General features: G+C 49.4%; 6 protein-coding genes and 1 long non-coding RNA gene across 12 annotated transcripts; 3 read left to right on the top strand and 4 right to left on the bottom strand.

The window, feature by feature from the left end:
• The first annotated feature begins 45135 nt into the window (after positions 1–45135).
• On the top strand, positions 45136–68829 carry RAD54L (RAD54 like). Of its 3 annotated transcripts, XM_056356297.1 has the most exons (19): positions 45298–45429; positions 45549–45641; positions 46682–46801; positions 47554–47614; positions 49363–49498; positions 50279–50348; positions 52804–53092; positions 53570–53694; positions 55535–55685; positions 57557–57683; positions 59820–59894; positions 60314–60444; positions 60551–60661; positions 60806–60929; positions 61248–61326; positions 61430–61609; positions 62975–63138; positions 64306–64510; positions 68475–68829. In XM_056356297.1, exons 1-18 carry the CDS (start codon positions 45427–45429, stop codon positions 64505–64507), a joined length of 2241 nt encoding a protein of 746 aa, XP_056212272.1. In that variant the 5' UTR covers positions 45298–45426; the 3' UTR covers positions 64508–64510; positions 68475–68829. The 3 variants fall into 3 exon arrangements, with proteins under 3 accessions (XP_056212274.1, XP_056212272.1, XP_056212273.1); XM_056356299.1 differs by lacking the exon at positions 68475–68829 and having other exon boundaries at positions 45136–45429; positions 64306–65202; XM_056356298.1 differs by lacking the exons at positions 49363–49498; positions 68475–68829 and adding an exon at positions 49552–49636 and having other exon boundaries at positions 64306–65202.
• On the bottom strand, positions 65185–74141 carry LRRC41 (leucine rich repeat containing 41). 2 transcript variants are annotated; one of them, XM_056356294.1, is made up of 10 exons: positions 73784–74141; positions 73621–73707; positions 72957–73027; positions 70998–72162; positions 70336–70581; positions 69280–69444; positions 68841–68939; positions 68277–68399; positions 67310–67385; positions 65185–66109 (listed from the first exon to the last, which is right to left on the bottom strand). In XM_056356294.1, the coding sequence occupies exons 1-10, from the start codon at positions 74139–74141 to the stop codon at positions 65875–65877; spliced, it is 2625 nt and encodes an 874-aa protein (XP_056212269.1). In that variant the 3' UTR covers positions 65185–65874. The 2 variants fall into 2 exon arrangements, with proteins under 2 accessions (XP_056212269.1, XP_056212270.1); XM_056356295.1 differs by lacking the exons at positions 65185–66109; positions 67310–67385; positions 68277–68399; positions 68841–68939 and having other exon boundaries at positions 69302–70206.
• A 50-nt stretch (positions 74142–74191) lies between these two features.
• On the top strand, positions 74192–75693 carry LOC130157128 (cytochrome b-c1 complex subunit 6, mitochondrial). The gene is made up of 4 exons (XM_056356308.1): positions 74192–74329; positions 74435–74458; positions 74766–74927; positions 75431–75693. Exons 1-4 carry the CDS (start codon positions 74288–74290, stop codon positions 75461–75463), a joined length of 261 nt encoding a protein of 86 aa, XP_056212283.1. The 5' UTR covers positions 74192–74287; the 3' UTR covers positions 75464–75693.
• A 954-nt stretch (positions 75694–76647) lies between these two features.
• Positions 76648–80206, top strand: NSUN4 (NOP2/Sun RNA methyltransferase 4). Its single transcript, XM_056356275.1, has 6 exons — positions 76648–76776; positions 77163–77593; positions 77753–77907; positions 78073–78227; positions 78893–79017; positions 79784–80206. The coding sequence occupies exons 1-6, from the start codon at positions 76675–76677 to the stop codon at positions 80055–80057; spliced, it is 1242 nt and encodes a 413-aa protein (XP_056212250.1). The 5' UTR covers positions 76648–76674; the 3' UTR covers positions 80058–80206.
• A 562-nt stretch (positions 80207–80768) lies between these two features.
• On the bottom strand, positions 80769–94571 carry LOC130157109 (vitamin D3 hydroxylase-associated protein-like). Of its 2 annotated transcripts, none has more exons than XM_056356274.1 (15): positions 90930–94563; positions 89470–89583; positions 89013–89156; positions 87922–88055; positions 87333–87539; positions 86800–86840; positions 86448–86572; positions 85686–85811; positions 84760–84857; positions 84563–84662; positions 83673–83716; positions 83102–83141; positions 82519–82627; positions 82021–82166; positions 80769–81373 (listed from the first exon to the last, which is right to left on the bottom strand). In XM_056356274.1, the coding sequence occupies exons 1-15, from the start codon at positions 91137–91139 to the stop codon at positions 81248–81250; spliced, it is 1764 nt and encodes a 587-aa protein (XP_056212249.1). In that variant the 5' UTR covers positions 91140–94563; the 3' UTR covers positions 80769–81247. The 2 variants fall into 2 exon arrangements, 1 of the variants encoding a protein (XP_056212249.1); XR_008824700.1 differs by having other exon boundaries at positions 81239–81373; positions 82515–82627; positions 90930–94571.
• A 74-nt stretch (positions 94572–94645) lies between these two features.
• Positions 94646–102941, bottom strand: LOC130157022 (uncharacterized). Of its 2 annotated transcripts, XR_008824685.1 has the most exons (6): positions 100246–102941; positions 98681–99029; positions 97906–98047; positions 97435–97620; positions 97126–97165; positions 94646–96013 (listed from the first exon to the last, which is right to left on the bottom strand). It is a non-coding gene; the product is annotated as an uncharacterized LOC130157022 (long non-coding RNA). The 2 variants fall into 2 exon arrangements; XR_008824684.1 differs by having other exon boundaries at positions 94646–97165.
• Positions 102942–106947: 4006 nt separating this feature from the next.
• FAAH (fatty acid amide hydrolase) lies at positions 106948–116919 on the bottom strand. Its single transcript, XM_056356171.1, has 15 exons — positions 116716–116919; positions 115503–115616; positions 114641–114784; positions 114156–114289; positions 112903–113109; positions 112433–112473; positions 111739–111863; positions 111408–111533; positions 110224–110321; positions 109730–109829; positions 109386–109426; positions 108529–108568; positions 107863–107971; positions 107382–107527; positions 106948–107293 (listed from the first exon to the last, which is right to left on the bottom strand). Exons 1-15 carry the CDS (start codon positions 116881–116883, stop codon positions 107165–107167), a joined length of 1722 nt encoding a protein of 573 aa, XP_056212146.1. The 5' UTR covers positions 116884–116919; the 3' UTR covers positions 106948–107164.
• Positions 116920–137682: the final 20763 nt, after the last annotated feature.

The raw sequence follows: 137682 nt of genomic DNA, 5'->3' as shown, positions 1-137682 counted from the left end.
GTACTGGGGTGTTGGACCAGCTGTGAGTACTGCTCAGCAGCCCTGCTGTCCCTGCAGCAAGCTGTGGGCCAGCAGAGGCTGAAATGTGCATCACTAGGATAGGCAGATGGGGGTACAACCTTGTACTGTTACTCTTCCATGTGCCATCTTCTCTTCTTTTCTTTGGTGTCTCAAAGGCCAAGCAATTAAGCTGCATAGGGGCAGAATTCCCCTGTTAGTACTCATGTTCCTAATTAGTTTTCTAAATACATAACAAGAAGCCACAGCAGTAGTATAGATCCAGTTGACCTTTCAAGTTGTAGAGCATACTTATTAAATGCCAAGCTGCCAGAAAAACATGCAGAACTTGATTTTTTTCCTGAGTCTGTTATATGGGTTTTCTGAGGGGTGGTGATGAAGGACAGCCAGGAATGTAGAGGGGCTTGGATGAAGCATAATCAGGAATCATCTCCCAGTGAAATCTAGTTTGGAGGGATCGTTAAGCAAAAAACTGGCAGGTGACGTGACTTTTGCATTGCTCCTTGTGGGCATTTTGAAGACGATGAGGCACTTGCCAATAAGAGAGATAGCTTCACATAGCTTTTGATCTAGTTGTGGGGACCTTCTGCTGAGATGTCTGGGTATAATCTCAACCCAAGCTCAACCCCTTCTGTATGATACTAGTTTTGTATGGACAGTTCCTGGAGATGCAGGTAACAGACCAGCAGAAACTCCTACATAGGTCAGGCAGTGAATTTCCATAACCAAGAAGCTTTTGAAGATCTACTCTTCAGGGCCATCCCATCAGAGTGCCGAGAGCTTTGATCCAGCTCTGGGAAAGCAAATAAATCCCCAAGTGCTATAGACTCATCTTGGGTGACCTTAAGCAGCTGAACCAAAGTACATCACCTATCCGGTAACAACCATGCAGCTGTCTGTGCTGACTGTGCAGGCTGTTGTCACACTCTGGGTGTTGTGAGCCAGAGTCCTTGGTGTGGTGGGCAGTAAAATTGGTGTGAAGTCTCCTTGTCCCAGGTCACAGTGCCACAGCTCCGTGGCACTAGGACACTGGCAAACATGCATGCCTTGCTGCTGGGAATGACCCAGGTCCACCCACAACAGCTTGTGCATATGAAGATCTCTGTGACAGAGGTAAGTTGCTGGGGGGCAGAGATGTCTCCAGCTGGGATGGCAGGCCACCAAAGACTAAAACTCCCAAAATGAGTTAAGGCGAAAAGTATAGTGCCTTAATCACTATAACACAGTGCACGTCCAAGGAACCATCCTGGAGTCCCAGCATTCGAGGTTACATTTTTTTAGCTGCATATAATATCTACCTTATATAATATGGGGGAATGGTGTTTCCTGGAAGTGGGACACTGAGTTAGTGACCATGCACGGAGAAGACCCGAGTCTGACAGTAGGACAGATCTGCCCTGCTGGTGTCCCAGTCGAGGCCCCAGTCCAGGGACTGGGTCTTGTCCCCTGAAGTCCGGACCTCTGTGGATGAGTGATGCCAGACAAACGCAGCGGTTAGCAGAGAAATCCAGCAGAGTCCTGAATGGGCACATCAACACAACCAGAGCCACAAGCCTGTACCATCACGTGGGGTACCAAGAGGCGTGGAGAAAACACAGCCATGGGCCAGCAGGAGCTCAGCCACGGCTCAGGCTAAGCAGTGCTTTGGTGCTTCAGGGCAGGAAGAAGGGGTGACCATCCACGGTGAGAAAGGCCAGCAGGTCAGCCGCACTGAGCCAGAGTCTGTCCACAAAGCCATAATGCAGCTTAGTGATGCGATCCCAAAATAGTCTACTTGTCCAGCAAGAAACCCTCTCTAATTCAGCCTGCGTGTTTATTTAAGACTCTCATTTCCCTCAGCCTGGCTTCCCTGGCTTCATGACCAAATCATCAACTGTCAAGTGGCTTACACAGTGACAGACCGGAGGAGGGAGCACAGAGCAATGAGGAATCATCGCTCCAGGTGTATTTTTAATATCCAAGAAGCGGTGGCAGACAGGAGAGTGATCGCAAAGTGTGGACTCTGGCCGCAGATCTGCCAGGAGCTGGCTGCCTGTCCTGCAGGCAGAGGTGGGCTTTTCAGCACACAATTCATCAGGAGAGTAACCTGCAATATGGAAGGGGAGAGGAACACCAGAGGGTGAAGACCTGGCCAAAAAGCACAGGGGACAGCAGTGTCCCTGCAGTCAACTGGTGCTCAAAAAGGCCATTTGATCTGGGGTAAGATGGGATTGGCAGGAGCTGGGCTTGATGGTACCCGGCTCACCACAAATTTTAGCAAGGTTAGTCTAAGGAGGGTGAGGATGGACACTTGGGAAGTGCTCGTGGGCTGCAGTGCACAGCCTCCCTGACCTGTTTGGTGACACCCCTGGTGACAGGGGCTAGCAGGAGGGGATTTTCGCAGTCTGCGAAGATCTGCTCATGTATGTTCAGATTTCTTGTTAGTGGGACCCTCTTTTCACAGCCAGCAAAAGGGCTGGGATTAGTTTTGTCACGTGAGGGCTTAGCAGTACCTTTCTTACCTTCCTGTGGTCCTTTGGGAGCTTTGCTCCAGTCTGCAGGTCTGCATGGCTTTGAGGATCTTGCATCCCGGACTCCAGTTCTGACCTTTCATTGCAGTGCAAGCTGCTGTTCCTGGGGACTGTACTTGCTGCCTCTGATCTGTAACCTCAGGAGTGAGATGTAAGGCAAGGTGACTGTGAAGCCAAAGTTCCCTAGGTATTTCCTAGACGGGTACTTTGTTTGTTGCTTGTACCATGCTCCAACTCATCAGATATGCAGTGTGTTTTTTTCTGTGCAGGCTGTGCAAAGTATGGCCCACTGGAAGCAGCTAAGCATTGGCTTTTAATGCAGCTGAGAGATGGTATTGCCCTGAATCCCCAAACCCAGTGTTTTATTTCAAACAGTGGCTAAACCGTGAAAAATCTCCAGTTATTTATTGCCATGGCCTCCCATGGGATGAATTTGCCTGCTGCCAACATGACCATCCTATTGATGAATTCTTCCTGAAACACGAAACACCACCATCCCCACCCCACCCCTTTCTTTTCTTAATGGACACCTTTGTTTCTGCCATGACCCTCTCCCTTCCCAACCATCCGGGGAAATATGCTCACATTTCAGGGCTGAATATCTTAGAAAAGAATTCTCTTACTTCATTATCCTGCTCAGCACCTCTAAGAAGGTATGATAAGAGTTGAATTCCTCCCTCCCTTTTATTGCTGGTTGGCAATAAGCTGTTAACAGGAAAAGATCTGGAAACACCCCTTGCTACTTTAGATTTGTTTTCACTTGTCTGGGCCTGATGTATCACTTTACTTCCCCTGGGACTGTCAGTGGACCTGTCACATCAGCACCCTGCTCTGCTACCCCTGTTCAGGTGCTGGGGCATCCTGCCCTGCTCTTACTGCTCTCTAACACCCAGCCCGTTTTTGTTTCCAACTGAACTGTGATTGGCAAATGCACAAATATAAATGTTAGTGTGAGTATTTGCTGAAGAGATTAAGTGTCCTTCTACCTTTTCTTTCTTTAGCTGCTTTTATCCCATTACCTGATATGGCTCTAGCTAAGCCCCTTTTGCCAGTTAAACGGGTGCTGCCCTGCCCCTCCCCGGGGAGCAGGAGCTGGACTTTGACCTCCAAAGCTGGTTATTCTCCTTCAGGAGCTGAAAGAACAAGTAGGTTTTTATCTTCTTCCTGAGTCAGAGGGCCAGCCTGATGGATCATTGTGTCCCTGGTCTGATGGGAGTGGGTGTGTGCCTGGCCTTGCAGCATGTGGAAGTGTCCCGAAGCTGCGGAGGTCATGACTCCCAACCCTCCTGTTTGCTCCACTGAGCCTTAGGCTGGGACCAGGGATGGCAGCTGCGGCTTGTTCATTCATAAGTGCCTTCACCAAGGCTGTGGAGCTCTACGCTGGCCCAAAGTGCTGTGTGACCCCTGAGGCAGGGGACAGAGGTTGTGGGCTGACCTCTACAGCTTTTGCACAAATAGTCTCTGCTGGCAGCCTCATTGCTGCTTCCTGTGTCCCAGAACTTGGTATACTCAGAGAAGGTGGTGCCACGCTGTGTTTTAGGAGAGAGATCATTGAAACACAGATCCGCCTCTTCTACCTAGAGAAATTGCTGTGTTCCACCCCTCAGTGCTCTCTGATGTAGCTGTAGTCAGGGCATCTTGATGCTCACAGACCTTTGGATTGAGTCTCCAGTTTTTCACGATCCCAGACACCCCTTAATACTTCCATACACCAAACATAAAATGTAGGTTTTCTTAACTAAAACTTCCCAAACTGTCCCCTATGTGAAATGCAAACTGAGCTGGCTGCAGCAAAGAGGTTCTCCTGGTGCATTGGTATCAGTATGAGAGAGATTTTTCCATCTGTGTCCTGCTGATACCATTTCTGGAGGTTTCTCTGCTCTTCAGGCAGTGAGTGCAACAGCCCTTGCCTCCTCTGCTGTACTGTTAGCTCATTTTGCTATGAAAATGACAAATGGAGGAGGGTGGGGGATACACCTACCTGTCCTTCAGCAGCAGTACTGAAAAATATTCTTATACATCAGGGTCATGCTTCAACCCAGGTGGTCCTGCCTGCAGATGGGTGGTTCTAGGGAAGGCTACAGGCACCTCACCCTCTCCAAGGCCCCTGGCATTGATTTCTCCTCTGGGCAAGTTGTGTTTTTCCAAACGCAGGACTTGGGAAATCAGAATGCCTTGTTCTGACAGTTTGGGGACTGGATGGGTCCTGGCTCAGAAAGGAAGTTTTCCTGAATTTTGATGTTACTGTGCTGTAAGTACCAAGCAGCTCCAGCACCGCTTTGCGTGCGTGGATGTGTAAGACAGCCAGATAGATGTCGGTAGGAATAAAGGAGTGGAAAGTTGGATGGTAGGAATGAAGGGGTGGATGCACGAGTAGAAAGATGTATGTGGCATACACAGACCAAGGCCTTTCAATCAGTAATGGGGCTTTCTTCTTCCACTTAAGGGCTGTTGTCTGGGACTTACTCCTGAAGTAACAGGGGGGACAGCTCCTGCCTGACTCCAGCAGGATTTGTTCAGTTACCGTCAGCGTATCTGTAATTCTCTGTATACCTCTGAACGCTGCTGCCTGTGACAGGATCAGGCCAAGGGGAGAGTGTCCTGACCGCTAGCAGCGCACACATTCTTCCCCAAAGCACCTGCCTTTCTCTCAGGTCTATTTCTGTCCTCCAGTGTCCTTTGATCCTCACTTCCAGGGGATGCTGTGACTCTGTTTTCTGCTGTCCTTTTTTCTTGCGGTTAAATAAGCATTTTACTTTAAAGTGAGAAGACAGGGGTGAGCGGAAAGGTTAAACCAGTGACTCTGGCACCTAGCGAGAAACCCATTCCCTGTCCACACTGGGGAGTGTATTGTTTTGACAGTTGGTTTCAGGTTGCTTCTTTTCCTCATTCCCTTTGGGAACCTGGCAATATTATTAGATGTTGGTTTGCAGATTATTTTGCATGGCTTCCCTCCGGTGCCTGTCTCATCAGGTTCTTCGTAGCTCCCAGCTGCAGCATGACAGGAGGGACTGTGCACTGTGCTGTGCAACACGACGGCTGGTGAGCTCTGAGTCACCAGCTCCAGGGCCTTTCTGCTGCTGAGTGTCTAATGGGGGGGAGACAGAGGACCTCACTCAAAGCACCAGTCCTACACATGAGCTCAGCTCTAAGCATGTGGGAAATGGATCCAAATCCTTTTGAGCAAACCTAGAGGTCTCCTGGAAGATGTATTTGAGTTCATACCTAGTATGAACTCTTCTGGTAGCAGAAATGGATGATTTGGGGACATAAGTTCTGCCTCTTTTTTTTGAGGGGGGATGTCATGACTTTTGGCAGGGTTTGTCTGACCCAGCTGTTGGGGAAGGCAAATCCTGTTCACCTGGGAAATAGTCCTGGGGAGAGGGGCAAGTGACAACACACAAGAGGTACTGGGGTGTTCATCTTAGGGTCAGCTGGTGGTGTGTTGGTTTCTGTGCACCACGGGGTTGAATTCATTCTAAAGGCATCTTCCTGGAGCTGACTTGGAGATGCTTGTGAGACATGGCCTGCTTACTGCCACATTTGAGCCCTCTTGCCTGCCAGCTGGTGGGGTGAACAGGCTGCCTACCTGGGGGGAGAATCCCTGGGGAACCAGCTGCCAGCCTCACCCCTCCTATTCATAAGGGCAAAGAAATGTTGCCTCCACCCTGTGACTATGCCAAGGCTCCAGCCATCCGAGGTGTAGAAAGTGCTTCTTGGCTCTGAAGGCTTTGTGGTGTGGCTTGTAGGTGCAGAAGGATTCTCTTCCTATGCCAGTCACCAGGTTTTAACAGGGCTGGAGCTTTCATTCCTTGGGTTCTCAGCTGTTCAGGCTACAAAGACCACTGTGAAGGTCAGACCCAGGTGCTCTCTTGTTCCCAGCCTAGCACTTCAGTAGGCAGGTTATATGAGGACCTGCAGCTTTTTTCAATGCAGACTATCCCTCCACTGTCTCTTATTTGCACAGTTGAGTTTATTGATCATAGGCTCTCTGCTCTGAGACTCCTCTCTGATTTTCTTCTCCGCAGCCCCCCACTGGGTGCTTTCCAGTGCCTCCCCAGCTCACTCTATAATCAGATCAGCTCCCTGCAGGGATCCATGGAGGGACACTCATTCTCAGTGTCTAACTGATTGGGTTTGTTTCAACACAGGCTGATTGTGAAGAGGTTTTCTCAGGGCTGTGTGGTAGCTCTGCCTTTGGAAATGGAAATGCCCTGCTATTTCAGCAGTTAATCATGGTGTTTTGCTGATGAGCCCTGACGGAGCTTTGCACAGAGATTTTTCTTGGGAAGGTTTTCATTCCAGGTGGCGTGGGTTGGTTTTTTGCTGGTATGTGTGGTTTTTGTATTTTTTCTCCCCCTTTTGTTTGAGGCTGGCTACAGGAGGAAACAAGAAAAGGGGCAAGCATCAACCTGCAGCCAAATGTCTTGGTTTGACTTCTGTGGTCAGATTCCTCCTTTCGGAAGATGTGCCCCTGGGGCTGACTTACTATTTTCTTGGTTTGCAGCTTGCATTTTGAAATGACTGCCATTTGGATCAGAGTTGGTCACCTTTTTAATGATTCTGATGCAGGTTCCTTTGTGGCTCTGTCCTCGCTCGTCTGTATCCTGCATTCTGACTCTGCTCCTCTGCATTTTCTGTGACCAGTCACACCTCCATCTGTCTGCTCATAGACTACCCAAAAGCATTAAATGGTGACAACAGTGGTGAGGTATAAGCCCAAGCTCTAGCTAGGTAGAAGCTTCCTGGAAGGATGGCTGAGTTCAAGACCCTGTTAGGTGACCAGATCCCACCTCAAGGCTGGAAGTGTCTCTTGATGTTCCCTGTGTAGTGGACCTTCTTCTTGCACAGGAAAATTTTTGGTCTTGTAGAGGGCTGCAGAAATTCAAGCTCCTACTTTCCCCCAAAGGAGGACGTGTTCATTAAAATAGACTGTGCTCCATGCTCAGTCTCCAGCCAGATGTGTTCCCCCAATGGGTTTTCCTATTGTTTAAGCCAACAGAGTCCAGGACTTCTCCCAGCGAGCTCAATCTCCTATCTGCTGTTTCCATGGCAACCTCTTATCCTAAAAGACCCTGAAAACCCTTTGTAAACACAGCTTGAGGATATGCCCACAAACACACGTGGGAGGGAGGATGGCAGGTGCCCCAGAGCCCAGAGGGGCACCCAGAGGAAGTCAAGAGTCATCTTGTACCACTCTGGCTTTACAAGCAGATTTAAGAGATTTATTTTTGCCAGCCCAGCTGGTGCTTTAATAACTCTGCTGCTGTTTTGTACTCAGAGGAAATGGGTCAGAAGACCCGTTGTGCCTGTAAGTGGCTCTGGCTGTGGGCTACAGAGAGACCTTCATAGCCTGGACCTGGTACCTCCATGGCCCAGAGACCCTGGCCTCCTCCTGGCAGCTTGCATCTAAGGAAGGCTTGATCCAGCATCCCTGGGCATCAGGGGAGAGGTTCCCTTGAGTTTAATGGGAATGGCTCACATGTGGTATGAGCAGGGCCCAACCTGCTTTCTCCGCAGGATTGTGAAGCCAAGCACAATATGCCATTGGGATAGAAACAGTGAACTCAAGCATAGTTCCATATTTGTGATGGGCCGTAAATCCTTGTAGCTCCCCTGGTTAAATCCAGCATGGATCACAATCCTCTGAATACAAATTTGCTGCTGCTCTCCTGTTCCTGAGGGGTGCTGAAGTCCTTCCTCTGGCTGAGACACCGTGTTGCTGGTGCGTGCTGAAAGCACTTGCTAATTGTTATTCTTTATTTGCCTGATGATGGCACACAAAGGCACCCAAGTTGGTGGCAATATGAACAGCTGATCAGAAATCAAAGCTGCCTTTAGGGATACAGGCATTCATCTTGCCTTTGGCCATGTGTACCTGCTACCTACCGAGTCCTTGAATTCCTCAATGGCTGTGTGGGACTTAACTACTCAGGGCTATTTTTCTACTCACCTGTGGGTTTTTGGCTTGAAATTTTCTAGAGGAAATCTCATGGCATTAGACAGCATGTTTTCCTATCTTCTGCCTAGGATAGACAAAGGGGTGGTGTAAAGGGCACACAAATGCTCAGAATAAAAACTTTCTGGTCCCCCATCATCATTGAGACCAGTAAGCAATGGATGGACACCCACAATATGTTTCTGGAATGGTTTTGTTGAGGCAATAGAGAGCAACTGATTTTCCCCAGCACGCAGGCAGTCCAAACCATTTGGAAGCTGAAATAATTGTTTGATGGCAAAGTTTCCAGCAAAAGTCAGAAGAACTATTTGTTCTAGATCTGGTATTTCCTGATAGTCAAAGTGAGGACAGCTGAAAATGTCAGGAAAACACATTTATAAAGGTGTCAGATTCTGCTATCCCCAGGCAGGCATGGCTGACCATGCATGTGGGTAGGCTGATGGGAGCCCTTTCAGAGCCATCTCAGAAGAGGTGCCCAGCCGCAACCTCTTCTCAACAGGTCTTTTCCTGGAAGTCCTTAAACACTGATTGTGCTTGACTTTGATGTGCCAATGGCCTTCTGAGGATGAACTTCTGACTCTGCCCAGCTGTGTTGTGACACTAGTTGTGTGAATGATTTTGAGGATGTGGAAGTTGTGGTTTAGCACTTATTCAATTTCATTGAAAAGAGCAGAGGGGTTGAGGAGCAGAGGAGCAGAGAAACTCTGTGGTGCAGAAACACAAAACAATTGGCATGAAATTATGCTGATTATTCATGTATTAATTGGAAAAAGGAAAAGGTCTGGAGGAGGCTCAGACTGCTAATTTCCCTCCTGAGACAGGCACAGAAATGTCTCTTAGAGCAAAATGCACCCCCTGGGAAGCCTTCCCTCAGCCTTGCTGAAGCAACATTAATAACACAAACCCAGGGAACTTGTCCTGGGGTTAATGTGACTGGTTAGACAGAGTGAGGTAGCAGTGTCTTCTCACACGCTTACGTTCCACCTCCCCTCCCAGGGTTAGGTCTAGGTGGAAACACTGAGCTGCCTTCTTGACACTTAGGCATCAGCCCAGACATTGTCACCAGCTGCTCAGGTCTGGAATGGGATTGGGAATCTTCACAGACAGGGGTCTGAGAGCTGATGGTTAGAAGTAAACCAAGAACCATCGCCTCTGCAGGTGAAGAGATCATCCTCATGCTAGACTGAAGCATCAGACCCTCCCAGGCAGCCCTCACTGCAGGAAGTCTTGTTTGTTTGTAGGAAAATCTCTGCCAGCTGTGAGAGGCTGGAAGGGAAGCAGAGAGGAAAAGCAGGGTTGTTGCTGGGAGACAGGGAATGACAACGGCTGAAGTCACTTCCCTGTTTTTTGGTGTGTTGGTTGTTTTTTGTTTTTTTGTTTGTTTTTTTTTTTTCTCACAGGCTTGTAACTGTCTGTACCTGTGAAAAATGGAATCTGAAAGCCAATACACAGGAGAAGGAGGTGTAAAATTCCTGACCTTGGAGATGCTGGGAGTGTGACTGTTTCAGTGACTTCATTTATTTTGCTGTGTTCCTCTAAGGGTGTGCTGCTGTGTAGTTTAAACCCTGGCCAGAAGTTCAGCTGTTTTAAGCCTTTGGTGTAGGTTGATCTTTAGATCCCAGTCCTTTTCTTTATAGTTGCTTATTGCCAGTTCAAACAGGGATGTGCTCCACCCCAGAGGTGATGTGGGCGCTTGGGGTTTCTCACCACAAGGAAGTTGGTCAGTCCTCGAACACTGTTTGCGCACAACACAGAGTAGTCTGATGTGGGTCAGGGATCAAATTGCTGGACATGGCGAAATCGTCCCTTCCTGCCCCCACTGAGGGGACAGGGGAGCCTAAATCATGGCAGTAACAACTGAGATTTTACTAAAGGAGGAGCAGTTATGAAAGTATTAATCTGCCTCACACAGACATGTATCAGGGCCATATTGCTTTCCACAAAAAGCATATAAAGTAGCAAAAACAGTGCCCCTCTGCTTACTTAAAACAGATTATTTGCCTTAGTAATGAAGGAAGAAAACACGAGCAAGGACAAATCGCTCTAGACCTGCTGTTTAGTTAAGAGCCTGTCTATATGTATTGCTAAACAGAGTGATCCCATAGTGAGAAGCCTGGTCACAGCTGCGTGGGTGTGGGCTGAAGTGACAGACTAAACCACATGTGAGCTCCAGGTAATGGATAAAGAGATCTCCCAGCTCCTCAGGGGTCTGCAGTGTGAGGAGCAGGGATTCTTGGCTGAATTGTGCCCGTGGCTTGGACTGGCTTCAGCTTTCATGGGAAACCCTCCCTGTGCTTGCTAGTCTGGCTGCTTGCCTGGGTTACTGCCGGGGTGATGGATGGTGGTTTGGATGTCACGCAGGCAATGAAACATTGGCCTTGCCCTCCTGGGCATGCAGCATCACCTGTGGTTGAGTGTGAAGGCTTATATTCCCTGTTCTTCCCCTGGGCTGTTAAAGGGGATGGGCAGCTCTGACCTCCCCAGAGAAGAGCTAACCTGCTTCCCTGAGCAGCCCATGAGAAAATCAACAGTCCTTGGAGACAATTAATTGAAGAATATGGAGGGATGAGTTAAAAGCCTTTGAGAGCCAGTGTCAAAATAGGTCTGACTGGGAACTGTGGTGTTAGCAGTGGGGCTGAGTTGTGTGGGGTTGGAGGAACCACTATGAAGGAGGCTGCTTGACTGTTCAGACCAGGACTGGGTCCCTGCAGAGGAGCACTGTGCAGCTGCTGAGTTTGGATTAGGGTGAGCAGTTATCCCTGTTTAGCCAGCCCAGTCTGGAGGTCCTGAAAAAGCCCTTGGGAGTCTCTTTCAGACATGGGATGTGTCAGTACTTCTCCCAAACTGAGGTTTTGGGGAGTGCCTGCTGCCAGCACTATGGCAGGACAAAGGGGGACAGAGGACTCAACCCCAGCCTCCCTCAGGTCCTGTAGCTTGGTGCTGGCTCCATCCTGGACCAGAGAACCAGCAAGATATTCTATGAGCAGCAGAGCTTAAAAAAAAAAACCCACAAGCTGTTTTTCTGGTTTTCCCTGGGGTCTAAAAATGTATGAGGTGGGGCACTGCACACTCTCCCAGGGTGCTCTCTGGTGTCTAGTAAGGGGCTGAGCTGTCTTCACAGCCTGTCTCATCAGGGTCACTGTTCTACCCTGTCCCAATACCTGTTCCAGTGACACATGCACAAACTGAGTCTTCTGGCAACCTCCACCTTTTGAGTTACGTGGGTTGAAATTAGCTGACCGATTAAAACGTTACCAAGGTTGGCTGACACTCAGGCAGTTACATGTGGTGTGCTGTTGCCTTTCTTTAGAAAACCTGGTTAATAACAGTAATAAAGCCAGCAGCTTTGCTGCTCTGGTGATGTATCAGCATGCTGTCATGCTCTGATAGCAAAACACTTCAATCCAAGCAAGTAGAAGGTGATGGGCCTGTGGAAAGAGTTCTTTTATTTTTATTGTTCTTAATAGCAGTGTTTTTAAAAGCCCTTCATTTCCTGATCACACCTTTAAGTGACAAAAGCTGGCCTCCATACGGTGAGAGGGCAGGAGGAGAGACCCAGAGGAGGCAGGGACAGCCTCTCAGGCAGCCTCTGTTTAAGCTCCATGGCTGTGGGCAGAGCAGGCTGTGCTGTCGAGATGGCAGTTTTCCTGAGAAACCCTTTGCTTTCTGTTTAACCTTCCCTGGCTGGTAGTAGCAGCGTGTGCTGAGAAAGCTCTGCCACACTTATCAGCTCATCTTTGTACAAGCTGCCCTGAAGAGGTCTCAGCTCTCAGCAGATTAGTGATGCCCCATCTGGACTGATTTACAGGCAGAAGAAGCACCTGGTTTCCTTGCTGTCCTCCCCAGAACCATCGTTGATATCTCCCTCCTGAAGCACCACGATCTTTGTAGCCAGCTTCAGCTCAGCTAGCATCATGGACCAGGATGGGGACAGGGTGTATTTAACCTTTCTCTGCTGTCCTCAGCTCCTAACCAAAGCAGGAATGGGGGGGTGCAGCCCCACAGCAGTCTTTTGGAGTGGGATGACTCTAAAACTGTATCTTTTGCTGAGAGTTGGCGAATTCCTCCCTGTCAGGGGTTACCAAATGATTTAGCTGAGCCATGGGCTTGTGTCCCTCACTGTAGAGTCACATCGGCTCTGACTGGGACCCAGATCCTGGCCCAGGGGCTGTCATCTAGGTAGGGCAGCAACCTGCTCTGTGCTCAGAGATCCTCAGAAGCTGCTAAATCAAGGATCGTTGCAGAGATCAGAAAGAACCTGTAATGTTGGTGCTGAGACTTTTGGTGTGACAACTTCTGCTTCCAAAGCATTAGAGAAAAATGTCACCCTGCAGTAGCAGTAAAGAGTGCACCTGGCCCTGGGCTGGTGACGAATTGCAAATCACTGGTGTTTTGTAATGGGGTAACTTCTGGTTTTTCTCTCCAACTGCAGGAAAAGACATCTCTCTTGCAGATCAAAACAAAATAGATTGAAGTAAGAGTTCAGACAAAATAGATTGAAGTAAGAGTTCAGATGAAGAAGCCTGTCCACCCAGGGAACCCTGTAAATTGCTCTGCCGCCTGCCTGGGAGAGCAGGGGGATACATATGTATTTGCTCACCATTTCCAAAGAAAATGCAATGCAGGGAGGTTTGGAGGCAGCGAGACAGAGCTCAGGAGAGAGCCACCTGCGTGGGTGGAAGCGCTGACAACCAGGAAACCTCCGGTCTAATAGAAAATGCAACCTGATGGATGCGTTTAACGGCAAAGAGATCTGGGGTTTCAATGCCTGACAATCAACTGTGCGTGTGGGGATGGATGGGGCCTGCTGAGGAGAGTCCTGATCCAGCAGCTCCTGTATACACGTGACGGCAGGGCCTGCCTGGGGGTGTAAAGCTAAGCCTGTGCCTAAGTGATGGTTTGAGCAGAACTGACTGTTATGTGGTGGAAATGGTCTGGTCTCCCCCATCAGTGATTGCTCTCGCCCAGTAAATTCAGGGTATTTCCTTTCAGATGCATTAATGCAGGGGTCCCTGCCTGCTGCAGTCCGTCCTGCAGCACAGCCACAGGGCAGCACCGCACCTGGGCCAAGCCTGTCTGAGCCCAGTATGCAGCATCGTCTATGTGACCTTTCTGACCTTCATGGGCCACAGCCAGGGCATTTGACTCTGTTTTCCCTGCTGGTCAAATGACAGGTCCTTTACACTGCAAAATGCTTGGAGCAGCAGCAGGAAGAAAGAAACCAGTTTGGACTGAATTGAGTTAGGGGGAGAGGGAGAAAATGAAAGGATGCATCCCTGACAGTCTGTGAGCTGGGTTGGTTTCAGTGATCAAAGGTGACATTAGAGTGGTGCTGGGAGAGGAGCCGCTTTAAATAAGTGGGTTTCATCTTAATTGCATCTCTCTAAGGCCAGTGTAGCTGTTGTGTGAGGAAACCTTTCTGAGCCAGAGCCTGATTGACAGGATGGAGCAAAGGAGGTAGGAAGGGGAAGGGGGAGAGCACTGTCGCATCCACTGCCTTCATTGAGGAAGGCTGGAAGAGGCTGAGACTTGCCAGGACACAGTGGTGTGTGTCCCTGGCACTCTACTGTACTGGGGTCTTGATTTTAAGACCTCTTTGGGTAGAGCTGTCAGGATGATGGGCCCAAAGGAAAGAGCAGTGGCTTCTGCAGAGAGTCCCCAGGGACTGCAGGCAGCCCAGGGGTATTTCTGTCCCATGTCACAGCTGTGAAGGAGGACAGATGAGACCGGTGGTGACTTCTGCCTGCCCAGGGCTTGGCTTTTGGAGCTGCCACATCCACAGCGACACAGACAGGAGCTGGAGTCCTCTCTGACTCCAGCACTGAGGGTCCCTCCTCCCTCTAGCCGAGGGGTCAGGTCTCTCCAAGTGCCTATCCTCAGACATCTTAGAGATTTCCCGTGCAAACAGAGGTAACCTGCCTCATTGCTGCTAGCAGTGAGCGTCTGGGTCCCCACGTTGCAACCAGGCTTTGTAGTGCACCAGGCAAATCACCCCTGTCACATCCTCTAGTCCCCAACAAACTTGCTGAGGTCTCTGCTCTCCCCAGATTCTGTCCTGCTGCTTGATTTTGAGCTGGTAATACACAGGTGCTCTGTGCATGCATATGCTGAAATAACCCTTCTGAGATATGAAAGTGGGTGGCAGAGCATGGGTTAATTATTTCATGTGAATTAGCAGGGGCTGGCAGGATGTGGGGGTGTGAGGATAACGGGATGGATGGCACCTACAGAGCACAATCCTCTGGCTCAGCCTCCTAAGGGGATACAATTTCATTGCCATAAATACCCTCTCCTGGCTCTCTTCCTTGCTGATAGACCGTTAGATCTGGAGTTGAAACATTCTGGAGCAGCTTTAACCCCATCACAGACCTGGGACATCTGGTGGTGGGAGAGGCAAGGTGGTGGCCATGGGGATCAGCTGCCCAAGGGCTGTGGAGGCAGGTGGGATTGGTTTTGGAGTGGCTGTGGGTGATGTGAGGATGGAGATGGGAGGAGACAGAAGCACACTCTAGGGGTGTGAACCAGGAAAGGGGGTGAGAAAGGGGGGGGCTACATGGAGACCTGAAGGGAGGTTTGGACAGGTTATAAAGTACATGCTTTTTTCTTTGGTTTTGCCAGCCAGCAAAACTCTTCCTTTCCAACAATATTGGTTTGCAGCAGCTGCACTGTGGCTGAAAGGCTGGATCCAAAGCTGCCATGAAAGTGATGGTGCTTATGCTGCTCTTCTATAATCAGCTGGCTTCCCCGCTGGCTGTTTTTAGGGTCAGAGCTGTTGGCTCTGTGGCCATCTGCAACTCACTAGAGGTTGGCCTGAGCATCCTCTGTGGAGGCTATGTTGACGGGTAAATGATGTGGCTCTCAGACCTCTCTCAGCATGCTAAGTTGTGTAGCACCTCTTGTATAGCCCTCAGTCCATGGTGGCAGTTGGCTATCCCCTGGAAGCCTCTCAGGGTCCAAAAATCCCTATCTGAGACTCAGAGGCACGGTGCTGTAGTGATCAATCCACAGTCTGAAAGAGAGCTCATATCTGCTGGGATGAGATTTGCTTGCCAGGATTCAGCAGCAGTGCCCTGGACCAGGTGGGGATAGCAAGAGAGCTGCAGAACTTCAACATCCCCCAGTGACAGAGGTGGCTGTACACCGTGGGGCTGGTATATGATCAGCTGAAGCCAAGTAACACTAATGAGCAGTTGATTAGTATAATCACAGCTTCACCTATTCATCAGGGGGAATGGAGCACTTCCTAATCAGCTACAGGATGGGCCTGGGAGAGTGGTCCAAGGTCGAGGAATTTGAGAAATAACAGGCAGGAAGGGGATACTTGTCTTCGCATGTGTTGGAGATAGCAAGAGTTGCTCCTCTTCCTTGTTTTTGTTTTGGTACCCTGATGGTATTGTTGCAAAGTTATTCCCTGGCACAGGAACCAAGTGTCTATGAGAACCAGCAGGGAGCACAGTGGGGCTGCGGAGGAGTGGGGACTCTTTTGGAGGTTTATGATGTTTGTTGGGTTGCTGATGGGGTGTGAATTTTGAGCTTAGAGCCAGAGATACTCTGCAGATGACCAAAAACATGGTGTTAGTACTTTAGGTTTGTTAGCAGCCTGGGAGTATTTGGACAGAGAGCACTTCTGCTTCTCTTGAATACATTTTTTGCCCAAGATGTGGCTGTAATCTGAAATGGGAAATGCTTTGCCTGCTGCAGGAATGCAGCTGTCCCCAGGGAGCAGCACCACATTTCACATCACTGAGAAGCGCTCAAAAATTGCCTTAAGATTCAAGCCACGGCACAGGCTGTGCAGTCTCCCTGTTCCTCAGTTTCCCCACTGGGTTTGATTGCTCCTAGAAGCTGCCTAGAACCGGCCCCTTCAGTTGAAACCACCAGAGCTCCCACCCCTGGTACCTGCTGCCCTGGGGGCCCCTAAACTGTGGTCTGCCAAGGCTCGGCTGGGAGGGAAGGGCTGAGTCTTCTCCCCTAGGAGCAGCTTCTGATGCCTTCACCTTCAGAGCTACCTGCTTTGCCCTTTGCTTTTCACTGTCTTTGACTTCCAAGCCCACTTCTCCTCTGCTAGCCTGCTCCTCAGTCCTCCAGCATGCATCCTGCCAGCCTGGCTCTGCCCGATGGAGGAGGACGGGGACAGTTGCATAAGCCACATGCTGTCCTCCAGCCTGCATCCACATCGGCATTCATGCTGCACAGCCCCTATTATTGGGCTTGCAAATGACACTAATTTCCCTTCCCAAGCCCTCCCTATAATTTAGCAGCAATGTCCTGTACTCAGATATTATTAGCTGTGTCTTACGTGAACGGTTGCCCTCCTTCTGTTGGCGGGGGGAGATAATGAATTTGATAGGGACAGCAGACCCGGACCAAGTGCCTCTGTCTTTTATTTTTTAATTGACCCCTCTGGCTGGGGTTGGAATGGCATTAAGCAGACTCTGCTTAATGCCAGTCTCATTCCTCCTCAGCTGTGACCATCAGCTCAGAGGGGATCCCCAGACCTTTGCACTATAGGAGCAGTGTGTCTTAGGAAGCAACCCACGAAGGCAATGGACATAAGGCTTTCTAGCCTCCAGGTAGCTGTGATCTATTTCAAGACCCATCACTCCTTGAGAGGCTCAAAGCCACCCATCTCTTTTGTTATACTCCATTCCTTTAAGGTTTTATTGCGCTGGGCTGAATACAAGGTGACCTTGAACCTAAGACATACCACACATACACGTGCACATGTTTTGTCAAGAGCAGAGAGAAAAATGAACTGTGAAAAGATAAGCTCCAAATACAGTGACCTGTTCCAACGCATGGCTGCCTGTGCTGCGAGCGGCTCTGCCCACGCAGTGCTGCCTTCCTGTCGCTTCCTGCCTCGCCTTCCAGCCAGCTCACCATTTCCAGCCCAATACAAGATATTATATGGGGAATTTCTGGCCCCACAGCCACGCAATAAGACTTGGCTTGGCCTCCAGTTCCTCCTGCTCCTCCATCAAGATCAAACCTATGAACAGCCTAATGCAGCGTCCCCACTTTCCAAGTGATGCTTTGTCCTTGTCCCAGCAGGCAATAAGGTGGCCGTGAGAGGTTTCCACCCCAGCAGAGTGGTCACTAGGATGCCTCTCTAGCCTACATCAAAGAAAATAACCCCCAGCCAGCAGGCAGGAGGCAGCAAGATTGTCTTCAGTAGGTACAGGATACTCTGGTGACAGGGTATCCATCTACTCCTGACCACACTTGGAGATGGTTTTGCACTTGATGCCATTACTGGTTTTCTGAAGTTTCCTGCTTTAGCAGGTTCGCTGGCCATGGGCAGACTCTGCTGTGGGTATGGACAAGGGCAAGACTCAAACCCTGGGGACTCAGAGAAGGAGCAGCCCAGGAGCAGATGAGGGAAGGAGGGCAGCCAGGAGAGAGAGTGAAACAGTGAGGTGCTGGGCAGGATCTCTTGGTTAAGAATTAGAGAATACTGCTGGAAACTCAGCTGCTGCTCCCTGGACACTGGAGAAGAGACTATTTTCCTTCCACATACTCACCAGGAGTCTTGTACTGGAGATAGATGAGGAACTGATGCTCCAGCTTTGTTAATTCTCTGCATACTTGTACTCAGCACTGCCATGAGTTTGTGAAAAGGATTTGCATCTGGCTAAGTAAACATATTAGGGATTCAGTCTATAGAGGAAGACTTAGAAGATCATCTTCTGTTGACCCCTCTCTTCCTGACTCCCAGCCTTCCCTTGAGCAGATGCTCAGCCCCACAGCAGGGATCACAGATGCTGGCTTTTTCTTAACTCATTTTCAGCAAGAATGTAATATTCCTGACGATAATTAAAGATAAAATCCAAGGCTCTGCTATGGGCCGTCTCTGCTGGTGACCCAGGAACTTAATCTGAAGCTTAGCAAAGATTTTGCTAGTTTAAAACCAGGAGGGGCCATTGGGCTGGACACAGTAACAAGGGGAAGGAGAAACCCCCAGGCAGAGTCAGACCAGCTTGTGCTGTCATTTCTTCTGGCTTTGATTTCACTTCTCCTGAGAAGACACCCAGCTGGGCCCTGCTTGTTCTCCATGTCACCTGAGGTTGCTCCACCAGCTGGCTTCAAAGCTTCAGAGTTGGCAGAGATCTCTTTGATATATCCTGTGTTCACCTGAGACTGCAAAAAACAGAAGGAGGAGGAAGAAGAAAGCAAGGAGAACAAAACCCTCTGTGGGCTTTTGTAATGTGTGATGGACGTGCCCCCTGCCAGCTGTGTGCTGGATCAGCCGTGCACCACCATGGGGGCTTTGGGAAGATCCACCCAACTCACCTGCTGTTGAAAGGGTTCAGGCTGGGTGGAGAGGAAAGCACAAAGCACCTGTGTCACTAGAGCCTTTGCAGGTCCTTGGAGCTTCCTAGCCCTTGGCTGATAGGAGGGGACAGGGCTCAGCTACCACACAGCAGAAAGAAGGGGGGTCCAGCCACAGGGAAGGGGAGAGAGCTTTCTCCAGCTAGCTCTGCAAATCAGTTTCTTCCATCCCTACATTGGGGAGCTCCGCTGTAGTCTCCATAGCTATTCCTCCCAGGGGTTAATTCACGGCTTGATTAAGACTTCCCCTTCCAGGCTTCGGTCTTTGACATGATGGCAACATGACTCATTCTGCATGGTCCAAACGAAATAAACCAACCAAATGAATTCAGAGGGCTCAAAAAAGAAACCAGGGCCATGACAGAGGATGAAGACATACTCCTTGGACATGAAGGAAATACCCAGGGTATATTCTCCAAGGCCTTTCCCTTCTCCTGCCTTCACCCTTAGAAAAGCACCGAGCTCAGCAGAATTTCTCAGCAATATTCTTAACCCTGCAGATGTCAAGGTGCTGGTGTTTGCTGAACAAACCCAGAAGAATCTGCACCAAGTGTCAGAACCCTTCAGTGGCTGTGATGATATCTTAATCGTGATGCCACATGGGTGTCTTAGACAAGAGCAGCTGGTTGTGAAGCCACCCCTCTCTCTGGTTCAGCCTTCTCCCATGCAGAGCTGGTCTTTAGCAGTGATAGGGGTTGGGGATGGGAGGAGGAGGATGAAGCCCTCATCCCTCTCCTGGTATGTGAGGAGAGGCTGAAATTGAGAGGGCTTCATGTGAGTCAGCTAGGTTAAGGAATTGCTCTGGGCAAGCTGGAGCAGTGAAGAGCCAGAGATGCCCAAACTTGATATGCCCGCTTGGAACCCACTGGAGAATTTCTCAGAAGTCCCTGGAACCACTTGCTGGGGCCTTCCCAGCATGACCCAGTAACAAGGTAGACTTCACTCTCACACTGTCACTGATCCACACCGGTGACACACCAGGGACTGTGGGAAGAATAGCTACAGCAGAAGAGCCCTTCCCATGGTAGAGCTGAGGCCCCCACAGCAGCATGGCCAGCTGAGCTCCTGTTGGCTCTGAGCAGGTCCTATCCTGCTTGGGTCCTGGCCTCCTGGGGAAAGCAGATGACAAGCCTATGAGGCTGGAGAGAGAGTCTGAGCAGGAGCTTTCATCTCTTCCACTTTGTACTGACTCTGGTTATTTGAATTCAGCTAAAACATCCTCACAGAAAAAAATAGAAGCATCTGTCTGTGATTTGAATCCATCAAAATCCAGAGGCCCCACTGCTCTCCTGGGCAGGTTGCTCCTGTGGTTGATCTGTACTAGGGGAAGAAAAACAATATTCTGGTCACATTTGCATTTCTCTGACTTCAAATGAGGCCCTTGTAGCCCCATTCTCTGCTGGACCCTGTAGCCCTGGGAAGGTGTTTGTATGGGACACGCAGATCACCTCATTTCTCTCTGTGGAGGCTGCCAGTTGGGTTGCAGGCAGCCAAACGAGGACCAGGACCACAGGGAGGAACAGGCAGGGGACAGTGATGCCAGGAGAGGCTGATCTCTGTAGTGTCTGTTTGGAAGGATGTAGTGGGGGGATGACAGATTCTCTTTCCTGGGCAAGATGCTGCTGGGGGGTGGGTTAGCATTAGTTTCGCTGGCTCTTGGTATATTAAGAAACCTCCAAAATAAATACGGGAGCAAGTGGAGAAGGTGAGCTCATGCTGGTGATTATCATCACTCCAATCAGAGACACTCTGTAATTGTGCAGTCTTTTTTGGAGATAATGAGGTGATCTTTGTCGCTGCTGAAATCAGCTGGGGCTATCTGTTGTGGAGTAGGACTGGGCAAACCCTGCTCCCTCCCTCATGTCTCACCTGCTGGCCAGCAAAAGCAGTTTGCACATGGAGTGCGTGGTGTCTGGTGGAGCTGTGCATCCCTGCTCCCCGGGCATCCCTGCTCCCCGTGCATCCCCTCCTTCCAGCTGCTGGCAGCTGGCCTCTTCACCTGGCAGCAGGATTTTATCTGCCAAGTTCACGATGCCTGTTAACCTGTCTTTTTGCACCAGCGTGGTGATTGCTGATACCTTCTGTCTCCTGAGGGCAGAAGCAGATATGCCACCTCTAAAAGTTTCGGAGAAGGGGTATTAGACATGCAGCCATTGGGTGTGGGTGGAGCAGGGTCCTGCTGAAGGGCATGAGATGTCATAGGTGTCCATTGGAAGTCCCTAATTTTTATAATTGGATGACAACGTGGCCCTGGTAGGACTTGATAAACCAGAAGGTAAATCATCCTGACACAAAATCTTTCCAGCTGGGGTCATGAGAAAGGGAAGCCCCCCAGGCTGGGGCCGGCAGGGCACAGCTCTGCCTGTCTGGAGGGGACTGCCCAGAGACAGCTGGGACAGGAGGTGGATGAAGGCTTCCTCTCTTTCTGCTCATTCCTCCAGCCCAGTGGCAAGGTGCTTCCCCTCTGGGAAGGCTGCTGGGAGAATGAATCCCAAGGAGCAGAGATGTTAAGAGACAGCTGAAGGGAGCAGTGAAAGCAGAAAAATGAATCCTGGTGCCCTACAGAAGTGAATTTATGCTCTGAGAACATGCCAGGGGAGCACACCAGGGAGAGGTGATTAGGTGACCTCTCGGGACGCCTTCCCCTCTTGTTTTCTTCAGTGTACTGATGCAAAGATCCTTCCCCTAATCTCCGAATGACCAATGCAATCATGACCAGCCATTAAAAAAAATAATCCGTTGACCTGAATTTTTTCAACAGCTGTAAACAGCTTTTAATGTAGTTCCAGCTACCAGAGTCTGGCCTTTTGTGCCTGGAGTGGAAAAAAAAATGAAAAATCCAAGATTGAAAATACTACTTTTTCTCATTCCTTTGGTTGGAGGGGAACTACTCTCAATGCAACCAGTGCCCTTCTGCCAAAAGACTCACAGTTGTATATGGGTCTTGCATGGTGTCTTCTGATCCTCTGGTCCTAATGTCTAAGCAAATATTTGAAGCATGAAAATTAAGGAGAGACCAACAGATCAAACCATAGGGTTGAGGTGTGTGGAGAGGGACGTTGTGCTGATTCCCAAACCCTGATGTCCCACGAGCCTGCCAAGATTTCCTGCAGTCTGGCAGCAGATCACACCCAGGAATATTTGCTAATGAAACAGCTTTGAGATGTGTGGAAGGATGGGAGCTACTACACCTTCCCTGGGGCTTTCTGGGCTTCTGGAGATTACAGAAGTTGTGGGGAGATGGTCCTGAATTGTGAGGAGGGGATTTCTGCTGAAGCTTGGCCCGTGAACTTGGAACGGCATCTCAGCCCTGTTCCATGGTCCGGAGGAGTAGCACATGTTTGCAGAGCACTCTTGTGACTTCTCCTGTTGCTGCAAGAAGTTATTAGGAAAGGATAAAAGAAGAGAGCAGGGAACGTCTCTGAGCCACTGTATAAACCCAGGAACAAGAATCTTTAAGATTGTGTTTCATCCCTACACCCAAAGTCCTCATCTCCAAAGGTATGGCAGAACGGGGAGAGGCAAAAAGGGTGGCCACCAGTGCGGAATGTGTCTGTACAAAGAACAAGGGAGATGCGATTGTTTGGGCTTGGAGCATCTTTGCTGCACATAGTGGTCACACTTTGGCTAACCCTGAGACCACCTTTCTCAACAGATGTGCAGAGTCCACAGTGCTATCATTGGAGAAAAGCAGAAGACTGTCATTGCAAAGCTGGAGAAGGCAGAAATAGCCACCAGGCAAACAAAACTGGCAGGTGAGATATTTTCATGGATCCTATTTCAGAGAACAAAATTTCCAGCCTGGGGGGAGAAGAGCTGCAAGCATGGCAGCCTTTGCTAGCATGTGCTGTGTTGGCAGAAACATGCTTTAATGTGTGATCTTTTCAAATTCTCCTATGAAATCAAATATGTCTTGATTAACAAGGAGGAAATGCAAAGTGCATGGCACAGGGCTGATGATAGGAAATCTCTCTCTTGCTTTGTCTCAAGGACTTATTCCCCAACCTTGCAGGCACTGAGCTCCTCCAGAGAAGTGGTAGATGGTCCCTGCAATAGTCAGACAAGAAGCCTCAATGCCAGGCACATCGGTGCCACGTAAACAGCCCCCTGGTATCTCTGAGTTTGTTCCACTTGGGAGATAGTGTCTGCTCCACGAGTCTGCAGCCAGAGTGGTTTAGGCAATGGGGGCCAATTACCTTACACGTCAAACAATTTGGGAGTGATTTCATGCTTCTTGGGCATACCAAAGCCATGTCTGGAGAATCCATCCTTCTGGAGCATTGACGCTAAATATCAAACAGGGCTTGAATCTTCCAGCATTTAATTTTCCATTTATCCAAGGCAATTAAAAGCATCACCATGTAGCATGGCTGATTTTCTCCTGCATTTTTATTTGCCTGTGCCCTTAAAGAGATGGCTCAGAAGCAATCATATCCATTCCAGAGCAGTGTCCTGCTGCAGCATGAACAAGCCTGGATGCTTGCCCTGTCAAAGGCATTCAAATGTCTCTCCCATAATTACACAGCCATGAAAGCCTGGCCTCTAAGAGGATGCCCTAACCCACCTGGAGAACCGCTGTGCAGGCATGTCTCTGTACGAGATGGCTGTTGTAATGCTGGTTAGCCAGCAAGGCAGCAAGGGAAGGAGGATGAAAATGAACTTTGAGGACAGGGCCACTGATTGGGATGGGAGAGTTCTGAGAAGATGGAGCCAGGCTCTTCTAGGAGATGCTAAGTTAAAGGAAGAGAGCAATGGACACAAGTTGCAACCAGCGAAATTGCAATTAGGCATTAGGAAAAGAAATTCACCCTCAGGATGGCCAGACATTGGCACAGGAGCCCAGAGAGGTGGGGAATCTCAGCCCTTAGAGATATTCAAAACTTGGCTGGACAAAGCCCTAGGCAACCTGATCTAAGTTGCCTTTGCTTTAAGGGGTGTTGGATCAGAGACTTTCAGAGAGGTTCCTTCCAACTTAAATTATTTTGTGACCTGATGAACAAATCCATGTATGGGCATGATACCAGTAAGACTGAGGGATACAGTCCTGGTGTTAATGGTCAAGGCTGTCCGCAACTGGAGTACATCTGCAAATATTTGCCCCAGCACCCTGCTGGTGGATATGTCCCACAGGAGAGAGGGACAGTTTTTCTGTTGCTCTCTGGAGCTCCCATGTAGTACCTACCAAACTTCAGAGGACTTCAGAGCTGCCACTGAATCTGCTTGGTTGTGGCCATGGGATGTTTGTAGCCTCCCTAGCCAGTACCAGAGGTGTGAAGAGCGCTGGCAGACCTTCCCTGGGCTTTTCTGCCTGAGCTGTAGGCAACGCTGCCTGCTCACTTACCTGGAGGGGGAGCAGGTTACAGGGACAAATACCTGAAAACGGTGGTACTCCTGCTTCAGGCCAGGCACAGCAGGAGTGTCTCAAGGCATCAGCCTCTGTCTGAAAAATGGAGAACAGCACAGGTGACTGTAAAATAGGTGAGAGGTACCTGAATGAGATGGTTAAAGTCTTCCTGAAAGCAGGATAGAAATAACCCAGCTCTACACCAGCAAGTGAAGTTTGCTCCCAGTTGCAGGTCATCCCTCTGGCTGGCTGTTCCCCAGTCCCCAACCGTTCCTCGGGGCACAGCTAGTTATTTACTTCAGCGCTGGCTCTTGGGGGACTTGGAAGTGTGTTTCCTTCTATTCAATTATCTCTGGGAGCTATAAAGTGCAGCAGCAGAGGTGGCTGTATCGTTCCATTTGTTCCCCGGCAGCCAACAGGTTTTTAACCAAGTAATTAAGGGTTGGTTTTGTTTGTACCTGAGAATCAACCAGTGAGGCAGAGATAAGTTAATAACAACACAGCAGGTACTCCGCTGTTATTTCTGGCTATGAATTAATCACAGACGCTATGGCTCTGCGAATAAGTGCATTGATCATTTGCTACAACAATAAGAGTTTCAACCAGTTATGCTCTTTTCCTTTCTATAAATACTTTGGAGACTGCAGACTTAATGAGTACAAGTCCAGGCTCTTCCCAGAACACTAATAGCATCCATGTAAAAAAAAATAAAAATCCAGCCCTTTATTTCGTGCCTGCTGAAAAGCCTGTCACTGTTAACTGCCCACGTCTGGGGTCTGCTGAGGGAGACTGAACTCTCCAATTCACAGGAGGATCCAAGCTGTTCCCTCAGAGAGCCTGGGAAAGATTAAAAGCAGCTGAAAGCAAATCACGCTGGCTTGATGAATGGCATTTGGATGCTGTCGTGCTGCAGCTGCTGGCACTGTCTTCCTTTAGAGCTGTAGCATGAGTCTCATGAAAACCAGTGCTTTGGGTAAAGCCTTGGGGAGTCACAAGGTGAGTCGAGAATCCCACCTTGCGTTTCTACTTTGGTTTTTACAGCTCCACAGTGATGGCAGATGAAGCCTCAGACTGGGAAATGAGATCGGATGGCCCCAAAAGGCTTGAAGGCAAAAAAGCATTGAAGCAAAGTGGATTATTACCTTTTGAAGTCAGGCATGTGATTTTCTGAATACTTGAAATTCACCCTCTGGGGTGAGGAAAGAGAGGAAGCTCAGGACTGGTCACTCCTTTATCCAGACCAGAACAAGCCTGTATCATGGGGGCGGCTTTAACCCCATATACCATTTATTTGATCATCCTGTTGCTGCCCGCACGGATGGTCGCCATGGCATGAGTGCTGTGGGGATGGGATGACATGAATGAATATGAAGCCAGGCTTTGTCACTCCTGCTGTCCAGAAAACCAGCGCTGATGGTGCTGAGCAAACAGCCTGACATGCATCCCAACAGGCACGACTCCAACCTGTGCTCAGGACCCCGTGCCGTCCCCGCTGCACTCTTGGGGTGGGTGGCATGGCTGTGAGAGTGGGCATGGGGATGGTCCAGCTGGACCAGTATTGTCTCCAGATGGCTGCTGTCGCATGCTTACATCCTCACGTGGCTTCCAAGGAATAGGAGTGATTAAACACAACTCTGGAGAAGCCGCATTTAACACTGTGTTTCCCTTACCCTTAAGTAGGTACTTGAGGAAAAAGTCCATGTCGTCAAGTGATGTTTTGGGCAAGTTTTTTCCCTCTTGGAGAAAGGATGATCTACTCAAAGGTAGGAAGATAGATTCAGAAAATCAAATCTAAGTTCTGTGCAACTCTCTAGCCTTTACTGAAATAATTAAATTCCAGTTTTCAAGGCTCTGGGTTTTGTTATGCACTTGATAAAAAAAGAGTAACAATCTTTGTTCTGTGTATTTACACCACAAACTCTTCCATGTCAAGACTATCCCCTAGTTTGTCCAGCTGGGATTGGTGGTCCGATTTTCAGATGGAAACTCGGCACATGCTGTTTTGTAACAAACAGGAAAGAAAATTCCCATGCAACCCTAATGACTTGAATAGGCAGGATTATTCACTCCAGTTTCCCATCCAAACAAATACAGGAAACAGCTGTCACAACTGACATACCTTTCAGGAGCAGAAAAGTCTTTCTGAACATGGGCTGGATTGGAAAGCTCAACCTTGACTTCTGTTGCATTCCCAAACTACTTAACTCTCAGCATGGGTCGAGTAGTATGTCTTCTATAGATACTCTGGTATGTTTTATTTTCTTTTTTAGCTAGTTAACCATTATTTGAACTTCTATTTTATGAATTATATTAATTAAAAAGATTAATCGTTTAAAAATTGATGTATGAAACTGGATTTTTTATTGTTAGAGCCATATTTGAGAAAAAGAATGTGGACTGAGTCAAAGTGCTTTTTCACGGGTTTTTTTTTTGTTTGTTTCAGACAAAATAGCTGCCTTCAGCAGGCTTGGGCAAACATTTGGCAGGGTGACCCGCTTTTGGCCCACCTTTCCCACCTATGGATGGACCCTCGTTATGACAGTTCATGGAGCTGAGGAGACTGAAGATGTGTCAAGTCATGGTAGGATTTACCTACTTGCTAGTAAACACCCATTACTGATATGAAATTATTTCCTAGACTTAACCAGAACTTTAACTCAGCGCTGAATAAGCTGCCTCATTTGCCAGACAGCACAACCCAGGAAATTCCTTCACATTCAAGTGGTTAAAATATTTAAATACTGGCTTCACCAGCAAATAACCCCTGGGACAAAATGGGCTTGCTTGGTTTATTTGTTAAAAGTTTTCCTTTACTGAACACAGCTGCACAGAGAAAAAGGAGAAAACACAGCAATAATAAAGAGGTAGCTGCCCAGACATCCCTGGAGGAGGATCCAAACTTAGAAACCCTCTCTTGTCATCAAACAGGAGGGATTCAGATGAGAAACACAGAAATTAGTTCTGGGGAGTTCTTTTGCTTGTGCTTAATGTCCATTCTCCCAGAGATGCCCAGAGATGCTGGGGTTAGAAATAGAAGAAATTAAAAATTAAAAATAAGAGTTTCCCTGGCCAACCCAAGATAAACTGTATTTTCTGGCATACCGTTTGTATATACTTTCCTCACCCTTTGTAATCCAGCTCTAGAGGATGGCTGTGACGTGTCTCTTTTGGGCCCCTGGCACAGAACCACACCTTGGTGGGCTGGCTGTGACACATCTCCTGATGGAGTGGATATAGCACTTTGATCACAGGAGGGGACTCACTCCATCAAGACACCCTTCCCTAAATATCCAGGAGAGTGGGAGAAAAGCCTCAACAGTCTTGAGGAGCACAATGAAATGGCAATTAGTAAGTATATTGTGCTTCTCACACAAAAAAAAAGGGCACCAGTGAGAGGATCAGAGGATTTGAAACAAACAAAAGGATGTACTTTTTCACACGTTGTGTTGCTAAATTATGAATGTTATTGCTCCAGGCAAAAGTGTAATAGATCCAAAAGCAGCCTGAGAATTTCACGGGAGAAGAACCTTCTGGGCCTGTTAATAGCTGTGGGTCAGCCTCCACTTTGGGAGTCCATCAGCCAAAAATTGCTGGAAATGAGGAAGACATCCCAGGGAACAATCACTCCAGACTTGGTTTTTTTTTCCCCTAAACCCTTGCTAGAGTCCCCTACCAGTGCCAGACACAGGAGGAGGATGAGATTGACTTCTGGTATATCTTTTTTTTGTTTTATGCTCTTAATCAGCAATGCCTTAATTCCTACCCGTGGCAGAGCTTTTCCTTGTGTTAGGCTGGAATTTCTCACCAGGATGTGGCTGGTTTGTTGCCAGGAGGAACACCTAACAGGGTCAGACCACCAAGCCTTTGGAACCCCAGGCCCTCAGTATACGGTTTTGACTTGGAAACCATGAACATTGAGCTGAGCTTTTCCCGGTGACTGAACCAGGTTTTGCCCAAAGCCTGTGCTCGAACATTTTTCTGCCCCCACAAGAGCAAGGAACCTGGATTTTCTTGCTATTAACAGACAAAGAAGTGTCAGACCACTTTATACATAATACCCATGTACCACAGGCTCCTAAACGTCACCTTGGAACCACCCCAGCTCCCTTCTGGCTTAAGCCTGTTATTCAACTCCCTGTTGAAGGCACCCAGAGATACGGAGCGCAGTTCTCCTTGAGTTTGCTCTTCCCGTTTATCTCCCTCTCTGCTAAAGATACGCTTCCTATGTCTTATTTGCATTTGTCTGGCTTCATCTCTCAGCCATTGGCTCTTGTTCTGGCTTTCTCTGATAGACTAAAAAGCTCTTTAGAAACTGGTGTTTTCTTCCACTGACGGCACTTGTGCACTGTAATCAAATCACCTCTTGACCTCCTTTCTGATAAGCTAAATAGACTCTTTGAAAGTCTCGTTGACATTTTTTCTCTTGTGCTCAGATTATTTGCAAGCTCTTTCCTGCAGCGCTCATGGGGGTTTTAAAGAAATGGGAAAAGCTGTGTCGTAGCTGATGATTTGCCTTTGCTGCAAGGGCATCTACCTGGTCCACAGTCTACTTGGAACCCATGGGGTACTCCTCCTTTATCTCCACACACCAAAGCTCACCCTTCATAAAATCAGTCATGCTTTGTCCTTCTATTTAGGGCACAAATGGTCTCAGAACACAGCAGCCCGGATTCCCAGACAGGAATGCTTCTCTTCGGCAATGCACCAAGACTAGTGTATGCCCACCAAACAGATGTGACCTGCTGAAGTGTCCCTTGTGGACTTGGGACAGAGCTGTGCTCCAACACATCTGGTGCTTGCTACTCCCCTCTTTGACTGCCCCCTTCAAGAGAACATCACCTTCCTCTCTTCTCCACCCACCACTCCTCCATCCCCTTTATGGACCTGCAGCCCTTCTTCCTGGGACACAACATCAGCATCCTCACCTTGCATATATCTCTTGCAGACGCGTCTCCTCTCCCTCAGAGCCCACCCTTTGCCGCAGGATGACCACGTATCTTCTCTGCAGTATTATAAGAACCACCAGCATGTGGAAAATCCTCCTTTCTAGAGCCATATGTTGTCAGCCTTTAGTTTCTAGCTCTGTCATTATTAGAGATCCTCCACTGCTCCCACAGTGTCTGTATTTTTTTGGCGACGAAGCAAGGAGCCCCAGATTTGAAGCCATCCCTCAGTGTGTCAGACTTGGAATGACTCCAGTGTCTTTTCCCACTGCTCAGAGGCATTCAAAAGGTATTTAATTAAACCCACATCAGAGAGCTGTTAGCAAGCTTTCTCCAATTAGCAAGGTAGAGAGGACTGCATGTCGTGGGGGGAAATGAGCAGACATGAAATGTTTTTTTTTTGCCTATGCCTTCCTCAGTGTCAGATTAATTGGCACTTTTCTTCCAATTTAAAGCAGAGCTCTGGGCACAGACAGGTCACAGCATCACAGTACAATCCCATCCCATCTTCTAGTTTCCCCCCCCTCTCTCTCATTATGATTGAAAATTTCCTTAGACACCTGAATCGTGTTGGGCCCTGTCTCTGTCAGGGCAAACAAAGAAGGAAAATTAGTGGCACTCAGATTGGTCCTAGATGTGGGATTCTTTTAGGGCCTTCACTCCCCTCTTCCTTTCCTGTTCCGTGCATGTGTGTTGGCTTTCTCTGTTGTTGTAACACATGGTCCAAAACACGACTGGCTCAAAGCAACCTCAAATGGACTTGCAGATGCTCAGACCTTCTCTGTGTGGAGCAACTTGAATTAGTCAGATGATGATCCACCCTGACTAAGGATCTCCCTCCATGGATGTCCATTCGACTTGCAGGAAGCCACGGGGATCAGATGCAAGGTGAGATGCCTCTTTGAAAGTGTGAACAGAAGACCTGCCCAGCAGAGGCACTCCCCCTGCCTCCCACGAGGACCTGCTGGCTCTCAGGATGTGCGTTTGATACTCACTTGAGTCCTTCACACGCATGGTCACAGCCCAGTGCCCCCAGCTGGGGCTGACACAACCCTTCTGTCACTGTGGGACCTTCCTGCTGGTTACAGTTGGCCAGTTCTGCAAGGGTGGCAGCTGTGGCACTGAATGTGGGCTCCTTTCATGTCTGAACTAATGCCCCACTGACTATTCACATATGTGTATGTCGGAAACAATGGAAGAGTTGCAAGTTTCAGACCTGGCTACTTCTACAGCTAAGGCTAGAAATGTGGTGTCTTTTCAGTAGGCTCAGTTCTTGTGACACGTTTTGTCATGGGCCATTGGAACACTGCTATTCTAGATGTCCTCTAGAAACCCATGCTACATTTGCACTGTGGTGATACACAAAGACAGGCTTGAAAGGTCCAAGAGCCCTTCCAGACCTATGCAGCTCCTTGCATGGCCAGCATGGCAGACAGCAAATTTTAGTACCCAACAAGCTGGAGTGTGATCAGGGCATTACGTGATGTAGCATGACATGACATCACACCCCACAGCCTTGCGGCCCACTTAGGATCCTGCTAGTGATCCCAGTGCACAGCGTCAGGATGACTGGGACAGACTCAGAGCAAGGTGTGGACCTGTGGCTCAGGGGCCGGAAAGAACCACATGCCGGGACTGGTTAAATAACCAAAGTCCTGCTCCTTGAGTCATGCTACACAAGGAATGACACAGTGCTGCCAAAGAGTGTGCTTCCTTTGGAAGGAGGGGGGAATCCAACTCTCATTCCAGAGGGCATAGAAACAAATTTAACAGTTCTTTTCTTTGACTCCCAAAATCTAAGTCAAATCTAGGCTGCATTTTCATCCTTGGATATGCTTACAGCGGTATCCTAAGGGTGTTGACAATCAATCAGCTCCTTTTTTTCCTCCCACATTTAAATGCAGTTACAATTGCAACAACACAGCAAATCCTCTTCTATCAAAGCAGGGCACTGGGTTTTGTTTATTATTTGCAAATTGCAAACCAGCACATACAAAAAAGCCCTACCTCAACGTGTGAGCCCACGATGGGGACATGCTGCTATGACAACAACATGAGGCTGAATCATTCAGACAGACAAGACACACATAATTGTGTGATCACCTGTTCCAGCTTGTTCAAAGGAAATTTTATTAGCGCTGCTGAAAGTACATTAGAGAACAAAGCATAAAGCATCCACACATCAATCAGGGCTCAGGTAATCAATGCAAGCACCGCCTGAGCCCAGTGCCTTACTGTTCAGCCATTCAGCATTTCACAGGCTTCAGGATAGCATTTACAAAAACTTATGTCTATATCTGAAGGATCAAACCCCCCTCAAATTCTACTAAACCAAAGCATTTATGGGGTTTGGGTCTTGCTGAGAACACCAGAGTTTTGACTGTAGGGTGTTTGTGGTCAGTGGAAGGACAGTCTGGATCCAGGATGATTGTTAGAAAATGGACATGACTGATGGCAAATGTGCCTTTTATAATACTTTTTTTTTAAAAAAAACAACAACAATAATTAAGAATGACAGGTGGAAGAGGAAAGCAGGTCTATTTTGTTACAGACAAACAGGAATACACAGGGTCATAATTCACTCAGCCATACATATAAATCCATACGAGTTTATGCTGTGCAGGTGCATTAGCCACAGCATCCATTTCCAGCTGGTGGGAGAGCAGTTCCACTTGTTTCCTCGCTCCCTCATTTCTCCTAACATGAGGGTGCCAAAATCATGACTCTAATCTGCTTCATATGTCCTTTTTTAGCCATATAACTCCTGGACAGCAAAAAAATGGCTTAATATCAATTCTAGAATATCCCTAAATGCAAGTGTCTGGCACTCTTTTTTATGCTCTGTCCTTTCTGAATCTACTGGTGGTTTTGTTTACTGAAGTCTTGCTTTTAAACTCAGTCTCCTTCCATGTCTTGGCAGACGGATTTCATGATTTGGAAAGGGCTGACTGAGCTGTGGAGAATGGATCTGCCTCAGACCTCTTCCTTGAATCCTTCCCCTGGCAAACAAAGCTGGTGAGGGTGAAAGTGATGGACATAGCGCCAAGTGTGGAGGTGGCTGTCATTCTGCTATGTCATGTTATCGGTCATCTCCTCTCCATCCCAGCTTTGGAAGGATAGGATCCTTTCTACCTGTCTCAGTGAACAGAGCCAGGGGAACACACACGCATACCACAGAGAACAAAAATAACCTAACCTGGCAGAAAGCAGACACGCTGTCACACCTCCAAGGGGAAAACTGATACAGCCTCTTGCTTCTGTTTCAAAATCAATTTCAAGCTGGTTCCATGAAAGAAATGGCAAAGAGGGCATTAGGTCTGGCAACAGAGGTTGCCATTCCTGGGATGATGGATGAGGGATGAGTACAATTACCTGGATGCCTAGAGCTGGTACACAGCCTTTTCTGTTCAGCCCGCTCTGGCTGTCCATCCCCATCAGCAGGAAGATCAAAACAAACTTTGCAGAACCTCTTATGTGGCTGGACTTGTCTCTGCTCCAGCTATCTTGGAGAACAAAACAAGAAGGAGCAGTGGCAGCTGCTCAGAAAGGACCATCTGTAATGTTGTATCAAAGACAATCTGCTGCACAGTGATGCAGAGGAATCTCTCATGCATCAGCAACAGTGCCACGGCTGCTCTCCTGTACTCTGGTCCCACTGTCCTGAGCTGCTGCTGTGCAGTCCCATACAGGGTCCTATGAAGGGACTTTGCTGGCAGCACTCTCTGCAGCAGCAGCTTGACCTCCCTAGATGAGAACTGACACCTCCCAAGTGGTGTACCCTGTGTCAGCCTTCACCTTGATGGTGCTGATGTCAACAGCATCAGCCACAAACTCTTCACGAGGTTATCTACCAAAAGGCTCTTATGATTAACAACACAGGGCTGTGTTCACATTAGTTGTAAGAGATGATGTCAATGTCATGCCCACATCAGTCGAGCATCGACTCTGATTCCGTCTTCCCAATGCTATGCAGCTGTCCTGCTGCTCATCCCCAAGGCATGATTACACCAGCACTCCTAAAGGGATTTCCAGAGCTGGCAGCAATCCCACTGCTCCCTATACCTGCCAACCCATCTCTCCCAAACTCACCATCCGCTTCCCTTCTGCACTGATGAGCAGAATATGCAAGACCAGTTCCTACACGCACTCTCTTGCCAGCGCCAACTTCTTTCCTTTGGAGGCTCACCTGGAGTTGGCATGGACAGTGGGGTCATCGTGAGCTTGTGGGGAAAGAGATGCTGAGGTCCTGCACCATCCACATGGTGCTCACAGAGCCACCCATAGGATTGCAGAATGGGAACACCTGCTTGGGGGTTGTGTGATGCTCACAGAGCTGGCCATGCGGCAGGGAGAACCAGGTAGCCTGGAAGAGGCCAACATAGTAAAATAGCCAAAGACCTTTAGCCCATGGATCTCAGTTCTGTGGCAGGAGACATGAAGAGGCACAGAAGGCGAGGGGTGACGATTGCTGCATTTCCCCCTGACTGGCAAGGGCCTTCCACTGGCTTCTTAGCTCTGCTTTTGTTTGGAGATCAAATGCAATAGGAAATGCTAGAAAGTAGCAATTCAGAGGTTGTCACCAACTGCAAACTGGGTTTTCTCACACTGACAAAAACAGGCATCTATAGGCAGCTTTAGGAAAGATGGGGACCATGGCATCTCATGTTAGTTGGTGAAACTAAGGAAGTCTAGTCTTTTTTTTTTTTTCCTCTTGAAAATTGAAATGCTTTGGGAAAACTGTATCCTCTGTCTCATGGCTGCAGGCAGCTCTCCTGAATAAGCTATTGTCAGGCCTCAGAGATGTGAGTCAGAGCATCTTTAATCTCTGGGCGGGAGCATTCTCCATGGCTTTCATGCTTTGGAATAAATCTTCAGAGACGTTCCCAAATTAAGCACGATTCCTTTCTAATCTCCTTGCACTTCTTCCTCTCCCCGTTTTATCAGCTAGGCTCAAACACATTTCTCATGGCCTACTTCGAAGCAAACTGATTAATGCAATCGCTTCAGGTTTTAGGAGGGATCAGTGCTTACAGCAGGGGAAAGGGCTCCTACTGTTGCCGGCAGCCCCAGCTCCACAGCAGCTTGGGAAGCTTATAGAGATCTGCCTGTGAGCAGAGCTGACAGCAGAGGGTGGCAGCAGGGATCACACACTCACACGGGCATCTTCTGAACTCCAGTGGGAGCCTGCTCAGTGTCCAGGTGATTCTCCGAGCCCTCAAGGATCATGCTACATAACGTGGCTGGTGCCAACTGGGTTTGGGGGAGAAGGAGAGAGGAGAGCTGTTGGTTTCCAGAAGGGAGGTGCTGTGCTGCTCAGCAGCATCCCTTCCCTTCCTGCCCACCGGCACCAGCCTGATACCACAACCTCTGCCTGCTCCTTCAGCCAGAGGCAGATGAGTGGAGGATGGCAGCTCGTGCTGCTCAGCTGCAGCTGGCACACATCTGGCGTAGGAGAGAGGTTGGGTTTGCGTTTGCATCACCACCACGTGGGATTCAGGTCCAGCTGTATGATGTGAAAACCCTGAGTTGGGGAGCAGTTGTGTGAATGTCACGCTGCTACAGGACAGGGGTAGAGAGGGATGTTGAAAGGGGAGTAGTGAAATGCCATGGGAAAAACAGTAGCTCTGGATCCGTGTGTGTGTGTATTGATGTTCCTTGCTGGAGAGAAAACTGCTCCTCTTGGCTTTTGTGAATCAATTTTTCTGACAAAAGATGACATCTCTCACTGCCAGCCTTGCTTGCATTCAGCTCATGCAAGTCCTCTTCTGTTTGTCTGATGGAGGGGCTCCTCAAACACAGTGTCCTTGGATAGCCCCTAAGAGCTTACAGCCTAAATAGATAAAAGCTGTGCAATGATTAGCTGTGTTTTACAGATGAGAAGCTAGAGATGTGCAGAAGGGAATCTCTTTCTGCATCTGCAGTTTTGAAACAACAGGATCCTGAATCCAGCATTACATTTGCCTGGGGCTGGGAGATACAAAAGCCTAAGTGCCCTTTGATGTGTCAGCAGGCTTCCCAGGACCAGAGTGGGACAGGCTATGGTTTTTGAAGGTGAAGCGAAATAATGACTAAAATGATGAACTAAAAAGTCACTACATTTTGGATGGGTAACACCAAAATGTGACATTGCCTATGGAAAGCTGAAGCTCATGGAGTTCCATGGAGCTCATGGAGCACTGATGGTGGAGGGGGTTGGAGAAGCACAACTAAAACAAAATCAAAAAAAAGCCTTGACAGATGTGGGCCTCCTGCGGCTGCTTGTGTCCTGCCTCACCTGCAGTCTCTGCCTTTGCCTCACCCAGCGTGGTGAGAAGCCCTACCAGCCTTTGCAGTCTGGCCCATGTGTCTAGTCTTGGGTTTTTTTCTTGATTGACAAGTAAAGGACCCTCGTGCTTTAGTGAGTGGATAATGGCTGCCTTGATGTCATTTATTGAAGCTTTGGAATAGCTGTGCTTTCTAATTACTTTTTCCTGCCTGCCTGAAGAGCACCTTTTGCTTTCAGATTAACTTCTTGCTGTTTCTTTGAACTTGTGCCTCTGTACTCCAAGCACCCTGGGTTTTGTGAGATCAAGGCAGGCTTGGTTAAGGTAACAGGCAAGTAGTGATCAAGGTGGTTTTTAACTTTTCTGCACACAAACGTGCCAGGTTTTCTAATTAGACTGTGTGTGGCACAATCAGCAGACTTAGGGTCCTTGTGCCTTCAAAAGAGACTCTCCAAGAAGAACAAGTTAGTAGGCTGCCTTTGAAGGGGAAAAGACTTCTTCCTGATGTTCAGAGGGGCATTGGTAACGTCCAGCATGTGCATTCATATGCACAGCACATGTATTTTGAACACGTGCAGTGGCCTCTCTGCTCTGGGAAGCAGGGAGATTTTTGGTCTGCGTGATAGATGCTTCCTGTGTGAGTGCAGTTTTACAATTCAAACTGAAAGGGATGATTTACTCCAGACAGCCAAATGTCCTGGACAGAAATAGCAAAGTCCAGATCCAGACTGACATTCTCCACTTTAGTGGGATAGTGGTTTGCCCGAGTGTAAATCAGTAACAGTCACATTGTTCTTACTGAATATATAGAATCACCAGAGCTTTTAAAATGCTAATTCACTGTAGTTTAGTTGTGGCATGGAGGAAAGCCCCAAGGTTTTCCTGAATGCAGATAGGAAATTCAGGGATGGATGATAATCTGGAATTTGCAGCATCCTTATTGTCCAGAGCAATGGGGCAGGAGTTGTCCTTGGGCTTTGTGCAGCACTGAACACACCAGGCAGGCTGATAAACTGGCATCCTCTCTTCTAAGGTTTCTATCCTGCCCCTCTATTTCAGGCATTGAGTGAAGCTGCTGGTGGTCTCCTCAGGGATGGTGGCTTTCTTCTGGAAAAAATCAGTCAGGAGGGAAATCTAGGGGTCACCTCTACCCAGCTGAAGGGTGTATTGCTTGCACTTAAAAACTGCAAAGGTGCAACACCATCCCTGTCTAGACAGGCTTATTTTTCCTCCCTCTTTTTTTTCTTTTCTTTTTTCTTAAGGTTTTCCTTAATTTCTAACGGGTATCCTCTCGGACCGCAACTGAAGCCTACCACTTCCTTCCCTACCTTTTCTGATCACAGAAAAGACTCCCTTCTTCAGAAGAACTTTCTGCAAATTTGCAGATTGCTCTCATATTTCCCTTTTCTGAGACTAGAACAACCGCAGCCTTTTCAGGCTCCTCCTGCACTTCCCATTTTCAAGGTCTCTGATAGTGCTGGTCGCTCTTCTCACCTCCTGACACATTTGAGACTAGGTACTCAAAACAGGGCACAGTCCTGCAGCTGTGGAAAGAGGAAAGATATCTTGATACATGTGATGGCTTATGCCTGGTGATGCACCCCAGGATGTAGCAGAGCTATTTAGCAGCTGCACATGAGGTTGCTCCAGCAGCTGAGGACTAAAGAAGACCTGGGCACAACCTCTTTCCATGCTAGAAATCAATTCTTTTTTTTTGCTTGCACACAAGCATTGCTCAGAGCAAACTGCAAAACCCTGGTGTAAAGCAGGACAACTTATTTGGGGGACAAGAGGGCTGAACTGGTGCAGCCCATTACCCACAGAGTTATTCCTGGAGGCCGAGCTCTGCTTGGACTCGCCAGTGCCCAGTAAATGAGATGTTTCGTGGTCCGGTGTGACTGTGACAAGAGGCATTTTGTGCTAGTGGAGTTTCTCTCCTCTCCCCAGCTGTCTGTTTATTCCAGACTTGTCAGAACTGCATGGCTGGTCCCCCGGTGAAAAATTTGGTGCAAGCAGCCAAAGGATTTAGAAGTTATTAGGGAAAAAAAAAAAAAAAAAAGAGAGAGAGAGAACAGCAGCATAATTCTGCTTTCTTCAGAAATAAAGCTTAAAACAGATGAAAGGTATTTGTCTTGACTCTCTGCAGGCTCTACCTTGGCAGCCAGCTGGAGAGACTTTGGGAAAGCAATTCCAGAAGCCTAGAGCTCAGCGTCAGAAAAACCTGCCGCTGGGACAGCTGAGCCCCTCACTGCAATCCGCTGCCCTCTGCTTCTTGGCAGTTTCAGGTTTTTTAGTGTTTTTTGGAGTCAAAAGTCCCCCCGTAGCTTGATCTGCTTCCTGTGCAGGATGGCAAATAATTGCCTACAAATGGCAAACAAATTCCTTGCCTGGCAGTCCAGGTTGTGGCAATGAGTTTTTTTCTTTCTGTTTTATTGCTGCAGAGACTCATAAATGAGCCCCGTGCCCCCAGAAACGCAATTGCTAGCAGACTGAAAGGGGACAAAAATAAACAAGGATGACAAACCAGGTATCACAGCTTTGGAGTACAACTTGGAGGCTGGCTTGTAGCAGCTGAGTGTCTGCAGCACGGCTGCTTTGGATGAGGCTGCTTTGGATGAGGCTCTGCTTTGGAGTTCACCTGCACTCAGTTACTCATGTCCCTACTGAAGGCTGTGGACAGAACCTGAACGTTTCAAAAATCTCTGGCCCACACCTTTTGCTTTTTGAGGCTCTTTCTTCTGTGACTGTAGATGCCACTGAGTATGCCAACCCTCCTGGATTTCTTCCATGACAATCCCAGGGTAGTGAGGGGCATAAGGACATTTTTTCATCAGGGTGCTAGACCTGGAGGCTGAAAACTTGAGTGCAATTTCTCTGTGAGTGGGATGAAGGTGCTGGAGTGTCCATCCTCAGAGATCTTCAAAGCTCAACCAGACAAAGCCCAGAGCAAACTGATTTAATCTTTGAAGTTGGCCCTGCTTGGAGCATGGGGTTGGACCAGAGACCTCCAGAGGTCCCTCCTTACCTAAATGAGCCTGTGATTGCTGGCATGGTTTGGTCTCCATCGCTGGAAGAAGAAGTCACCTTCCTAATTCTGCATTATCCATCCACTAAAATCATAGAGCAGAAAGTCAAAAATAAAATACCCAATCCCTTTTTTCAAGGCTGGGAAAATTGTTGTGCTTGTCAGACATTTCATTTTTTATGACATTTTCACTGAATTTTTTCCTTGAAAATGTTATTGCTTTTTAGCTTGATTGAAAAGCCTACTTTCAGAGAGGAGAAGTTCTCAATAGCCATCTTGATAATGCTTTCTGCGTTTTCTGTGTTGGCTTTTTTTTGTTTTGGGTTTTGTTTTGTTTTTTTTTTCCTAAAACCCGAACGATTAAAAGCACTCATTACAAATGCTGAAAATCCCTCACGGTCTGCCTTTTTGGAACCCTGCAAAATGAGTACAACGGATATTTCTGAGTTATTTGGGTTATTTTTTCCACAAAATAGCTTTTCCCCTTTATTTTTTAAGTCCTTCCATTCAGGCTGTAAGCTTTTCAGGGCAAAAATTGCCTCTTTAACAATGTCATTTTCCAGCTCCCACTTCACCAAGGTTTTCAATTTGGATGGGAGCTCTAAGTCAGATAATCATTCAAGACCACAATGTCTCTGGCTCAAAGCAGTGCTGACCATTTTAGGTCACAACTCCAAACTAAGACTTTCAGTCTATTAAAGAGCAAAGTTTCAAGGTTGCTTTTTCCCCAGTAGCTGAGTTTGCTGGTACCCTCCTTGTTTTGTAAACCATTATTAAAAAATATTTTTTTTTTTTCAGGGAGATGCTGAAAGTTCTCTGCTTTTCATGAATTGCAGCTATCAGAAATTATTATCTTAGTGCCTAAGAGATCTGTCATGTCTGTCCCTTCCCTTAACAATTACAAACATGTATCACGTTGATGAATTTAGATGGTCATTTAAAGGCAAACTGCTTGTCCTACTTTTTGCTTCTTATTGATTGTCATGTAATTAACTGATTCATTTCATTAATATAATCCAGGGTGTCTGTAACCCACTTAATCAGCAGAGCCTGATCAGAAAACTAGGGTTTAATTAGACTGAGCTAATTGCCCCAATGAAATGATGTTTCCTCTGTCCTAAGCCATTACTTATAGGAGCCAGAGGTGTTTTTTTTCTATCGAGATTTAATCAGGGGCAGAGAGAATAATATTTTGCCTCTTGCCAAAGGAAGAGCTTCTCTAAGCAAAGACAAAGCAGCCGGGAAGAGCAGTCACACAGTTAGAGGTGACACATCCCTTATTAGCTGAGCAATATCATGGTTTGCCCACCCAGTGAGTCCAGGTGTGTTTAAGGTTGCATGGTCCATGCTGTGAGCTCCCAAGCTGGTCCTGGAGCTCACTGGAGCCATACACGACCTAAGGCAACTTGGTACCATAGTGGAAGGTCTGGGAAGGCCTGCCTGCTACCACAAAAATAATTTGAAACCCCTGTTGCCTGTGTGTTATACTCAATGCCTGCCAGTCCCACTTTAAATTGAGATGCTGAAGTGTTTGGGGACCACGTGTGCTTCTGAAGGCGTCTTCCAAGGGATGCTCCTCCATCATCCATCAAGATGGTTTCCTCAAACCCAGATGTCATGGTAGAGAGCACCTTTGTGGCCAGCCAGCCTCACTTCTGGCCCTTGGAAGTTGTATAAATGACAGAAATCATATGCAGGGGCCAGACTATTCACACAGGGCAGCCAGCGCTTTGTCTCTGCAGGGCTCAGACAGCAGGGAGGGAAGCAATTCCTTCTGCCCTGGAGAAAAACCCATTCGCAGAAAAGTCTTTCTTGGTCATTCAAGCTGATAAGCAAATATTTTTAAATGCACTGGAGGGTGCTGGGTAGCTTAACTGCTTAGAAAGTAAGTGTGTGTATAAGTGTATGTATATATTCTGTCTTTCGGCTTTCACACCCAGACTGACTGTGGTGGGTGTCTCTGTAGATCAGAAAAGTGACGATGGAGGTAGCTGTTATGGGAAGATGGCTGCAATCGTATTTATTTCAGTCGTGGTCCTGCAACTGGATTTGCATAAAGGCATATGAGCAGCACCCCTGAATGCAGCCCCAAAGAATTCTGGTGGTGGTGCTGCATAAGTGGTGAGGACCCACTAGAATCAGGGGCTGACCCTGGTCCCTAAGGCTGAGATCTGCCCTTAGATTTGTTCTGCAGCTCTTTGAGTGCCCTGTAAATGTCTGAGCTTGGCAAGGAAAATGGCATCTGATTGTAAATTTCTTGCAAAAAATGAACCTTCAGCAGGGCTAAACCAATTTGCGAAATCAAGCTGAATCTAGGAAGCCATTTCAGCCTCCCTTTAAGGAATGAGGAATGTGTTTCTGGAAGTGCTATCACAGCTTGACTCTGATGTTTCCTAAAACCAGGCTTTTTAGTGTTTGCAGGTTGTGTTGTTGGCTGGCCTGTGCCTATAAAGGTGAGGGAGATGACTGGCTAATTAGCTTTTAAACAAAATAGAACATTTTGCTTTGCATCAAATGAAATATTTCGGGTTGCTGAGTCAGACTTATACATGTTTAAAAACATTTTAGCAAAAAAAACTAAATTAGAAGCAAAGGTGGTGCAGGGGGAAAGTACCCCATGGGGATAGCCTTCCTCTGGAATGAAGGGCTGGCTCTTGAAAGTAGGCCCATGGAGTGACAAAAGCCTGAAGCACTGAAGTTGCTGATGTTTTTTCTCACAGTGGCAGGTGAGATTTGTAGGTGAGTGATGTTAAAACCAGGTTGGTGGGTAAGCCTCTGCTTCCAGGTACCCTTCAGCCAGTGCCATGAGCCTGAAGAGGAATCAGCTGTTTAATGTTGAATTAGTGATTAGTTCTGGATGCAGCAACAATGTGAAAGGAGAAAGGCTGGGGCTTTGCCTCTGGAGGAGGTTGGGGCATTATCTGGATGCCACTTTTCTTCCTGCTTCCCTGCTCATCCCATGTCCTTTTCCTTCTCTGTGCCACTGGACCCTTCTCCACCTCATGGATTTCAAGCCATGTCATGTGGCTCAGCACAGTGCAGAGGGCTCTGCCCTCAAGGGAAAGGCATCTTGATTTCCAGCACGGGGCAAGGAGGCACTTGGTGAGGAACACATGGAATCCATGAGTAAGGAAGTGAGTGTGCAGCATTTCTGGGGCACAGAGCTCCCTGGAGTAGTGGCAGTGGAGGTTTTTCCCTGCTCCTTTTGCCTTTGCTGCTTTAAGGAAATAGGATTTTGTGAGGTTTTTGTTTTTTTGGTTTTTTTTAAATAAACAAGATTAGCAAAGATCTATTTTTCTCTCTTCTAATAGTAATAAGGATTAGGTACCACTGGGTCTAGAGGGACAGCAGTCATAAATGAATCAAAAGAAACTGTGAAATCTAGTATGTAACGTGTGATGGTGAATGGCTCCTAGACCAAAGCAGGCAGCGGCCGCCCAGCTGTGCCACCCCGCTGCGGGATAGAAGAGCTGTGCCTTCAGGTGTGCTCGCCACGCAGCGGGGTTGAAGCCAAGGTAGGTGCTGTACAGCTGAGATGGCAGGTACTGCAGGGATGGCTGGGTGGGATGTGGGTCAGCCCCACAGCCCTTGCCACCAGGCAGAGCTGTAAGTGCTTGAGTGCTGTGTGAGTGGGAAGGGCATTGGCCACCCAACTCTCATCACGCTGGGCTCCTGACTCCATTTGCTTTCAGGTGATATTCATGCAAATGTGCCAAAAGCAGCAGCAGTGCTGGGATCCTTGCTGCTGAACCTCTGCCTCTGTCCAGCATGCAGCCTGGCTGCATGTCAAATGGCACCTGAACCTCCAGAAAGTAAAAAGATTTTTGTCCCTGAAGGTAATATTTTTGAAGCACTTAATGTTTCCTCCCTCAGTAAGTGGACGGGCAGTTGAGCTGTCTCTGGTGGTGATGAAAGGGGATCACAATTCCAGCTGACAGCAACTTTGTATGATCGTACTCAGTTTCCCTCTCGTGGTTTGCAAAGGAATTAACTGGGAAGATATTTAATTACTTTCCCAGCTGAATAAGGCCAAGCTATGCTGGCATGCAGAGGTTTTCATCCCGCAGCCCTGGTAGCATCAGAGCTTCACCTGAGAAGATCCAGGTAGCACCACCGAATTTTGTTAAAGCTGTAGCTCTCCCTTCTTATGGTTACAGATTTTCACCTCTGGTTTTCATTGTGGAATGGCTGAAGCTGTTAGATGAGGTCTCCTTCCATCAGGAGATATTTTCTCAAATTATCTCTCCCTCATGCTGTTTCCTACCTGCTACAAGGGTAACAAGCTCTCTTGGGCAGGACCTGTCCTTATTCCTGCCTGCAAAGACCTGGACATAAGGCCCCAATTCCTGCAAAGAAGACCTGGGTAAAAGCCCCAATTCCTGCAACACATTTCTGAAAAGTTTTTTTATGGGGAATCAGGGAGGGCCTGAGCTCTGTCTCAGAGGAAGATTTTTGGCATCCTCCCCTCTGCTTGCTCGTACTGGAGGGATTCAGCATCCTGCAGAGATGGCAGGGAAATCACAGGATTATTCCCTATGGTGATTATCTTGTGCTCTCTCAGGGCTGTATAAATGGGAGCTGATTACAGCTAGAAAAAAAGTAAATTGTGTAATTAGAAAGGGGGAAGAGGGGAGGACTTAAACCTCTGCCTGAAGGTGTCAGTTTGGAGAGAAGAGTGGAAAAGAGAATGTTGAGTGGCATCGTGCTGGGACCCACAGAACGGGAAAGAGCAATTGCTGACCTTGTCCCTGGCTGCTTCTGCTGCCTCAGGCAAGCCCCTTGTCTTCCCCTTTGGAGAAAGAATGAAATATTTTTCTGCTGTATCTCTTTGCCTGTTTCTTTGGGAAGGAAGGGGAACTCTCGTGCATGTCCAGCTTGCCCCAGGCTTGCAGCGTGGTTGGCTTAGGAGCAGGCTGTCCATGCTCAGGCGTTAGCATCACCCCAAATTTCCCTCTCGGACTTGTCACGAATGGTTAGAAAAGAAAAGCTATTGCAGGGTGGAGTTCTGAGCAGTTCTGTGTTGGGTGTAAGATGACCAAGATCCCTCTTGTTGGTTTACATGGAGCAGGAAAGGGCATTTTGCCTCCCCTTCCTCTTATTTTTACCCAGCCTGGTGTTGGCTAGAAAACATGTCTGTTCCTGTCGCAGGCCAAAAATCATGCAGCAGAATTGCTCTCAAAGCCACGGTGAGGGAGAGTATTAATGCAAACATTATTAATGCCGGGGAAAATAGCCAATTACCTTCCTACAGAACCACTCTCTGCTCAGTGGACCAGTAAGTATAATATGTAACATTTGCCAGTGAGCTCTGAAAGCACTTTGGGAATACAATACTGATAAATGGATTTGGATTTGAAAAAGACGGGGGGGGGGGCGGGGGGGGGGGGGCGGGGGAAGTAAATTTAAGGTACTCGACATTCAGGAAGTGTAAAAGGCTGTAGGGAATCTGTGCCCACTTATAACTCAAGTCCTACAGATGCAAGAATTTGGCTTTGTCTTACATCCACTCTATTTTATGTTTTGTAGATGTGTAACTGCATTAACAGATGTTTAATAAACTGAATAGAAAAATAGAATGTAACTTGAGGTAAGGATACTGCCAAAGGGGCTTCTTGTGTTTTTTGATGTTTAAGAAGGTCAGTTGTACATCTGGAAGTGATCAAAGTAAGTTTTTACATGTCATTTATTTCCCAGGCTTACCAGTGAGACAACCAACAAAGGGGAAGTCCATCCTTCCCTTTCTCCTTTCCTCCTTGGAGGAAGAAGGAAAGACTAAGTCCTTTTTTAAGAGCTGCAAGGGCATAGCACATTGACTAGTTTGCTCTGCTGGATTTCACTCCCTGCCTGCCCCCATGTGCTCCTTGGATGGCATCTGGAGATTTAATGAGTCTCCCAAGATTTATTAACACTGTCAACTGCTGATGCCTCTGGGAACCCATGGGCTCCAGAGGACCTCCTCTGAGGCCTGTGAGAGGCACATCTTGGTATCGCAAGCTGTGTGGGAATCTCATCTTGAGGGTGCCTTCCCTGCCTGCTGGTAGAGGAGTTAACAGTGTGTATCAGAGGGCTTGGCTTATTTCATGGAGTTGTTTGGGGTTTCTCCTGTGTAGTGAGGAGAATTTAGCTGGGTGTCTCCAAAATGCTGTGATTTTGCAGTTTGTAAAGCCTCTCCTTTAAATGGCTTGGTGAGCACCAGTACTCATTTATCATGTCAGCTGTGATCCATGAAACAGGAACAGTTTTGCTCTTTCCCGAGGACTAGCCTGCCCTTCTCTTTCAAGGAAAACAAATCTACGCTCAAACTGCTGCTACTCTGAGTTTGCTTTTCACCCCAGCACCACTCTAAATATCCTTTAGGATGTACCAAAGGGATTGCCTTTATGTTCTGTGAGGGCACAAACAGCTGCTCAGTACACAGTCAGGGCTTTAGGGTCAGCTCTACTCGAACAGTTAAGTATGTAAAATAACATAAAACTGGAAAAGCATCACTCTGTTTTGAAACGTGACTGTAAAGGCATGTCCCTCCCCACGGCTTGCCTTCCTGGGCGCCAAGGGGCACCCGCCTGCGTTTGTCACAGCACCCAGTGATTTAATTCCTGCTGCCAGAGGTCAGGGCAGCCACGGGGCTCTGCCCTCTGAACCTGGGTCTCACTTCACCTCAGGCTCTTGTCCTCGCACCTTTGTGCCGACACGGCGCCCGCCCGCCCGCCAGACACCCGCACGTAGCACCAGCAGGGCCCGAGGGCCACGGCCTGCCCCCCACCGAGCAACCTCGGGGAGGCCAGGCCCCGGGGGAGGGCTGCCTCGGTGCAGGGCCCGGCCCCCCGGCCCGCAGCTCGGCCGCGCCCTCGCTCCTCCCGCCGCGGAGCCCCGAGCGGGTCGATACGGCTCGGCGCTCGCTCGGCCGTGCCTGTTGCCGTGGCGAAGAGGCGGGGCGGAGCCCGCCCGGCGCCTTTCCCGCCTGCAGCGCGGCGCGCGCGAACCGCTCCGCGCGCGGCACGTTACCGCCGGCCGTCTGCCCTGCCCCGTGAGGCGATGGTGAGTGCGGGGCGGGCGGGGGCGCCGGGCCGGGCTGAGGGGCTGGGCTGAGGGGCTGCGCGGTGTTCCCCCCGGCCCCGCTGTCCCCTCAGCGTGTGTGTGCTGTGCCCCTCTTCCAGAGGAGGAGCCTGGCTCCCAGTCAGCTGGCCAAGAGAAAAGCGGGCGGCGGCGAGGAGGAGGAGGAAGAGGAGGAAGGCTGGCATCCCCCGACGGTGAGTGAGGGGCCCTGGGACTCGGCGGCGGAGGGAACGCCCGCCACCCTCGGCGTTGAGGCCGGCCTCGCCCAGGCGGGGCTGGGGCGGGCTCGGCCCCGTGTGACTGCCGGAGCCCCTGCAGCCGGGGGCGGGGCGGGGGGCCGGGACCCGCCGCTGCCCAGTCAGTCCCAGGTGCCTGATCGGGGGTTGTTATCGCCCCCGCCTTCTGGGGATTGAGGACCAGGCTCTAAGTTTATGCTGTTTTCACTAGCTGGGAGAAAACTTATGTCAGGTCATGTAGTCAGTAGAAACTTCATTGTGTGCGTGTGATGCTTCGTGGGTTATGGAACAAACTATCCCTGGGAGAGCTTCCAAGTGTTTGTGAGAGGGCTGGTAACTAGGAATAGGTAGATGTTCAAGACAAAACAGAATGTTGTCATGCTATGTACTGTGTGATACAGGTTAAAGAGTCTCACCTAGCGCTTCCTGTGTCAAATCCCTTTTTCTGTGCCAGCAGGTAGTTAAAACCATGCCTCAATCTGAAGACGACTGTGATAAATCAGGAAACATATCAAATGACTTCATGCCACTTGCTAAGTGCCTGAAATTTAGGTTTCAGTGTGAAGCCTTTTCACCTGTGCAACAGCAGATGCTGTGGGAGCCTCAGGGGACTTTCATGTAGTTTGTTCTGTGCTTCTGACCCTTCCTTTTTTTTTTTTCTTCTGCTTTTTTTGTTTTTTAGGGGAGGAGTGGGACAGGACAAATCTTAGCACAGACAAAGCTGCCTTTTTAGGTTAGAAAGTGGTAGCTACCTTAGCTAGGAGAATTTTTTAACCTTTATGCAGGTTAAACTTTAGGGCATGGTGACCTTTGTGGTGTTGCAGGCTCTGCCCTGTGGTGAGGTGGGGGTGAGTAATGATTGTGTCTGTTCAGAGATGCTCAGCTGGCTGGGTGGATTGTCTGTGTGGTTAGGTGCTTACTGAGTGTGACAGCAATGCATCTATCTTCTGGTCTCGCCAAATGCCCTTGAGTTGGTTTGTCTTGATGCTGTTTTTCAGACTCGGAAGAGACAGAAGCCTGTCAGCGAGACAGAGGGTGGAGAATGTTACAGGTCGCCTTTCCGGAAACCCTTGGCTCAGTTGACCAATAGACCTCACTGCCTGGATAGCAGTCAACATGTAAGTGGGTGTTACTGCTGGCACACTGTAGCTGGTGGGTTGTGTATGGAGCTCGTTCATCAAGGGAGTCCAAATGCTTCCATGGACCCTTTTAATCAGAGGTGTTATGGAAGTGACATACACACAGAGTCTTTAGGAGAGGCTTTTGCTAGCTCCAGCCATTTAATGTTGAAGGACGTGTGGTGCAGGAATGTTCTATAATCGAAATCCTGAATAAGAGAGTTCTGTGGAGCCTAGGTGAGGGACAGTGCCCAGGGGCATGGGTAGCTTTCCACGCAGATGGCTCAAGTGCTGTCTGCTTGCCCAGTTTGGTCTGGGCTTCCACTTGCTGGAGACCAGGTGCTGGACTGGCTGGGTGCTTGCTGATCCAGCATGGTTGTTCCTACGGTGGTAACCCAGTTCCTTTACAGGAAGTCAATTGCCTGACTGAATTACCAAGGCGGGGGAAGCAATAGCATTTAAAGAAGTGAATAATGCCAGTGGATTTAAGAAGGGGAGTTAAGAAAAATCGATTTTACACATTAGAAAACCCAAAGGAAAATAGTTTTGAAAAGTGGAGTTGTGGGGGGAATTGTGCAGGTTTGTTACTTTCTTTCTTTTGGATATTCTTGAAAATATTTGGAGTTGAAGCTTGCATAGATGGGCTGTCAGCACTTGGCAAAATTAACTTCTCAAAAAATGTTCTGGGCTTGCCTTCTTGAGCAGTCTGTGATTTTAGACTTCTTAAGCATGTTTTCTTTCTGAATTCCTAGGAGGCTTTTATCCGCAGCATTTTGTCCAAACCCTTCAAAGTCCCCATTCCAAATTATAAAGGTAAGATGAGGAGGTTTAAGGATTGTCTGTGTTGACTGACTGGGGTAAAACAGATGATGCTCAAGCCTGTCAGTGTATCTGTGGGGATTATTGTTATTTTTTGCAGTGATGCGTATGTTCCAGAAATCCTGATTTAATTTTGAAAGAAAAATACTGTCACATTAGCCAAGTCTTCATATTTCTTACTAGTGTTTAGTTTGGATAATCCTACATTTCAGAATCGGATTTTGTGTTCTTACGGCTATATATTTGATGTAGTGCCAGAAGATTGTACACCATATCGCAAATACAAAAGTAAGATGAATTCCAAGCGATGAAGGTTTACCATCTAAATAATACCCTAATGATACTAACAGACAGAAGGCTGTAGGTGAAAAAGATAGTACATGCCAGTTTTCTTTCTACTTGGCTTGGTGTGTTGAGTCACAAGGTGATCTTCAGAGCAATGTAGTCTTGAAGTTCAAAGCCTCAGCTGGTTTGAATCAGTGAAACACAAGATCTCAGAAACAAATGGGCCAGATCTTGTCTCCTTCCCCTTCACCTTTCAGCTGGAAAATTCGAAAGCAGATCAACCAGTTTCACTCAAACTTTAGTTACAAAAATATGTCCGTAAGCAGACACTGACTATGAAATGACAAGCCCCAAAAGAGTTTGGCAAAGTTAGTTTGTGGAAAAGCAGATTTGTCAGGAGGCTGAAACAGAACTGTAACTGGAGGAGCTGCTTTCTGCAGCTGTTACCTTCCTGTCTTAATTGGGAGATGAGGTTGTTTCGTGTGCTCTTTTCTTGGTGTGCATGCATTGGTGCCTCAGCTTGCAAGGAGCTTTAACAAGCAGTGGGCAAACTGACCCTGCTTGAATCTTTCCCAAGCAAAATCAATCCTGGGAGCACAGTTGCCTGAGTTTTGATGGGAAAAGGGATTTCTGTGCGTGTTCTTTTTGTGTTCTTCTCCGTTCCAAAACTGTGACATCAAAATATAATACTAGGAAGTACTAGGACTCATGCTTGGTTTCTGCTTTTCACAGGAATTGGCTTCAAGGCTAGACGTCTACTGTTGCTCAGCAGAGAGAAAAATAATACCCTAGAGTATGTAATGGCAGTATGGTGCTAACTATGATACTGTAAAACTTCATCACTTTGAAAGATCAATTCCTGACCTTGCATAAAAGATACAATTTTGGCTAAGTCTGGGTTAAGTGATCCAGAAAGAGGGTTTGACCGAGTATATACTGTGTATTTGGGAATGTATTTCTTGAGCTGCTGAGATGTACGTTCTGGAACTCTGCTTGTCTTTCAAAAACCTTTGGGTACTAGGAGTAGCTCTGATGCCCAGAGACAGTTGAGAGAGACTTTGTGCCTGTTTATGGTTGGATGCCAGTGGCACAGGTCTGCGGTGAAGTTGTTGGTCACCTTGCAAGACAGCATATGCTGTTGTGTGTCAGCATATATGGCATCTGCTGCACCCAGTCATGCCCATTTTGGTGCACCCAATCTGGTGGCCAATGCCATTGCTCCATCTTTGCCTTTGTTCCTTCATTCTGTTCTTTCCTGCTGCAGAGCTACCTGCTGTGTGCTGGCAGAGTGCTGCCAAACAGTAGCCCTACGTAGGTGTGCTGTCTGCACCAGTTTGCATCTCCACTCCAGCACACAATTAACTAACTGTTCCTAAATGTAATCAGACCCTTCTGCAAGGCTCTGCTTTCTGCCAGGAAGGAGTTGTTCTTTGAGTTGTGCCTTTGTTTGCTTCCAGGGCCACTCGGTTTGCGCGCACTGGGTATCAAACGGGCAGGGTTGAGGAATCCTCTCCATGACCCTTTTGAGGAAGGAGCTCTGGTTCTGTACGAGCCCCCGCTGCTGAGTGCCCATGACCAGCTGAAAATAGACAAGTGAGTCATCACCTGGCGCAAATGTTTCAGCTCTGATCTCCTTGTACACATAGATTTACGCGCTTTCTTCCCAAATGTGTCTGAGCTGAACGTCAAGGGAATTTTAGTGCCAAGTATTCGGCCTCTGAATTGGTTCAGGTATAGTAACAATCAAAGGAGGAATGTACCCGTGCCAGATCTTTGTGTTCTTCCACAGGGTTTTTTATCTCACACTCATCCAAAATTTAAATCTGTTGCAGGGAATGAGCATGGACACATGAAGAAGCTGCTTAGAAAATCTTATGGCTTAATCGTTAGTCAGGAAACATCAGCATCTAAGGACAAGCAAAGGGTGACTGACAGTCAAATGTTAGGCTGCCTAATGGTTTCTATTCTGAAGTAGTTCCTGTTGTGCTGTTATAACTTAAAAGAGCTGTCAGCTGGATCTTCATGGACAGGGGAGGGTTTTCCACTCTCCAGTAATGCAGTTACAATATAGTTATCAAAACAAGAAAAACAATAATGACTTTTTAACTGTGTCTCCAAACCATATTCTGCCCTTGTTTTAACCACAGACCAAATACATAGTTTTACTGATGTTTCAGACAATGGATCAGACCTCTGTGACTTCATTCTCAAAACTGATTCAAAATTAATCCATTTTTCGCTTTCTTGTTGGCAGTTGCTTCCCTCATGCCACTGGGGAGTCCTCAGTATAACAGTGAGATTTAAAAAACCCTAAACATATGCTGTGCCAAATTCATTAATCACACTGTCTTCTTCCTTGACTGCCTCCTGCAGGGACAAAACACCTGTCCATGTTGTGGTGGATCCTGTCCTCAGCCGTGTTTTACGGCCCCATCAGAGAGAAGTAAGTTTTCCATTGGGACCTGAGAGTGTGGCTGGAGGGCTTGGTGCATTTCTGAAAGCTGCAGTTCTGCTGGAATTGTTACCCACCACTGTGAGGTGTACATAGCCCTCACAGGCTAACAGTCTGTGACAGTCTAACAGACTCCAGTCTGTTGGAAATGCAAAGTGAAACATTTAACTGTCCTCTTAGAGGCCTGAATGCTGCAAATATCCTCTATTCTGTGTTAAACAAGAGGATGTGCTGGGAGTATGACAGTCCTGTTCATCCTTAAAAATGTGGAAATTTGCTGCTTGCTTGTGGGTAAGAATTTTCTCTTTTGCCTCTGATCTAGCAGGGACAGAGCACTCCCAGCCTAAACGTGATGCTGCCCAATGCACAAGTGTGTTCTCTGTGGGGTTGTAGGTCAGGTCAGCTGATAGTGGAAACTGGGGAGTTTCTGGACTGTTGTGCACTGGTTATGCAGGTCTAGGAAAGCACGTTGGCCGACTTCTATGTCACCAGTGGTACCTTAAGAAAAGACCAGATTCTTCAGGGAGATGGAATCTTGCAGACTTGGGGCTGAAAGTCCAGCCTTTACTTATCTTGAAGTCTGGAGATGGAGCTCTGCCGAGTGGAACCCTATGTGGAAGGTGGTGAGATATAGTTGCAGTAAATTATGTTGCAGTCCAGTCTTGAGTTGGGCAGGGCAGACTGTCCACTGCTGTGTTTTGCTGGTCAGCAGAATTAGTTGGATCTTCAGTCGCTGAGCCAGGAAACGCTGAAGCTCTTTTTCTGGTACCATGGTTCCCAGGACAGCGTGGAGTAGATTCCTGCTTCACTGTGTTTTATTTGGACATAGGTATTCACACCTTTGTAGGTGTGAGCTGTCCATGACCTACGTAGACTTGGAATTCGCCAGTGGAAAGTGCCAAAAAACATTTTATGTTGTAAATATGTGCAACATCACAATATTGAAGCAGTGGGTACTAATTGCCAAATATATAATGTAGGTATCTGAACAGTTTGAAGTTCATCACAGATGCAGTATGTTATCATTTAAGCCTAGAGGCAGCACAGATGGAAGTTGTGCTTGCTGATCTTGCAGGCTAAGCGGGTCAAGCTGGATGTATCCCTGCATGGGAGATCAGTTGGCTCTAAGAGCACTGTAGGCTGCTCCTGGCTTGTACTTTTATCTCAGAGTTGGTACTGAACCTGTGATCCAGTGCAATGCTCGTGTCTGGCTACATAGCCGGAGGCACTCTGGTTTTGGGTAAGATACTGCCTGCTGGTGCTTTTGTCAAGTAATGATAGTTATGTTGGTGTACTAGGCACGCTCTGGGTTTTGACAGCTGAATATCTCTGTTAAAGCAGTCTCTGTTCTAGTCTAACAAGTCTTTGCCTGCTAAGATTCCTGTGCTGCTTCAGGTGGTGCTCCCAGACTGTACAGCTTCACTCCATCTTTGTCATGTCTTTTGCCTGGTTGCTGGGAGGTTACCCAGCTGGATCCCCAGTCAAATGCACTCTTTTTGTCATTGATGTATTTCATAATTATTCAGCTGGCTTAAATAAACGTCATGAACCTGTTGTTAGGGGCCTAAGAAAGAAAGAAAAGGATTTGAAGGTACAAGTGAAGGTGTTCCATCTTCCGGTCCCAAGTAGTGGAGCACAGAGGCATGAATCCATCCAGGTGTGTGGTGACACAGTGCAGGAAGCTTATATGTTTCCAATACAATGCCCTTATTTTCTCTGACTGTCATCACATGTTAGAGGAACATTTTGCAGATCTTGGGGGGTGTGTGTGTGTGTGTGTTGTTGTTTGTTTTTTTTTTCTTTCCCCCTGCTTTTAGTTTTGGTGATGTGTCAGAGCCTAATGCAGGGCTGAGCTCTTCTCCCACCATGTGATGTGGGCTATAATCTCAGCTCTGTGTCTTCTCTGAAGCTAAATCTGCTTTGGACCTTGAGTCCCCAGGTGAGTCATTGCACTTCTAGGCAGAAGTGGTGAGGTCTGCTTGAGGGTGTTCTGGGAGTAATCAGGCAGCAGAAACAATTCTGCTCGCTCTATGATTCTGTGTTTCTAAAACTACCTAATTGGGTGTTGTTAAGCTGATTAACCTCTTTGCAGTGATTGATGCAGGCTAGCTGATGGCCTGGGTCTATCTAATGCAACCAAGGGTAGAAATTTCTGGAAATTTATGTCAGGAAGCTAGTTATAATTGTACAGTTAAAATGTAGTAGGATGTTACAAGCTATGTGTTGGCACCAGTAATGTTGTTCCAAACCAGGTGTGGCTGCATTTTGGCTCTGTCTTGGGTGATTTCCCTCAGTCTCTTTAGAATATGCATGTCCTTAGGGATGTGCTACACAGATTTGCTGTTTGTTGTAGTACCAGTCCTGTGCATTGTGGTAATGAAGCTGTAATGAAGTTGTCATTCTGCTGGTGTCCCCATCCAGCTCTGAGAGAACAATTTTTTGGCAGGGAGTGAAATTCCTCTGGGACTGTGTGACAAGCCGGCGGATCCCTGGGAGTCATGGCTGTATCATGGCAGATGAAATGGGGCTGGGCAAAACCCTGCAGTGCATCACACTCATGTGGACACTTCTCCGGCAAAGTCCAGACTGCAAGCCTGAAATTGAGAAAGCCATGGTGGTGTCTCCCTCCAGCCTGGTGAGAAACTGGTACAATGAAGTAGAGAAATGGCTGGGGGGAAGGATCCAGCCACTGGCCATTGATGGAGGCTCCAAAGAAGAGATTGACCGTAAGCTAGGTACAGAAATGTTTGCAAATGGTGTGGTTGGTTGACTTAGGTCAAAATCTTGCATTGGAAGAAGCCTACAGTAGCTGATTTGAACATCTCTGGGCTGTCATTAGAGCTCTGGAAACTGACAAAAGTCTCTCCACTAACATGTTTAGGTCAGACCCTTGCCTGTTGGTAATAGCTGATCTTTTGCAATAATCAAAGTCCAGTCATGTGCTTAAGTTAGGGCAGTCCCAGTGCCTCTTCTTTGCTCTAGCCAGAAGCCAGGAAAGGACTGGGCAGAGGTAAGAGGGGGATGGAAATGGGGACGGTTGTGGGGAAAATAGCACAGGTATATGTGGGTGGAAGGGATGCTATGAAGTAATTGAAACGGACAGGTTTTCCTAGATTTTTAAGGCAAAAGTTTTAACTATAGAGGTTGAACCTTTTTCTGTTGGTTTTCCTCATCCCTTTTATTTTTTCTTTTTACCTCCTTTCTATCTGCAGTTGGCTTTATGAACCAGCGTGGCCCGCGAGTGCCTTCACCCATCCTGATCATCTCCTATGAGACCTTCCGACTCCATGCCGAGGCATTACAGAAAGGCAGTGTTGGGCTGGTGATATGTGATGAGGTACAGGGGAATCTTTAAGGGGAATCTGTTCCTGATAATTTTCTTGAGATCTGGGCAAAACTGGCTCTGCTTTCTTAAAAGCAGGGAGGGCTGCAGGAAACAAGGTTTAGCTGTGGACGGCACCCATTGTGGTGTTTGAGAGGCTCTTGGGTAACTATCTCATCCATACTGGCTGAGGCTGAACAAGAGAGGGTGTTTTTGGGAGCTGAGATATGAAGAAAATCCAGGTGGTGGTAACTGTGGCCACTTGGTAGGTCTCTGGCTGGTTGGGGGCACCTACTAGGGCCCTCTCAGTGTGAAATATGTAGTAGAAAGGAGGTCCACTGCCTATCTCTGACACTGAAAGAAGAGGCCTTACCGTGTTGGGAGGGTAGTGCCCTAGCTCACTGATCTTGTTTGCATTTGTTTGTGTCTGTCTTTGCTAAAGTAAGAAGTACTTTCTGTTTGGCCTGGCCTCATGTTCTGCCCAGTAATTTTTAACATGACTCTGTTTTGAGCAAGAGGTTGGACTGGAGACTCCCAAGGTCTCTCCCAGCGTAAATGATTCTGTGATTCAGCATGTTCCTGTGTGTAGTTGGCTGCTGGCATCTGGCCATCTTATTCTGTGCTTGGGGAGTTTGAAAGGCACTCCCATGGCAGGGACCCTCTTTCCCTCTCCGTAGCATCCTGCTTGAGGGAGAGGTAGGAGAGTGGCGTGAGGAGTTATGTCATGTGCTGCTTATTCAAGAGGAGACAAACCTGGCTTAGATCTAGCAGCCAGCAATCAGGGAGTCAAGTTTGCCAAGCCTGTGTTATCAAGCTCTGCTTCCACCTGGCTGAAATCGAGTTGTTTTTTCATGTATTGATCCCTGTTTGTGGTTATAGGTAGTGAGAGCCAGAGATGCTCTAAAGGACAAAATAAAAAAAAAAATGCTCTCTGCCTCCTTGAAACGATCAAGCCAGGGGCCTCAGCCACTGTTGAGGTGTCCTCTGCTGCCAGTTAGAGGGAATTTGTTAAATTAGCGGTGCCACCCAGTGGTTTGGGTTCGTATTTGCTAGAGTAGTGCTGAGAGGAGCTTAATAAGAGCATCCTCACAAGTGTAACTCCAATCCACCTATCTACCAAGTCCGTGACTGCCCGCACCTCTCAGTGCCCTTGGGATGAGACCAACAGCTAGGGATGCTGGGAATACAGGTCCTTGGCCTTGTCTTCCATATGTTCCCAATAAATACACAGCTCTGCAGTGGTCTGGCACTTAGAAAAAGTGTCCCATCACTTATGCTTTAGCATAGCACTCAGATGCTAATAAAGTTGCTTTTCCCAGGCATGGGAAATGGGGCCTGTATTCATGTTACCCCAGTAAGAGGTGCGCAACCTCTTTTTATTAGTGTGCAAAGGCCTGAAAATCCTGGATATAGGTGGTCTGAGTGGTTTGTGGTGTTGACCTTGAGTGATGCAGTGTTACTTGCTCCAGAGTTCAGGGCCTCGTGTTGATAGCTGAAAACATCTCCATCTTTGAACAGGAAACAGTTTTTATAGCTAAGATTAACGTGGTGGTTGTTGTTTTTGTGGTAGGCCCTCTTGCCTGGATGTGACTCAGGTGTTCCTGGTCTCGGAAGCTTGTAATGTCATGTTGCCTCGCATAATGGCTTCAGGTTTCCCACCAGATTCTTGCCTTTGAAAGAAGTCTGTTGCAACAGTTAATACACATACACCACTTAGTCCACTACCAGGAATGGGAAAAGTGGTGAGATGCCTTGTGGGAGATACAACATACCAGTGTTGATGAGGATCTCCAAGCTGCTTCTGATCAGGGCCACTGGATTTATCAGCTTCATTCCTTTTTTCTTTTTTTCAAAGGGCCATAGACTGAAGAACTCTGAAAACCAAACATACCAAGCTCTCAACAGCTTAAATACACCTCGACGAGTCCTTATCTCAGGCACCCCCATTCAGAATGACCTGCTTGAATATTTCAGCTTGGTGCACTTCGTCAATTCAGGCATCCTAGGTAAGAGTTGAATGTGTGAGAGACATGAGGGAGGGGGAAATTGCTGGCAAGGCCTCCCCTAGCTACCAGTGTTAGTGAAAACAGCAACCAAGACATTAGTGAGAGGAAAGGTCACATACAGGTTGGAGACTTACTCTCCTTAAGTTTGTATCCAGAAAGCTTAGATCAGGGTGTCCTGTTCTAGAGGCTGTATATCATCAGAGCTCTGTTTCAAGAAGATTGTAATTTAAAGTACACCAGTCTAACAGGTATTTTGGAAGGGGAATTAATTGAGATGAAATAGATATAAGACCCCAAGTACTACATGGCTGATCTTGCCTAGCTATACTGGTTAGCCAAAATGTTCATGTAGACTGGAAGTTTCTTTGACAGTAAGCCCTTAGAGATACTGCAGGAGTTGCTGGGCAGGAAGAACCAGCTCATAATGGTACTTCCCACAACACTTCCAGGCTGTAGCAAGTTCAGAAATCTAAGCCAGGAATGATGTCTTTGTAGGAAAGGCTCCATGGGGAGGAGAGTTTGACATAGCATGCTCTCTGCATTGAGTATGATAGGCAGCCTGGGAAATGGCTTTTTCCCCCGTGCGTGCTCTCATATCCATTTGGCACAGGAGACTGAAGTGACTGGTGTGAGGTGGAACTGTGTGCTGTGCGGTAGAGTTAAGCAACAAAGCCCAAATTTCTGGCAGTCTGCCGTCCCACTTTCAGATAATCAGAGAAAGCTGAGGGTGGTGCCTAGCATTTGGAGTTAAGACTGCTCCTGTTTTTTAAGGCAATGGAGTCCTGTGCATATGGGGTTAACTTCATCTGAGAGAGAAGGAAAAATGTCTGGAGGAGAGATACCGACTAGTTTTCAGTATCAAACCCCTTCTGCAATTGCTGGTAGCAGACTGAAATACTCTGACTCTGGTTCCTATGTTCTGCTTATGCCAGCAAGCTCTGTTTTCATTTTAAAAGCAAAGTAGTCTTTGCATGCTCTCCTGCATCACTGGGTTAGGAGGTGTGCTTTCCAGTGTGGAACAGCTTGTTTTTGCCAAGAGAGGTAGTTTTTTCTGTCAAGGGATGAAAATAAACCAATCTGTAAATCATTTCCTTGTTGGTGTAACTCAGCACCCATGTTGGTCTGGGATTGTTGTGCATCTAGTCCAAGAGGCTTCTCATTAATTCTAATGCATGCACAACTCCAGTTAAACACCATTCATCAGATTCTTAGTCTTGCAAGCAGCAATTGGGATGTATCTTTCAGCTGTTCTGCCCTCAGGATTTCTCAAGGAAACAATGGGGTAGAGTGGTAGATGTTCTACATCTGCTTTTTCCGTGCACTTCAATTTTGGGTAGTTATTACAGGGAGCTGATGTGATTTCCCCTGCCCCCCTTGACCTGTACTTTGGGCAAGGCTAGTCTCCCTGTAGTTTCAGTTTGGTTTTTTCTATGATGAGGTTAATACTGTAACTACTGCTGGCAAAACTGCGTGCATGCAGCTTTTTCCCACTTCCAGCCTGTGACCAGTATTAAGCAACTGATTACAGATAATTTTGGAACAGGCACGCATAATGCTTGTGCTGTTGTTTGCAAGGATGAAATCTGGAGATAAAAGTATAGCTGGAATGTGAGCAAAACCAGTACATGCCTGATGACTCAGGTTTAGCTGAAACTGTATGACCTATGCAGTGCATTATTGCTGGAGTACATTATTTTCTGTGGTACTGGTTTGCTTTTCCTGACTAGAAAGGAAAACAAATCATACTGATGAGGCGAGAGTTTGTTTTATCTGCTAGGCCCCATGCTTGTGGTATGATAACTGGAGCTGTGGGGTACTGATTAAAGGTTATTTGGTGGTAGTTGTCACCTTTTCACTTCTGTTTTGTACAGGGACTGCACAGGAATTTAAAAGACATTTTGAAATTCCCATCTTGAAAGGCAGAGATGCGGATGCAAGTGAAGCTGAGCGACACAAAGGAGAAGAAAGGCTTAAAGAGCTGATCAGTATTGTGAACAGGTGAATGTCATCCCCCTTCTCTTTGCAGAGCTTTTGCCAGATCTTTGCAGACCCTTGGTGTACACTGGTATCTTTCCAAATTACAGTTGCAGCTATAATGAATTCTCTTGCCAGTTATGTCTATTCAGCAAGTGATTGTGCAAGTATGTATTGCCTGAGAAATCTAAATAGCATGTAGCTTTAGTCTGAAAAATAGCACATTGAAATGACACAGTTAGCTGCAGTCAGCCCCAAGCAAATGTACTCAGGTACTGAATCATGATTTGACTCTTATGTTTCTGTTTTCTCGTGGGATCTGAATAGTCAGGCAGCATCCTTTTATTTGTGTTAACATAACTACAGTGTAGACTGGGTCAAACTTGAGATCCATCCAGCCCAGGTGTTGTGTGGCAGACAGAAAGTGTCTAAGGAATATTGCTCAGTTCTGCTGTTGATTGCCTAAGTCACAAAAGAGTCCAGCTCACACTTTCATAGCTGTGTTGGCTCTGTAGGGCTAATGGGATTAGACTACAAGTGTCAGAGATGTGACTTATGATCCCCGAGAAGCTGATGTAAAATGCTGTCTTATTTCTCTTTGGTTGATTTTGGGGATTTGTTTAAACCTGGTTTCTATTCACGAGTACAACCAGTTTATCCACATCTGCTGGCAATCACTTGTGTCTCTTTAAGAACTCTTTCTAGACACTCAGTTGAATTCTCAGCATTGCTGGTGTCTTAATTTCTTTTTTTTTTTGTTTTTAAATCTGAGCTTTTGCAACCATCACAAATATGACCCTGCAGTTCATAGTCATGGTAAATTGAATTTCACACTAAGTACAGCCTCTCTATGGAGACAGCTTTGACCTTGACTCAGGTCAGCTTGCAGAAACCTAAGAGAAATGAAAGGCTGGGAGGAGGAGAGCTTATTCCTTCTTAAGGTGCATTTATTTCTTTTTCTAGTTGATAGAAAAGAGGTGTAAAAGTGAGTTCAGGAATGCTTGTGCCTGTGTTGAGGTCTGTGTCCTTCCTTTATTGTGTAACAGTCACGATGCATAAATAGGGAAGATGAAGCTTGAAAGTAGTAACAGATTAATTTATTGAATTTGGTGGGAATTGTAAATGAGAGAGTGATGCAAAGACATGTGGAATCGTAGGTGTAAGGCTGGAAGGGCCCTGTAGAAGTTGTCTAATCCATCTTGCTGTCCTAAGGTAGAAGGTGTTAGACCTAAACCATCCCTTACTTAACACCCACCCAGCACTGAAGACCTTACAGATTCCTCAGGACACCTTTTCCAGAGCATCACTGTCTTTGCAGTTAGAAAATGCTCTTAATGTGTAACATAAATCTTCCTTACTGCAGTTTAAGCCTGTTACTTTTCATCCTACTGCTTATGAGTTTGGAGACCAGATTAATCCTTTCTTTAATAGCCTTTGACAGATTTTGGGGCCATCGTATATCCCTGCTGGTTGTCATCTTTAGGTTTTGTAACATATTTTTGTTGTGTCCTGGCAGAACTGGGTTTTTCTGCACTTCGTTCTTATTCTGGTTGCTCAGTTCAGCAGTTTTTCTAGTCCATCCCATCTTTTCTAAAGTGTGGTAGAACTGTTCCATGGGGCATTTCTACAGCCCCAAAGGATATGCCCTTCACTGAAATTGGGCCAGAAAATGAACCTGTCTTGGCTGAGGATGGCTACTTAATTATTACGTGGGGAGCTGCCTGCTTGTGCTTTGGGTTATGTCTGTAGTGTGTTGTGGTTAAATCCTGTCCTTGTTTGCTGTCCATGCTGCTGGTCTGTTGCAGCTCAAGTTGAGAGTGCTGTTGGTAGTCTGATGAAGAACTGAGTTTCTCTTGTAAGGGACTGGGCTTTGTCAGGTGGAATCATGCACAATCCCTCCATGTCCAATGAACCAAATTTGGAGGCGTCACAGAGACAATGGGTTATACTGGGCTCTGTAGCATGGGCTGATGGAGCTTCTTATCCTGGCTTTGTGTGGGTGGTGGGTGTCTGGCCTTTGACATGCCATGCGTTGGACTGTCACAGACTTTTGTACATAAGATATCTAAGGGACACTGTGTTGAGCTCATGAGGAATAATAGTGATAAAACAGGGTTTTGACATCATCTAAGCATCTGATCTTAATTACCCTCCCTGCAGGTGTTTAATTCGAAGAACTTCAGACATCTTGTCCAAGTACCTGCCAGTGAAGATCGAGCAGGTGGTCTGCTGCAGGTACCAAAAAGCACATACTCTGCCAGGAAACGGGAGGAGCAACAGGAAGGACTAAAGTGTTGCAAAAAGCCCTTCCGTGCTTTCCTCCAGGAATGAGATTGTAGCCATTGGCGATGTGTTGCTTTTCCTCCTGAATCGTGGATGGACAATCTGCAACTGGTGGATCTGCTGGTCAGATGGCATGCTCTGAGCAGCTGTTTACAGTAGAGCCCTGGGCTATGCAGAATACCTGCAAGCTTCTCTTCTAGCTCTGGGCTGAGATATCATTGTTCTACCATCAGCCTTGAAGGCAGTTCTAGGCTATCCATGCTGTGGCCAAAAAAAAGCAGATTAAAAGGAATGCACTGTGTAGATGGAGGAAGAAGGATAGGGTTGGTCTGGGCACAGGCTGAGACTGCAGAGCTCTTGTTCTGTTTCAGACTGACACCTCTGCAGGCTGAGCTGTACAAGAACTTCCTGAAGCAAGCCAAGCCAGTGGAGGAGCTGAAGGAGGGCAAAATCAGTGTGTCATCTCTCTCTTCCATCACTTCCTTGAAGAAGCTCTGCAATCGTGAGTTGATCCGCTTGTGTAATGGGTTTTGGTTTTGCACTGTTGGTGGAGGGTTTTTTGGGTCTCCCTTGTGTACTCTGCACTCTGAGCTCTGTTTGTTTTCCAGACCCTGCTCTTATCCATGATAAGTGTGTGGAGGAGGAAGAGGGTTTTATGGGAGCCCTGGACTTGTTCCCTGCTGGCTACAGCACCAAATCTGTGGAGCCCCAGCTTTCGGGTACTGTGGAACTCAACAGTGCAAATGTGCTGCCTAACACAGGCAACCATGAGACTGTATTTAGCACCTTATCAAGTGCCCTTCCAAGGTCTTGAATTTGGGAACTGGTGCCCTAACTTTCTTCTTTCTTTCCTTTTTATCCAGGAAAGATGCTGGTTTTGGACTATATCCTTGCTGTTACAAAAAGCACCAGTAACGACAAGGTGGTTTTAGTGTCTAACTACACTCAGACTCTGGACCTATTTGAAAAGCTCTGCAGGAACAGAAGGTTTGTCTTTGGGCTTCATCTGTTTAATCCTGCAAGACTGTACTTTCAGCCTACATTGTAAAATAAACTGGCTATTTTTAAAGTTTCTATCAGCAGGAACTTGTGATCTGTTTTTTACCTCAGATGTTTCCTGAATTGGAACTAAGTGGCTTATGCTTTGGCTACTGGGGTCACTCAGCAGAAAAGCTCTGGCCCTCTGCAAAAGCTCCTAAAGCCCAGGCCCTTGTTACAAGGCTGTTTGTGAAAGATTTTTCTCTTTCAGGTAGGATGTTCTAATGGTTGCAACAGTCTGATTGCAGTAAATGCTGTATATTCCAGGTATTTGTATGTCCGACTGGATGGCACCATGTCCATTAAAAAGAGAGCAAAGGTTGTGGAGCGATTCAACAGCCCCTCGGTAAGTAGAACCTGCCAGCTGTGAGCAGCTCTGCTGCAAGTTCTGAATGCTCTAAAAGAATCGCTGCCTCTGTAGTTTAATCCAAGCCTGTGTTTTTCCACAGAACCCTGAGTTTATCTTCATGTTAAGCAGCAAAGCAGGCGGCTGTGGTTTGAATTTGATTGGGGCTAACAGACTGGTTATGTTTGACCCAGACTGGAATCCGGCTAATGATGAGCAGGCCATGGCTCGTGTGTGGCGGGATGGCCAGAAGAAGACATGCTACATCTATCGACTGCTTTCGGTGAGTCTTACTCCTCTCACCTCCTCAACATGGAGTTCTTGGTGCCAGCCCAGACGGCAGCTGTGATTGCGACCAGAAGGGGAAGAACTCTTTTGTGTTGGCAACCAGAATTGATTGGAACTTAATGGCTTCCTACTCTTAGATGTGTTGCCATGGAAAACCATGAAGGTTCAAGCCGGAGGGTCATTAGTGCAGGCCTTGGTTTCTAATGGTGACTGGCTTCTGAAAAATAGAAACTGGAAACTGTGGCTTTCCAGATGAGATGCTCCTTTGAAGTCATTTAGGCATCTGATTTCTTTAATTTCATGGGATGTCTGATGGTGAAGTTGCTGTTTTTCAGTCTGGCTGCAGTCTGTTTTGGTTGGGTGTATGTGTACTTAATAAACAGCAAGTACATTCTCAGAATTACAGCAGCTTTTGGAATGGGATTGCCAATTAGCAGGCTCTGTAAAGGAAAAACACGAAGGAGATTAGTCTTTTCAGGCTGCTGTAACACTTTGTCCAGCAGTGCCAGTAATGATTACTGCTCAGAAATGTTGCCTCTGCCCTTGCTCACAGTTACCTCTCATCAGTTCAGATGGTGAGGTTTTGTGTTTTGTTTTGGGGTTTTTTGTAAGCTTGTGTTCCTTGATCAATTACTGTTTCGCTTTGACAAAACAGATGTTCTTTGTCCAGCTCTTCCTAATGGTGTTCCAGTTTTTATCTGACCTGGCTGCACCTGGAAGCAGGGACCTTCTTGGCTTGTAGAACTAGGAAACCATTTTGCAAATCCTGACTAATTACCCCCTCCTTTATATTACATCTGTTTGCAAAACAGACATTTTGCTTTTAGATTTTAGTTACCTCCTTCCAGACAGTGGGTGTGATTGATCTGTGTGTGGGTGAACCAGCAAATACTGCTGATGCTTGTGTCACCCAGGGCTACCTTGTTGCTGTTTTGGGGGGGGACTTGTGTTTGTGTGTGTTGGGTTTTTTTGTTTGGTTTTGGGTTTTTTGGGTTTTCTTTTTTCTGAGGCAGTGGTTATAGCTGCTCAGCTCCTTTCCCTTCCTTCCTGCCAGCACAACTTGGTGCAGTGTGTGAGCTTCAGCCACGAGTGGCAGCTCCACCTTTTCCTCATCCATATCTGTTGAATCCGCACCTGTAGCCACGGCAAAAGACAAGAGAAGCAGAGTTGGGTTAGATCAGCAACCAAATAGGACATAGTTGGAGTGCAGCTAGTAAAACTTGCCTGTCAGCTGTACTGCTCTGGCAGGGCACTAAATGGTCCTGACAGCTTACTGCCATTTGATCTGTGCCACTTTCCCGTTGTCGTGCTCCTTTAAACTAGTCCAACTGTGCTTCATCTCTGACACTCTTTCCTGCAGACAGGGACCATAGAGGAGAAGATATTCCAACGCCAGACCCACAAGAAAGCCCTCAGCAGCTGTGTGGTGGATGAAGAGCAGGATGTAGAAAGGCACTTCTCACTTGGGGAGCTGAAGGAGCTTTTCACATTGAATGAGACCACCACCAGTGACACCCATGACAAGTGAGTATACTGAATGACTAATGGATGGGGTCAGCAAAAAAAATCCAGTTTTTCTAGTGATTCAGGGGTTCCTCAGGCAGCAGGAGGAAGCTTAAGAGAGAGAGGGCCTCCAGTGTATCTGCTTTTGAGGCTGTTAACCACCTGAAAATGAGCACTTCCTTGCTGTCCTCCCTTTTTATTGTTCTAGAAAAGCTGTGCTGACTGGACAAGTGAGCAGACTATCTTGTTGCTCCCTGTGTTTGGAGGCTATGAAATACTGCAGCTAATGAAAAGAAATTGATCAGAGCTGTTCAAATTGGTGGGGCCCGACTTGGTCCTTCCTTGCTGGTCTCTTCCTGATGGTTTGTGATCTCCAGGTGCTGAACTGCTTCTACTGCCAGGCTACTCCATCTGCTAAGAATTCATGAGGCCAACCCTAGTGCTGTTCTGGGGGCTAAAAGAATCCTCTTCTGCACTGCCTTCCCTTCTCCCCCACCCCTGAGACCTGTGGTATTGTAGCCACCAGAAAGAGGACAGGGAGTGCAGGAAAATGCTTCACTGTGAAAGTTAAAACTCTTAGTTCAGGCAAGAGTGAAGAGGATTAGTTTTAAGCCGGCTCGGAAGCTTAGCTCTTTGGAGGTGTCTTGTCTGCATGGCAACAGCGCTTGCTGGCAAGGCTGCTACCGCTCTTTGTCTCATGTGGCAGCTCAGTAGGGTGTCTGCAAAACAGCCTGAGCACAACCCAGTGGCCATGGTGGGAGCCAGGATGGAGCGGTTTGGAGGGTGGTGTGCTCTCTTGAACTTGGGAAGCCTGACACAGTGCTAAGGTGTTAGCAGTGGGGGGTGTTCGCTCAAGATCTGCCCCTAGCAACATCCCTCACCTTTGAGGAAACACCTCCTGAACTTCCTCTGGGTCCTGCTGGACCATTCCCACATGGCTAAACAGGGAGGGGGAGTGCTATTAGAAACAGAACCCCAGAGTTTCCAGAAAGTGAGAGAGTCGTTCCTTATCTGTTGCACGTGCCACAGAGGGGTTGTACTTTTAAATGAAACGTGGCAGTAATTAATCCTGTCTGAAAATCTACTTGCCAATGTTTCCGGTGGAGGGGAGTTAATCCAAATGTTACTGGGCTGCATTTTTAAACAACCTGTACACTAAAATAGAACCTCACGCTGACTCTGTTCCAGGATCAAGTGTCATCGCTGTGTGAATGGCCACCAGGTACGGCCCCCTCCCGAAGGGTCTGACTGTACCTCTGACCTCTCCCAGTGGAACCACTGTGCTGATAAGAGGGGGCTTCAGGACTCTGTGCTGAAGGCTGCATGGGATGCTGCCGTCACCTTCACTTTTCATCATCATTCCCATGAGGAGCAGCGAGGGATTCCCTAACAGGTTACTGTCCCCTGTGGGGGCAAGGGCAGGCTGCTGTGGCAGTCCCTCCCACTTCAGTCCCTTTGAAGGAGAGGGGCAGTGGGTGGCAGTACCTGCTGGACAGTTGTGTGGCTGTGGAATAGCATAACAGTGTGGTTTCTCAGAGGCTGGAAGGCGCCTGGCATTGTTCAGTCTGCTGCAACAGCAATGAGTCCATGGCTTTTTCTCTGCTGTTGTATTATGTGCCTGAAACACAGTCCTTTCGGAACAGGGAATAACTGGTCTTGTAGACTTGGCCAGATTCAGCGCTGGTTCTCATGCTGTTGGTGTCTGTGCCTTCTACTTAGCCAAGTTTTTTCTTCAGGTTCTGCAGTTTTATAGCACTTAAATGTGCACTCGTGTTTTTCCTTGACAGCTATGGCTTACAGCTGCTGATCAGTAACTTGCAGGATCCATTTCTGTGGTGAAATGTGAACCTTGCTGATTACTCAGGAACAAAAGGATTTGTACAAAGGAAAAAAAATTCACCTTTATGTTGAACATCTGGCCTGAAAGATCATGCAGGCAGTGGGAAATCAGGTTCTGTTGAGGTAACTCCATTTCAAAAATCATTTGCTTTGTTACGGGCAGGATCCCCTGATCTAGCAGTGTTTTTTAATTAGGTCACATTACAAGCCAGTAATAAAATTCATACATTATGGATCTTAACTATATTTTTATTATAAAAACATTACAAAAGAACAAACTACTCAAAACCTCTGTAAAATGACCGCAGAGAGTGTAGAGGGGCAATATGGTTGCAAATAAACAGGAGGCTGGTTGGTCCATAAAGAATTTTTTTTTTACAAAGTAAAATTTTCCAAATGTAAAAGATCAAGGCTGTGGGGTTTTATAGCTTGTTTTCTACTCCCTTTAAGTGGAGGGAGAAGTTCTTATTCACAGATCAGTTGAAGTTGGAAGGGATCTCAAGGTCATTGTCCAACACCCCTGCTCAAAAGCAAGGTCACCAACAGCTGGTTGTCAAGGATCAGAACCAGATGGCTTTTGAGTCTCTCCAATAGTGGAGACAGTTATTGATTGGCTGAAGCAACATGAAATCTGGCAAGAAGTCACACAAACTCATTTGATACCTGTCCCACTTAAAATCTTCAAACCAAGAAGATGATAGTTAGATCACATGGAAATACAGCTGTTATCCCACATGTTCTTGTGTGTCACTTCACTGTGGTACCCCTTCATCAAATGAACAGAAAAGTGATGAGAACAACTGTATGCTGCTTGAACCAGGAGAAGAAAACCCCACCTGTGCTGTGAAATAGGATCTGCTGCCCAGGAACTGAGCTGCTTAGTTCAAGCTGATCTGTTTTCTCCTGCTCCTGCATCCATCACATGACGCTGATGTAGTCAGCAAAGGCCTGGGAGGAGTCCCACGAATCACTGACCACACTACACACAGCTTTGAGACGCCGAAGAGCTTCTTGAGCTGTTTCAGCATCCTGGTCCAGCCAATTCTGGAAGAGGCGGAGGTGTGTGAATTGAATCTGCCCCCCTCTCTGCTGGATGTGACCTTCCAGCTTCTTTGTGAACTCCAGGAGTCCATCAGGTTTGATGCAATTTGAGCTTTCAGGGAAAGAAGGACACAAGTCATTAACTGTCTAAGCTATAATGTAAGCAGTTTCAATTACTGTTACTTCTAGTAACCGCCAGTGCAGGTACTTGAGGACATTCCAATGCAAAGTACAACTTTCTTCACCAATACAAAGCATGAATGGTCAGTTAATTTTGATGAAAAGCAAAAACTGAAGCACAGTAATACAAAGGGCTGCAAGCTTTACAAAGTTAAGGTGGTAACTACTGAGAACTTATTATTTTGGCCTCCTTACTACTGACTTTAGACCTAGCTGTGGCCTTAAAATGGTGCTGGACCCAAGCTGCTGGCTAAGCAGTGCCAGAAGCACCTTGGTCTCATAGCAGCTGTCAACTTCCTGGACCAAGGAGCCTGGCTCAACCTACAGCTGCCAGTGTCAGCCTCATCATTTCTCTCTTCCTTCTGAGAAAACCTGGAGAGCATGTGTCAGGTCCTGGTGTTTCTAGGAGATTAAAAGGTCATTTCCCCTGCATAGATACATAAATATGAAGTTGCATGATGGATTTAATCTTGAGAGAGGCACAGTAACAATCAGGATTTGAGGCTGCTGAAGGACTGGCCATGGCTAAATAAACAGTTATGCCTATGTACTCTAAACAACCTGAGAGACATAAAGAAGGTGGGGGCAGGGGGAGGAACCAAACAGTTGTTAGTACTGCAGCAGCGCTACCCTCCATGTACATCAGGAAGGTGAGTGTCTGCATGGCTGCTCAGGAAGAGAGCAGCATTTCAGGTTGAACACCAAAGATCACAAAAGGAATGCAGAGGCATTCACGGGATCGGACAGGGCAACAACAGCATTCTCTCCTTATACAGAAGCAGTGGAAACAGCCATTCAAGTTTGGTGGCTAAGAATAAACATACATAGGGACATTAGTTCTAACTTACAGTACAGGAAAGGCTTGCAGCAGCCTCCCAAGGGAGCAGCAAACCAAAGCTGCTTTTAAGATAGAGCTTGACTCGTTTATAAAAAGGACAGTGAGATGCCTCAGAGATGCTGGAGGTCCCAGAGGCTGTATGTGCCCATTGCAGTGTTCTCTAAGCAGTTCTTGTGCACGCAGTTCCTCGAGGAAGGAACAAAGCCATGCTTGGGCTTCTCAGGTTGTCTGAGGCTAGTTCAGCTCCAGCCCTCCCCAAACAAGAAATTCAGTGTGTTTAGAGCAGCAGAATACCTGACATCCAGCTGGCAAAGAGAAGAGGAGGAATCTTCGGAAAAAATGTCTGCAAGGGCAACCAGCCTGTGATTCCCTAGAAGGGGAGAAATACAGGTGTTAGGTGCAAACTGGGAACTGTCTTAAGTATTTCAATGGCCACAGGGCTGGGGTAATAGTGCAGAAAGGAGGCTGTAAGCATGTGCACGCAGCACAAAGGGCTCAGCACTGTGTTCAAGGCAATGGGAACATGTGCTGACAGGGCAGTTCGTTTCACTAGAAAAATCCCAGTTTTGTTTGAAAAGTCAATATGCAGCTTTGTTCTAAAAACAGCCAAAAGCACACAACCATGCAGGGTTAAACACAAACCTTAGAAAATAAGTGTATTTCAGGTGATCCCAAGCTTTCCCATTTCATTTCATTAAAAGAACAGAGAACAATATTCTGGATTTACCTGAAATTGATTTCTCAAATGTTTTTACTTGGCCTGTGATCCAAAAAAGTCTGCAATTTCTGTAAATCCAGTTCCACTTCTTTGACACAAACCCTTACTTTACTTGTTCCCATCCCTCCAGTGGCTACCAACAGCTTTTAAGGCACAAACTACCTAAACTTGGGGAAAACCTGTGCCTCTAAATGAGAGTAGTGTGTCTGCTGCCGGATCTGTTCCTGTAAAGAGTCTGACGCAGATCAGTGTTCAGGCACAGCTGAAGCCCTGCTGATAACTTGCTTTTACTGCAGAGAAAAGCAACCATAATGCCTGCACAGCACCTGGGCTCTTGGTACACTGCTGAATGCAACTGAAATTTTGCCTTTAAAAAATGAACTCTGTGCTCCTTACTTTGTGAACTAAATCCACCCTAATGATGCATGTGTTAAGTTCAGCACTAAGGTCACCAGCTAGCATAGTCCTAACTCCAGCCCTGAAGCTATCTCCAAGAGAGGTGGTCTAAGGTCAAGGCCCCATAGCAACATGCACAGTACGCACCAAGGCGATTCCCAGGCAGTTTGAGGCTCTTCAAAGATGAGTTTCTTTTCACAGTGTTGATTATTTCTGACAAAAACTCAGTAGTAGAGCTTTCAAACAGCCGGCAAAAGGAAAATGTGATTTCTGCAGAAGAAACAGATAGACAGTACACATTAGTACTCCCTGCGTGCTTCATTATTCCATAATTACATCCTGCAGGCAGCTCCAGTCCCTAATCCGTATGCAAGAACAAAGCTTCCCCAGCAGTGGATTGCATACAACAGCACTGCCGCTCTGTCACAGGAAGAGAGAAGAGATCACACCCAGGGAAGTGGCTTTGCCAGTTAAAGGCTAACGTGCTCTGCAGGTTAAAACATCTTTGGTTTATAGCCAAGACTATGGACTCTTCTCTGCAGCATACACCAGCTTTGCAGCTGCTCCTGTCTCTGCCCTGCTGGCACCAAGAACCAGACATGTTCCAAATCTGCTCCAGGACAGTGATATTTGCTACGCCTTACACATCTGAAGGTCACCTCTTTAAAGGTCAGCCAACCAAAAGCAGCCACACCCAAGATTTTACTGTACCTTGCAGGCCAGGATCCCGAAGCAAAAGCAGAACTTCTTTCTGGTGCTCAGCCAGGTTCACATCATGAAAGCTCAGTTTGTTCAAATTCGGATTACACTCTAAAAGGAAAACAAGTTCTCAGGTGAAGCACTGTACGTCCCTGGGATAAAAAGACCCTGACCCAACTACCAGCTAACACCCAGAAAACAAGTCAGACTGTGGATAATTTGTGCCGGATTGTGGGTAATTAACAAGGAACCATCCTGCTCTGCAGGATCATTCACATGCTCAGCACAAGAAGTGGGATGGATGACACCCACTTCCTTTTCTCAGGAGACTTCAAGGATGTCCACACTGAAGAAATGGACTCATCTAAGCGGGATTAATGCTAAAGGATGGAAGATCACAGCAACGAGACCACTCTGTCACAGTGATGCTACCTGCAGGTTAGCAGAGTACCTTTGAGTGCCTCCAAAAGGAGCCCAAGCTCCTGAGAACAGGGCAGCGTGGCGCTGTCAAGGGACAACTGCTGGAGGGATCTTGATGCCTTGAGCACTGGCAGCAGGAAGGCAGTGTGCAGAGGTTCCCTGGGGAATCGGATCTCCAGCTGCTCCAGGCAGCTCTCTAAGGAAATTAAAACCACAATCAAAGAGCTTGGTCTGGAGTGCTCATAGCTAGGTCCTACAGCAAGCAAGACGTCTGCATGCCTGACACATGACTATCATTTAGGTTGGCAGAAAATGCCTATGCATCGTGCCCTGCCACACAGAGCTCTACGGCAACTCAGACCTATGGTAACGTAGATCAGTTAAGGCTCATTTCAGGACTCCTGCCAGACCACAGGGCCACTGATTCCTACTGCATTCTGGCAGCGAAACAACACTTGAGAAGAGGTCACCCTTTACACACAAACCAGTCAGTGTCCTCCCAGAGCACAGCTCTTCACTGACCCCACTCCATACTCGCTCAGGCTTTGCTCACTGCTTTTATGGTCATTCGAGGGCTAATAAGGGTGATTAGAGACCTGTGAGGCGAGAACATGCTGCTATAGCTCCCAGACCGCAATCCAGAGGCTGGGGCACTGCTTTGCCATCACCTGTGGGATTGTGACAATTAAGAGATGCTTTCCCTCTGCTTAAGTGTCTGTCCAAGTCTTACAGCCTCACAGTCAATAGGATGCACAAAGCAGAAGCTTCCAACCAATTTACAGATCTGGTGGGATACACTCCCTGTGGGCTGTGTGAACAGTCAGTGCCAGCAGGGTATGCCTGGCCTTGTACAAAGCTGATGTTGCAGCAGGCTGGTACACAGCAATACAGTGCTTTGTCCAAGACTCAGGCTCCACACAGCACATCACAGACTGGAAATGACAAACAGCAACACCATCTAAATCAGAAAGGCAAGGCAGTAATCGCTTAATTTACACTGTAACAGCATAGAGTTCAAATCCCCATGCCAAGCTTTTACAGCTCTGCCTGCCACGTCCCGATCATCACTCAGAATGACGATTCCTACCTGGGATTTCTACCTCACCGCAGCTTGGATTCCCCTCTGGCCCGTTCCCCTCCAGCTGGTTTTTGAGGTCGAAGCTGACTGAGAGCGTGTGGAGCTGAGGAAAGGCGTTCAGGATGCAGCAAACGAGCTCCATGCAAGGCATGTGGGAGAAGATGTCGCTCACGCGCACCACACGGAGGTGGCAGTCCGAGTGGCGGGAGAGGGCCCGGAGCCCAGAGAGGATGCAGAAGATGTTTGCACCCAGGCCTGGAACAGCATTTGTACAGAAAGGTGTTAGCTGTGCCTGCAGAGACACCAACACACACGCAGCTGGAGCTGCACCTATGGCCAAGCAACCTAAGTCAAAGGCAAAACTCACAGACTGCTTTATCCACATGTTCTTAAGCTAGACTGTGTATATGGGAGATGGCGATCTGGCTCTTCGCCCTCTCTGGATGGCATTTAAGCACAAGGCAGGGGCTGTTGTGGGGCAGAACAGCCCCATTCTCTCCCTCAAACTAGTCCTCACACTTCTTAAACACCTCTACTGATGCGCTTCTCAGGATCGGGTACCAATACCTTACAATGCCCATTCCAGTAAAAATAAAACCAGGGTAAACCCGAGCAACAAGTCAGACCGTTAGACCAAGGCTGGAAGGCAGCAACCTGTACAGACCACTAACCATTGTAAGACAGAACCAAGTTTTCTAAAGACACCCAGGAGCTCAGCAGGTTACTCAGAGTACGACATGTTTCCCCAGTCAAAGGAATGGAAAACAATTCCAGTGTGGACACACTTCGGAAGCGGCGAGCAGCTTTCAGAGGAAAGATCCCAGTAGATGCTCCTCTTTTCTTACAGCCAGCATGGCCAGTGCATGGGGATCCTGAGGAGGAACTGTTCCAGTTCTCTGCGTTTTCTCCTTCTGTGGCACTGTTTTTGTACAGTCGCTCCGAGTTATCCTCTCTAGCAACAGTAAAAACAAAATCATACAGGTCTTCTGGGTCAGTGTGTGGTCCCCTGCTTCGTCTGAGGCAGCGACGTTTCTTTCCCACTGCAGATTTCAGCCGTCTACGTGTCTTTCGAAGAACTGGGTGACAGGACAGCTGCTCTGAGATGCAGAGAGGAGCAGATCCTCCCTGAACGCTGGTGTGGTCACAGGGCACCTTGCTGCTTGCCTCCTCACACAGCTGGTTTCGCAGAGGAGGACTTCTTGGTCTGGAGAGGACAGAGTTCAGGTAAGCGTCAGCCTCACATCCATCCACCTTTGCAGCAGCCTCCTCCGGGGCCCTGGGGGATCTCTGTTTCTCACCATCGCTCCACTCCCTTTCACCACAGTGGCCCCTCTCTGCTCGCTCCTGTGCTGACTCCCGGCTTTGGGCTTTGTCATCCTCTCTGCAAAGGCCACACGGGCTGCTGTGATACGCAAGGGCATTTCCCGAGCGCCAAAACCCAGCACTCATGCTCAAAATGAGAACAAGAAGAACCGTGTCGGGAACAGACCAGGAATACATGGACACCTGACTGACAGAGCCATGGTGAATCAGCCGGTGAAGAAGTAAAACTAGCGAACGCCTAATGGACTGGTCAGAGGAGAGGAGGCGCTGGAACTTCAGGATCCGCAGGGAGCCAGCCAGGTTTTCAAGCACTTTCTGGTTGTGCTCAGCAGTGAGCTCCACTGCGCCCTGCAGCATGTTGCAGAGGGTAAGCTGGGAAACGTGCGGGGAGCTGTGGAGCAGCGGGGAAAAGTGATGGTCGTTGAGACGCCAGTCAGAGGAAATATCCAAGACACCATGAAGAACATTTGAAAAGAACGTTTCAAGGAATTTCTTCCTCCAACAGGTTATATTCTGCAATTGAACAACAGGGCCATATTAACCAAGTCAGCCACAATTTTTCTGGTTCTTTTGAAGTTACATTATTGCTATCTGCTAACCTGGTAAACGTGGTGTCCAAAAAAAACCTACAGCTAGTGCAACCGAGACTACCTTGTTCTCGGCATCCTTCCTCAGTGTATTAGTTGAATAACTGAGTTACTCCTATTGCTCTCCCTTCATCCTGCTTCTGGCCTTAATTAAACATAGTCAGCAGTTTGAAGCTATGCCATGTTTTTGCCTATTAAAACCCACATCATCAGGAATTTCTTCCCAGGAATCTATTTATAGGCTGTGATTAAGCTGTCTGTTAACGATTCTTTTGCAATGCTGAACCAATGGAGCTGCTACAATCTTCCTATGTAAAACCATTCTTCCAAGCTCAGTCTTCTGCATTTTTCCAGTGCTTTCTAAGACATTGGCACATTTTTTTGCCAGCGTAGGTGTAAGCATGATGTAAGATGCTGTTTTTATCCTCCATTTCCTGAAGAATTACATCTTTAAAGACAGGATTTATTCCTTCTGCAAACTTGCTGTTGTGAATGAAGGGTGGACACTACAATTCCTTTTATGAACCCCGTTTCCCAAAATTACGGTACTACCAGGGTCACGCCTTGGTCTGGAGCATCATGAATGTTTACAAACAAGCACCAGCAATCACTTGGAGGTGACCAGCAGCACTGGCAGGCTTCAAAACAAACCCTCGTGGAAGACATCAGAAATGGGGTGTCTGCGTTGTACCCCTTCTCCCACCGCCAGCGTTTCCTCACCTCCGAGTTGGGCGGTCTGGTTTTCATCACATCGTCCCACAGCTTGCGCCAGATGGGCTGTGTCGAGAGGCCTGGGGGGAAAAAACAATCAACTGGGCACTTTCACCCCTTCTCCCTGCCTGAGTGCCCTGCCACAGCACGGGCAGGGACACTGGGCAGACAAGGGACCGTGCGGGGGGACGCAGACCCAGACCCCTGCAGCAAAACGAAGGTGCTCTGTGGCGAGGCGAAGGCCACCTCCTTTTAAAGGACGCAAATTAACAAACGGCAGGGTTTGTCGGTCCTCAAAAGGAACGTTACAGCTGGCCCGCACCACTGGTAACCCCGCCTGGCTACGGGCCGGGGCTCAAGGGTCTGGACGCAGAGGGGCGTCCCAGTCCCGGCGGTAGGGACTGTGCTCCGGGGGGGTCGCCCCCCGCCCTGCGGGACTGTGCTCCGGCGGTGCCCCCCTGCCCCGCGGAGGGGCTCGCCCCCCCGGCCCGGGTCTCCCACTGCCAGCCTGGAGGGGTCGGTCCCTCCGGCCGGGGGTCCCCGCGGCGTGGGCCCCACCTCCCCAGGCCGGGGGGCGAGTGGGGCGGCCCGTTCCACCCCCTCGGTTCTAGGGACTCGTCCCTCCCGCCCGGGGGTACGCGTAAGGGTTTGTCGCCGTCCCCGCCGGTGTCACCTGCTCTCCGCGCGGCGCCCTCGGCCCGCTCGAGGCGGAAGACGCTGAGAAGCGGCAGGAGCCCCCGCAGGAGGTGCCCGGGCAGCGCTGTGGGGAGACAGAGGGAGACGGCGGCAGGGTGCGGGCAGGGCCCGGGCCCCGCGCCCCGCCGCCCGCGCCTTACCCCAGACGTCCCGCTCCAGGGCTCCCATGCTGCGGCTCACCGCCGCCGCGCTCAGCGCGAACAGGCTGCCCGGCCCCTCCGCCGCCATCGCCCCGCTCAGCGCCGCCGCGCCGCTGCCGCCGCCGCCGCCGCCATCTTGGGGCGGGACACCCGCCCCCCGCCCGCGCGCCGCCGCCATCTTGGGAGGGGAGGGAGCGGGCGGCCATGGCGGGGAGGTCGCGCCTAGCGGCCGCCAAGCCCACCCAGCCCTAAGGCTGAGATCCCCAGGAGGAAAGGCAAAAAGAAGGCAGGGAGGGGAGGGGAGCGGAGCGGCGGCCATCTTGAGGCGGCCACAAGCGCAGCCGCCGCCGGCTGCCATCTTTAGAAGGGACGCGTCAGGGCCTGAGGCGTTACCCTGGGGGGGCCGGCCCAACGCGCCGTGGGAGCGTTTCCGCTTCCGGGGCGGGCAGCGGCACTTCCGGTGGGTGACCCTGGCGAGTCCTTCTGTGTGTCGGGAGCGGAGGCATGGGGCTGCGCGACACCGTCGTTCACGCCGGGGAGCCTGAGGTGAGCGGGGCTGGGCCGGGCCGGGCCAGGCCAGCGGGGGCGGCGCTGAGAGCCCCGCGGGGCCTGGGCGGTCGGTAACGGCTGTCCTTTTTTTTCTTTCCCTAGGAGGAGGAAGAGGAAGAGCTGGTGGTAAGACGGGGAGCGGGGCCTGGTGCGCCCCTGTCCGGGGAGCTGGCGGGCCTCGGGGGCGGCGGAGGAGGCCTGTAGCTCTGCAGTCACGAGTCTCCCGGGGGTAGATGGCCGGTGCCTTTCAGCGCTGAAACTCGCAGGGCCTTGGGCCCCCCTCGCTGCTCAGTGCGGCAGATCCAAAGCTTAGCGGGGAGGCAGCTTGAATCCGAGCTTCGATGTGAATATACGGCTCCCTCTTCAGTCGCTGGGTCTTGGGGGAGAGCGGTGTTTCGAGGTCTCTGTTCTCATGGCAGTCCCGTCTCTGCAGGATCCTTTAACCACGGTCCGGGAGCACTGCGAGCAGACAGAGAAATGCGTGAAGGCGCGGGAGCGGCTGGAGCAGTGTGATGCACGGGTGTCCTCCAGGTCCCACACAGAAGAGCAGTGCACAGAGGAGCTTTTTGACTTCCTGCACGCTAGGGACCACTGCGTAAGTGCAGCACCTGTGGCTGCAACATCCCTGCAGGTGGTGGGAGCAGAGCTGCCTTTAGCCACACTTCCAAAAGTGCAGACAGCTCAAGTGTGAGATGTGGTAGCTGCTCAGAGGGAGCTTTGAAGAACTGTGAGCCTTGATGCTTTTTCTTGTTAAACGTTTGTTTGGCTCATCTTTGTTATAAGAGTTCTAACTGGGATTTGGTAGGTCATTAAACGAATAAGTCAAACACGTGGTTTCTGCCCTGCAGATGGCATTCTGCTGTTTCTGTGTTCTGTTTGCCATTTTACAGTTAAACGTTTTTAACATGAGCTGAAACTCTGTAGAAAATCTCAGCTTGTTACTTTTCTTGAGTGACTTGATGCAAAGCCTTGAGAAGAGCGGAGTCCTGTGGGGCCATGTGTGTTAGTGGCCAAGAAAACCAAGAGGCAGGTGGTAACACCTTACCGATTTCCAGCCCTACACTATGAGTTACTGAGTGCTTTGTCTCTTTGTTTTAGGTTGCTCACAAACTCTTTAAGAACTTGAAGTGAAGGTGGGCGTGATTGTCCATCTGCTTCCACAGCTCGTGTCAGCAGTTCCTGGGTTCACAGTACTGCTTCCTGCCCGTTCATCCTCCATGCCAAGAGCAAACAAAACTGCCTGGCAGCGACCGAGCGTCAGCATGTCACTGCAACTGTTCTCGTGGAAGATGTGCAGCCACGCAAAACCCATGTTGATGTTCTGTGATTTTCCATATTAAACATTCAAAGTTCCCATGGAAGTACCCTCTGTTTATTCCCTTGTTCTTGTGCTTCTGACTTGTACTAGGTTAAGATGAAATCAGTGGGTGTTGGAGCCCAGTTTGTGGGAGGAGACTTTTTCCCACTTGTGGGAAAATCCTTGTTGTGCAGCTGTGATGTGCAGCAGCTGGAGCCTGATCCCATGGGAGAATTTATCTGTTGGAGACACGGAGATTATTACCAAGCCCCACAACACCAATACTGTTCATGCACTAAGTTCTGGCTAAATTAAAGGGAGTGACCCTTTTCTAGCAGAGTAGAGCTGAGGGAAGACTCTCAGCTGTTCCTCACTCACTGTCACCTACTGCCACCAGCCACTGGAAGAGCTTCCAGGCTGGGGTTGGCTTTGCCTTCTTGCTCGGAGTGACCGACCACGTGGCTGCAGATGGGCACAGTGGTGGTTCCACCTGCTGAAACCTCTGCCGGAGCAGGAAGGGTCACCGGGGGGAGGGGGGAACTGAAGCCCTTGTGTCTGAGTCACCAGCCCTTTCTGCTGACCTGGGACTGTCCTGCTCGTGCCCTGCCCGTTTTTCTTCCGAGGAGGATGTTTAGTAGCAAGAGAACTAGGAAGTTTCACAGGCATGTTACATGAAAAAGAAAATAACCTTCTCGGCTATTCAAAGTGGAAAGCAAAGCACCACCTTTTAGATCTGACTGTGCTACCAACACAGCCGTCCGTAATCCTCTTGCTGGTGGACTTCAAGTTCAGCCGCCAGCGCGGTGCCCAGGGGCTTTGCCAGGGTGAACGTCACACGTTAACTCCCGGAGCTGCGGGGGGGGGGGTCCCCTGGGGCACACGGTCCTGCCGCAGAGCCGAGGGGCTCCGTTGCTGGAACCTTCCCGGCAGCCGCTGCCCGAGCACCCCGCGGGGGCAATGGCCCCGGGGGGCGGTGCTGGGGGGGGAGGGGCGGGGGGTGCCGGTGCCGGTCCCGCCCCGGAAGGGCAGCGGCGGAGCGCGGGCGATGGCGGCGCTGAGCGGGCGGGCGGCGGCAGCGCTGCTGAGGCGGGGGCCGCCGCCGGGGCTGGCACCGGGGCCGCGCCGGCACCGCTACAAGAAGAAGTGGGTGAGCGGGGCCGGAGGGGGGACCCGCCGCACGCCGCCGCCCGTTTCGCTCCCCGTTGCATCCCCCTGCTCTCCCCCTCGCACCCTCTGCCTCTCGCGGCACCCTGCAGCACCCCCGCTCCTTACACCCCCGCTGCACCGCTGTGTAGGCAGCCGCTCCCCTCCCTGCGTGCCCGCCCCGTGCCCCCAGCCCCCTTCAGGCCTTCCCAGGGGACCACCAGCCCAGGGTGTCACGGGCACAGTCGCTTTCCGGGGCTGCAGAAAGGCCCCAGGGACTTTTGGCAGCACAGAACCCAGGACTGGATTCTCCCAGAAAAACTTTAAGGCTGGGGACAGTCGTTGGGATGTATTTTGTCTTTTAACATCTCTGGTATTTTTTCCCCCGAGGCTACCACGGCCCCCCGCATCCCGGCCACACGCCTGGCCCTGCACCACTTCGACACCACCTACAGCCTGCAGCTGAGGGACCTGTGGCCCTCCGTCCGAGCCAGCCTGCTCTGCGAGCAGAAGTACGGCGCCCTGCTCAACAACTTCTCTTCTGTCGACCACGTCACCCAAGAGCTGGAGCTGCTGAATGCCACCGATTTTATTTCCCAAGCCCACAAAGAGGCGCAGCAGTTGCAGCAGGGTGCAGCCACAAAGGAAGGGGGGAGAGGGGAAAACAGATCCCAGGAGGGCTCTGCCCGGGGCAGGACAGTGATGCAGGCAGAGGCGATGACAGAGGCAGAGACGTCACCACCACTTCGTGCTTCCATCAGCTCCAACATCAAATGTTACACCTTCCCCAGGGGTGACATCACACGTTTTCGCCCTGCACGGTGAGATCCCTGGGACGGACCACTCGCTGTCATTGCCAGCCTCGGGGCTGCACGTGTGTGAGCGCTCGCTGCTTCTCTGCATCCCTGCCCTCACTGCCCACTGCTGTTTTCTTTCTCTCTCACACGTTTGCTTTTTTTACGTAAACCGGTGATTTCCAGGCCGGATGTTCTGGGGCTCCTGGACTATTATCTCATGGATGCAGCATCTCTCCTGCCCGTCCTGGCGCTCAACGTGCAGCCGGATGACTCTGTCCTGGACCTCTGTGCGGCTCCGGGTGGCAAGACTCTGGCTCTGCTGCAGACTGGGGTTTGTGGTAAGTGGAGGTGGGTGTTCCTTGTCCCCATGTGTAAAACAGCGCTGGAAGAGTATGCTGTGCCCATGAATGTCTGACCGTTAATAATTTCTGGTTATAAGAGTTGGGAATCGGCTGTGTTTTTGCAAGAGTGACATTCCCAGTGTGCCCATTTTGGCCTCGCAGGGCATCTGGCGGCCAATGACATCTCCATTTCCCGGACAAAGAGGCTGTACCAGGTTCTCCAGAGCTACGTTCCCAAAGAAATCAGGGAAGCTGTGAGCGTCACATCCTGCGACGGAAGGGACTGGGAGCAGTTGAAAGGTAGCACCTTCCATAAGGTAGGTGATGGGGAGCCAGGGAAGGTAAACCCATCTAGTTCACTTTCCTCCTGTTTTAGAGGAAGACAGCAGCTTATCCTATGGTATAATTGTATGGTTTTCCATAATCTTAAATGCATAGAAAGAAGACTAAGCCATATATGGAGTAATATTTCCTCCTGCTATACCCTTCCTGCAGGATCTGGTGGATATGGGCAACTAGGGTTGTACCTGTTTAGTAGCTCCTAAAAATCCTGTTCTAATCCATCACCTGGAAGGGGTTAAACGTAAGGATTAGATAATTCTTGTATCTCATCTGTGTCCAGCTGCAGGAGCTGGGTTTGTTTCTCTGGGAGATGCCACTGCAGGAGCTGTGGCCATGTATCACTGTAGCCATAGGTACTGCAGTAACGCCTACCAGGAAGATGCACAGAGCAGAAAGGTTAAATGAGAACGTGTGTGTGTGAGTGTGATGTTATCCAGCACTTCTGTGTCTGTTCGCACATACCAGAAACAAAAAAGCAGCCAGACAAGTTACAGTTCATTGTGGGTGCACACCTGCGCTCAGGCAGCATCAGCTAGGTGCGTGGCAAGGGTGGAGGCGTTGGGCAAGAGGCAGGTGACACCAGGAGACTCACTGAGCTTGAGCTGGGCCCAGGACTGATGTAGGACCTCTGCTGCTGCAGGTCCTGGTGGATGTGCCCTGCACGACGGACAGGCACTCTGTAATGGAGGAGGAGAACAACATCTTCCACAAGAAACGAACCAAGGAGCGTCAGATGTTGCCCATGCTACAGCTGCAGCTGCTGATGTGAGCGAGCTCGATGCTGTGTTTTGATGCTGTTTGCGTTATGGTAGCAGTCCTCCATGGCCAGCACTGAAACCTCTTCTTCTTTTGTGTGTCCCCACCTGGGAAATGTGGAAACCATGTGTAGTTTTCTGGCCTAGCAGTAGTTGAACACATCAAAATAATAGTATGTGTAAGAAGGTGCAAATGTCCTCAGTCAGGTCACGTGTCCTTCCAGTCCCTAGCAGTGGCTATAGGAGGTAGGGAGAGGTGTCTAAAGGAACGGGGTGGCTGTAGCGTTGTTCTGCTGTGTGATCTCTCAGGTCCCGGCAGTCAGCCCTGGAGGATTCCCAAGTGTCCACATCTCCCAACATGGAGAGGACATGGGGGCACTTTGTCACCCCATTTCACTGGGAAGGATGGGTGGGCTGGCTGCAAGCTGGGTCAGTGAGGAAACAGATTGGAGAGTCCCATGGCAGCACTTGACCTGCAAGAGCCTCTTCTCCTGTATGTACTCTTATCCCATTCCCTTGGAGGTGAGTGCAGGATTACTCCTTCCAGCTGCTCTCCAGTAGTGTCTCTTCCATGTTAGGTACTTTATCAATCTAAGCACCTTTCTGACCCTGCTCTAAAACAGTCCTCAAGTTGCGGTGGCGCAGTGAGACTTTGAGCCTGTGGAGATAACTCCTACGAGTTATGTGTTGACTTCCCAGTTTCAGCGTGGGAATGCTGGTGCTCCACACAATCCTCCTTTTCCCGTGATGATGTGTGTGTTCGTTCTTGCTTGCAGGGCTGGGATTCTTGCTACCAAGCCAGGAGGAGAGGTGGTGTATTCTACGTGCTCCCTCTCCCCGCTGCAGAATGAGCATGTGATTGAGAGAGCAGTAGAAATCGCAGAAACCCAGTTTAACGTCAGTGTCCGCGTTGAGGACTTGAGCCACTTTCGGATACTCTTCCAGGACACATTTTGCTTCTTCTCAGACTGCCAGCTGGGGGAGCTTGTTCTGCCTAACCTCACAGCCAACTTCGGACCTATGTATTTCTGCAAATTATGTCGGATGTAGAGTGACAGACTGTGTTTGCTGGCTATCAGGAAATAACCCAGATTTCCAGGAAAAGCAAAACTGCTTTGTATTTATTTTTCTTTTTAAAATGTCCCAAAGGAAGTCTGCTTTTTTATGGCAGATTTAGAGAATAAATGACAAAGACCTGCTGTGGAATCTTCTGAATATTTATCTGTTGGAGACTGAGGTGTTTAATTTAGGAAAGAGAGAGATATCTTATCAGATGCAGCAATTTTTCTGTCCGCCTCGGATGGGGTAAATAGCCCTGTGTGGCTGCTGCTCTCTCCCTCCTGTCTGACTGCTTTGATCCTACATGAGCTGGTTTGAGTTAACAAACACCATCTGGGGATCTCAGCCTTTCTGACCCAGACCTCACCATCTGCATAATTGAGTTGCATCTGTCTCCGCTTATCTCCTACCTTCAGAAAGAGCAGCCTGAGGTCCTGAAATAAGAGGTTCCAAAGAATGCCCCTGCTGTGAAGTTGCAATATGCTTGGGATGCTTGAGATCTGGTGGTGGAAAAAGCTTGGTGCTGTCGAAGGGCCAGTGACTGTTGCCTTCCCTCACAGACAGGAAAGCTGTGGTGGAGAGGGAAGGTGTGAACATGCTAGATGCCATTTAATATCCAGTGGGAGGGTGTTTGCATGATTTTGAGTAATAACTGCCTTCATATAATCATAACCATCAGTGAAAGATTACTGGAGCTTATGGTAAGAGTTGCTTAATAGCTACATTTTTATTTTTGTGAGCGAAATACAGTGATGGGAAGGGTAGACAAGGCTGTATTCCTTACAGGGCAGCCCATAGTTACATCTATATGAAGTTACTCAGGTGCTAGCAAGAAAATAATGTTGAGCTTTTGTAATCACCTTCTCTCAGCATCACCCTGCTTCTGCAAGAGGCAGCATAGATGATGTGGGTAACCCCCCATCCGTGCCCATCCTTCCAGGAAGGTGCAGGTTCATAGATTTATCATTATTTGAACCCAGCTTAAACCAGTCCTCTGCCCTGCATGGCATCTTATTTCCTTACAGGATCTGTGCTTATTGGCAAGGAGGGTGTCAGGAAATTGCTTTTCCTTCCTCCTTCCCCCCTTGCTGTAATCCCCGCACTGCCGATTGCAAAAGAGAAGTTGTCCATGGTGTCCCTTTTGCCTTGCCGCTGGCCCCGCAGGCGTGGGACCACGGAGACTATGCTGCTCGCTTCTCCTGGCTGAGGGTCTCCACCTCCTTCATGAACCTGAGGCACAGCTCCTCCTGCCACGGCAAGGCCACACACTGCACAGCCACCGGCAGCCCCACGGCTCCTGCCACAGCCTGCAGCGGGGGCACAGCGGTGAGGGGTTACTGGGGTGCCCCAGCAGCTTTTGGAAACTTGGTTTAGGCATGTGGCTTGTCCCGGGGGGTGGTGGTGGAGGCTGAGCCCTGCCATTCAAGCAGCGTAAGTGCACTAGGGCAGAGGGAAGGCTGTTGCTGTTCTCGTGATAGAAATGGTTGCCAAATCTTGGGCAGCATGTTTAAGACACCCACACACCCCAGCCAGCTTGGCTTTGAGCTGTCTTGCAGCCAGATCCCTTTTCCTTCAGCATCCTCATTCCTGATCCATGCTCTGCTGACCGCCTGGGCCTGGCGAAGGCATCAGAGCAGGAGGAAAGTGCAGTGCAGTGCTGTGGGCTGTGACTGTCACAAGGACCTACTGAAAGAAGCCTGGCTGCGTGGCTCCTTTCTGGTTTCAGGCTATAATCCAGCCTAGGGGTGTGCACCCAGTCCCCCCAAAGCTTAGTGACTCATGGTTTTGGGGGCTTGTGAGAAAAGGGGTTTGCAAGGGGTATATAAAGAAGAGGTGATTTTTTTCTGCACTGTGCTCATACTGGTAGAGACATTGAGGAACCCCTGATTTCAGTGACACTATTACTTGAACGTCCATCAGCAATTTCTGCTCCACCACTTTCCATGTTGCATACCTGTTTCAGTGTCCGGTCCCAGGGGTCATCACAGCATCCTTGGTAAAGCTTTAGCTCTTCCTCATCAGCTTCTGTCACTGTGCTGACGGGTACAACTCCAGCGGGGAAGTTCAAGACATTGTACAGCATCGTGGAGGAGATGGCAGCTGAGAGAAGCAGAAAAGAGAATGCAGGTAGTCACAGCCTCCTGTCTTCCTTCAGGGTTACAAATTACATGGTCACTGAAGCCCCTGAGAACCAGCTGCTGCTGGGAGGAGAAATTGCACAGGGTTGGTCATCTGCAGGTCCAAGTTCTACTGCAAGAAAACTGCCATCAGATCACTTCATCCATGTGTCTTGCCCCCATCTGCTCAGATGATAGGTTTACGGTAGTTATTTTTCCTTCCTAATGCCCTTAATGCTTAGGTGGGTGGTTAAGCTCCATGGTAGTGGACGTTTCTGTCCAGTTGCAACCACTGTGGTCCTCTGCCCTCCCGGGAAGGTCCCAGACTCACTTACTGAGGAGTTTCCCGGGGTATCCTGTGGTGAAGGCAGGCCCCAGGACAGGGCACAGCACAACGTCCAGCCGAAGTTCCCTCCAGCGGGCGATGAACTCGGTGCGGTATGCCTTGGGGAGGAGAGGGAGATGATGCGGAGGTCATGTCCACACCTGGAGCATCTTGGCTTCTCTAGGGTATGCGCCAGGCTCTGGCATGGCCGAGAAGGCAGCCGCAGGGAACTGGGCGTGAGGGAAGAGGCAGGGAGCGTGTAAGTGTCTGCCTCCACAGCACGTGGCCAGCTTGCGGCCAGGAATTGGGAAGGTCCCTCTTTAGCTGTCCCCACTCCCAGGACAGCCTTCGTTGTGCTGGGACTGTTGAATGTGGGCGTTTGGGCATGAGCACTGTGGGCAACCAATAAAGTCATGGCTGGGTTGACCCAAAAGCCTATCTACCCCATCCCTGTCTCTCTTGTGCCTTTCCCTCCACCTTGCCTCCTCCCCCCTGCACACCACCTGTCCTAACTGATGACCCTCCGACCTGGCGCTTGCCGTAAAGCCTCGACTTGTAGCATGATGCCAGAAAGAAGAGTCCTCCAAACACACCTCTATTTGATGGTGATGATTCCACATCTCCTTCACTGACCTGCAAGTGGAAGTAGTAGCACCATTTTTAAGCTTTAAGAGGAGGAGGAGGAGGAGGAATTGCTTAAATAATCCTCCAGGCTGATAAGCCTCGGTCATTTTAGCGATTACTTATTGTACAATGCTTGTAACAATACTGATGTGTTGTTATACATCTTTCACAATTTGTCTGAAGTTTCCTTTGGCATTTGGCCAAACAATTAAGCAACAAACGTCTGGAAGCGATGGAGAGAGGTTTCTCTTGTGAACCTGGATGTGGTGGTCATTGCTGCTGCAGGCTTCCTGTACGACCTTACCCTTCCGAGCCCCCCAGTCCTTTCAGGATAACACTAGGGACAGCGCAACGCTGGGGAGATGTGTTCCTAAAGGCTGAAGCCATGCCCAGGATGGAGGGACAGCCTCTGCAGGGAGCAGGTCAGAACCTGTCATGAATCCAGGCTCCACCTCCCCCACCCCCACCACCCCCAAGGACACTTAGAGGAGAAGGTACCATGCATTTTCATGGACATCCCTGGGGACGATGCCAACTTACCTCATTCCACCCAAGGCGCTCAGATAGTCAGCCAGGCGGGGAAACTGGAAAGGCAAGAGGTTCCTGTTAGGGACATGACATGGGGGTGCAGTAACTCCAGCCATTCCAGGAAACACCTGGTCCTATGCTGCCTCTAGCCCTGGGGATGCTGCACTGAGGGCGAACGATGATGATTAAAAATGCTCCTCATGGTTCTGAATTTACTTTGTGTCCAATTTCTGATTGTTGATTCCCAATTTGTTACTTACAGCCCAATATTCCCTGTTCACAGAGGCATGCGCTGACTTGAACCAGCCTTTCATTATTTTTGATGAACCTGTTTTAGCTTGGTATCTCACAGAAACAAGACCTCTACAAGCATTTTGATTGCCTCTCACTCACTGCTACCTTTTTAATCCTGTCAGCTGAGAACAACCCAACCGGACAGAGAGGCAGAGGAAACAGAGGATGGAGGAGAGAAGCCCTACAAAAGGATGCTCAGCTGGTGAAAGGGCTACAGTGAGGGCCAGCCCGTATGAATCACCAGGACCCCCCCTGAAGGTGGGATCTCTGGGAGGCTTCCAGCACAGGGACAGAGCTGCAACCTCAGTCCCTCTATTGCAGTAATCCCAATGCACGAATCTGTACGAAACGGGGCACTGCTAGGTCTAGCATTTGAAGAACCACTCACACTAATCTTGTACAGCTTTTGGCTGGTTCTTCTCTCCTTTCCCTTTACACTGGGTAAATCCCAGCAGAGGTCTCAAACGACCTTCCAAAGTGATTGTATATGCTTTGGCCTGAAATCCCAGTGTTTCCAGTTAAAGGTGTCTCTTGGTACCGTCACACTTCCAAGCACCTCAAGACCTTGCTGACACCACTCTGCTTTGAGCCGGAGGCCAGGGACTCACCAGAGGTTTAAGAATCAGAGCCAGTAGCTTCTTCCCCACCCTCGGGATCTTGCAGCAGTTCACCTGTGATTTCAAGTTTGGATCTACAGTATCTCCTGTGCTGAGAGATGACAAGAGGAGGGGATCATGCCGGAGACGGTAGTGCTCGTTTTGCCTGTGTGTTGTGCTCATGGGCATGCCAGAGGGCTCCTACTTACAACATGTCCAACCAAGCACGGCCTCCATCAGCAAAAAAGGTCTTCAGAAACAGTTCAGTCATGACGTGGTGGATCCGAGGTGGAGAAAAGGGCACCAGCTGCACCAAAACACAAGGCTATGTGAAAGCCTGGGGGTGTGAATGATTTCCAGGGTCTGTCTGTGGATATACTTAAAAGGCAGAGCAGCACCTGCCAGCGGAGGCCCTATTTCAATCCCATACCAGCCCAGGCATCTCCCTGTGGGATTATTCCTCCCTGACAGCTATTTGGCTCAGCTCCGAGATCTCTCCAGAGCTGTCTCCTCCTCCATGCTGCTCCAGGCAGCCACTGAGCCAGAAACTGCCCTAGTTTCCTGCCTGTCCCAGCAGAACTGAAATCTCAGACATGGACTCACTTTGCTGTGAAAAGCACTACTAGCATGTTTCCACAGGTAGGTCTAGATGGAGGGAAAGGTATTTTCCATCCCATGCCCCGTGGCCCTTTTCCCTCAGTGGTCCAGGATGGAGAGAGGTCTCCATGGGCATTGGGGAGGAAGGAGAAAAACACCTCTCAGAGCCCAGCTGGGGAAGGACAGACCCAGCAAATGCTGGGATAACCTTCCAGGGTCAAATGCAGCACTTCGTGGCTGCTGCTGTCCGGTGTGGACCACAGCCCCCAGGAGAGCGGAGATGGAGTTATTAACACTCCTGGCCCCTTGCAGGTACAAGTTTGCTAATTGCAAGTGCTGTTTGCCCACGAGAAGCAGTGCTGCTGCCCCGGGTGGGCATGTGTACGTGGCTGTAGTAACTTAATCTCATACCTCTGGTAGGTCATTTATTGCACAGCTGGGCTTGGGAGCTATGTCTGGTTTCTGAGGGGCAACTTCAGCGGCGAGGAGCCGAGCTGGGGATCCCCCGGGGAGAAGAGCGCGGGGTGGCTGTGCTCACCTGGTGCCCGGCTGCCTGCAGAGCCCCCCTGGTGTCCTGCACTGCCCGCCGCATGCAGGGGGGCAGCGGGAAGTAGCCGTCTGTGTCGTAGTAGCCGATGCGCAGGGGAGCACAGCTGGAGTACACCTGGAGAAAAGAGCCACCACTGAAGCATTGCCAGCCCTGCTCCGGCTAGGACTGCCCCCATGCTGAAGCCCGCTGCAGAAGGGGACAAAAGCCCCAGATGTTAGGGAGTAACTAATTTTCTGGTTTGCTCCTTATAGTTCCCATAGGTCACCCTTTCCAATTGTCCACCCCCACCTTTTTCTCCAGCGTCCCCTTCATCCCTCCCCTCAGGCAGAGCACAGCCACTCAAGACCAGTAGATTCAACCATTGCTACAAAGGATGGAGGTGGGGAAACCTGAAGTTCATCTGCTGCAGAGGGAAAGGGAATGTCCTCAGTCAGATTTGCTGCAAGGGTTTCTGATCCTGTCTCATCTTCCCCTAAAAACCTCCAGCTTTTTGGTCCTGGTGTTGCCTTCCTTCCCACCCTTTTCTGGGGTCTCTCAGTCTAATAAGCTATACGCCAACTGAGAAGGCAGAAAGGATACCTACTTATTAACCTATTTTTTTCTAATAATTATGAATTGTGCCCTCAAAAAGAGCTAACAAGTTACTGGAAACCAGTACTGTAAAGATAACTGGACCATTAAAGAATGCATATGTTGAGTGTGCAGCACCCTCAAAAGAACCAGGGCCTGCTGACTTAGGGGCTTACTTACCTCCTCGTTGAAGGGGATAGGGGGCACGGTGGGGTCCAGCCGGAACATCTCCTCGCAGAGCAGCGCCTTCATGCAGAGGGCCAGGCTGTCCACGTCCCTTGCCATCGGCCCCAGTGCACAACGAACTGGAGTGGGGACGAAAGCAAACATCCCCATTGAGCAAATGGATGTGCCAAACACTGGTCCACCCTCCCCCCTGCACAGCCACTTGGCTGCAAGGGATGATCAGGCAACGGAGGATGTTTCAGATGGATTCCAGACAGATCTTGGTTGTCTCAGGCTTTCCTCAGGCACAGAGGAGGGCATAGGGCTTTTCACAGCATATAGAGAAAAGCAATTAAAATTCAGGTACCTGCCACGATCCCACCGACTGGGACACCTGCTCCGGACAGGCTATGTGAAAAGAAAAAGCAGCGTATTGTCATTTCAGTAATGGTGGGATATTCCCAATATGTTTGAATAGCATAGCGGGGTCTTCAGTTCAGGACCCAAACCAGAAGGAAATTATTAAAAGCATTTGACTTGGGTCACGGGAAACAAAAAATGTTGGTCAAAATGAAAAAAAAAAAACAACCAAACAAAAACCCCACCACAAACCCCCAACCAATCTTAGTTTTAGTTTAACCAAAAATGTTCCCTTTTGGCACCATTTAACCACTTTGCTCCCCTTTTCCTTTTAACTCCAGGCCAGATTTACGACGCAAACAGCCATTTCCCCACGCAATGTAGCAACGCTGCCTGTTGGGAGAGGATTTGAGCAAAGCAAGCCAGCTTCAAGAAACTCTCCTCTCGTTTTCCCCCAGGTACTCAGTGAGCACCTTGCCCCCTCCGCTCAGTTTGACAATTAGCAGGGTCCTTGCAGGGCGGGGAGACCCCGGCACCTACCTGAGCCTTTCGGTGGTGGGTTTGAGCCCGCACAGCCCGCAGAAGCTGGAGGGCAGGCGGATGCTGCCACCCATGTCCGAGCCGATGCCCAGGATGGAGCCTCCCCCTGCGATCAGAGCTCCCTCCCCTCCCGAGGAGCCCCCGGGGCTCTTCTGGTGGTTGAAGGGGTTCAAGGTCTGGCCAAAGGTGGGATTGCTGCAGTCGTAGCTGGGGAGAAGAAAACCAGCAAGTGGGCTGTCAGGAACAGCCTAATGCGTTGAGTTTGTTGGCTCTCCCCTGCAGTGAGCTTATGTGGCATCGCCAACCCCATCCTTCCACCCTGCAAATCCCTCAGGACATTCCCATGAGACGCTGCTCTCCCTCCCGTGTGCAACTGCACTTAATTTCTCTTATGTCATGGTAGGTTTGTTCCTCTTAATCTTATCTGAAGGCTATTTTCAGTTGAACTGAGATTATTGGCAGCTGATGGAAGAGGAACTCGTCCACACAACATCTCAGGAGGCAGGAAGGAGCCTGTCCCAGGACCTACAGGTTAGGGTTTAGCTTCAGGAGCACAACCAGAGGAAAGATTTCCAATGATGTATGTTACTTGAAGAGGGACTGGGGCACGTTGGTCATTGCAAATGGGATGGCCCCCTGTCTCTTCAAAACCTTGACTAGGACGCTGTCCTCCTGCACTGGAGTGCCCAGGCATTGCACAAGCCCACAGGTCGACAGGTGCCCCTGCAGAGAGGAGAAGTGACAACAATATGGTCAGCGCAGCTCCCCTGAGGTTTTGGAAGGAAGACCTGGCGTCCCTCTCTTGGGCAGGGAGAGGGCAGGTACTAACCTGCTCCCTGGCAAGCCCTTGCGTGAAGGACCAAGGACTCCCTCTCCTTCCATCCTTGGTAGAGGGCTGCCAAACATTTACTGGGTTAAGGCTTCTCCTGAAGCTGTCCTTGCCCTTTTCCATGCTATTTCTCTCTCCTGACCCGGGTCCAGTGCCATAGATGCACTAGCTCAGGAACAAACCCATTGTCCTGCTGTCCAAATAAAGCCACCAGTGGATGTTCAGGGAGGGAATATACACCCCAGACAAACACAGTGTGATCCTTTCTCAGTGAACCTGGGTGTCTGGGGCTTGCTTTGGGCTTACAGCCCTCTTAACTGTGTTGGTCAGTCAGCAAGGAGGAGGAGGAGACTGCCTGACAAGTTCAGCTCAGGAGTGTGTGGTCAGTCCTCATCAGGGCTTGTCTGTGAGGGGTTCTCTGGTGTGGCTCATGCACAGGCTCTTTGCTAAAGGGACTCAGCAGCCAACGAGGTTTTGAGGTTATCAGTTCCTCCCACTAGTGACTTTCTAGAAGCTGAGGCCTATTCTTACCCCTGATGCTGCAAACCTCTGAGAAGAGGTCTGAGTTATGGCCCAAACAGCCATGTAGCCCAGTTTGTGCTGCCCCATGTATCAGAGAAGAAATTGTGTGGGTGTGTAACTGTTCACCCCTTGGGTTTTTTTCTGATGGAAGCTTCTAATTGTCAGGATTGCAGCTGTAATGAGATGTGAGGCCACAGCCTCAGACCCAGCCAGGCTCCCCATGGCTTAAGCAGAGGTGGATTGGGCCCCTTCCCTGTTCTCTGTGTCCCACCACTTCGCCACCCCGCCCAGCTTACGATGGGACACTTCACGGGCACAAAGGGAAGCACCTTGTGGCTGATGTGATCCTTGATGCTGATGGGGATGCCATAGAGCAGCCCTTTCTCCCTCTGCCGTTGTATTTCTTGGAGCTGCTCCTCACACTCTGGGATGAAATGTCGCACGCAGTTTGTCTGCTGAGTCACTTCCAGGGCCTTTGACGGACACATGGAGAAATAGGTGTTAGCGAAGAACAGCATTGTTACACAGCACACAGCTGCACTCAGCAGCTACCTGGATCTTCAAAACACGGGCTAGTGGCTTGGCATGAATGGTAACCCCCTTCCCAGAGCGTTAAGCCATCTCAAAGGACTGTCTACTGATGGCTCTGACCCAGGAGGCAGAGAGGTCCTTGCTTTTTCTCTCCTGGTATCCGCTATATTGAAGACTTGTCATAATCTTGCTCCAACAAGTCATCTCAGCCACCAGCCCAGACACCATGGCAAGGAGAACGTGACAGGCACTCACCTTCTCTAAGTAGGTGTAGAGGACGGTCTTGGGGGACAGAGACCCTTCCTGCAGTCTCCCAGTGAGTTCCAGCAGGGGCAGGGAGAGGATGGCATCCGTCTGGACACTGGGAACCTGCAAGGGGAAGATGAAGGGGGTGCCAGGACAGAAGCTCCAGCTGCCCTTTGGCTCAGAGGGGATAAGTCTCTTCGGTTCTGCCAACACTATCAAAAGAGCTTGCTGGAAAGGCAGACCCTGCATGTGAGGTGTTCAGACCTTGAGCTGCTGAGTGTTTCATCCTGAGTTTGGATGTCATGGACGTGATGCAAACAGAGGAACCCAGCTGTCTCTGAAGGTGCAGATGAGCTTCAGGCACCCACTGCAGCCAGAGGGCAAGGCAGTGCCTCACATCAGAGCCTTCCTCCTGGCACCGTGGGACTTAACCTCTTGGTCAGTAGGTATCTCAGCTGAGCAAATACCAGCCTGGGCAGAAGGTACCAAAGGTGTTGCACACAAGTTGCAGGCTGGTCCTTCACCCTTCAGGAGGGGTACAGGCAGTGTAGGTCAGCCTGGGCTGAGGACAAACAGCTCAAGCCCAGCAAACTGCAGAGAAGTCAGCAGGGTCTCACAGGTGGTGGGTAAGGTCTACTCAGGTGAAGAGAACTGGCAGTTCTCAGCACCACCAGCTTTTTTTTTTTTAAGATTTTATATATATATTTAAGAAAAAAAGGTTGTAAAGATACGTATCCTTTTAGCTAGTATGCTTTATCTCCAGGTGTGGTCTAACCGGTACCTACTTAGAAGGAAATGGAGCAGGAAAGAAAGGTGGTTAGAAATCAGTGCTGAGGTAGGAATTCAGAGCCACATCCATGCTGGTTGTAAGCCTGCCTCATTTGTCCCTGTGTCACGTCCTGGTTGCTCCAGGGGACACTGAATGCCCTGTGTTTCATTAGTGTTAAATTAGGCCAGCCATCTTCTGGGCAGCCTGCTGGGCCAGGAGGTCCCACTTGCTGGGAACCCTAGTGAAAGCCCTTTTGGAGGCTCCAGGAACCATCCAGAGGCCAGGTTTCAGAGACAAAGATATAGGAGTGTGGACAGATGTGTAAACTTAGAGTCAAGAAGAAGAAAAAGCTTTCTTGCTTCTACCCATAGAGGCAAGAGACATTTCTAGATCCCAAAATAACTGTATTTTGGATCAATACAGGTCCAGTGTTTCATCACCTGTGTTGTCCAAAACCTCTTCCTAGTGAGTAATTCACATCTCCCTGGCTCTAAACTCCTACCACATCTCATCCAGCTTGAGGAGAACAGTGAAGTCCCTTCCTCCCAAGGCAGCCTTTCCTCTTGTTGAGGCTGCTGGCACATCTCCCCATGACTCCTCCTTATAAAAGCTATGGAGGCATGAGCTGGAAGAAGGAGCTGAAGAACGACATCAGCAGGCACCTTGGTGGGACTCAGACCCCCCCAGAGAGATGGGTTACCTGCTCCCTGAACTGCTGGACAGCCTTTGCCATTTTCTTCACGCCCTCATCCCGGGTTCTCCGAGCCTCTTCCATTTTCTTCTGGATCTGCCTTTTGCCCAGCCATTTCCAGACCACCGCGGCTGCCGCCGAGCCGCAGAGCAGGGTGAGGGCAGCAGAAGGATCCACCTCCCTCTCTGGCAGGAGCTGTCTCAGCTGTTGCTGGATCATGACGTGGCCTTCTGATCTCTGGGGATGGAGTGAGAAAGAAAAGCAAGGCAGGAGCAGGAGACCTTCCCTGCCTTCCCAGACCTGTCCCCCCTCCCAGCATCACTGCCTCGGGTCAGCAAATAGTTTGTAAGTCCAAAGCTGACCCCTGCAAAGCTGCCTTCAGTGGAGCGTGCAGTGGAGAATGATTGACTGGGAAATGAAAAAGGTGAAGTTTGTCCATTGAACCTTGGGGCATCGGGTTTATAGGGGCTTTTTGGACTGTGGGAAGTTCTCTGCTGGGGAGGAAGGGCTGTGGGACCAGTTGAACAAAAGAAGCAAGGAAATAGCTGCTCTTCTATTTCCTGCGGAGCCTGAGAGGACAATGGGAGAAGAGGAAAAAACAGCTTGAAATCATAAGACTTCCCTGCACAGGGATGGGGAACAATCCGACAAGAGGATGCATAGCTGTGGGGTACCCCACTCACTCATCAAATCCCGTAGCCTGTGCTGCTCCCATGGTGGCCAGAGGCTGTTTCAGGAGACCTGTGGGGCAGGGCTCAGCACCGCCATCACGTCTGCATGCACCGTGTCCTACCCCATGACAAAGCACGCTGCTATTGCCTTAGGAGTGGAAAATCCCAAGGGCTGCAGGCCAGAAGCAAACTGTTTCCAACAGATGTTGAGGCAGCTGGTGTCTGAGGTCTTTCCAGCACAGCTGCCACTCACTACAAGCACACAAGAACCATGCGCTGAGCCGGAGCCAACAACCCAGCTAACATCAGCCCCAAAACAAATGCCACGGTCTGTCTGTCATCTTTGTGAGTTGGGGATGGTGGGTCCTCCTATGGGTCCCATCTTGAAAAAGGTTTCTAGGCAGCTAGATGGGGCATTGCAAAACTTTGCAAGGTTGCACCTGATGGCCAGAGGCCCAGAACGTGATCCTGCTTCAACAGAGTGAGGAACCGGATGTGGAAAGGAAGGTGAAGAGTCTTTTCCCACCAGGGCCAGGTAGTCCTCTAATGCTTGATTTTTCATCCGTTGTCATGTCTGTTCTTAGCAGGTGTAAGAGTTCGGTAAGTGTCCGGAGCTGACAGCACGGTACCAAATGAAGCTGACCTTTTACCGCGTTCCCTTCCAGTGGCACCCTTGCTCAGAGGATGGCTCCTCAGCCAAGGAACTGCTGGTTTTACAAAAGCGGGGACTTGGGGACATGCCTGCAGCCCGTCCTGCTCCTAGCCCATGGTGCTGGCTGCAGCAGATGCCTCTGGCAGGGGCACCTGAACAGGTCAGCACACGGCAATACCAGCCCTCTCCCAGCCTCCGGGAATCCACGCAGGGGCTTCCTGAGGTACAGGTGGGCTCTTTGCCTATGTGGCAGCAGTTGTGGGAAGATTTTTCCCCATGCTGGGAAGTGTCAGGGGATTGGCTTCCCACATCCACTTGTGCACTGGGACCTGTGCTCTGATCCTGCCCTTCAGATGCTCAGCAAATATTTAACAGAGCCAGAGCCAGCTGTGGCCGGACTGACTTGGTGTTTCAAAGGGCAGATTTACCAGCAGGTGCAGCTGCGTTTCCAGGTGGCTGGATGCTGCTGAGGATGCCCCTTTCCCTATTAATGTGTGAGCATCTCCACCTCCTTTGGGAACCGGAGGTACAGCTCCTGCTGCCACAAAGCCATGCACAGCATGGCCACAGGCAGCCCCACAGCTCCTGCCACAGCCTGCAGCAAGGATGCGGCCAGTGGGGAGTGACTGGAGGGAGCGAAGGTTAACTCCATCCTCAGGACTGGGATGGTTTCAAAATCCAAGCTGGTTTTGCACCCTCACACAGTAGACCTGCTCAGGCACTCCAAGAGCCATACGGAATTAAGGTGTCCCTGCCACGGAGGGGAGCAGCTGCACTGGGGCAGATGGGCTGGGTCACAGCGGGTGGCTTTGTGTGGACCCACAACTAGCCAAAGGGGAGCAAGGGGTGCTTGGGAGAAAAGTCTGCTGAGAAAGAGACCACTGTCCGCATGGGGAAACTGAGGCAGGGAAGCCAAGGTATGTCCCAAGTCCATGCCGGAGGAGACGGACCTGCCTGACTCATAGCTCAGCGTTCGCTCCTCCACATTGCACTGCCGTGCACTAAACAACCAAGGCCAAGAGCAACATCTTTGCAATTTTTTTTGCACCTGAATCAACCCAAGTCCAAGGTCAAACTCACCAGTGGGGTTAAAGCCAAGACCCTTTCCGCAGGAAGAGTCAGCCTGTAGCAGCTGGCTTGGGAGTTCACTGTACCATCCACAACAGCACCCTCACTTTGGACCATCACAGAAGAAAGGCAGTTGGACCAACTCAGACAGGCCACTCCTGTCCCCAGCAAAAGCTCCGCTGTCTTTCCTTGCAAAAAGAAAACTGCACTGACTCACCGCCATCACACTCCATCCAACACCTTCGGCTCTCAAGCAGGCTGGGTTTTGACAGAAATTTTCTATAACTAAACTATCATCCCTCTAAATTGGTAATAATTATTTTTAAGTCAGCTTTGACTCCATTTCCATTAAAATAGAAAAGACCAAATCCTGACAGTTGCATCTGTTCATTTTTTTGGAACCAAACGCTCTGATGTGCTTTTTCAAAACAGTTTACAAAATGAGGTATGTTAACTACACTGCTCTGAATGAATTTTAAAGACATTTCACGAAACGTTGAAATCACAGGGGGCTGGTCCCCTCTGGAGAGCTTGTTTTGCCTGGCTCAGAGGGCTGAATAAGTATTTTCTGGGAACTTTCCAGTTTCTGATTCATTTCAGCCTGGAATATCTATTGGAAGCATCAGACTTTCCTCAATTCCAGTCCAACTCCACCAACACTTACAGAACTTAACAGCCGATAAGAAATTTGCCACTACTTCATCTGCACCTTTCCAACAACCAAGAGCATCAGTGGACAGGTGAAGGTCTGTTTCTATCAATCCTTTTCCACATTGCTCAGCCAGGACCCTGTTGGTTCTCACTGAATAAATATAGCAGGATGGGGAGGGAAACGTCCCGTACCAACCCTCACACCTCTGACGGCAGGGACCGCTTGCTCTCCTGACCATCCCTACATCTTTCCTACTTTTGTGGGTATGGCACTGTTTTCCTTGGGCCTTTTCCATAGCCAGGTGGGTTGTATGGATCCTACTTACAGCTTCTCCAAGTTGTTTTACCAAGCAAGACAGAGACACTATCAGTAAAGGTGTTGCAGAGAGCTGTTGGCTCTTCACCAGAAGTCCAGGAGCATTCCAACTTCTTCCATCACGCCTGGTGTCTTGCCCAGGTCTGTCCCCACTGCGAGAAAACAGAGACTTGTGTCCTGATGGTGAAGGACTGGGATGTTCCCAGCTGCTCCATGGCTGGGCACAAAGCTTTTCACTGGTCTCAGTATGGGCAAACAGGGCAGAGGGAAGCCAGGTGATTTGAGTGTGAAGTAGGAGAACTGTAATGGGGGGGGGGGGGGGGGAAGAAAAGGAAAAAAAAAAAGAAAATATTGAGACCATGCTTGGAGGGATGACACTTTTCACAGCTAACAGCTGTTTCAGAGTGAAAGATGTACCAACCCTAATTCTTGCATTTTTGTGCTTCCCGGGGTGAGCCTTGCTATGTCAAGGTGTTTCATTTCACCTATTTTTTTAAACACTTGCTTTTAGCTACTTCAACTACCTCCTCCCTTGAAACATGCTTGAGATGAGTGCCTGGGATCCTGGGGATGTCCGTGTCTCTAATGCCCCCTGCCACTTTCTGTTACATCAGGGAGCTCTGTTTGCTTTGGATCTGTAAAAGGCCAACTGACCGGTCCTAACAGCTCATGTTCTGCTGATATCAGTTCTTCTCGAGAGTTTTATTTGCTCCTGATGCTGTGGCTATACAAAGTCTAAACTGCAAACTGAAAAAAAAACCCAAACCAACCCTGCAAAATAAAGTAAAACCAAACACAAAAGCTGGATTGTCTGATGACGCCACCTCTCAACCTTGCTCACTTATTTATCTGGCCACAGAATGAAATGGGGGTTGAGGAGAGAAGATTTAAATTCTTATTAAAATCAGGAGGAATGAGGAAAAATGATCAAAGCAAAGACTGCAGCCAGGATACGGTGCTGGAAGTGAGAGAAACTAGTAGAAACAAAGCCCTTCTGGCCCAAGCAGCATTGCTACCTAATTCTCCCAGATAGACCAAAGCCTGGGACTTTGGCCGGTGCCAGGTGGCTGCACAAGCGCTCTGCAAACATACAGTGCTGGTCTGCAAGGGCTGAAGAGCCTGAGCCAACAGCTTACGGTCAAGGAGCCACGGAAGGGTCTGAAACCCAGTAGCACTGGGCTGGTGGGTTTGGGAAGGAGCCGACGTTCTCTCTCCGGCCCGGAGGAGGTCTGGAGGAAGAAGTCTTCTGCAAACCTGAAGTTATGCCCTACTAAAGGCCTTTCCCTCCTTGAGTCTCTCAGCATCACCCTCCCCACTTTTCCCCCACATTCATGCAGCAATGCCAACTCACATCATGGACAATCTGTCTCGAGAAGGACCCTGAGTTTTACTCAGGAAGGTGCTTTGCTCTCTGCCAAGCCGAGGCACTTGCTCTTTAAATTCCTGAACAGACTCCTACATCTGGTCCAAACCTGTATCTTGTTTCCCCCACGCCTCGTCCACCTTCTGGACGTGTCTCCACCTCATCCACTCCAGTGCCAGGAGAGCTTTGGCTGAGCTGCAGGCCAGGGCTGAGAGCACCCACGCACGCCGCTTCGGTATCTGCTGGATCATGGTGAGAACTTCCCTTTGGGTGCTGGGTGCAGGAGGTAATGCTGCAGGATCCTGAGACCTAATGACTGGCTGGAGGTGGGAGGAGCAGTAAATCCGTTCCAGAGCAACCCACAAAGAACAGCTGGAATGTAGAGCACAAACATGTATGGGGAAATTCCTTTTAGAAATGGGACTCTCTCACTTCATTCAGCCTTGCAAAGATATAAGGGGGTACATGAGCAAATGTCACTGTCCTTTCCTTGCAAAACAAGGTCTGCGTGTGCCCAGATCTAGACAGGAATACTGCCTGGGCAGGTTACCTGTTTTAATAGTGAGCTCCAATCTTCCCTGTGGGAGGTTGGCTACAAATCCTTTGCTCCTGGCCTGAGATAGCCATGCTCACTTGGCAGACCCCCATCAGGGAGAAGCCCGGTGCTGGTGCTGCCCAGCAGCACTCCTGCAGAGCCAGGGCATCCTCTGGGAACAGGGCTGTGCCGCGAACCCCCTCCCTGCTCAGTGCCGAACCGAGGATGGGGAGCCAGGCTGAGCAGCCAGGACCCGCCGTGTGTCTCAGACCTGCTTGTGACCACGCGAGGTGGCTGGATGACCACAGCGTCCCTGCGCAGCCCCAGGGAGACAGATAAATCACAAGAGCCCTCTCCTCCTGTTGCAGAAATGCTGCCTCCAGCCCCAGTGCCCGGAGAGATGTGCAGGCTTGGAGAAGGCATGGATCTTCGCTAACACTGTGCCTTGTTCCAAGGCATGCTTGCTTATTCAAAGCATTTTAGTCTCCTCCATCACTCCCACCTTCCTTTCCAGCATCTTCTTCTGCCCTTGAGAGTGAAGGATGGGTCACAAAACAGCACACAGTGGTCACGGTGAGGTGGGAACTAAACAGTGCGAACAGTACATCTACATGTAACCACAGAAATGCTTAAATTCAGTTTTCCCCGCAAGTGCTTATAGGCAATAAAAACCCCCCCAGCCTTCTTTTCCCGTTGCTTAACTGGAAGAAACGATGAGGAACAGGAGTGAAGACAAACCGGTTACCATTCCTCACCACTTATGCTGAAAGAAAATTAAGCTTTCCACTACTCACTGCACCATTAAACTGCAGAGCCCACCGCCACTGGATGGTGAGGAGATCCGGAGAGTGAGCGAGCTCAGGAAGGGGCCCAAGAAGCTCACAAAAAAGATCTTTCCTGGCAGCGACTAAGACCGATGGCACAGCCAGAGAGGGAGTCTTGTACTTACCGGCTTACACTCTCCCACAAACACCTGCTCCTGCCCACTGCTGGAAGTAAAATACCGGGGTAAATACCGGGGTAAACAGCTCTTCGGTCTCATGTCATGCAACACATATCATTGACCTATAGTTATTGGACTCCTTTGGTCCAGCATTAGTTAACTCTCATTCCTTTCTTTTGTGGGTTTTTTTTGACTCAGTTTAGCTCTAACAAAGCACAGTTGGGACAGGGATTAGATTTTTGCTGACTGTTTTTAAACAGCATTTATTGCCAGTTTATTGAAATGGCGGTCCAGAGTCTGCAGGTTGCCACCTACTTTGCTTTGTGCTTCAGGGACTTAAAAGTCATCAAAGCGAAGGCAGGTTCCCAGAAATCACACATTTCTCTTCATGCTGTGGGCAAGTGTCTCCACCTCCTTCACAAAGCAAAGGCACAGCTCCTCCTGCCATGGCAGAGCCACGCGTTGGACAGCCACCAGCAGCCTCACGGCTCCTTCCACAGCCTGCAAAAATTAAGAATGGTGCTGAATCAGAGCACCGGGGGAGGCACAAGAGAGAATGCTGTCTTCTGCCATTATAGGAACAGAAGACAAAGGAAGACACGCAAGGGGACAGTTGTCAGGCTGGTGGACACCAGCCTAGCTGCACCACATGCAGGGTAGCAAAATGGTGTATGCAAACTGCGTTACTGAACAAGCTCCCACTCTCATCAGGAGATGCAGACAAGCCTCGGGACAAGGTGCCAGTCTTCTTCTGCTGAGGCTTAATTAAGCTCTTTTGCCGCTGACCTCTTTCAGCCTCTTGTCCCAAGGTTCTCCCTAGTGCCCTCAGTGCTTCAGTTCTTCTCTGTCGGCTCTTGTGACCATGCTGACCGGCACCACACCAGCAGGGAAGTCTAAGACATTGTGTAAGTGGTACAGGAGGTCTCAGCTGAAAAAGATCACACAGAACATGCAAAACAGGAAAATCTGATGTGCTGGGCCAGCAGTGACTTTCAGATGATGATCTGGGTTGTAGGAATTGTAGACTGGAGCTGCTGGACCAGAAGAGACCATGATAACATGCTGCTTTCAAAGTGACTTTTGATGGAGAAGTTTGAGAGCCACATGACTGCTAAGACCAGAGAGAGACCCATGCCTTCACCTTTCAGTCAGGTGGAGGTTAGATCTGCTTTAGGAGAGACAGATAGGAGTATCTGATGGGATTCAGAATCTCCATCTACGTTTCCCATACCCCAGGAAAAATCCTAGCTATCTCTTCAAGCTAATCCAGATGTCTAGTTCTGTAACACCATCTTGGGGATTTTGGATCCCAAAGGGCCATTGCTAGAGGGATGGAGGACCCTTACTGTTTGCTGGAAGCTATAAAAAATTGCCTTTTTCTGCAAATCACAGGCAACGGGCCTTTCTGCTATTTGCAGTCTTGGGAAATGTAAGATGGCCACATTCAGAAGAGCCTGGCCTTCTACTAAGGTCTATCACCCCTCTGACAACTATCTTCACAGCCACTCTCAAGAGTAGTTCATGGGCTTTTGACAGGACAGACGATGCAGGCGAAACTCACCCATGAATGACTGGGACAGACGTTCCACTAATTGCTGCCCCATAATAAGCCAAACACCTGCAGCTCAGATGAGGTGGGGGCATAAGAAGACACACCCACAGACCTCTCCTCTGCTTTCTTCCCCAGACGGAAGGCCAAGTACTGCACATGGTTTGGGGAATGTTCAAGAAACCAAAATATCTTGCTCTGGCTCTGCCCACAGACATCACCATGGATGCATCCAGACCTCGGTGAAGATTACCAAATAGCTTCCCAGCACAGTGTGGTTAAAGGCTGGCCCCAGCACGGGACAAAGGATCACATCCAGCCTTAGCTTCCTCCATTTAGCAATGAATTCGGTGTGGTAAACCTAGAAGGAAACACAGAGGAGATGACAAACGTCTGTTGGACAGCAGTGACAGATAATGTCTACAGCATGGGAAAAGGAGGAAAGAAACTTCCCTGGCTACAACTGGAAAATAAAATATAATCTGAGCTGTGCTTTGAAAGAGCCAATGGATTTTGTTCTTCCACCCTTAGTCTCCTCTCAGAATACCAAGTGCTAATGACCTAGACATTAATGCTAGGTGGGCACTTCAGAGCTGATTTCTTCAAGTAATAACCCAGTCCTTCCTGTGAACAGTTTTGTCTTTGAATTTTACTGAATCGATCGACGCTTGTTTGAAAAATTCTGTGTAGCTGCCTAAAAAGTCAAATTTCCTAAGTGTTTTGGAACCTGAAGAATGCAGGAGACATGAATTCAAAATATTTTCACAAAACCTTCTTTCATTTTGCATGAGGATACAGGTAAGACAGAGGAGCAGCAGAGGACAGCTAGGCAAGCGGGAGGGCTTCCCCCCAGCACGCAGGAGGCACAGCTTCAGGCTTGTGCTGTAGATCTGAGATCTAGATTTGTCATCTGGTTTACCACAGCTTTGCTGAGCATCACGCGATGAATGAATCCATCCTCAAAGAGCTGTTCCACTTTGTCTTAGTAAACAGACGTGGATGGGCCACAGTATGGTGGCCTCTGCAGCCATATTCTGGTTACAGGGACACGTTTGTCTGTGGACCTGCCCCTTTTCTGCACAACTCCAAGTTCTGTCTAAAAGGATCTTCCACATCTCTCACAAAAGCCCCGGCTACGAGGCTATTTTTCAGTCTGACCTCAATTTCCATCTGCAGTCAGAGATCTTTCCTGCTGAAAGTTCAGCAAACAAGATGGGTTTCCAGGAAATACAGTCAGTGTATCTAACCTGATTATTTTTTTTTTTTGTCTGAAAGAAAAGCTGATAGCTAGCCAAAAGTTTTGAATCAGCTCTTGTTTGCAGTGGATGAAAAAATGTGAATATGGCTTCACTGAAGAAAAACAATTCAAAATTTCTCTGAGGCAAACAAGCCTTTTTAACAGTTCTCTTTTGGGCTGGTTTTTTTTGTTTGGTTTTTTTTTTTTTTTCTGGGGGGGGAGAGGAATCTGTTTTTATCTAAAAAAAACCCAAACCCATTTCCTTCCAAACACCCCTGTCAGCCCAGTGGCCATGCATTTTTGCAGGAGTTTTTTTTCTTTGCCCTATAATCTGTCAGACCTGCTGCAAGTGAGAGTGCACATCCATCAAGGGAGCGGCACCGATGGTGCAGGCTGGCGGCACGTTTCCTCTGCGGGAGGGATGCAAGGGTGTCCCAGGGAACACCAGGGCACCAGCACAGCTCCGGTTCTTCAGCCTTGCAAAACACCAGCTGAAAGGGGATACAATTGCTCTCTATAAATAGATCAAGGACGAGGGAGGCAGTGAAAAATACCCGAGAGGAGAGGTGCTATTTAAGCTCAAGGACAGGAATAAAATGAGGATAACCTGGACGTGAATAAACAGCATGGGAAATATGAAGGTTTCCAACCATCAGAGCCAGGGAAAAGAGGAGCTGGCCAATAAAAACAAATGCAAACATAAAACTCAGCTGGTTTTAAAGAGGAACTGACCAGTTTGCGGGCAACACTGGACTTTGCTGTCCAGGAGAATGCTTCCTCTCCTGTGTTGCTGACCCCAGATGAGTTTATATGAAATCCACCTAATCCAAAGAGTTCACAACCACAATTTTTGACTCCTAAGGCCTCTGCTTTATAGTTCAAGCAAGATCTTCACTCATGACAATAGCATTTAATGTTTGAAATTAAGGATTTTCACCAAGACACAGAAAGAAGAAAAAAATGAAGCCTCACCTTTAGTGGCTGTTGTTATGCTCTTTCTGCTTAGAAAACGCAGGGCAAAGGATAATCTTTCTTCCCCACCCTCCCTAACTAAAAACCTCTATGTGAACATCTACTACCTTGGCCTCTTACCACTTCTTGCAAAGCATGACTTTGAAAGAAAAGCCTAGCTGCTTTATTTCCAGATGATCCATTTCCAATCCTGAATCCGTCACAGAGCTCAAAGCAATTGCTTAGAAACTTTAGGGATCTCTCACTACATCTAGTAAAGAAAAAAAAAAAAAAAGAGAATAAGAAAAAGATCACATTACCACCACTGCTCCATGCTGATCCCAGAGATCTTTGGCAGACCTGGAAAGGCGACAGAATTAATCAGCTTTGGGACTGTGGCAACAGAAAACAATTAACAAAATGCACAGACAACCCATTGTCATGGAAACCCTGTGACCCTTCTGGGAACAAGCTGTAGTATCACCCAGCTGACTCCCCTGGGTTCACACACGCTTACAGGTACATCAAAAAAGCTTACATTAAAAGCATGCCACCATGCCTAGGCACTCTGGCACCTAGACAAAGATCATGGCAGTCTTCTAAATTCACTTGCTCCCGATTTGGTGTGTCTCTGTCTCTCCTGGAAGGGCAGATACTTCACACCACACTGCACCGGCACGCAGAGACCTCTGCATTAACTTGGCCCATGATGTTCTGGGTACCAGAATCTACCTGATGGGGAAAGTAGCCCGTGTCTTTCTGCGCTGATCATGGAGACATGCTGGCCCTGCCACAATGTGGATCCTTGAGCTCTTAAAGTAACCTCTAGCTGCATAGCCCAGGGTAACACTGTGCTAAGCCCAGGTGGTGCTGAGGCAGCACATATTAATCTGGCTCAGCATGTGCTGCACAGCCCCTTGGCGGTGCCAAGTCCCATGGCCCACGCTGAAATGGGGGGTTTACTCACAAGCAGTCCACCAGGTGAGCAGCACCACCCGAGAAAACCCCTCTGGTGAGCAGCTCATCTACCATGTAGTTGATCTTGGGTGGTGCGAAGGGAACAAGCTGCAAGAAACCCATCCCTGTTCAAGAGGCAGCAAGGACAGATGACTCACAGAGCCCTCTGGGAACCTCACCCTGCCTCACTAGTGAGGTCAGTGGGAAGTGGTGGGAAGCTCGGGTCTTGCTGCTGGAGGACAACAGACCTCATTTTCAAAGGGACCTGGGCTAGCACCATCTGCCCGCTGTTCTTTCCCGTCTCCAAAGCATTAACACATATTGTGGCCTGGTACAGGCTCTACTCCTCCACATATTAAAGAAGAATGTTTAGAGGTTTCAAATCACCAAGTATTTTTAACTCATTTGCATCACTGGAACAGCTCCCACATAGAAATCCCCATTGGTGGAACCACAGAATAATCTAGGCTAGAAGAGGTCCTTGGGGGCTCCAACCCCCTTCTCTCTTACTCACCAAGAAATCTGTAAACTGCATTGAACAGCTGTGTGGAAACTGTTAGGAGTTTGACATTTATGGGAGAACCAAACATGACAGAAACCAGTGCTTTAGAAAAGGGGTGACTCAGAAATAACTGAAGGTCATTCTCCTGCCTGCTGGGCCAGAAATGTAAGCAAGATCACCTTGGTTTGGGAAACAAGCTATCACATTTGCCTTGCTCTTCATGATCCTTGCAGCAGGGAGGGATGGTCCCTGTTTTATGGGCAGCAAAAGTCGAGATGGGAAGTGACTTGTCCAGACTTTGTAAGAGGCAGGATAACAGCTCCAGGCAACCGTGGGCATGAAACCCCACCATATGCCCTGCATCCTGGAGGAGCTTGCTTGCTTGCTGGATGGCCTGTTTCATGCTGGACAAGGACTGGAAGTAGCTGTTTCCTTCATATTACACAGTGCTTTGAAGTGGTGTAAACCTGTGAGAAGCCATCGTGTGAGACGTACAAGATTGGACCGTTCCCAGGGCTCAGGGAAGCAGCAACTGAGGTCTCCTGGGTTGGAGGAACGGTGGGAGCAATGGGCCTGGTGGAAAGCAGTGCTGCCCAGGACACAGGTCTGCCGCAGTGGCCCTTGGTTTGGTGTTTCTGACACCACCTCCTGACATGTGAACATGTACCAACTTTACGATAGCAGGTGTGACAGCACTGGTACAGGCCACATGCCTGGGGTGGCTACAGACAGAGTTCAGGGCCCTGTTCCTCCAGGGTAACTGACTGGTCTGTATTTTCTGGGTGTCAGGGTCAACTGAGAGATCCTAGGACCTGAGCCCGAAAGACACGATCAGATTGCAGAAGCAGAGAGCTAATGGCAAAAGGCGATGATTTCTTAGGTCAGTGGCTGTTAAATCAGGCTCCCTAATTAAAGGTGTGGATCTGCCAAGATCTCAGTTTGTTGTGGGGCAAATGGAGACACGGGATTGCCTCTGAGCCTTACCTCTTCGTCAAAGGGGATGGGAGGGGGGTCCAGCTGGCATGCCTTGCAGAGCAGTGCCTTCATGCAGAGGGCCAGGCTGTCCGCATCTCTTGCCATCAGCCCCAGCGTCCCCGTCTCTGTAAGCACAAAGGTCCTGTTGCTGCCGGCGGATGGGCTGGTGCTTTCTCGTTGTTACTGGTAGGGACTCAGCATGGAAGAGTTTCAGTTGTGCCGGAGAAGAGGCATTGAGGAATGAGTGTAAGGTGCAAGAAGTAAGCAAGGATCCCAGCAGGGACAATCAGCGGGTCTCAGAGCAGAGGCAACTGACCAAGGCTGACCTTCTGGGCTAGGCTTCTGCAGGCACAAGGCCACGCACGAGAAGCAAGGACTGCAGCGTTCCTGCCAACAGCAACACTGCCTGGCAGCAGCTGAAGCCAACAGAGTCTCCTGGAAACATCTTCAGCAAAACATCCCAGGCTTTGGGGAGGCACATCTCAGATTTCTCACTGCTATGCATTGCATTGCCTGAACGGGTATTGCTTCGGTTCTGCTCGGCTTCAGCTAACACTTGCCACCATCCAGAACAGAATAAACGGTGCAAAAAGGTAATAGCACAAGGCAAGCCCTGGTGTAACAGATTGCCGGTTTCGCAATTTGCAAAATAAAGCACGTTTGCTGTCATTTCAGCAGTAGGAGATGTAAGCAGGAAAGTTTGACAGCAGTAACACATCATCTGGATGGGTTTACTTGATTTCATTCCTGTGATGGGAGGAACCACACCCAGATTGCTAGGAGCTTAATGGGAGAAGCAGATTAGCAGCAGCTCTTGCTGTAAGGCACCATGCGGAGTTGCAGATGTCCTATTTGCCCACAGTCAGCATTTAGGAGGGCAAAAGGTCCTGTGAAGACTTGACACTTTCCAGGCTAGGAAGACTTCCATGGTCTGTAAGCTGCTAGGTGATACAGACAGTTTTTATCTCCTTCCACTGGTGCATCTAATTCCTCATCTGTGCACAAACCAACTCAGAGAAACAGAAAACTCTTACAAGCAAAGAAAGGACTGGAAAACACCTGAAAAGGAGATGACCCTGTATATTTCCTTTCAGCTTCCCGGCCAGGGCTATTAAAACCTGAATAAATCTTTGCTGTTTTAACAGATGGAGGTCATCACATGTTGTTAACAGAGCCCTTCCACAAGGGAACAGGCAGGTTAGGGTGCTAGCTTAAACCTGGAGGAAACCATGGACACTGTTGCAAAGTTTGATGCACTGTGGGGGACACTTTGCAGTCTCCACGGTGGGTGGAAGAAGACAACAGATGCTGAGATGTACCTGATCCTGTTGCCTGTGGGTTTGAGGCCGCACAACCCACAGAAGCTGAACAGCAGGCGGGTGCTGCCAGCTACATCCGACCCGATGCCCAGGATGGAGTCTCCTGTGATCGGAGCTCCCTCCTTTCCCAAGGAGACAGAAGTACCTCACTCACCTGCTGATCTTCTCCCCAGCTACGACTGCAGCAACCTTATCTTCAGCCAGATGCTGAACCCTCTCAACCACCAGAAGAGGATGAAGGTGCAAGCAGGACACAGTGACTTTAGGATGGCAGCATGGAAGGAGCTATATGAAGATGCCTTCAAGGAGTACGACTGCTTTGTGTCATTTTCAAGCCAAGCCCCTTTGAAAAGCCTTTTGGCAACCCAGATCAGAGGGTCAGCACTTTTGGGAAATCCCCTTTGATGGGCTGAGCTCTACCTGCTCTCCAGTGTCTAAGCCGTCCTCCAGCCAGCACAATGCAAAGAGGTGGACCACATCACCTCACCAGCCCCAGGAGCTGCCCCTTGCCATGGGTGCTCCCCACCCATGGGACTGTCCTGTGGCTTAGTGTGGAAAGGAGGGGCTGAAAAAATTAAGCATCTTTCAAACCTTGAGGGTCTGCAAGCCCATGGGGAAGTAACAGGGAATGCTTCTGAAAATTCACTGCCAAGATGCAAGGCAACATTGCTATATCTGGAGAGATGCTGGCTCTGCTCCAGGCAGTAGAATAGCAGAGTTTATAGGGAGGCTACATCCAGGGTAATCATTGCTCTCCGGCAGAGAGATCTTGTTTGGGGACCGAAAGCCAGCGATCGTGCTGCTGTCGTGTTACCTTGTGTGTCACGCCCCATGGGATTATTCCTGTAGCAGCAGGGAGGATAGCTCGGGGCAGCAAGACCTGGTAGAGAAATTGGTTGCTGACTGGAAAGGTGAGGAGGATCCTCTCTGTTCGACCAGGACAGAGAGCAAGAAGAGCCAAACAACTCAATGTGGATGTCACCAAGCTCTCCCTGCTGACCATGGGGATGTGGTCTTCATCACCCCGTCCCAGCTTTAAGTTTCAGTGCTGCCATTCACACCAACCTCCCCCTGTCCAGGCCGGGCTGGGAGCAGCCTGCAGCTAGCCCTTTGTGGCAACCTCAACTCCCTAAAGCCACACAGCAGCTTTGGCCCAGCTCACTGGAGATCTTTGCTCAGGGCTTCCCATGAGGCATTTTTACTGGTTCAGGTCCACTGATGTCTCCTTTGGTTGGGGCTCCTGCACCCTGCTCTCCGTGTTGGGGCGGTGGCAGTTTAACAGAGCGAGGCAGTGCTTGGTGGTGTCGCCTCTCCCAGACAAGCTCCTCCAGGGTTGAATTTTAAAATGCAAATATATCAACCCTGACCAGCATTTTCTGTGTGGGCAGGGAGCACCAGCAGCTGCTGAAAAAACCCCACCCAAGCTCTTCTGCGGCTTGCCTTTACATAGCATTCAGTCCTGGGATGCTTGGAGCTCCCTTCCTTTTTTCAAAGCCTGCTGATACGAGAACCAGGGTCCTGGGAGCTGCTTTCTCCTAGGCTGGGATAAACCTCTCCGCCCAGCCCTTGAAAGAGGCCCCCAGCTTTTGCACGACTCTTTACGTTAAAAAACCAAACATAAATCCTGCCAGAGCTTTGTTACAATCTGCTTGCAACATTGCCGCATTGGGAAAATGCTTTTGCATTGTGGCATCCCTTTCTGGAGTGCTTTCTGAAACCTGCCCGCAGCAGCCGGTGCTGCCAATCCTGGTGTCAGCGCTGCCAGCAGCTGGAAAACCTGGCACAGCCCCCTCTGCCACACACGGGGGGGGGGGGGGGGGGGGGGGGGGGGCATGCAGGGCAGGCTGCCCAGCTGGCTATCCGACCCTGGCACGCTGCTTTACACATGCAATACCATGAGCTGAAAAACTTTGAACATCTGCTCTGAGGAAAGCAGGAGTGGGTGTGTGAAGGAGACGGGAGTTAATGATCACCCCGGACTCCCCCGCCCATGGCATGCAGGGTGCCAGCCGCCCTGTGTGGTGGGAAGCAGTCCAGCTCCCTCCCTGTGTGCCAGGCTCTGCAGCCAGGCTCAGCTTTGACCTCGGATTGCTGGTCTGCAGCAGGGAAAACACCAGATTTCATCCTCAGGGAGCTGAATACAGAGGGGAAAATCCCTTTTCCTAAAGCACTCCAAGCAGGAGCCTGAACACCTCAGACAAAACCAGTCCCCGTGCCTCAGTTTCCCCACGTGTAACAGAAAGACCCTGTTCTTGCACTTCCCTGAGGGAAGTTGGAAGGGTTATTAAAACCACCACCCCACCCCCCGCCCAACAAACACTGACTTCAAATACCAGACTTTCCGATAACAAAAAATACTGTATTAGGGCAATGACTGGACGTGCTCCACCGCTGCAGAGCTCGCCTCGCTTTCCCCTTGTGCCCCAAAGCCAGCAGCCAGCCCAGCCACCAGCACATCCTCACGGAGGGGAACAAGAGTCCTGCGGGCGAGTCACCCCAAGGGATGACCTGCGTTGATGTTAGCTGGCATCCTGCTCCAGGCGAGCCCCGGGGAGTCAGACGAGCCCGTCTGTCTTCAGGACGAGGGTCTCCACCTCCTTCATGAACCTGAGGCACAGCTCCTCCTGCCACGGCAAGGCCACACACTGCACAGCCACTGGCAGCCCCACGCTGCCGTGAAAAGCCTGTGGCACAGAGAGGGGAGTGGGCAGGGAGATGTCTGGGCGAAGGGATGGGGATGCCTGTGCCCCTGGGGAGCCTGGCACCACTCACCTTTGCCAGGGTCCGGTCCCACCAGTCCCGAAAGTACCCCTGGTAGCCCTTCAGCTCATCCTCATCCTCGTCTGTCACTAACGTGACTGGGACCACGCCGGTGGGGAAGTCCAAGATGTTGTAGAGCATGGTGTAGCTGACTGCCACTGGGGGAGAGGGGGAGCTTGCAGTGCCAGCCCGCTGCAGGGAAAGCCTTCACCCCCTCTGCATACGCCAGCTTCCAGCTAATGGGGCGCCTGCACTGGGGACTCCAGGGCTGCAGGATGGAAACCTGCCCCTTGGCTCCCACATGCTCTGGGGGGGTTGTTCTGGGTGTACCCCACCAGCTGGGGCTGCAGCTGCCCCAAGAGCCGAGCTCTTCCCACGGCTGGCCGGTGCCTTGGGGACGCGAGGGGAAGAGGCGGCAGGCTTTGCACCGCTACCGGTGGGGTGCTGCAGCAGCAGCACGCGGGAGCCCAAGGTCCCCTCTCGGCAGTCCTACCTGAGAGCTTCCCAGGGTAGCCGATGCCAAGAGCCGGGCCCAGCATGGGACAAAGCATGACGTCCAGGTTCAGCTTTTTCCATTGGGCGATGAACTGGTGGCAGAACTCCTGACGGGGAAACGCACTGGTGGTCAGTGGGGTGGACACACTGCCCCATGGCTGCTGGCTGAGGCTCTCCTTGGGTGCCTTCACCACCAGCAGCCATCAGGCTACAACAAGCCTGACCCCACTAAAACGCAGCGACCCTTTGCTGCTCGGCCAACAGCCCTCCCAGTGCACAAAGCACCCTCTGCCCTGCTGAAGCTGGCGGTGGGGAAAGATTTGAGTGCAGGGGCACATGGCAAGCCAGGGCACGGGCACGGGTCTTGAGGGAACCAGAATGGGAATAATGGCAGGTCTGCTGCAGCTGATGGCCTACATCTTTGAGTGTAGGAGTAAAAAATTCAGGTCTGATTCAGGATCATGAATGTTTCTATCTGTCATTCTAACCTTTAAACATGCTACGAATTTGTACATCCAAGTGAGATCTGTTGAGTGGTGATGTATATTGCTACCTCACATCACCAGTGACTCGATCATCTCCCAACCTTGGAGGGGACTGAATCTGCCTCTTCCCAGAGAGAAATAAAACAGAAAATATCTAACTCCAAATTGCAATACTTTACCTCAATTTCATGTTGAAGACTCCATACTTCATCCACTGTACTGAAAAAGGAAACAAAACCGATGAAAGGCATCACGAGGCGCTGCAAAGAGCAGCTTTAGGGGCAGGGCAGAGCATCAAAAAGCACAAGTTAGCTCTGCTCCTGGGGCTGCAGCCAAGGGAAGACTTTGCCAAAGTCCTGGTTTTCCTCTGAAGGGCTGGGGGTCTTATTTCTGCTTCTGCCCATGATGGAGGGCTGAAGACTACAGGTGCAGTACTGCTTTGGCCTGACAAGTGTCCAGCCCTGTTACTGCAGCTGTGCTGAGAAGGTGCAAGCCCAGGCACATCGCTTCTCAAAGGCCAAGCTGTGTGAGGTGGACTGATCCTTTGATGTGGGGACAGACACCCTGCCTTGGAGGAACAGCACGAAACACACCCTGTCTGCTATGGGATTTGAGTCCTTTCTCACCACTAACTGCTCAACGCTGACATCGCAGCAAGGAAGAGCAAGCCTCCTTCCCTGTGCCTTTACCTTCTGCCTGTCTGATGGGGTCTCTACCTCATGGCATGATGCATGCATTAATCAGTGCTGAAGCCAACACCGTATTTCACTCCCACAAGCTTCATCCAGTTCCTAAGCCAGAGGCTGTGAGCCCCTGCCCTCACTCCTGTCCCCAGTACTGGAACAGTTGGCCAAACCCTGCAGGGTTATGGTGTTGACATAACCTGCTCTCAGTTTGCTCCCACCCTTGTGTTTTCTGCCCTGTATTTTCTCAGACGCATGCAGCTGGGGCAGTGCCCCCAATGTAGCAAACACTGCTGCTCTCCAAAAGAGAAACCCAAATCTTCACACATTTGCTTAGGCTCAGATTTACTCACTTTGCTCTCATACTTCTTAAGATACTTGAAAATCGAGGCATCTGAGAAGGAGAAAGTAAAAGAAAGAAAATATTTCACATTAATCCTAGCCCTGTCCTCTGAAACAGCTCTGTCACAAACACAAACTGTTGACTCAGTGCTCTGGCAAGACTAGAGGATTTTCCTCAAAGTGGGAAGAGGATAAACAGAAATAGCATCATCACTCCAGTTTGAAGATGAGTCTAAGCACAGCTGTAAAGCAATGCCTAGAGACTTCTCAATGATAAAGCCTTACTGCAATGGGAAAGAAGTAATTTACCACCTATTGCTTAACTCCATCTATGCTAGAAAGAAATGGACCTTACGAAAGGTTTGGCAATCCAGGAGAGGACAGTTTTTAGCCAGTTTGGTGACTTCGCCAACCAGAATAACAGCCCCATGCTGCTTTTCTCCAGCTCCCCTTTGCTGAAAGAGAAAAGTGTGTTTAGCTGAGCAGTGTTAGGAAGCAATCACAGTAGATCAGCTTTCTGATGTTAGAGATGCCCTCTGAACAGCATCTCTAGGTGACAAAAAGAGGTTTACTCAATTGCAAAAAGAAGAATGGGCTCTTCCGATTCTCACAGTATTTATAGATATCAGCACCCAGTTTCCTTTCATCTGTCAAGGCTGGTAACAGTCCCAGAGACCCAAGGTTCAGCTGACTTGCTTGATGGTAAGCTCCCCAGGAAATCCCAGTGTCTATCAGCCACGATCTACATCCAGTAGATCTGCTGCCTGTACCTGGATGCTAGCCACACCCTAGGGGGGATTTTCAACAGAAAGGCACTGATCCCACCAGACCGTTCCAGGTTACACTTACAATTTCTTGAGAAAGGATGCACCCCCATCCGCAAACATTCCCCTGATGCAGAAGTCAAAGACCATGTGGTCCACATTCGTGAGTTCAAAGGGCACCAGCTGGAAGGACAACAGAAGAGGAGTCAGTGGCACAAGCAAGCCGCGTGGGAGAAGCCATCGAGGGCTGGCAACGAGCTAAGCTGGACTGAGGATTTCCTGACAAGCCCTCGGGACAGGGCCAAGCACCAGAGGCCACCACGTCCTCCCCATCCCATCCATCCTTCCCCCAAGGAAAGTTTTCCCTTTGAGGAATAACTGACAAGTCAAAAGATACAGCGTGGGCTTGGCCTCCCTGCTGTCCAAGCAGCCCCAAGGCACAAAGGTCCCCCCAAAACTGGCAGTGGGTGACAGAGAGCATGAGTCTGCGCTCCTCACTTCACTCCCGATCCTCGTGCAAGGTAAGGGGAAGGCGTGCAGCCATGACCACATCTCACAAGATGACTTGCTTAAATGGCAGAGAAGAGAAAGGAGACAACCTCTGCACAGCCCCCAGAAACCTGAGACCCTAGAAGTGGGTCTGGGTCAATAGGAGACGGCTTGGCTATGAAAGATCTGCTGTCTGCAACTGCCCTTCTATTTTCTCCTTAGCTCCTCGATTCCAGTAGATCTGTGTAACTGCTTGCCAGAGGATATGATGCAGAAGAGATTAAATTGGCTTGAGGATAGACTAAACAGACACTTGGACAAGAGCTCATCACAGGCACTGAAGAGAGATGGTCCATCGGGCTCAGGAAACACGCTGAGCTGACAGTAATCACACGCCACCAGGACTGTGAGCACTGCCTCAGGACCTGGGTTGTACAGCACGCAGCACAACGTGCATCTCAGCCGGGCTGGGAGTAAACACCCAACTACAGACAAGTCATACGGCAGCATGTCTGCTCCCCAGCACGTGTTATGGGTGGGTTCCCTTTTGTGTTCACCTAAAGAGCACTGAGGTCCTGCTGAGAGGATAAATCAAGTTGCAACATGAAAAATTCCTCTTTTTTCAGAAGCTGCTATCTACTTTCATCAAAGCTGAGAGAAGCTGAGTGGATTCCAGGCTCCCTTTCCTTGCCAAATTTTCAGGACGTTCACCCACGGGCCCCAAACAGTAGGAAGGAAGAATAGATGCAGCATGACCACTGGGTTCACACAACATCCTACCGTGTGGCCAGCATCCTCCAACAGCTTCTTCATCTCCCGAACTGCACGTCTCATGGCAGGGCTTGGCATGGTGAAGAAATCCGTTTCATAGTAGCCTATGTGGAGGGGCTGCGTGCTGCAATACACCTGCGGAGCAAGGGAGAGCGCCAGCTGGAAGGATGTCAGTGGTGTCAGGAGCCAGCAGTACACCCATGCCGCAGGCGAGCCTGGAAAGCAGCACTTTCTCTCGCCCACCCACAGGTTTTGGAGGGCTCCCATGACCCGCTGGTGTTTTCAGCCCAAGCAATGCCAGCTCTTCTTAGAGACCTTCGCCCCCTTTCAGGTGCTTTACCTCTTCGTTGAAGGGAAGGGGGGGCACCGTGCTGTCCAGGCTGAACATGTCCTCACACAGGAGCGCCCGCATGCACAGCGCCAGGCTCTCCACGTCTTTTGCCATTGGCCCCACGGCTGCGACCACTGGAAGAGACCAGAAGAAAGCATTCAAGCAGGGGGTCTTTCAAGGGCACATCCTGCAAAAGCAGAGCCTCTTGGCACACATTTTGACTTAGTCTAGTGTTGGCAACAGTTCCCCTTTGAGAACTGGGCTGGGGATACCTACAGGTGTCTTCCCACCAACAGGCCTATCGTTATGGACCCAGAATTGTTATCCATCAGCACGTGCCCTGATGTCTCCATTTCATGATTTATAAAATTAAACAAAAAGCTTTGTTGACCATGACAACAAGGACAACATAAGACACATCCTTTGACTGCTTATCCCACCTCCCATGAAGCAGTGGCAGACAGCAACCTGGGGGTTACAGGGTGTGTCGAGGTTTGTGTTACACAACCTGCTCCTCTTGGCTTCTACATACTCTGTTTTCTCAGGATTCATGGTATGGGGGTGGCTCTCTGAAAGAGTCCCTGAAAGGGAACCTGCTTCTCTCTCTCTCTCAATGTATTGGAGAAGGTCCACCATGACCAGCTGAGGGTCCTTCTCACCCCTGCCCTGCTGCCCTCCCTGGGGGACAACCATCAATTCCTACCTGCCTTCTGCCCCAGGACACTAGGAATTACTCCTTTTTTACTGCAAAGAAAAGAGACAAACAAAAATACAGCAGCTGAGTAGTTTTCGTTGAAGGAAAAGGCTTTAAGCAGTAGCAAGTAATGAGGAAAACACTGGCCTCCCTTTGCAGATGCAGAGGCTGGCAGAAGGCAGGGTCAAGGGGAAGCCCAAGAGAGACCCAACCTAGGCCAGAATGATTTATGCCCTGTCAGTCAGGAACAACCACCCCCTTCGCACGCAGATGGGGAGATTTCCCCGTCTCCGATTCTGGGGGAACCAATGCTTCCCTCCATACAGGCCCCAGAAAATGTCCAGGCAGCAGGGAGAAGTGAGCCCCTCCCGGTTCCTCCCAGTTCCCCCTTGCCCAAGGAGTAAGAGCATCCCAGCACAGCGGTCGGTAGGATGGTGGGTGGGTCTCACCCAGACACATCACTGCATTACTCTCAGTACCTGAGTCTGTTCCCGGTGGGTTTGAGTGCACAGATCCCACAGAAGGCAGCGGGGAAACGCAGGCTCCCTCCTACATCTGTCCCAAAGCCCAAGATGGATCCACCTCCTCCTACAAGTGCCCCTTCTCCACCAGAGGAGCCTCCGGGGCTTCTGGTGTAGAGTAGAGGGTTGAATGTCTGACCAAAGATTAAGTTCTTGCAGTCATAGCTGAAAAGAGAGATTGCAAATGAGAGGAGTGTAGATACCTGCTGCTGTGGACCCCAGTCACTACAAAAAGACCTTCAGAAGGTAATTAGATAATTTGCTAGTTGTTACATTGATATCATTTAGTCTAAGGGAGCTTCCCAAAGCTCCCATGAAGACCTCCAGCCTCTTCACAGCAGTCCCAGGACCTGATTCTCTTCAGCTCATTTCAGTGTCATCACGCCTGCCCCAGTAAGATCCTCTGGCAGCACAAATACATCAAGCCTCCTGGAAAGCCTCCCTGTTCGGGTGGTCCCAAGTGACACTGGACATCTAAAAGCAGGCCACCTGGAGCTGATCCAGGCCCCTCCTGTGAGGCAGCATTGCTATACCCCTGCTTTGGAACAGGCCAAACGCCAACTGCAGCAATCTCTGAACATTGGACTCTCCTAGGAACCAGTGCAAAATCCGATAATCTCTAGGGCAACCTCTCTGAGTGGCTTTTTGAACAACTTGGTCAGTCATTGTCGTGTCACCTTAAGGAAGGCATTTCGTACGGCCTGGGCAACAGTCCTCCATGGAGGAGCTTTGCCAGAGTTCACTTGGCAGGACACAGAGACACTAGCAGGGTGGCTGTCCGGCAGAGCACACCTGACCTCACCCTGCATCACTGACGTCAAGAGTGGTGTTGCCAGATACAACAGGAGGTTTGGGGGCAGGATAATTTAAGGTCGTTAGCTTAACTAGCTAACTAGCTTCCCCTTCCACGAATATGTGTTTGTATTGTTACAGTTAACAGGACCACCTCTGAGGGGTTAATTGGAAAAAAAAACACCAAACCAAACAGGTGATTTAAAACCACCCAGCACAGTACAGAAGGGCACTGATTTGTCTCCTTTTCTCCTCTTTTTTTCATTTGGAACTAAAGTTAATTTTTGTCCTTAGTGTAAATGTGTTTACTTTTTAAAGTTCAAAGTTAAAGACATAAAGGATGGGGACCAGGTGTTGTTATTTTAAAAGAACTGGGGAAATTAGAATTAGACCTGAGAGAAACACAAGTGCCCACCTACCTGATGAGGGACTGGGGAACATTGGTTTTGACAAACGGAATTGCCCCCTGTCTCCTGAGCACCTGCACCAACACGCTGTCCTCTGCCATGGGTTTATTGAGGTTTTTTATAAATCCTAATGTGGAATCATGACCCTGGAAACACAGGACAATAAGGTTTCCAAATGGAGGACTGCACTTCCCCCCTGCCTCCATACTTTTATTTTTATATATATATATATATATATGTATGTATGTAAGCAGGTGCATGCACCTCCAACAACCCACCCCCCACGCACATGTCGCACAGCGTATTGGCAGTAAATCTCACCAGCCTTTTCTGCTGGCTTATATGGCAGACAGGCAGCAAACCCCACCGCCTGCCAGGGCAGGCCAACCCACATCAGCTGTGACAAAGTCAAGCCCGATGCTGAGGTTAAACCTCCCCGTCGCCAAACTTCAAACCACGGGGATCTCAGAAGACACGCGGTATCGCACCGGCGGTACCTGGCAGTTGATGGAGTCTTTGATGCTGACAGGCACCCCGTAGAGCAAACCCAGCTTCCCCGCCAGCTTCGCTTTCCGGAGCTGGGTCTCACTCTCCTGCAGATACTCCGTGATGCAGTTGGTTTCGGTGGCGATTTGAAGGGCCTTGGGGAAACCCGACAAAGCCTGTGGGTGAGACACAGCCCGCCGCGCCGCACAACAGCCTTCTGTTTTGCAAAGGACATCTGCCTCTTCCCCCTCTTCCACCTCCCCATCCGAGTCGTTGGTATCAGGGCAGCCCTTTCTGCTCCTTTCAAAGGTATTTTCATGCCAAACTCCAAAACATTGTCCAGACACGGGGGACCACAGCACCAGCTGGTGTGTAACGAAGGGAGGCACTCAGCCCAGCAGAATACCAAAGGCTATTCTCTTGATTGAGCATCTGGGGTGGCATAAAATGGTAAGCCCAAAGTGTGAACCCAGGAGGTGATCAGAGCATCGTGGCAAAAGTAGAGAATGAAAGCGGACACCAAGCCTTTGGGGTTTACCAACCCATTTGGAGATAGAGGCAAGACAACAGCCATGCTCTGCAACTTCCCTGTAGCTATACCTGCCCCTTGGAAGGTACAGGCCCCCCTAGGAATGTATGGGTCTCCCCAGGTGCTGAGCTTGCTGCTCCAAACCAAGCTGCGAGCCATGGTAGCCAGATGCCCAGGTCCCCCCTCGCTCACAGAAAAGCACGGAAGGGCCCAGCACGAACCAGCGGGCAGTGACATCCCAGCAGCACATGAACCAGGTTTGAACCAGCGTTTGGGCTTCTCCCCCGAAAAACCAACCAGCCCCATCACGGGTGAGATGCTGCCCTACCACCCTTGCTCCTCACCTTGCCCACGTAGGAATAGAAGACGTGCTCTGGAGGAAGGGAGCCATCCCGGAGTTTCTTGGAGAGCTCCGGCAAAGGCAGAGAGAGGATGGAGACCATGCTCACGGAGGGGTGCTGCGGGAAAGATCCAACAGGCAATGGCACACCTCTGCCTCAGCTGGCGGGCTCCTCCGCTCCCCATGGCACCCACCGTAACCCCATCCAAAATAAAATATCTGCCAAGTGCAGCTTTTGCCTCGGGACCGCAATCCTGCTCCCCGGCAGCAGTGAGCTAGCCGGGCTTCCCACAGCCTCGCCATCCCCGCCAGACCAGGCTCACCACATCTAAGAGAAACCTTTTTCCTCTCCCAGGGGAGGTCTTGGCCAGGCCTGGGGGAACCACTGGGTGACCGCTCTCTGCTGAACCGCGACGGGAATTGGGGACACATTCATGGACATCGCTCCAGAACGGAATGGGACACGGTGCCCTTCTCGTGGCACCACCCAGATACCCAACAGGGAAGCGCCCAAGCCAGGGAGCCCCTTGGCTGAGAGCAGGGGTGGCATTTTGGGGCCAGCAAAGATTTCCTCACCACCTGATAAATACTATTGAGGGAAAAAACAAAACAAAACAAAACCAAAAAAAAACCAAACACCCAAAAAAAAGCTCCGAGCTTCCCCCTGCCCCAGGCTGGACTGTGGACCCCAGCCTGCCACAGCCCGCGCAGCCCCACGGGCTAGCAGGAGCACGGCGTGGGCCAGCCGGGTTTCAGGGCCGTGGGGCTCCCGCTATCCCCCCGCCTCGACCGAGGCGGCGGAAGGTACCGGGAAGCCCGAAGAACCGGGCCGGCCTTTGCGCGCTGGCGCCTGCGCCGCCCGTTATCCCCCGCCGCACCGGCCGCCCCCAGGAAGCGCTTCCGCCCCATCCAGCGCAGCGCTGCGCCGCCGCGGGAGGGGGGGGCGTGCATGCGCGTACAGATTTAGAAAGGAAAAAAAAAAAATACACCGAAACGCCTGTAGCTCCATACGAGGTGCCGGGATGGCGCCTGGCAGCCCGCTGCGCCCGGGCTGGGGCGGGGGGGGGGGGGAGGCTGCGGCGGGGGGCTGAGACGCCTCCGCCCGCCCGGCTCGCCGGGCGGGCGGAGGCGGCTCAGCCCCCCGCCGCAGCCTCCCCCCAAAAAAACCCCGTGGGGGGTGGGGGGTGGAGGGGAGAAGCGCGGCTTATGGCACCCACCTGCTCCCGAAAGCGCTGCACGGCCATCTGCATCTGCACCAGGCTGCGCTCCTGCCGCTGCCGCGCCTGCCTCACCTTCTTCCAGAGCCCCCGCCGGCGCCGCCATCGCAGCAGCAGCAGCAGCAGGCCGGCCGAGCCGCACAGCAAGGCGGGCAGCGGGACCCGCATGACGGAGCTGTCGCCCTCCCCCACACACACACACCCCCTCTAACCCCCGGGACCCGAGGGGACCGGCTGGCTGCCGCGGCGGCGGGCGAGCGGGCGGCCAAACCGGGGCAGGAGCGCCGGGGGAGGGCCGGGCTGGCTGCGGAGTGGCTTAACCGCTTCGCTGATTTGCGAGCGGGGAGAAGGAGGAGGAGATGTGGGAAGAGGAAAAGCTCCGGGATGAAAACTCAGCCCTCCCTGTGCTGGGTGGTCTCTCTCTGATATGGTTTATTTGCTTTGCCGTTCCCCAGGTGAGCTTTGATCCCCCTGTCAATTGTTCCACCTCCCTGGGTATGGCCTTGGCTCGGAGCATCAAAAAAAGCAGGGAGGGGGGTTATCCCAAAGACACCCGGCTCCCTTAACGTTTCCTGAAGCCAAGCAGCTGCGTGGGAAAAAGAAACGATAAATATCCCCGCCTAGGCCCGGCAGAGCCCCCTGCATCGCTGGCAGGTCGGGGTGTGCCTGTGCTTCGGGAAGTGCTGTGGCTTCCAACTCCACAGCCTGGCATCCCGGTGCAGGTAGGGGAGTGCTTGCCAGGGCCTTGCACTTGGTCTTGAGGGAAAGTCCAAAATAATTTGTCGCCAGCCCCACGTGGGGTTTGCCCTTAAAAAACTTTCACTGCTTGCAAAAGTTCATCAGCCATCAAGACAGCCAGTTTAGATGCTGCCCACAGGACTCTGGAAAACCTGTTGGGAAGGATTTGGGATGTCCTCTCTCCCTCCCTGCCTCCCAGCAGGACGAGCTGTGCCCAAGCCACCCCTGGGTGGGTGCTGAGCTACAAAATGTGATGGAGTTACATACCTCCAGCCCTGATTTTGCTGGCATTATTTCTCAGGCCACTGGCTTTACTTCAACCGTGTGTACACAGCATCCTGGTGCTCGTTGCTGAAGGGTGGTAAAGCCTTGGATATACTCAGTCCTCACTGAACTTGTGGCCTATAGCTTCTTGCTCTGTATTTGGGGATGAGCAGCTCCCTGTTATCTGGGTCAAGGAAATGACAAGCAAGAGCAGCCTTTTTTCCCCACTTTTTTTTTTTCCTTATTTTTTTCTCCCCCCCCCTTTCAGACTGTGGGGCTCAGAGGATTACACAGTAATGCAAGCTGCCAAGGGCACTGCAGTTGTACACATGCAGACTACTCGGGGCACAAGGAACTGCAAGGGTGGTGGGGGTGTCCTTGCAAGTGAGCCAGGAGTATAGAATCCACTCAGAGTTGGGGAGAGCAGGTGCTGTGATCCCTGCCTGCTCCTTTCTTTCTCACGCTGGAGGCTTCACGCTCTCCTCCACTGCATTGGTCTCACCCTATGGCAGCACAATACCAAAACAGGGCTGTTTCTCTGCATGGTGTGAAACCAGGTGCATTTGAAGTCTTCTAACAAGAGAACAAGAAAGGTGGTGAAGTTTGGAGAAACAGAAGTGAAAAACTAGTTCTGGTGGAAGACAAACTTACTTCTCCAACCCTCTTCCCCCTAGTTTAAACCCTGCTTAAAATCTCTCATGCAAGAATAATTTCCAACTTCTGCGGTTCAGCTTGGCAAAACCAAGAAAACAGAATATGACATTTATGCCTAGAGCACCTGTGCCTCTAGGAGCTGCTGCTGGAGACACCACACACACCCCCCCCCTCCTTCTCCCCTCTCCTGGGCAAGTGTATGGGGGTGAATAAACAGTGTTGAGGCATCAGGCAGGACAGTGGCAAGGCTTGGATCCCTGCTGGAGCCAGCCAGCTCCAGGAAATTAACCCAGGACATGGGAAACCCCAGAATGCAGTGGGTCTCTTCTGTGACCCACCTCCATGCAGAGACGGGCCAGCAGATGGGAGAGGGCAGAGAACAGGGGGGTTCCAGCATAGGCAGGTAGTGGCTGGGGACACCCTGTCCAGGAGGATGTGCCTGGGACCACCAGAAGTAAAATGGGTCTGGCCTTGCTCCCTGTGGGCCGGGGTGGGGGGCCAGCTGCTGGCTTGTGGAGCGAGCGATGCCCCACATGATGAGTGATGCCCTGATGTCCCTTTGGGACACTGGTGTGTCCTTGCCAGATGAGCAAGTGGAGCTTTTCTGCTGTTATGTCTCCATAGGACTGCCTATACGCTGCAGCAAAGGGGGCTTGAAACTTGGGGTGCTGGAAAAGAGCATGGATCCTGCCCCTGCACCTCCTCCACTGCCTGGCAGGGCTGGAGCCTATGGCTAAGGGAGCTGGAAATGATCAGCTGGATGTGTTAAGGCTTCCTTCCCCATAGCCTAGACCCCTCCCTGTGTCCACAGAGCTGTGACTGGGTGGGAACCCCCACAACTCCAGAGATGCTGTAGCCCTGTGGTTACCAAAGGAGTGGCAGAAAGGCGTCATCTTCTGACCATGACACATCATGCATGATCAGCTGAACTGGCTGGCGCTGAAGAACCAGCTAAACCCTGTTCACCTGACACCAGAGCAGATGCTGAGAGCATGATAAACACACAGCAGTGTCTTCCTTAACACTGTATCCTGTGTCTGTGGAGCTGTGGCTTCTCAATCCAGAGATTAAGTTTTAGTGACTAATAGCTGTGTGCTCGTGTAGATATTTCTGGTGTGAAGCAATCTGGTTCTGGCACTCACAGCGTCCTGCAGCAGGGAGATCCACGGTTCATCCACGTGCTGCAGGGAAGCAACAGCTCCTGTTTGCTGCCCTCGGCTGATTTCATTTGCTGCCCCTTATTTCAGAAGAAGCAGTAAGAAATTGTCTGCTGGTCAGCCGGCAACGTATACACTTCTGTTCTTCCATTTCACCCTACGGCTTTTAGACTCTTTCCCAGAGGTTAACAACCTGCTCCTGCCACCAGGTGCCAGACACCAGCTTCCCAGGTCCTTGCCCTCTAAAGGAAGACCCAAGCTTCATTTACAACAGCCAACAGTCCCTCTTGCTTCATTTCTCCTCTTCTTGTAGGTTCCAGAGTCTGGAGTGGGATTTGTCACCTGGAAGGTGAAGCAGCTCCACTCAGAGCTGGAGTTTAACCCCTGCAGGAAGGCTGCCCGGCAGCTCAGGCAAGAGGCAGTGTCATGTGGGAGCAATTCCTTTCGACCCTGCAAAAAAATCGCATGCTTCTGCCAAGTTGTTCACTCAGTGACACCTTTGCTGTCCACTTTGTAGTCATCTCTTCCTGTAGAAGGTGCTTGTCCTCCTCACTGATTGAGCTCCAGAACTCTGCCAGTGGGAGGGCTGGTCACCCTCAAATCTGCTTCAGGGTGGAATATCTGAGTTACTGTAAGCAGACTGAACACATAGTTTGTACCAGCTTTGTGGAATCTGTTCTGAAGCGGATTAGGCAGTGCTCATGTACTTGTTTTCTTCACCAGCAGAGTGGAGGAGGAGCTGACCTGGAAGAGGACCATGATCACAAACTCTTGCTCCTTGTATACCAGACAGCTGTTGTGTGGTAGCTTGATGGGGAATAAGGAAAAGTTGAAGAGATCATAGCAGTGGGGTCCCTAGGATCCAGGGGACCCTTTGAGAGATCCCTAAGATTGCTGAAGGCATCTCAAGCAAATAGGTTAAAGCCCTGAAAACTGCCTTTCTATGCAAAAGAGAGAGTGGGGACTTATTTCTTGTAGTGCCTGTGTTAAAGCAACCTAAGTCCAAACAGCTTTGCATTACATGTGAACATTAAAAAATAAGGAAAAAATAAGAGAGAAAGAAAATTTAAGTGGGTAAAATTACTCCTGGAGTTGTTTTACACAGCTGAATGAAGATAATTGTATTGGCAATTGTGAGTGATTACAGTATTATCTGCCATCAAAAAAGTTATTTTTTTGAATAAGGAATTAATGATACATAAAACTGTGCTTAGATTGAGTGCATTCATCAGCAGAAATGCCTCGTGCTGGCACTGCTACACTGTAATTACTCCAGCCGCTCAGAGAGAGAGCAGGAGATAGGGGGCTATTGTGGATACTGCCAAAGATTTACATACATTTACACGCTGAGCAGCTCTGGTGCTCGTGGTGGTGGTGTGGGGGGGTGGGGGGGGGGGTGGGAGTGGGGGTGGGGCAGAGCCAAAGCAGCAAAGCTGGGGGCGGAGGGGACGACGCCACAAGTTTCACCTCTTCTTTTTCTTTATTGTGCATTACAGAGCAAAGGCTGGGGGGTCATCTCTGTGTTTAAACTTTACAGGGTGAAGCCAGTATGGAGAAGATGATTAAATACTCCTCAGAATGGCAAAGGATGAGCCCAGCCTTTACAGGATGCTGCCTCATGGCGTGTTGGATCGATAAAACTAATCCTGGGATCACAGGCAGTCATTGCCCAGCCCTGGGAGACTGGTGGTGGTGGTGGGAATGGTGGAGGTGGTGTCCCCAGGGACCTGATGCCAGGGCTCATGCCCTGCACTTTGAGCAGGCCCATCATGCTGCCCCCATCAGTGGGGCTGGGGACCATGGCTACATCTCAGCGGCGGTGGGGTGAGAAAATCTAGAAGAAATGCTCCCCAGCTTGCTCTGCACCTTGTGGCCCTTCAGCAAGGGCACGTGATATCAGGGCGGGGGATGTTTACAGACTGGGGCATTGCAGGAAAGGCTGTTGCAGGGGTTGTGAGCAATCTGCGCGGAGCAGCAGGATGCTTGCAAAGGATTTGGAGGTGCTTTTGAAAGAAGGGTGGTGGGTTGCAGCCTCTCCATGGAGCCCACGGGCCCCCTCCAGTGATGGAAATGGTAACCTTTCTGTGATCTCCATCTTCTTGTGCGCAGCTGCCTTCTGAGCTGTGTCTGGAGCTGAATGAATAAAGGAAGAGGAGCACAGACCGTTTCCCACGGGGAACCCCAGGCCGGGCATGGTGAGCATCTCTTGCTCCGAGAAGACCTGGGTGCTGGGTGCGCTCGGCCTTTCGGGTGTGAGCCACCAGAGAGCAGGGCTGAGCTGCTGGCCTGGCAGAAACCTCCTCCCCGTCCTGAAACCTTGCGCTATGTACTCGGAACTTGCAAGCAGTGTTGAAAGAAGCAGAAAGACTTTTTCTGGCTCTTTGGGTGATGGGACAGCCTGAGCTTTCGTGGGGAGTTGCGCTTTGATTTCAGACAGTTTTACGTGGTTTTATGCAATGATGGGAGTTTTTGCTGTCGGTCCGTCTGCGGTGGGTTGGTTTTGCTAAGGAGGATGTCCCAGCAGGATTTGACCCTGCGAGCTGTCAGTGCTCAAGAGCCCTGCAGCTTTGCTGCTGCCAGGGTTTGTTGCGGTGTCCAGGACCGTGCCTCAAATCTGGCAGGCTGCCCTGCGCTTCAGAGTGAGCGAGGGCATCCCCACCCTCTCTGTCTTCATCTTTCTGACGGGGGAAACAATTAATATTATTTGTGTTTGAAGCCCCACAGGCCAAGTTCTGAGGCTAACAGGGGCAGCCCCAAGTTAATCCTAAACAGCCTTCCCCCAAAGCAATGTCACTTTGTATTTTGCGGTCAAGATTTAAGTGGGGTCCTGAGTTGCAGCGGGTCCTGAGCCCTTGTGCATCTCCGAGTGTGGCTGGGCTGAATCCACACCTCCTTGGCCACTGGTACTGTGTTTTTTCTTGCCTGGAAAAAAGGACACAAAACCTGAATTTTCTTTTTTTATTCGTTTTTTGTCGTTGTTGGGGGTTTTTTTTTGTTTGTTTTGGTTTTGTTTTTGTTGTTGTGTTGGTTGGTTGGTTGTTTTGTGGGGTTTTTTTTGTTTGGTTGGGTTTGTTGTTTTTTTTTCTTTGAGAGCTCTGCTTTCTGAACAGGCCAGGAGAGGGAGCCAGCCAGCCAGTTACTGCACAGCCCAGCTCCCCCGCTCTCCCAGTTTGCCTGGGATGGGAGCACACACAGTTCAGTATACCCATTGGTTTTCCCAGAGGGAAGGTTTGATCTGTGCAGGCTCCTGGGTGAGATGCAATTTACATTTACACAAGCTGGATGGGCAGCCGGTGGGGAAACTGAGGCACGGAGCAGGCCATACCTTGGTGGAGCTGGCTGGTGGCATCCTTCTTGAGGACCTCCTAGGCCCTACTGCACGTTGTGGTTGCTCTGCTGATGGGTGTAAACATCCTTGTAGTCTGGGTGGGTTCACCAGGTGAGCTGGGGGGGACCGTTTTAGCATCACGGCGGATGTCATCCCCATAGGGAACCCCAACTTGTGCAACACGGATGCACCTCCCGCCCCATCCATGCCCAGTATCTGTGCAGTGTCTTGCACAACTGGCAGCTGGTCCTTGGTTCAGACCTCCTGATGGAGAAGTGGCGGGGACCCCCCACCTGCAGGCAAGCTGTTGCTGGCAAGCTCATCCAGAGCTGTGGAGGTACGAGGGGCATGAACATGTAGAGACAGTGGCGAGGGGGCCCTCGCTGACTCCTGCCATGTCACCTTCCCGGAACGATTGGAAAGCCGGAAAGCATCGATCGGTCCCTCCCCCTGCCCGTGTTTTCCCTCTCATCTCTCCTGGGCCAGCACTACCAGAGGACTGGCGAGATCGGCCCTGCGTTGAAAAGAAATAATAAATAACCGAATAAAAATGCTGACGTGGAGAAGTCAATCAGCTTTGTGTGGCCTTGTAATATCTCATTTTATCGCGCCACGCTTTATTAAATTCTCATAAACCTGTCAATGAGGACAGATACCATTTCAGTTTACCCCATTAGTTCTACACAATGACATCGGGGGGAGAGGAAGACAGGGAGGTGGGGGGAGGCACTCGGCGTGGAGAAAAGAGGAATGAATTTAAAGAAAGAAAAAAAAGAGAAACCCAGAGCTAAACTCAGCTTCGTGACAATAATGTAATAACATCAGAGCCCAGGGAAAGTAATTGAATTAAGTGGCTTTTGTTAATGGTTTTAAGATTTAGAAGTGTAAATAACAGTTAGGACTCTTTAATGGGACTCTGGTTTTAGGTAGCTGTAGCCCTAAGAACAAGAAATGGTTTGCCGTTTAATATGATGTCAGATAGTTTTGTTACTCTTCCAGTTTCATGCCTGCAAAGCATATTTTGCAGTTTTAAAGCCGGGTGTGTTTATCATCTTTCCTTTCTAACTTCAGACGGAGCTTAATTCGGGAGTATTTGCATGAACCCTTCTTAGCCAGTCCCTATCAGTTATTTGCACCGCCAGGAATAAAGTATGATTTCTCCCGAGCTGCTTTGGAGAACTTTCTGACTGCAGGGTTACTCTGCTCCGAAGCCTCCCGTCTATTCACATGTTCATTAAAGGCAGCAGCCGCCGGTGCTCTGCGGCAGGGCCGGACTCGGCTCCCGGAGTAACGCTGCTGGGAGCAGTGACGTTACACCGGGCTTAGGCCAGTGGGGATGGAGAATCCAGCCGACAGGTAGGATGAGCTGGGCGATTTGGAAATGACTTTCATGGGAACTCGTTCTGCTTAAAATATTATAGGATTTTCATTTAGGAACCTATCAAAGTGCAAGAATAAAGTCTGAGCTGCCTAACCCACATAGGTCTAAACAAACAGTCCTTCCTTCTGCTCTGGGATCTGCCAGCTCGCGGATTGGGAAGGGTCCTTCGTTAAGGCATGGGCTGAGTCTCATGGAAACCCACTGTGCCAGGCAGAATAGAGGGCTTTGCATTTATTCAGGCTGAAAATCTTCCCCTTTGCAGGATGAAGGCGCTCCCCGGACTGTGCTGCCGGGATGCTGCCTTCCCTGCTTCTCCCCTTAACTCTGCCCGCTGCTGCATGGGCAGCAGCTGCACGGGGCCCTGCAGCTCCACTCCTGCTGTGCAGGGAGGCAAAAGCTCTCCCATAGCTTGTGCTTCAGTCCCACAGCAAGTGAGCAGCTCTGCATACACCGGGTCGCTCTAAAACCTCCTCGGGGGAGCTGCCTTCTGGTTTGCTTCAGCCATAGCCCGCAGTGATCTCTGCTGTTGATGGCTTCAGCTCTGCTTCCTTGGCTGGAGAGCCTACCTCATGGCTGCAAGCTGTGCTTCCCATCCAGCGGGATCTCAGGCCCTACACAGCCTCAAAAACCTTCCACCATCACCCTCATAGACCTTCTGCCATCACCTTCATAAGTCTTCCCCCATCACCTTCATGGGCTTGGCTGGAAAGAAAGCGTAAAAGCCCCAAGCCCAAGCCAAACCTGACCCAGCTCATGTGGGCAAAGGAGAGAGTTGTCAGATTGTAAATGAAAAAAACAAGGGTTCGAGTTACATATTTCCCCCAGGGGATTTCTTAAGTAAATTGTTTGCAAAAAAAAGGAAATAGTTCAATTCCTCCTGGAGAATTTGAGAAGAGGTTTCTCACTGCTGTTGGTTTGTTGTGTATTGCTGTACTTTAAGCAAAGCTGGGCTAGAACAGAGCGGTTTGTTTCTTCCCTTATGGAAAAAGAAAATCAGAACAAGAATAATATTGCAATTAAATCAACAAATCCTTCACTGTTTTCCCTGCATTAGAAAAGAAACCCCAACCTATTAATGATCAAATTCTTAAAAACAGCCCCTGGCTGAGCCATTCTCTTCTGAGAGGTCTCCATGGCATTGACCGTGGCAGAGGGAGAGGCAGCTGCAGGCTGGACCCCTGCCCTGGGCTCTCCAGCCAGTGCTGCGGCCTCACACGGGGTGCTGGATTCCAGCACAGCCCCTTTCCCAGGGAGGCTGTAATGCAAACGGGATCGGTAGCTTTCCCTCCTCTGCAAACAAGAGGGGGCCAGATGCTTGGAAATTTAGGGGCTTGGTGTTTTCTGTGCTTCACTGTGAGTCAGCAGAGGTAGGCTGCAGGCTCACCACCTGCCTCTGACCCTGGGATCCTGCTGGGATGCTGCTGTGTCCTCAGGAAGGACTACAGGACTTTTCTCCCTAAGCCGGAATCCTGCTGTCCTTCCAGGGAACAAGTGACCTGGTTGGGGAAGGAGAGCCAGGGACCCGGGAAAGGGCTCATGAGCCCCTCTGGCTCCAGCAATGTCAGGGGCCACTCTGGCTCCCTGCCTGAAGGGATGGCACAGCTGTGACTGTGGCGTGTGGCTCTGCTTTGCAGGTTGGGGTGCTCAGCCATGCAGCAGGATAGCAGCTGGAAAGAGGTTTACACAGCCTTATAGACAGGGAAGGGCTATTGAATGCTTGGGGAGACATTAAATAATTTGCCATGATAAGACCCAGGCGATGCTATTTTCTGCAGATAAAAGGCAGGTTATTTTTCATTAGCTGCGAACAGACTCTTGGTGGCAGCGAAACTTGCCACCAGGGCTGTAGCTTGACACAACACAAGCAGATATGAGCAATATCCTAAAATTAATTGAAATCCACTGAGGGTTGTATTGAACTGCTTTTTTTAAGTGCATCAGGTGAAGCAACAAAGGGATGGGATGACCTTGATTCAGGAGACCGTGCCGATAGATGCGGAGGTGCATACACGTTGGGCAGGAGATGGAAGCATGGCGGAGCCGCTCCCAATCTGCCAAAACTATGCATGGATGGGAGCCTGGCCCTGGCTGCAGCATTTTGTCCAATCCAGACTGAATTGCAGGTTTTTTGGTGCAACTGTTGGGACTGTCTTCACTGGCAAGCTCCCTACTCGGCCAGGAGCCTGTTAGAAGCAGAGGGGGGAAGAACGGCCCTGTGAGCCAAAGAAATCGGACTCCAGGTGATTTACATGGAGCATGAGAGGCAGCAGAAGGGCGGCCAGCCCAGAAAATGAGATTATAAACTATCATCCCCTGTTACACGCTGGGACGTGGCTGCAGGGTGGCCCTCTGGCATCATTCAGGAAGGCAGCCGTGGTTTAGTGGTGAAAGCAGAAGGCTTTTGTCTCCTCAGATTGGAAAATCCCCCATCCTGAGGAGTGCCTGAGAATACGCTGGACTTCTGCCTTCCCTCCTGCAGCCCTTTCCTGACCAATGTGCAGTGCCTGCCGCCTTGAGAGGCCACAGGAACATCCTAACTCATCACTGCCACCTCTTGCTGACCCCATGGCATGGTCTGGAGATGTTTGTGAAGTTAAATGCAGGAGTGGCAGTCTGGTGGACTGAGATGGGAGAAGAGAAGCCCTTCCTCCAGCTGACCATGTCCTACGGAGTGTAGTGCCCAAGGTGGACCCACTCTGCAGTCAAGCTAGCAGCTCTGGGGCTGGTGGTACCTCCAGGGCATCACTCTGAAGCAGTTCAAACATTGCCTCTTTTGGGGAAAGGAGAGGAGAAAAGGACCTGGAAAGGGCATACAGGAGCTCTAATGTGGATGCATCAAGCTGCTTAAACTGATTTAGGGTGCAAGCAAGGCCAGTGTGGCATCTGAGCCAGGAAAAAGCAAAACAGCCCATCTGCTCACGTAAGTGTGGAACCCGCTGTAGAGACTTGGGTGTTTAATGTTCTTTACCTCTGTGACATGAACCGATAGGAGGGGAAAAGAATCACTAAAAGGAGTCCTTGGAAGAGGCAGAGCCCCATGTTTAATCTGTGCTGGCGTGGAGGTGGTTAATAAGATAATCTCTGGTCTCTCTAACACAAAGAGAAAGTGAGTTTTCTGATCCATAAAGGATCAGTCTGCAGGAAGCCCCATCAGACTCCTCAGCGTGAAATTACACCACAGCAGGGGGGTACAGTCCTGCTACTGTACAACATTAGAGAGATGAATTAGGACTTGACATTCATGTGCTTAATATGCCTATTCCTGGCATTATCCCACAAGGACCAGTCACCGCCAAGGACTTATGGTCACCGGGTCTAGGAAGGTATTTAGGGTTGCTCATTTGCTTGCTTCCAGAGCCAGGCTATCTGGCTTCCCCATCTAATCTCTTGGCATTAGGAGCAGGGGGGCATGCAGACCAGCTCTTCTGTGTCACAGCAGTCGGGTCTGGTGAATAAACACTGGGCGCACCCTTGTCGCTGTAAAAAATCACAGTGATCCTCTGGACCAGTGAGTATCGAACGGGGGAAACAACATGATGCACACAAAATCATGACTTGGTCCTCAAGAGGCTGAGAAAGGGGAAAAGAGACAACCCTGAAAGTATGTCTCTCAGTAGTTGCTGGTAGCAAATGATAAATATGAACTGGAAAGGAAAGAAAATTTACTTGAAATTATTCAGACTGGGTTAGCCTTCCCAGTGTTAAACTGGTTGGGAGGTGTACCTTGGACTAACGTGGGTGCTCTGAGCTACTTTACTGAACAGGCTTTGCTGGGAAGTCAGAGCCTTTCCAAGCCCCAGGTCTGGGCTGTATGAAAATTCCCACCTGTTTGAACTCCAAGCCAGGACAGAGTGCTTTGGGTTTGCTTTTTATCCATGAAATATTTTGTTGAGAACAAAATTTTAGGGGGAGGGGGAGAACGTACTCCAAATTCTGGAAGAAATAAAAAGGAAAATGTTGGCAACGAGGCCGAATAGTTCTGGGTTCGAGCTGATCGTTTTCCAAGAGAAAATCCAAATTGGTGTTTTTTTTCAGAAAGTAGCTATCCTGCAGGAAATACCTGATTTCGCGGGTGTGCTGCACTTCTGGCAAGAGCACTTGCGATCAAACTGATTGAAAAGCCACTTAATTGGAACTGTTTTAAGAATGAACTAAAGTTTGGCAAGGTTAATGGGGGGAAGCATGGACAGGCCCAGGAGGAATAAATGAGAAGCAGAGTCCTCCCAGAAGCCGATTTGGCAGTGGTCCGCCGTGGAGGAAGGACGAGAGCCTCCCTGGCATGAGGACACCCTTGCACTGTGATCACGTCACGTGGCACGTGGGTGCTTTGCAGCCCACAAACCCCACTCCTCCGACTCTTCATTTTCCCTGGGGAAGGGGCGGAGGGTGGAAATATGGTGGGATCCTGGGACTCATTCAGATGTGGAAGTGGTGCTTAGCCTGAACATACCGAGCATGAACACAGGGGATCAGCCCTGATCCTGGCTGTACAAAAGCATCTCCTACGTTAGACGCAGTGGGTGTCTACATTTGTAACCCCTCTCTACGGCACTTTGAATACAGGCACGTTCTTTCTTGCACCCTTTGAGAAGGGATATAGCAGAGAGGCCACTAGGGAAATTCATGGAAAGAAAGGGAATTGGGACTCTAGACCACAAAGCTGCAGTATCGATACGGGGACTGTACCACCCTGCCCCTTCTCTGGTTTCTCCTCTCTCTGTTAAGCTCATGGTCACCCATGGGGGTGGAGATAAAGATTTCCATAGGCTGTTTTTTTCCTTAGGCACAGACTTTGTGGGAATATTTTTCTAACTAAACGCAAATCAGAGCTAGCATTGTTGTGGGTGAAATCAAAGAGCAATTTATACACAGGTATCTTTACTCTTTTCCAGCTGGTGGAAGTTTTGGTGCTGGGCTCATACACCCTGACATCAAGCCAGATGTGGAGGGGCTTCTTGGACGTATAGACTAGTCTCTGGTGAGTGCAGTTGCCATCAGATAAACAAAAAATAGAGTTAATGGTTGAGGTGGCTGAATACCCCATCCCCATGGATAGGATGTGCTCCCCCGGTTGTTTTCTCTGCCTAGAGGCACCGTCTAAGCAAGTTACCTGTGGTCACCATCCTATCTCCCAAATCTTCAACAAACCAGTCCTCAAGCCCAAATAAATACTTTCAGGGTGAAACAAGGAGCCTTAGATGCTGAAAACTGTCCAGCATTCTGGTTGTCCCACTGTCCAGACAAGGCAGACACAAAGTATTCCCGAACCCATTCTGCTGATTTAAAATAAATCCCAAGGAAAACGCACCCTGAGTAAACCAATGTGTGGAGGCTGATGGAGCCCTTTGCACCTGAATGATAAATCCCCATTCTCCGAGAGAGTGACAATTCTATTTTTTTTTAGTGTGCTTGGCTTTTGTCTCCTATGAAATTAGAAGTCTCCCACCGAGGGTTGAGTTTCATGTCTGGGTCACAGTTTCTGCAGAAAGGAATTTTCATTATGGTCTTGGAAACACTTAAGCCTCCCTGTGCAACTGATCTAGCTGAGCTTTTCATAACCAGCAGGACCATGGATGCCATCAGCAATCAGGGCTGAAATCTCAAGCAACCTGAGAAGGAGGTATGAGCCTTAGGATGAGACAGGACCTCATAGCGAGATTAACATGAACTGTGACAGTAATTAACCACAGTAACTGTTTGCTGAAGGTGAGGTGGGGGGCATGTCCTTGTTGGCAGACTTTGGACGAGAGGATAGATTCCCTGTTTCAGGGGGAGTTAATTCACCAAAGTCCTTTGGCTTGTGATGTGCAGGGTGACAGACTAGATTATGAAAGTGGAACAGAGGTCTGGGGACCAGTCTAGCACTAGCTGAGTCCTTGGGCCACACAAAGTGTGAGAAGTAAATAACTATTACCCACATATCAAATGATGTGGGAGAGGGAGTGTATCCCAAAGAGATATGAGACCCAGGAACTTCTGACAGGGCATAAAACCCCAGATAAACTCTGATGAGCAAAATTCAAAGAATATCTTTCTAAGCACAGGGCTTGCCTTGTTTTCTGAGGACACTGTGAAGATACTGGTTTCTGCTCTACAACAGCCCTTTATGTAGTTAAAGCTGGCATGTATCTGAAACTCCCGTTGCTTTCCTCTCTCCAGGTTACATAGTAGTATCAATAGTCTTAATTTTTCTTTATGCTGTTTTCCAGCTATTAATCTTATTTTTCTCTGGACTTTCTCCAGCTAATACACATCTTTCTTGAAGTGGTACTCAAAATCAGACATGTTTTTCCATCTCAGGTCTAACCAGAGATGAGTAGAGACAAGATGCAGCCCCATGTCCTGTGGGCTCCATCAGGGCTCTCCACGGCTGTAAAAATACCTCATAGGTATCATATGGCTTAAATCAAGCACTTCCACTGAAAATCCGTGGCAGCAGTTGTGTAGGCTGAAAATGGCACAGTCTCTTGTGATTTTTCCCTCTTGTTGAATGTGATGAAAATGAGGAATGTGTCTCCTCCCCCCATGCAGCCTTTTCTGCATAGGCGGGATGCCAAAACCACAAAATGAGTTAAAAAAAGCAAAATAACTGTTGTAAGGTGGACCTCTTAATCAGCGTGGTATATTCAAAGGGTTTCTGCACTGAATCAAAAACCTTTTGATGTATAATTGCAAGAGAAAAGAGCTGTAAAGACTCTACCATAGCTCATGCCCTGATAATGGGTGATGAGCCATTGCAATCCAGCTGGACTCATGAGATCCGGGGTAAAGCTGACGAGCTGTGAATCTAGAGCATCAATGAACGTACAAGGATATTCAGCCTCCTTTGGCAAACAGGAAAACCAGAATGAAGAATGTGAAGCCTTTTCTCCAAACCACAGGTAATGGGGCAGTGGAGACAACAGCAGCAAGACAGTCATCTTTGACTTGCTCAAGGTCAAGGCTGCCCTGTTTCTTAACTGAAAGTTAACCCTTCGGTGTGGGCGGTGGGAACTCTATTTTTAGGTCTCTCTATTCTTTTGTAGCTGATCAGATTTTTACCTCCTGGAAGCTGCTACACAGTCTCACAGTGCTCTTCTTGCAACAACATTTTTTTCAGAATAAAACTGCTTTTTAAACATTTGGCAGCTGAGGAACATGCTTGGGTGGTGCTGGGGCATCTTTAGGCTCTTCAGACCCACCTTCTGCCTGGAGCAAGTCTGGTGCCAACACCTGGCCATGGCTGTGTTTACCCAAGTTTTTAAATTCTCCAAGGATGGAGATGCCCCACCTCTGATGTCCTGCCCCAGGGCTGTACCACCATCACTGTCAGGAATTCCTAAATTTCAGTCCAGATCTCCCAAGCTGCAAGTAGTGGCTTTTGTGGCTTGTCATAGCATTGTCTAATACAACAAAAGTTTGGCTTCATCATCTTTGCACCCTTCTTCAAGCAGCTGTTCAGCTGCAGCTGCTGGGGAGGGCTAAGAAGAAAGTTCTGATGGAACTGGTGTGGATGGAACTGTGAACCAGAGCCAGTGTGAACGATGGTGATCCCAGGAGAGTGAGCAAGGGGACATTTTTGCAGTGCTGGGGATAACTTGGTGCTCTCAGTTATCTGCACTCTAATGACCCAAATTGCCTGTGCCTTGTTGTAAGGCAGTTCCTCTTGGATCACAGTATTTAGAGCAATAATTTGGATTGGAAAGGGTCTTTGAAGGACATCTGGGCCATACCTCACCTTGGTCACGCTAGACAGCATGTGAAGTCGGGGTTGGTAGGAGCTCATCCTTCATCAACTGCACAGTAAGCAGAAAGCAGGTCCCTGGTTTCTAGATGACTGAAGTGAGACAGGATAGAGAGACTGGCGTTGTCCTTGGCATCCCACCTTTTCCTTGGCCCCAGAAAGGTGGCATGTGATGCACAGCAGAGGAGGCTCACAGCTGCGTGACAAACATGAGCGCTTCTCATGGGCTCAGATGTACACTCTTTCCATGCAGGAGATGGTAACCTGTGTTGGGGAGCTCTTCAGGGAAGGTCATTGGGTTTACACGTCTCTGAGTGCTGAAAACTGCTTCTGATGGGAATTACTGGGAGCTCCCAAACTATGTTCACTCATTTCATTTCTACAGCAGACTTCTAGCATGCTGCTGGGCAAATCTCTCGGCGTCTCCCCATTTCTGCTTCCTACCAGGAAAATCTCCTCTCCTCCCCCCACCTCCATCTTCTCCATTTACATGGTGCACCTCTCTGCGGGAAGGGTTATTTTTACACACGATGGCTACGTACAGCGCTTTGCACCACCGAGCTCTCATCCTCCCGAGGAAAAAAAAAAAGCCTCAAGCAGGATAAAAAATAAAATACTAAAAATAGCAGGCTGCTGAGCAGGTTTGTGGGGCCGCACTGTGGAGGCAGCCCGTAGGAATGCAACCAGAAAAGGACACAGGGTGAGGGGAGAGACGGCCCTTTCCACCAGCCCCCACCTGCCCCTCTTTCCCCTACTGTGTGAACCTACTGTAGATTTCTTGAATTTCCCTTTGATGTTTATCTCCCTCCAGTAATTCTATTTGGGGGATTTGCTAAAGCGACGGTTAGAAGAATACAGCCTGGAATAGGGCGGCCGAAGGGCGAAAGAATGTTAGAAACAGGATTAAGATCATATTCTACAAGCGGTTGTCAGCCGCTGAATAGGGCTAAAGTTTCTTATCGGGCCGGGGTGCCAGAATGCCTTTGGATTCTTCTCCTCTCCATCCCTCCCCTCCGCACGGGGCTTTCAGCGTGGCGGGGGAAGCATAATCACAGCCCTGAATGGGAAGGTGGGCTCTCGCAAGCTTCACCCCATGGCGCAGAAGCTGGGAGAGGGGTCAGGGGATTGCTGAGGGTGTCGTGGGCAGGCAGCCCGGTTGCTTGGGAAAAATTAAAAAAAAAAATTTAAAAAAAAAAAAAGGCAGTGGTAGTTAATGTTGAAGTGCCTGGAGGATTTTAAGGTGCAAACCTCTATATTAAGGGGAGAACATTCCCTTTTGAAAGTCTCAAGCTCAGTTTCTTGATTATTTTTATTTATTATTTTCTTTTTTTTAGTTTTTGCATGGGATTCCATGGTTTTCACTGGGCATTTTAGTTGTTATTGCTATTTTTTTTTCCTTGTTTTTTTAGGTGGGATTGGCATCCTGGTGGGAACTTAGTTGGAAATATTTGGGGCTTGCTTCTGAATGTTAAGATGATAGGAAACAAAAGTTGCAGAAAAGCAGAAGACTTTGGAAATAAGGGGTGGGGTGTGGGGAAAGAAAGTGTATTTTGAAAACCAACAGAGGCACAAATACTTGTGAAAGAGAAGACATTTTGGAAACTTTGAAGCTACTTTCATATAAAACAAAAATACAAACACACTGAGCTTGCTTGGGCAATGGAATCAAGTAGTATTAAAGTCCCCTGTGTGCTCATTTCAGAAAGCTAAGGGTATACAGGCTTTTGAGGTTGCCAGCTGTAAGATGGTTTTGCCTTTTTTACAGGTTAGGGACTTACAATAGAGAAGATTTTGAAGAGGCCAGTGTCCTCCCAACGTGCCATCCAACAGATGGACCCATGTGTGAGTCCTCTTGGATGTGCATGTTCCAGTAGAAGTGTTTCTGGTAAGATATTCAGATTCATTTAGGGAAATCTGGGTTTTGTTTGACTCATGTATTTAGGCAATGTGTGTGTGGAATGTTTTTCACTTGTTCTGCACAAAGCAAACAGAAGCCTTGCCACGATTTCTGGTTTGTGTTGGAAAAGGAAGCCTTGCAGGTAATGTCATTTCTGGGCTGATCGAAATAGCTGGAGTAAGGAACAAATTAGCTCTCTGAATCTAGACTACGCGTGGCTATTCTATAAGGAGGGATTGCGTTTTTCTGTAGCCCTTGCCTGATTTAAAGCATCAGGAAACCTTTGTCAAGTGACCTGCTGACAAACGAGAGCTCAGCAGAAGCACTCAAAATCCAGCAAGAGGAACTGTTTCCCCAGAGTTTGCAATATCTAGGGAGCGAGGAAGGGTGAAAGACAAAGGGGTTAAAACCCAGCTCCTGGAGACCTGTGAATATGAAAGCATCTCTGCTTTTAAATGAGTTTCTCCCTTATGGCTTACAGAATTTTGACAGCTGAATACTGAAGTCAAGGAGTCCTTTATCTGCATGACAAAATCTCATTAATTATTTTAGGGACTTGAAAGTAACTTTCCTGATGCTCGTGGTTCGCAGTACTGTGAAACTTCAGTGAAACAGGGGGTCAATGGCATTGCCATGTCCAAAAGCAATGAGGTTCAGGAGAGTTAAATAGCCCACACAAAATTATGTAAAATAAATTAGATTTTTTTAATTCCTCCATTTTTCATAGTCCTTAAAGAAATAATGCTTTCAAGTCAAACTATGAGGCTACATTCTGTAGTTCTTATTGATTTCAATTGGAACTTTACCTAAATAAAATGTGCCGGCTATTTTTTTTTTATTCTTTAAATCCATCATTCCTTGCTGTTACTCCCAGACTTTGTCACGTCGCTCCCTGCTACAATCAGCCCTTGTTGCATGAGGGCAACCTGCCGTAAGATCTCCTGCCCCAGGGAGCTGACAAACTGCTGTATTTTTGCACTCAAAACTCATGCTTCCAGTCATCCTTAGTCATTTATAGCACCGGAATATGAACAATCACTCCTCATTCAAGGTGAGCACAAGAAGGTGGGGTTACAGGAGCAGAAGGGAGCATCACGAGGGCAGTTCAGGCAAAAGATGCTCTTTGGTCAACATCCACGTGTATCACTCTCATATTCCTTCTGCAATTCTGCTTGGATCAGTGTTTTTACATAACTCAAGGGTTTATACAAATGAAACCATGATGAATAGATAATGCCAGCTAAAGGCAGTGTTGTTAGCGTCCTCCCATAACTGAGGAACACAGAGCACCTTCAAAGCCACGTCAAGCAATTGCAATAGCTACATTGAGGTGAGCCAGGCTACAGGAACCACCTTAATGTTCCTTCCACATCAACCTGCCCCCCAAGAACATGCCTGAGAGCGACGAGCCTGCTCCTTCCCTCTGCTTTGCATTGGTCTGTGGTTGTACCAGCTCCTCCTGAACACTCGCTGCTGAGTGTAATGGGGAGATGTCACAGGCAACTCTCCGAGAAATTTTCCAGGAGAGCAACACAACTTTTAGAAGCCAACTGAACGCAAAGCAGGACTAGATTCAACTCCTTGATACTCATATCCCAAATGCTGCAGCAATGCCTCTACCTTGTGCAAGGACAGCTTCGTGTCCAGGCCCACCCTGTGACTCAAGCAGATAAAGCAATATCAAGTATTTATTCTATAACAACACATAATCTCTATAATCACTTTGAGCCTTTTAATTGCTACTTTTTTTTTTTTTTTTAACCAAGGTGAAGACATCATAAAACAAGGGATGGTATCTTCGAAATAGGCAAAACCTTTTCAAGAAACACTGGGAGTTGGGCTGTTACCCCAAATCCATAAAAGAGAAGATTGGTGAGAAATTGGCTTCTGCCTCAGACATTTATAGTGCAACTGTCTGCCGTTAGCTCCTGGGGTGGTTTGGCACTGCCAGTATGGTGCAAAGTGCTCTTCATCGCATCAAAATCAGCTCTAGGTTCATCTGGACAGAAACACAAATACAGAATTCCTTTCCTCATGATGCTGGCCTGTGCTGTGGCCATCTAGGCTAAGGCTGGTGAGCTCAGCGGTGGCTACCGGCAGCAGCAAACAGCTCACTGGCACTGGGTGACAGTCAGGGTGACAGCTGGGAGCTGGCAAGGGGGACAGGCGACTAAACACATGCTTAAACACGGCGCTATTTGCCCAATAATCAGTAACGTCGAGAGGGTGACATTAAACAAAATAATAAATTGTGTGCTGGGCTTCAAATTGGATCCCTTTTTTTATTTGATTTTGCTAGGATTTATTCCGTTTGACAAACCATGCTGTTTAGAATACAATAGTGGCATAATCACAGCCCGGGGCCCTCATTCTTCAAGATAATGGGATACTTATTCATCTAAGGCAGGTACAAGTCTGTCCTTGGCTTTCATTTTACAAGATTACTTGTATTTCTGTCTCATTTGCAATAGGTGATATCTGTCAGAAAGCAATTTTCACCCAATTTGGGGTTCTTAATATTTTGTCTTTAAACTCCTTTGTTGTTGATTTTTCCTCCCCTCCACCGCTTGACAGGCATTTGGCAGGCAACCTGTGAACAAGCTGCTTTGCACACCCACACCCGCACACCCCCCCTTTAAACAAACAAATAAATAAATAAATAGCATCCCTGTCCCTGTTTACATAGCTCGACGATTTATTAGTTCAGTGTGACAGCACGGGAATTTTTCAACGTACAAGACATTCTGGCTGGTGTGTGTTCCACTCCATCCTCAAGCAGGAGAGAGCTGCGCTCGCTTTTGTTCAGCCCGACAGACTGAAAGTTCGGCAGACAGAGCCCCTCGTCCCCCCGAGACGTGCCAAAAGCGATGTTTTACGGGCCAACTGGAAGGGCTGAGCCGAGGTCCTGATTCAGGCTCCGAGGGCTTAACTTCATTTTTTTCAAGCAAAGGTGAAGGAAAAGCAGGTTCTTTTTTTTGGCTGCAGCACAGTGAAATTTTCAGGTATTGTTGGGAAATGAAAAGAAAACTAAACCCAGTCTACTAGCGCACTTCTGCTTAGTGCTAAAAGAAACATTTGTTTTCTCAGTTAAAAATGAAGTGAAATGGGAAAAAATATGTGATAATCTGTTTGGACCTAAAAAGCGTTTAGATAAAATCCCGGCTATTTGGGGTTTCAACCTTTCCGGATTCCCTACGTAAAAAGCTCTTCTTGTTTCCCTGCTTTCCCATTTCCTCTTGCTTACCCCTACAGCCCTCTCTGCTGCTTTTGGGTACCCCAGGTTAATTTGTCCTTAAATTTTGACTCTGAAAGTGCAACCGCTCCACCTCAGCGGATGCTTTGCTTTTCTTTCCCCTCTTCCCCCTCATCCTTGCTGGAAGCTGCAGGAACGTGGCCAGGTGTGAAGCCCCTGCACAGCCCCGACTCTTGTGCTTGAGACCCGGTGGAGATGTGACACCTTCCTGCAGGTAACATAGAGATGTGACACATTCCTGCAGGTAACGTAGCCCTGCAAACACCCTGGGAGGTGGAGGGACTTAAAAATGCAGGTGGAAGCAAAGCAAAGCAAACAAACAAAATTGGGGAAATGGGGCTGAAATCAAAAGCACATCTCTCATCTCTCTTTGTTTAAGCCGGTCAGAGGAGCTCTGTGCAAAGAGGAATTACTTTGAGGCAGCTCAGACACCTTTCTTTTCTCTGTGGGTGTCTCCGAAGGCAAAACTAATTCACTTCTTCTGCTCCATCAGGTCTCCCCTCCATTGTTCCCCACTAATGTAATTTTTTTTTGTCTTACTTCAGAAACATTCCTGCCTGAGTAATCGTCTC

This window comes from Falco biarmicus, chromosome 11, assembly GCF_023638135.1.
Source record: "Falco biarmicus isolate bFalBia1 chromosome 11, bFalBia1.pri, whole genome shotgun sequence".
Taxonomy (NCBI): domain Eukaryota; kingdom Metazoa; phylum Chordata; class Aves; order Falconiformes; family Falconidae; genus Falco; species Falco biarmicus.
The sequence above is the reverse complement of the archived record's forward strand: the minus strand, read 5'-3'. Positions and strand labels throughout refer to the sequence as shown.

What these genes read in the sequence shown, in the direction of transcription:
- RAD54L (XM_056356297.1), top strand. An exon ending in AAGGCTGGCATCCCCCGACG is followed by an intron (nt 45,642 to 46,681) that starts GTGAGTGAGGGG and finishes GCTGTTTTTCAG; the next exon opens with ACTCGGAAGAGACAGAAGCC. An exon ending in CTGATCAGTATTGTGAACAG is followed by an intron (nt 57,684 to 59,819) that starts GTGAATGTCATC and finishes CCCTCCCTGCAG; the next exon opens with GTGTTTAATTCGAAGAACTT.
- FAAH (XM_056356171.1), bottom strand. Translation starts at nt 116,883, where the DNA reads ATGCGGGTCCCGCTGCCCGCCTTGCTGTGCGGCTCGGCCGGCCTGCTG. An exon ending in TGTCCTGGGGCAGAAGGCAG is followed by an intron (nt 111,864 to 112,432) that starts GTAGGAATTGAT and finishes GGTCTCTTCCAG; the next exon opens with TGGTCGCAGCCGTGGGGCCA. An exon ending in TGGAGGATGCTGGCCACACG is followed by an intron (nt 110,322 to 111,407) that starts GTAGGATGTTGT and finishes TTGTCCTTCCAG; the next exon opens with CTGGTGCCCTTTGAACTCAC.
- LRRC41 (XM_056356294.1), bottom strand. Translation starts at nt 74,141, where the DNA reads ATGGCAGCCGGCGGCGGCTGCGCTTGTGGCCGCCTCAAGATGGCCGCC. An exon ending in CCAGACCGCCCAACTCGGAG is followed by an intron (nt 72,163 to 72,956) that starts GTGAGGAAACGC and finishes GTTCAATTGCAG; the next exon opens with AATATAACCTGTTGGAGGAA. An exon ending in CCTTTTGGAGGCACTCAAAG is followed by an intron (nt 68,940 to 69,279) that starts GTACTCTGCTAA and finishes TTTTCCTTTTAG; the next exon opens with AGTGTAATCCGAATTTGAAC.
- LOC130157128 (XM_056356308.1), top strand. Translation starts at nt 74,288, where the DNA reads ATGGGGCTGCGCGACACCGTCGTTCACGCCGGGGAGCCTGAG. An exon ending in AGGAAGAGGAAGAGCTGGTG is followed by an intron (nt 74,459 to 74,765) that starts GTAAGACGGGGA and finishes CCGTCTCTGCAG; the next exon opens with GATCCTTTAACCACGGTCCG. An exon ending in TGCACGCTAGGGACCACTGC is followed by an intron (nt 74,928 to 75,430) that starts GTAAGTGCAGCA and finishes TCTTTGTTTTAG; the next exon opens with GTTGCTCACAAACTCTTTAA.
- LOC130157109 (XM_056356274.1), bottom strand. Translation starts at nt 91,139, where the DNA reads ATGATCCAGCAACAGCTGAGACAGCTCCTGCCAGAGAGGGAGGTGGAT. An exon ending in TCCAGCAGTTCAGGGAGCAG is followed by an intron (nt 89,584 to 90,929) that starts GTAACCCATCTC and finishes TTCCCCTTGCAG; the next exon opens with GTTCCCAGTGTCCAGACGGA. An exon ending in GTGCCCCAGTCCCTCTTCAA is followed by an intron (nt 87,540 to 87,921) that starts GTAACATACATC and finishes TCTTCTCCCCAG; the next exon opens with CTACGACTGCAGCAATCCCA.
- NSUN4 (XM_056356275.1), top strand. Translation starts at nt 76,675, where the DNA reads ATGGCGGCGCTGAGCGGGCGGGCGGCGGCAGCGCTGCTGAGGCGGGGG. An exon ending in ACCGCTACAAGAAGAAGTGG is followed by an intron (nt 76,777 to 77,162) that starts GTGAGCGGGGCC and finishes TTTTCCCCCGAG; the next exon opens with GCTACCACGGCCCCCCGCAT. An exon ending in AAGGTAGCACCTTCCATAAG is followed by an intron (nt 78,228 to 78,892) that starts GTAGGTGATGGG and finishes CTGCTGCTGCAG; the next exon opens with GTCCTGGTGGATGTGCCCTG.